The sequence below is a fragment of the Heptranchias perlo genome, chromosome 13 (assembly GCF_035084215.1).
Source record: "Heptranchias perlo isolate sHepPer1 chromosome 13, sHepPer1.hap1, whole genome shotgun sequence".
NCBI lineage: Eukaryota > Metazoa > Chordata > Chondrichthyes > Hexanchiformes > Hexanchidae > Heptranchias > Heptranchias perlo.
Genome location: NC_090337.1, coordinates 50408848 through 50534657, shown reverse-complemented (window position 1 = coordinate 50534657; position 125810 = coordinate 50408848). Strand labels below are relative to the sequence as shown.

Here is a 125810-nt window from a genome sequence, read left to right as displayed (position 1 = left end):
GACAACTACAGACGCTGAAAGACGCCCTCGTAAGAACGGGATATGACGCTCGACTCGTCGATCGACAGTTCCGACGGGCCACAGCGAAAAATCGCATAGACCTCCTCAGAAGACTAACACGGGATGCAACCAACAGAGTACCCTTCGTCGTCCAGTACTTCCCCGGAGCGGAGAAACTACGCCATGTTCTCCGCAGCCTTCAACATGTCATCGATGACGACGAACACCTCGCTAAGGCCATCCCCACACCTCCACTACTCGCCTTCAAACAGCCACCCAACCTCAAACAGACCATCGTTCGCAGCAAATTACCCAGCTTTCAGGAGAACAGCGTCCACGACACCACACAACCCTGCCATGGCAACCTCTGCAAGACATGCCAGATCATCGACACAGACACCACCATCACACGAGAGGACACCACCCACCAGGTACATGGTTCATACTCCTGTGACTCGGCCAACGTTGTCTACCTCATACGTTGCAGGAAAGGCTGCCCCGGAGCATGGTACATTGGCGAGACCATGCAGACACTGCGACAACGGATGAACGGACACCGCGCAACAATCGCCAGACAGGAGGGTTCCCTCCCAGTTGCGGAACACTTCAGCAGTCAAGGACATTCAGCCACCGATCTTCGGGTAAGCTTTCTCCAAGGCGGCCTTCGAGACACACGAAAACGCAAAATCGTCGAACAGAAATTGATAGCCAAGTTCCGCACCCATGAGAACAGCCTCAACCGGGATCTTGGGGTCATGTCACGCTACACGTAACCCCACCAGCGAAAAAAAGTTATCTGTTTTTAACACAACGGGTCATTCTCTGTCTTTCTCTTCCTTTCGGATGTTTCTCTCCCTCTCTCTGTCTGTCGTTTGTTCTGGCCGTTTGTGTATTCGGTGGTCCTGTAGGTAACATCACTCTGTCTGAACACTTTGATTGCCTTGACAACGGGCAGTTGGAAAGATTATCTGTAATCACCAGGTATTGTTCTCTGACTATAAATGTGGTAACCTTCCATGGAATCCCACACTCGCTCACTTGACGAAGGAGAAAGCCTCCAAAAGCTTGTGATTTTCAAATAAAACAGTTGGACTATAACCTGGTGTTGTAAGATTCCTTACATTTGTCAATACATGGACACTCATTGTCACACAGGGTGCAAATGACCCCATGACTGCAGCCAACTTATATCATCGGGACAGCCCTGCTAGTGGGAGTCAAGGCCACCTCCTCCTTCAACCTTTTTGCCTCTGGCCAATACCACAGATGAGACAGAAGGAGGCAACGTTTCTGCTCAAATAAGCATCAGACTGATGCATAGGTCAACAGGGGTCATCTCTTTCATCATCTGTTTCACTGAATAGTTGGGAATCTTAAAACACCAGGTTATAGTCCAACATTTTTATTTGAAAATCACAAACTTTCGGAGGCTTTCTCCTTCGTCAGGTGTATGTGGGATTCCTTGAAATTTATCGCATATATAGACAGAGAACAATGCCTGGTGATTACATATAATCTTTCCAACTGCCCGTTATCAAGGCAATCAAAGGAATTGAATGGTGTTCAGACAGAGAGACATTAGATACTAGACTACTGAATATACAAACGGCCAGAACCAAAGAGAGAGAGAGATAGAGAGAAACATCCAAAAGGAAGAGAAAGAGAGAGAATGACCAGTTGTATTAAAAACAGATAACTTTTATTCGCTGGTGGGGTTACGTGTAGCGTGACATGAACCCAAGATCCCGGTTGAAGCTGTCCTCATGGGTGCGGAACTTGGCTATCAATTTCTGCTCGATGATTTTGCGTTGTCGTGTGTCTCAAAGGCCGCCTTGGAGAACGCTTACCCGAAGATCGGTGGCTGAATGTCCTTGACTGCTGAAGTGTTCCCCGACGGGGAGAGAACCCTCCTGTCTGGCGATTGTTGCGCGGTGTCCGTTCATCCGTTGTCGCAGTGTCTGCATGGTCTCGCCAATGTACCATGCTCCGGGGCATCCTTTCCTGCAACGTATGAGGTAGACAACGTTGGCCGAGTCACAGGAGTATGAACCATGTACCTGGTGGGTGGTGTCCTCTCGTGTGATGGTGGTATCTGTGTCGATGATCTGGCATGTCTTGCAGAGGTTGCCGTGGCAGGGTTATGTGGTGTCGTGGACGCTGTTCTCCTGAAAGCTGGGTAATTTGCTGCGAACGATAGTTTGTTTGAGGTTGAGTGGCTGTTTGAAGGCGAGTAGTGGAGGTGTGGGGATGGCCTTAGCGAGGTGTTCGTCGTCATCGATGACATGTTGAAGGCTGCGGAGAACATGGCGTAGTTTCTCCGCTCCGGGGAAGTACTGGACGACGAAGGATACTCAGTTGGTTGCATCCCGTGTTTGTCTTGCGAGGAGGTCTATGCGATTTTTCGCTGTGGCCTCCTCTATCGCATAGACCTCCTCGGAAGACAAACACGGGACGCAACCAACAGAGTATCCTTCATCGTCCAGTACTTCCCCAGAGCGGAGAAACTACGCCTTGTTCTCCGCAGCCTTCAACATGTCATCGATGACGATGAACACCTCGCTAAGGCCATCCCCACGCCTCCACTACATGCCTTCAAACAGCCACCCAACCTCAAACAAAGCATCATTCGCAGCAAGTTACCCAGCTTACAGGAGAACAGCGTCCACAACACCACACAACCCTGCCACGGTAACCTCTGCAAGACATGCCAGATCATCGACACAGATACCACCATCACACGAGGGGACACCACCCACCAGGTACATAGTTCATACTCCTGTGACTCGGCCAACGTTGTCTACCTCATACGTTGCAGGAAAGGATGACCCGGAGCCTGGTACATTGGCGAGACCATGCAGACACTGCGACAACGGATGAACGGATACCGCGCAACAATCGCCAGACAGGAGGGTTCCCTCCCAGTTGGGGAACACTTCAGCAGTCAAGGACATTCAGCCACCGATCTTCGGGTAAGCGTTCTCCAAGGCGGCCTTTGAGACACACGACAACGCAAAATTGTCGAACAGAAATTAATAGCCAAGTTCCGCACCCATGAGGACGGCCTCAACCGGGATCTTGGGTTCATGTCGCGCTACACGTAATCCCACCAGCGACAAAAAAGTTATCTGTTTTTAATACAACTGGTCATTCTCTCTCTTTCTCTTCCTTTTGGATGTTTCTCTCTCTCTCTCTCCCTCTCTTTCTTTGGTTCTGGCCGTTTGTATATTCAGTCGTCTAGTATCTAATGTCTCTCTGTCTGAACACCATTCAATTCCTTTGATTGCCTTGATAACGGACCGTTGGAAAGATGATCTGTAATCACCAGGCATTGTTCTCTGTCTATATATGCGATAAATTTCAAGGAATCCCACACACACCTGACGAAGGAGAAAGCCTCCGAAAGCTTGTGATTTTCAAATAAAACTGTTGGACTATAACCTGGTGTTGTAAGATTCCTTACATTTGTACACCCCAGTCCATCACCGGCATCTCCACATCATCACTGAATAGTAACATGGCATGCTGCCCAATGTCACTGCACCACTATATTTCCCAAAGTACTTCATTGGCCGTAAAGCACTTTGACACGTCCTGAGGTTGTGAAAGGCGCTACATAAAGGGAAGTTCTTTCTTAATTGTCGCTGTATGTTCCTCGCCCTTTGTTTTGTGCTGTGGCTTACACAGAATTCCAATAAATTACAACATGAATACAGGTCGTTTGGCCCGTTGGTGTTTAGCCAACATAAAAATAAAAAATTAATTTAATTCAAATTAAATTTTTAATTCAAATTAAAATAAAGCTGTAGCCAGATGATAAAGCAGCAGTCTTTTCCAAAACACAATAACATTTTCAATAAAAGATTTAAATTGCGTTGTCTTGCATCAGTATTTAGAGTTTAATGTAAAAGTGCCTGATAACACTTGTTGATATTTTACATCATAGAATCATGTTTTGCTCATTGTGCCCAAGCCAGTTCTTTGGTAGAGCTATCCAATTAGTCCCACTCCCCTGCTCTTTCCCCATAGCTCTCTAATTTTTTTCCCTTCAAGTATTTATCCAATTCCCTTTAGAAAGTTACTATTGAATTTGCTTCCACCGCCCTTTCAGGCAGTGCATTCCAGACCATAACAACTTGCTGCAATTTTTTTTTCCTCATGTCGCCTCTGGATCTTTTGCCAATCACCTTAAATCTGTGTCCTCTGCTTACCGATCTCTCTGCCACTGGAAACAATTTCTCCTTAGTTACACTATGCTGTGGTTCAGTTGGTAGCACGTTTGTCTCTGAGTCAAAGAAGGTTGTGGGTTCAAGTCCCACTCCAGAGACTTGAGCACAAAATCTAGGCTGATACTCCAGTGTCGTGCTGAGGGAGTGCTGCATAGTTAGAGGTGCTGTCTTTTGGATAAGACATTAAACCAAGGCCCTATCTGCCATCTCAGGTGGACGTGAAAGATCCCACGGCATTATTTTTAAGAAGAGCAGCGGAGTTAACCCCAGTGTCCTGGCCAACATTTATCCCTCAACCAACATCATTAAAGCAGATTATCTGGTCATTATCAAGTTGCTTTTTGTGGGAGCTTGCTGTGTGCAAATTCGCTACCGCGTTTCCTACATTACAACAGTGACTACACTTCAAAAATACTTCATTGGCTGTAAAACGCTTTGGGACATCCTGAGGTCATGAAACGCGCTATATAAATGCAAGTCTTTCTTTTATCAAAACCATTCATGATTTTGAATACCTCTATCAAATTGCGTCTCAACTTCTATGCTCTAAGAAGAACAACCTCAGCTTCTCCAGTCTCTCCACATAACTTAAGTCCCACATCCCTGGTACCATTCTGGTAAATCTCTTCTGCACTCTCTCGGGAAAAGTTTTTCAATTCGTCCTTAGATGAATTTGTTTGTTTATAACAGAAAAATCACTTCAATCAATTGACATCAATGCACATTTATTTTATTTGTTTTTTCATTTTACGGTTTCAAGAAAAATAATGCAGAGGTAACACAACATATGCATAACAAGACAGGACAGTTACACAAAACTTCTACAAAACAGACCCTAGATGGGCAGTTATAATTAATCAGGCAGATCAAGGGATGGGGCAAAGAGACCCTTAAGGTTCTAGGAAAGGTGAATACTTGAGGCAGCACATAGAATTGTACAAGGAATGAGAGTAAAGGACAAGGAGATACTCCATCCCCTCTTCCTAAAAAGCTGTCTTAAGTGTCATGTACATCGATGTGGCTACAAGCCAACATCTTTAGAATACAACCGACTCCTGTTAATTCAAAGTCATTTTCCATGAAAAAAATGAAATTATCCAGTATTTTGAATTGTAATGTAAATAAAATGGCAGCGTAAAGAAAAGTAAAAGAATTTTCCAGCAATTCGAACTAACCAGTAAGCTGTAGTATGCTAAGCATGAGAGTTTAATAACATGTAACAATTTCTCTGGATTTAAACAAAGAATAAATACATTTGATGCCATTCCTTCAATAATTCCTAGCCCTTGGATTTTTTGTTGACATTTAATTTTAGAGTTGCATCGGAGAAATTGTTCCAAGGAAAATCTCCAACAGGGCTAGTTAGTTGAAAAAGTGCAACTGTGCAGCCCCACCGTCCAGCTGTAGCACCACCAGGATGGTAGATCTGTTCTTAATCTGGTATTTCCCGAATGTTTCTTTGTCTTCCAGTTCAATGTCAGCAAAAAGCAGGCGTGCATCATTTACTGCAAATTAAGTAAATAATAAACATTTTTTAAATTGCACAGTCAATATAAAATATGGCCTTTTATGATTGGCTTCAATGATAATGATAAACACAGATAATCCACAATGGTGATCATTTTAAATGTGGAAAATGGCAGATATGGCCCACAGATATCTTGTGCAAATCTTCACCCATCACCTACATTTATTCATGTAAAATCAACTTTTAAAACTAAACCGATACAAGAAAGCGTATTTGTAAATTGGAAGATCAGAACCTGTTATATTTCATTGTAGAAGACTTCAAGCTGGATTTCCCTACATTATCCTGTCCCACCTCAGGTGGGATTGGTTGGAAATGTTGGAAAATGACGCCATTATACCGTCTGCTGCCTACCTGCCCTGATCAGGATTTTTCTCCCCCTGTCCCTGCAGGAGCTGCCATTAGCCACCCCTCCCCCGCCTGTTGTATCCAAATGCTAGTAGGGAGGCGAGGCTTTAGATGTGCAGTTCTGATTAATCATGATGCAGATCAAGTCATAGGTTAGAGAGCCCCACTGCTTCCCCACCAGGAAGAGGGACATCCAGTTCATCACATCACACTGGTAATGGGCCACTTTCTTTTATGTACCCAACTCTAGGTTAACTTATGTCTTTCAAAAAAAAAACAATTAACTGCTACTTACCAATGTTGCCAGGGTATTTTAGTAACAGCAACTTCCTAAACTCTGAAACAACCAATCGGTTCATTTCTTCCTCTGTTTTTCCGACATCCACTAAAATCCGTTCATTTTTAATGCCTATTACAAAGACCTGGAATTGGCTGCCCATTCCAAATTTCCTCAGACTGACTGTTGTATGACTTGCTGTGAAATTTGGAGCTCACTTATGAGCTGAGAGCACGGTCAGAGTATTTATATAAGACTTTCAGTTTCATTTTTACTCACTTTTCTTGTTTACAGCCAAACCTTAAAATCAAAGGCTGCTCTTTCATTCCTTCTACTGCCATATTTCAGTGTTTTTATGCTCATCAAAATGATAGATCACAGAGCACGAGCAATTCTCTCATAAATTATGAGATTATAATTTCAAGCAGTAGATTCATATACTCCTTACTTTAAAAAAGAAATCTTTAATCTCCAGAGTTCAGAGATATCAGGTTGGATTTTCAACCATTATCTCACCCAAGGTCAGGTGGGGTAGTGGTGGAAAAAGTGGGAAAATCAGTTAGGAAGCCTACTGTTGCATTCCTTGCCAATTTCAATTTTCCTCCTCCTCCTTCCCTGCTCATCTCTTGGAGAGGTGAGGGTCGCCAAACCATCATATTTCCCTGCTTACTGACTACCACCCCGAAGACAGCCTGGAGAATGGTGGTGATGGTCCCTGCGGTACTGGCAGTAAGCCCCCTAAGTCACTGGATGGAGGGAGAAGGCCGAATATTGGGCTCTTCTGCCTTCATATAGGCCCCAGCTACTAACTAATCATGGCTTGAGAAAAGTATTCCTCTTGACCTCTTTTCCACCCCTTTTAATTCCCCTCAGGTCTCAATGTATCACTGCCAGGTTTTCCACCCTTGCAGCTGTGAGTTTATCTTACTGGTGGAGATTCCACTGGGAGCCGTTCCTTCATCATCGCTGGGTCAAAATCGTGGAACTCCCTTCCTAACAGCACTGTGGGAGAACCTTCAGCACACGGACTGCAGCGGCTCAAGAAGGCGGCTCACCACCAACTTCTCAAGGGCAATTAGGGATGGGCAATAAATGCTGGCCTTGCCAGCGACGCCCACATCCCGTGAACGAATAAAGAAAAAAAAGAGCTTTGTTCCTTTCACAGGTGCTGCCGAACCTGCTGAGTGTTTCCAGCGTTTTTTTGTTTTTGTTTCAGATTTCCGGCATCTGCAGTATTTTGCTTTTCGCTGCTAAATCCGTTTCCCGTAGTCTGGTGGCAAAATCGTAGATGGAGAGTAATTTGAACCAAATTCGTTGGGCAGGAAACTCATGGGGCCTGATTTTAGCAGGCCTGCGGGTTTCCGGCGGGTTGGGTTTCGGGTGCGTGGCCTCCGCGCCCGGTGAAATTAGTGGGTTGCCCGCACGATCATAGCAGGCAATGCACTAATTGGAATCACTTACCTGCTCCTCCGGGGTCCGCGCTGCTGGTCTGCGCATCGGGCGGGCTGCGCATGCGCAGTACGATCTGTCAGCTGGAGGCTCTCTACTTAAAGGGGCAGTCCTCCACTGACAGATGCTGCAACCAATAGAACAAATTACAGCATGGAGCAGCCCAGGGGAAAGGCTGCTCCCAGTTTAATGATGCCTCACCCCAGGTATCATCAGATGGGGTGAGGAGGCGGGGGAGGACAGAGATCTTCCACCCGGCGGGCGGGAGGAAGCGGCCTGCCTCTGCCACCAAGAAGGCCTGGCTCGAGGTGGCAGAGGGGGTCACCTGCACCACCAACATATCGCCCACCTGCATACAGTGCAGGAGGCGCTCCAATGACCTCAGTAGGTCAGCCACAATGAGAACACGTAGTCTTTCCCCTACACTCCGTCTGCCACAACACTGCCCCCACCCCACATCTCCTTCGGCAGCGCCAACACTACTCTGTCACATCACCCCTCATACCCACTCAAACCCCATCCTCATCTTACCTGCACCTACTCACCTCACCAGTACTCACCCGCCACTAACACGCAACCCAATCCTCATACAATCTCATGGCTCTATCCCATACTCACCCTCTCGTGCATCTCTCTCACGGCCAGCCTCACTCAACCTGCCACCACCTGTGCTGCAGCCACAGGGCATGCATCGCATATGTGCAGTAGGCAGCGTACGGCAAACGTGTCGTGAGCATGAAGGGGATGCACAAGGGTGTCTGAGGGTTTGCCATGGGTGTTACCTATATTGAATTTCAGAGCAACAAACTTCACACATTATATTGGCACCACCACTGCCATGTCTCCGCGAATCCTGTCTGTTGTGTCCAATAATGCCCGCTCCTGGGTATCACTATGAGGACCCACCACTGATGCCACCCATTGTGTTACTGCAGAATAGGTGCAGGTGTATTTGCAGGGCTCTTCCGCGCAGACGACTGAGAGACATCGGCGGTGTACCCGGCTGCACCCTGGAAGGATGCGGAGGAGAGGTTGTGGAGGGCAGTGGTGACTTTGGCAGCGACAGGTAAGCAGATGGTGCTGGGGCCAGCCAGGAGCAGCTCGGCATGAAAGATCCTGCAGATCTCCACGACTACATGTCGAGTGAATCTGCGCCTCCGTGTGCACTGCTGCTCAGAGAGGTCCGGGGAGCTGCGCCTCGGTCTGTGGACCCTGTGCGGAGGGTAGTGCCCTCTGCGACGCGTCTCTCTCTGCGGTAGCCCTCCCTCCTGCTGTACAGGTGGATGCGTCACAGCACTCTGTTGTGGAGCTCCACGTGTCAGAGGTGGACGGCGTGGACTGCGAGGCTGCTGGGGCTGGTCATGCTGTTTGTCCTCCGAGGATGTCAACGCACCACCCATCTGGCAGGTGTTGGTCTGAGGGGTTGTGCAGGGTAGGTAGGTGGTTCCTCGCACTGGGGCTGCGGTTTCACGTCGGTCTGTCCTCTGGCTTGGCGGGGGGTGGTGGAGGGCAGGGGTTGCCCTACGTGACGCGGTGGCCTCCTGCGTGGGTGAGGGCTCTCCCACCCGCTGTGGAGTGCACCTTGGCAGCTGCCACAGGCTGCTGGCTGGAACACGACCGGTTGAAGGGAGACTGTTTCCCCCAGATTGTGAAACACACTGCCTTGAACCTAAAATCCCACACTTCCTGTTTTGACAGCTGCTTCAGCTCATTTAATGACCTCAACAAGCAAGGTAAGTACACTCAAGTGGAACCCCGCTGGCTTTAATTGCCTGCGGGATTCCCACCAGCGGGGCCTGCGCACGCAGCCCCGCACGTCAGCGCGGCACTCGGAAGTGGCCGGGATCTCGGCGCGATCCGGTCACGTGATTGGATATTGGGATTTTCGGGGTCCCCCCCCCGCTGGAAACCCGCAGGAAACCCGACGCTAAAATCGAGCCCATGGGATCGGGTGGAATGTCGGTTTTACAGCCCGTCCAATGACTACAGTGGAGAGTTAAATCGGGCAGTGTGTAAAACCAGCATTGTGCCCAATCTCGTCAGTTTAACGACAGGCGGGTTAGGTTAAAATCCCGCCCCACACAACAGTATTGAGTTGCCAAAGTCTGCCACGGGATCGGCAGAAATGTTGACAGCTGACTCCTGCGTCCTAATTCCTGGATGCCAATCTCCTGGAGTCTGCACTAAAAGAAATAAAAGGGACATTAAAATCTGCCCAAAAGGTATATTGTCATTTTCCCGTCAAGACAGTTTCTGCTCATTCACGTGGTTTATAACCCTGGCACACGTGGGCCTCACGGACGACACGTTACAGTAAACTGAAACTAAACTCCCTTATTTCTCGTCTGCACCGTTGCAAACAAAGTCACAATGCAAATAGGGAAATTGAAACGGAAAGTTGAAGGTTTTGTTTTACTGTAACTGAGAAATACCGATCCTTGCAAATAATAAAGGGGATCGTCCTTAGTAGAGAGAAAAAAATAATAATCGCAGTTTCTATGGTGCAAGACGGCGAGCAATCCACACGTTTTGGGACTAGACTGTACTTGGGCGATGTGGTCGGTGACTGGAGTTAAACGAGCCGCGAAACTCCTGGTCATTATTTTCTGTACTTGCAGGTGCAGTTTGTCTTCCCTGTTCCGCGTGTTCCACAAGATGTGGCCACATATCAACAGGAGAAGTACAGGTAAGCAGCCCGACTCTCACTTAATCATAGGTGTATTAATATGAAGACAATACTTTAATACTGAGCTGCCGATTCAGGGATTGATGATCGCTTTGTAAACAACAGTACGAGAGTCTGCCCCCGCTATTACAACTCTTTCGGTGATTTTTTACAGGTACAACGAAAAGCATTTTCAGTGGGTTTGGTGGATTCATTTCAAAAAGACCAGGTAAGGCAACAAAAGCAGTAGGTTCAAATGCTGAAATAAAAACAGAAAATGTTGGAAACACTCAGCAGGTCAGGCAGCATCTGTGGAGAGAGAGAGAAACAGTTATCCATTTCAGATCGATGATCTTTCACACCAAAAGGGAAACAGTGGAACTGTAGAATTGTAAATTCATCCTCCAGCGTACTATGCAGGCAGAAAGTGGACCTCCACCCAAGTTGACATCTTCAGCATACTAACTGGCACCGTCCACAATGTCCGCACTAAATCTGGATACTCCACATGCATCTAGATTCCCCAGGCTTTTCAGCCAAGGGGCTATGTAACCTCAAAAGCAAAATACTGCCGATGCTGGAAATCTGAAACAAAAACAAAAAGTGCTGGAGAAGCTCAGCAAGTCAGGCGGCATCTGTGGAGAAAGAAACAGAGTTGATGTTTCAGGTCGATGACCTTTCATCAGAACTGGAAGATGTTAAAGAGTTAACAGTTTTTAAACAAGTACAGAGCCAGGGAAAGGGGGGAGGGAGGGGAGGGAAGGAAAGAACAAAATGGGATAGGGTAGAGGTCACAAGTGATTAAATGACAAAAGGGATGATGGTGCAAGGCAAAGAGGCTGGTAATGGGACAGGTTAAGAAACAAAAGAGTGGTTATGATCTGAAGTTATTGAAATCAATGTTGAGTCCGGAAGGTTGTAAAGTACCTAAGCGAAAGATGAGGTGCTGTTCCTCGAGCTTACGTTGAGCTTCATTGGAACAGTGTAAGAGGCCGAGGACAGAGAGGTCAGAGTAGGAGTGGGAGGGGGAATTAAAACGACAAGCGACCGGCATTCATTCATTCATTCATTCAGCTAAGCATTCATTCAGCCACTACGCTCTGCACAGTTCCCTCTCTCTCTTGTCTACTGTATCTTTTTCCTCCTTATTGTGAAGCACTCTGATATGCCTCCCTACATGTGAGGAGCATTATATAAATGTAGGTTGTTGTAAAGAAAGACTCTCAGCAGAACAGCTACTGTTTTGATTCTAATCAACTTTTCCTTTAATGTCCATTTTTTATTATATGCATAGCTTTTGTTGGATTGATCAATCAAGGAGCCACTTGTTATCTGAACACGTTGCTTCAAACATGGTTCATGACCCCAGAAGTTAAACATTACATTGCCAGGTAGGCATTAGAATTACTTCGGACTGCTAAAAGAGCACTATTGGTCATTGGTAAGACCGTTTATGGGTTCTGTAAATGTAAAGATCCAGATTTAGAAAAATCTTGAACTGGAAAGTTTGGTGAACTATTGCTTGGAAATTGAGAACAAAGTGTATAATGCAGTCAGAACACAAGAGGCTAGAAACTACTACTTGTGATGATTCAAGGGTAACTGAAGATTGGAGAGATGTAGTGCATTTTGGGCACACTGCACCCATCCAGTGCTCAGTCAATGTGGGGAGGGCGACAAGTCTAAAACACAGAACAGTCTGTAATTCAGTACTGGTTGGCTAATCAAACTCAGAATGGCTGATGTAGGAAATAAGGAAAATAAAAATGTTGGATGGGTGTTTCTGAAATTAAAGTACATTATTGGGTTGGGTCTAGAAACTATACTGTGCATCTAATTAGTTGCAGTTAATGAGCAGTAATATTGGGGCAGGCAAAATTAGTGTTCTCCAGCAATTACATTGTTCACTTTGAAAAGTGCAAATAATATCCAAAACAAATTCTGTTTTTCGTATTATGGATGCAAGGGGCTGGAAAATGGAATGAAATTTTCAAACTTCAGCAAAGAGATAGAAATATCCATAAAATGCAGAAATAATCCATTATGTAAAGTGGAATACCAGCCAAAGCATTAGCCAGTGTATTTGTTCTGCTAAAAAATGTGAAGTTCCTGCTTATATAACAGCATATGAGTTATCCCCAGTTAGCTAGGACTGGAAGCTCACTGTATTGTAAGTTGCATGGACGGAACCTTTGTATGTTACCGTCCCATGGCATAGAGTGTTAGTGTGATTTTTTTGAACAAGCATGTTTGGAGGTGAAATTCCTCCAAAAAAAAGTCAGTTTGAATACAAAGTAGGATTTCCCATTTTCTACTCTCATGACTTTTTCGCTGAAATTATCGACAGAAGGAATTTCACCCCCTTTGTGTATGTGCCCAAATGCTTATTTGCATTTAAAAGATATTTGTCAACCATTCAGAGACCCTAAAGGATTTAGGATTACTCCATTGGAAATTTCAAGATTATTCTGTTCCTAAATTGCAAACAGAATTGGTTTTCTTAAATGTTAAAATTCCATATTTTTTCTAGCTTAGAAACAGATGTGGATTTTATACACAAATTGAAAAGTCTGTTCAACAAATTAGAAAGCAGAGAGGTAAAATCTTTGGAGACAAATGAGTTGACCACAAGCTTGGGACTGAATGGTAAGCATTGGACAAATCTATCCATTTAGTGTCTATGTATCTATCTACCTAACCATTGATCAAAAAAAATGTTTCTCCAATTCTTAGTATTCTGCTGCCTGGTCCATTTGTCACTTTTCTGCGATTAAGTTGGTCCATTAAGTGAAGCCAACATTGAAGACTCGGTAGGGGAAGCCAACACTAAGTTTCCTAAGACATTTCTTGTAGTGAAAGCCTGAGAATGTATTCAAAAAATTGCAATGACCAAGCTGTGAATCCATGGTGTATGCCAGAAGGGAGAGAGTGGCAAAGTCCTACTTTATTTCTGCAGCGCTAAGGGCATTTAGTCCAATAATATTTTATCTCGGTGTGTCGTGGCTGCATCCCTGATGTTATCGCAACGTTTCGAGGTTTTGGAATCCTTTTTTTCTTTTAATTTTCAAGAGGGAAGACCTGGATTGCTACCATTTCCTAAAATCCTGGTGCACACCAGCACAAGGAAAAGTAATGGTTTTGCAACAGCTTCCAGTACATCGTCCTTATAAGGACACAGAGGAACAAAAAGGCAAGCAAATGTGAGGGAATGCCAGAGAATCTGTTCATAGGCTTTTGAATCTCTCTCTCTCTCTGAAAAAAGGAAAGCGGAAAATAGAATATATTGAGTGCAATTGAAACAGATGAAAAGAGAGGGAGCTGCTGTATGGAGAGAGCTGTATGGTTGAGCTTGTGTGCCATGGTGATGATGGCAATACCTTTTTGGCTTTCATCAGATATTTCTATCATGCTCTCCCTCTATGAACAAAAGTACACACCTCAAACACACAATATTTGGTATTGTAGCATTGTCTTGGGGCTGAACAGAAACCTTTGTTTTGTATTTAGCTTACTGGATATGACACAAGCCTTAGTCTTCACATAGTAGATGAATAAGCAATCGGCTTAGTTCAGTGCTAGTGCAATCACCTCTGGATCAAAGTTTGTTGGTTCCAGCCCATTCAAGGACGAGTACATAAACTAGCTTAACTGTGCAGTACCCTAGGAAGCCTGCCAGGATTAACAGCAGAGTTAACGGTCGGGCAGAAGTGCATGTCTGCTGCCCTTCCACTGATGCCAGCACGTATCGGGAAATCCAGGCTAAGGTTTTTAATGTACTGTATAGAGGTATATGTTCATTTAAACATTATTTTTTACAATTTTTCTTTTCAAGTTTCAAAACAGTGTGATATAGAAGAATGTTTCCGCAATCTGATAAGCAAACTGAAGACTGAAGTGGATCAGGAGCATAACATTGTCGAGGTAAGGTTAATCTGAGGTAGTGCCCACCGACAATTTTTTAAAAATTGCATCTCTCTTCTTGTAACTGGATCTCTGCTTGTCTGACTCTTAGTTTTTCTGTTTTCCTTTTTCCCCTTTTTTCTACACCTTCCCATGTGTCTCCAACTCCTTTTCCACATCCTTTCTCTCTCCCTCATTCTGTAAGTCCTTTCATCTGTTTGCTTTGTTCAGTATATCACCCACTCTCTCTCTCTTTATATCTCTAACACGTACCTCATTACTGCTTTATTCAATTATCATTTTATATCTTTTTAAAAGCCCAGGGCAAGATGACAACCAGTGTGCATTGGATCAAAAGTGGGTACTGGGCCAGATTTAGAGAAACCACCCAGGACATGTTGTAACATATATGAGTGAAAGAAACTGGAGATTGGGAGGGAGCAAGGGGCTGAGATTGAGATGGAGCAGGAGCCAAATCTGGTAATGGAAGGGAAAGGGATTCAGAAGGAATGGGGGCATATAGATGAAATAATAAATTATATATAGTTAGCATCATTTACTTTGAATAGTTATTTAATGTGCTATATTTGTATTATAATTTATTGTACTGTGTTCATATTATACACAGTGATATTTGATTGACTTTTTACCTGTTGTACAGTGTCACAGTTCACGTATTAGTTTGACCGTACGGTGTCACTGCCTCTGCAGCCAACTTGGCTTTCATTGACCGGAACTCTTCACGCATTGTGTTTCCAGGGAGTGGCTTCTCTCCTCTCCTTGAATCAACTCGATTCTAAAAGTCATGGTCACACCACGGGCCTAGGGCTTCTATCTTCCTCAGGATGCACCCTCCACCCATACACCACTGAGTATCCTGGCACTGAGACACAGTCCGTGGGGGATTGGGAGGGTAAAGCAAACACTGACAACTTATCTTTAAGAATTTCAGTGATATTGTGTCGTCACTACAGCCGTGATCATTTTTATTGTGTGCCTGATGAAAGGTAAGCCCCTTCCTTAAGGCATTAGTTCATTTCCCAGCACTGTGATTAGCACTCCTTTTCTCTTGCATAATAAATTGAAATACAAATGCAGCAGTTAATGACACATTAACTGAGATCTGTCAAATTATTTTCAATTGAAGTTCACAGACCCTTATATTAAGTTACATTGATTTTGCTATCAAAATGACCTCAGATAGTGGTGCTTTACTTTGTTGCTGTTTTTCTATAAACATTTTTATAGCTATTTTTAAAATATTGAGCTGTTCTAATAGATGTTTCCCTGGATTCTAAACACTGTCTACAGTGCTCTCAGACTTTTTCCATCAGTAGACAGGGTTGTGGTTTACAAACAGGAAGTTGTAGCTTACAAACAGGAAGCTGTGTCACGTTCTGTGAATTGTCAAAACTGTCAATCTTAAAATTAAAAAAAAAATCCAGCACCCTTAAAATCCGCAGGGTACAATCCCAGCTGTTATGCCAGTAGTGTGCCTGCTAGTGACCTCTGGCCCTAACAGAGTATGTGGATCAAAGGGAGGGCTCCTGACTTGAATGGCCATGACAAATACCCACGCCTCTAGGGGCAGATCTTGGGCACCTGCCTGCCCCAATAGGCTGAAAAGTCAGTGGAATATGCCAGTTCCAGGCCCGGCGGGGGTGAAGGGACTCCCCCCACTGCCCCTTGAAAGATACACGCATTTATCCCATCAGCTCCTTTTATAAGGACGCCAGAAGAATCTTATAGCATTTCTGACCCCTTCATGGGACCAGGCAATGATCTAGGCCTGGAAATCCAGGTAGGCCACACTTCCACCAGGGAAGAGACTGGTATGCCTCTTCTCACTGGACGTACCAGCTTCCCAAGATGTACTGACCTTCTGCGATGCTGATGTCACAGGGCTTCTCGACATAGGGAGTCAGTGCTCCTGTCCCTGCCCCTTCACGTCACTGGCCTTGCAAGGGTGTGCAAGAAGTGCCAGCAATGGCTGGGGATTTCCAGCCCTTCTGTCGCACTCCTTCCAAAGTTACGGGAGAGAGTGAACTGGAATGGTCGAGGATTTTTTCCCCCACGGTATTTATCCTCTTCCCCCCCCACCCACCCTCCAAAGTATATTGTACACCTAAAAAAAAGGCTTGAAGATTTGTCAATGGCAACAATGAAGCATCAGTATTTTTTGAGATGGGATTCAAAATATCAGTTTTTTTTTTCAGTATTCTGTTAAATTCTGAATGACAGATCATGGGCTCAGTGCTCATTGTGCTATGTCTTTTAGTTTTATCAGATCATAATGGTTCTATCCATGAAGTGCTCAGTGTGCGCAAATCTTTTTGAGGATGACTGTTTCTTTCTGGATGTACCTCTACCCATTCGTTTAGCTTACTCTTCAGCAAAGATTAGACATCTGGTAAGATTAAAACATTATAAAGCAAACGAGTTAAACCCATATTTTGTATTCAGATTATTAAATTACTTTACAGCAATGTGGCAAACATCCCTTTTTTACATTGATTCTGTTTGTGGAGTCCAGTACCAGTGACACTTTAGATATCCACTACATCACAAAATTAATCCAAAGTAATTCACATTTGAAACAGTCTCGGACATTGCAATATTTATCTTTTATTATCCAAGACTTGCAGGCACTTACATTATGTTTTAATTGAGAACTGAGCAACTGCATTTTTGCTAACTTGGAGAGCAAAATGTTTAAACTAAATTGAATGCAGTTAGCCCTTCATTCTATTGATATTCCTGGCTTCCTCATTTCTTCTGATCTCAAATGGAACATACACATCTCCATTGCTAAAGTTGTCTCCAAGAAGCTCAGTTTGCTCTTGTTCCAAACACTTTTCCACTCTTGACTTCTTGAATACTGCTTCCATATATGGAAAGCTCTTCTAACGCATCCCTTGCCGCTCTAGACAGTAAAGAAGAAAAAGTTTGTTGTTTGATAGGTGATCCATCTCTGTCTCCTAAGCACTAACCTCTTTTTCTCAGTCACAACCTTTCTTGTCTCTCTGAATTTTATCGATACTACTATGGTCAGTGCTGCTCTGAACTTTCTTGTTCTTTTTAAGTTCCAAATATGCCATCTTACGTGCTCTTCTTGCTTATACCCGCATATATTTTTAACCCCTGGACCTTTGATGCACCACTCACTTTCAATTCTGGTCCAAAGTTACTGCTTCTGTCTGTAAGCTGCTATTTTTACCCTTTGATATTTTTGCATTCTGCCCTAGATGACTTTAACCTGAAAATTAATCAGAGTATATATTCTTTTGTCTAAATTCTAATCTTCCTCACTTGTATGCAATCAGATATCTATAGAAAGGTGTTTAATAGTACTTAGGAAAAATGTATCTAACTGGTTTGAATCTGCCATTTAGTTTCTTCCTAACTAAACAGCGTGATGTCTTTGATAAAGCAAATGAAATAGAGCCAGATAGAATTTCCACTTATCCTTGTCAGACCAGGATTTTCACACTGCTGTACTGCTCACAGTGGCATAAATGCATCACCAACCTTCAGTGTAGAGCCAGCAAATCTTAAGCAGCTCTGACTACATAACTCCTCTAAGATTTACATCATGGTGATTTGACAATGGAACACGAGGAACTAGCACAACGTCCCATAATGCATTGTGTGCCGTGATTTAACAACTGTGTGAGATGTTGGCAATCCAGATGTGGCTAATTGCATGCCTGATTAGTAAATAAACAATGAATAACAGACACAATTGTTGGTCATGTGATTTCAATACTCATTCACGTATGTATGTGAACTTTAACCTTTTTGTGCATTTGTTGGTAAAATCAAAAGCAGAGTGTGTGAGTGTTTTTTTGATCATTGTGGTTGGTTTACTTCCTTGGTCACTGAATGGTGGTAGATGTTTGTTAAGTAAATACACCCATGTGAAGTACATTTACCTGTATTGTGTATAAGGTGTTTTCTACTAAAATTAGTGCATGTGGCTAAATCGGAGTCGCTGTGTGATTTAATAACTGTATGACATGTATTGAACTCATTGTAAATAACTATCTACTAGTGCAAGGCCTTCGACGTGCTGCAATATTCTGATTTTAACCTGTTACTTTCTTTTTAAAGGAAACAGCTCTTCAAGAGTTCTTGAAGGAGGATACTATGGAAGGCGACAACGAGCCTTATTGTGACCATTGTAGCACAAAGACTAAAACAGAAACAGTAAGTTTGCCACTCTGTCACCAAGATAGTTTATATAATTCCATAAGTCGTTGGCTGTTAAAGGAAGGGGAGAAGCAGCAGAGGCAGCTGAATGGATGCAAAGTCTGATTTTTTCAAGGTGAAATCACCTCCTTGAGGCCCTTAGAAATACTGGATGTCAGCACCTTCACTGGTGAAAGGCTGTAATTACAGCGTGACAAGTTTACATGGGCAGTTTTCATTATAAATGTGGACATAGGAATTTATAATGTAAAAATTTAACAGGAGGTGCATGTAGTTGTAATATTTTAAATGTATTATAGATATTTATTTCTGCATATCTTCATCCTAATTATGAATGAAATACAAACATAACATTTATCTCTATCTTTCATTAACAAGATTCCTTTTAAGATTTGTTGCACTAACTTGACCTTACATTTTGCAGAGATACTATTTTAAACAGTTGCCTCAAATTCTCACATTCCAACTAAAACGATTTGAAGCTGTTGACTTCTGGATGTATTATCAGAAATTTAATGAGTGCATTACTATTCCACTTGCGTTGGAGTTTCACAAATCCCAGGTAAGATACTTGCCATTATTATTAATGCTAATATTTTAATGGAGAATAGTGTAGAGTATTCATTTTGCTGGAGATGAATTCGCTGTGTGTTCCAGAAAATTGTCATTGTCATTATGTACACTTGTGATTAAGTCAGGAGCAGATGGAACTTGAAAGCATGTAATGGCTCCTAACAATGGCTGCCTTATAGTAAATTTTCAATGCATTCTTTTAATTTTTCCACATGTCTTCACTTAAACCATTAGCTCTTATCCAGTTGCAGCTCTTATCCTATCTTGCTACTTTATGCAACATTTGGGATTTTAGCTTATTCTTGGATGAAATATATTACCCACACACAAGATTCAGTATCACCTCAAGAAGATAAAACTTACAGGCTAATTAGTTTTCACTGGCTATTTAGCTTACTTGTTGGTACATGGTACCTTCACCATGACTGGACCATGACAGTGGTATATATGGCCCTTGTGAGCAGACCTATGTCAGCAATGGTTTATGTAGCTTCCAGAAGTCAGGTTTTGTGCCCTGTTGCATGTTTTGTTCTGCGCTTGTGGTCTATGGTGCTAGCAAGTATATGAGACTACCACACTAAGTAATTTGAATAACTGCATGTATTTCTTAGCATTTGGCAGCTTGATTGTGAAGTGCGTCCGAGTTCATGCTCTAGTACATTGAGCATGGTGACGGCATCTCCTACTAAATCTGCAATGTATTGTTACGTCATGATTATTTCTTATTCCGAAATGCACAGAAATGTATTTATTCAAAATTACATACCATACATCTGATCTCACAAATTTTATACTTCATTGCAATTTTTAATTTAATTTTTGTACAGGACAACTGCAATGAATGGTGTCTAAAACCCACAATGGACAAGGTAAGAAGTCAATGAAAAGGAAAATCAGGCGAGGTGTATAATATGCGGCCGATCCACTCTGATAATTGCCCATTTTACAATAGCACCAAAAGTTAAGAGATTTAGTGGAGTGTCTGGTGTTGAATAATTAATTTACTCTGATTTCAATGCTGTACTGTTAACTTTTACAGAACATATTGACCGTTCCATGCTGGACTTTCCTTGTTTTTAGTAAATTAATATCAAAAACGTGGTTGATGAAATTATATTTTTCTTGCACACATTTGCTTTCACTGCTGATGTTAATTATGTGGTGAATATAATGGTAATTAATCATCACATTGATGAAATAAAAACAGAAAATGCTGGAAATATTCAGCAAGTCAGGCAGCATCTGTGGAGAAAGAAACAGCGTTAATGTTTCAGGTCGATGAAACTTTATCAGAACTGCAATCACATTGATGATATGGGCCCAAAAATCCTTGGGCTGCATTCCTGTCAGTTACTTTGGTTTTCCCTCAAACGCTTGACCTTACTAGAGTTTGTGGGTCATTGGGAAGGTATCTCATTAACATGGGACTGGCAGGCACATCTTGGATGATACCTAAAATCTCTTTTTAAGAGGGTTGATAGAATTACATAGAATGTACAGCACAGAAACTGGCCATTCGGCCCAACAGGTCCATGCCGGTGTTTATGCTCCACACGAGCCTCCTCCCTCCCTTCTTCATCTAACCCCATCAACATATTCTTCCCTTTCCAAAACCTCCCATTTGCAGTTAATCACATAATAAAAGTGTTTTTATTTTCTACTTCTCTTGGCAGATTTTCCTCATTTGTTTAAGAGGTTCGGGCCATCTGCACTCTTGGTGTTGGCCTGCTTTTTTCTTTTCCTCAGGCAATCTAATAAGATTCTGTTTCACTTTTCCTGTTTCCATTTCAAACCTGCCTTTCTCCACTGCCTCAGTTGGAATGGATAAGAAATTGGCTGAAGGGTGGGAAACAACAAATACTCATCAGAGGAGTTATATCAGAGGTGAGTACCTCAGGCTCAGTGCAGGGATCTCTAATATTTCTAATTTATGTCAATTCAGAAGCTCAAGGCAGTGTAGTCAAATCTGCAGATGACACCAAACTAAGAAGCAGTTCAAAAATTACAGAATGAGTAAGAGCAATGGAAGAAAAGATCTGCCTTTGCCTACTATGCTTCAGCAGGGAAGATGGCATTGATGTGTTGATTTTTTATAAATAAAAACTTTTACCTAATATTCGGGGGTCCAGTCCACTTCCCTGGCCTGGACTCCCTGGTGGGACTCACTTGTGCCCTTCTGGGGGCTGCTATGCCTCATCTGACTGGGTATACCAACCTCCAGTGTTACCTTATGTCTCTGAGGGGCCGGGGAAGCAGGAACCCCTAGTGTAGGGAGTCTCCACCATTGGCACTGCCCCCCCATCTAAGGGGCGGGCTGAGGCTCCAAACCATTCTACCTGACTCCTGCTGGAGTTACAGCAGGAATTTGGTGGAATGCCATGTGAATTTGGCCCCATAATATACTAGGTTTTCTATTTATTTGGGCATCATTTTTGAATTATTTCATCAAATGTGAATACTTTAGTTGTCTATTATTGATTAGTTAACTTATTAGATATTTAATTAGGGGTGCGTTCGAACTCCACAAGTTTTGTGTTGGTGTAAAGGTCCAAACTGAATCCAAAGTGAAGAGAAGAGAGACTTCATGCTTCAGGGAGTCTCAGTTCACTTTGTTCAGGTGTCAGGTTCCAACCTAATTCTGGATTCAGGTTAGTATTATAGTATCATAGTATGTTACAGCAGAGAAGGAGACCATTCGGCAGATCGTTCTGGTGCCGGCTCTTTGAAAGATCTATCCAATTAGTCCCAATCCCTAGCACTTTCCCCATAGCCCTGTAAATTTTTTCCCTTCAAGTATTTATCCAATTCCCTTTTGATACTTATTGAATCTGCATCCACCACCCTTTCAGGCAGTGCGTTCCAGATCATAACAACTCTCTGCGTAAAAAAATGTTTCCTCGTGTCGCCTCTGGTTCCTTTGCCAATCACCTTTAATCTTCCTTTGCCAACTTTGTACTTAGGCTGCCAATGTTCCTTTAATCCCATGGGTTTCATTTATATTATCACTGCAGTGTCAGTGTGAAATAAAACCGCTTTGCATCAATGCAACAATTATAGTGCATACAGCAATTGAACGTACAAAGCAGCTGTTCTGATCAGATGCACTTACCTCAAAGAGTACAACTTGTCTTTGAGACTTTGTAAAGAAATTGCAAACGTATGTGAGACTTCCTTACTTTTCATATTATGGCAAAACAACAGTCGCTAAAGAGTGCAGAGAGGATGGTTGGTCATCTATTGAGTGCAGTTTCTAGGATCATCTATTGGTTAGAATCTGAAGCATGAGTGTGGGGAGTTTGCAGCAGTGGCTGTGAAATGTAGAATGTATCAAAGAATCTTGGAGCATTGAGTACAGGTAAACCTCACCGCCCATAAAGAAAGCATGAAGTGCCAGCTGAGAAAGGGCGGTTTCATACATGCTGACAGTCAACTTTTGGAAGACATAAGAACATAAAAAATAGGAGCAGGAGTAGGCCATACAGCCCCTCGAGCCTGGTCCGCCATTCAGTAAGATCATGGCTGATCTTTGACCTCAACTTCACTTTCCCACCCGATCCCCATATACCTTGATTCCCTTAAGAGTCCAAAAATCTATCGCTCTTGGTCTGGAATATACTCAACAACTGAGCATCCACAGCCCTCTGGGGTACAGAATTTCAAATATTCACAACCCTCTGAGTGAAGAAATTTCTCTTCATCTCAGTCCTAAATGGCTGACCCCTTATCCTGAGACTATGGGGAGGATGACTATTAAAATCTCTTAAAGGTAGCCGGTACCTGTTTGCTGAAAATAACCGTCTGCTTTCTGCACGTAGTCTGAACGGAGATCAGACATTGCACACATAAAACACAGATGCAGGTCCCGTCCCTATGTTTACAAACTGATGAGTTATGTTAAAACATTGAATAAAGGTTGCACACTACTAAATCCCACATCCTCCAATCTGCATGCCAGACCTCACCAATCTGCCAGTCTGAGTTTATACCAGGCCTGCGAGAGTGTGTGCACCAGAATTCTCTGCTGATACACTAGAGGCCTTGGTGCAAGAGGTGGACAGAAGGAGGGACATCCTATATCCACAGTGGGGGCAAGAGGCCCTCCAGAGATATGCCCAAAAGGCAGTGGGAGGCAGCGGGGGATGAAGTCAATGCCAGGCATAGCACCACAAACATGGATGCAGTGCAGGAAGAAGTTGAATGCTTTGACACAAGTGGTCAAGTTGAGTGAGGTCAACTGTCATGTGGTATCTCCTACGGACTGCACTTCTAGCTGCATCCACTCCTCCACGCACTACACCCTCCATCCCCCACATACCAACAAACACTTTCCATCAGTATTCAACTCTTCCAATCAAATGCTTCCTCTCACCCTTACACATGACCACTGTTGCAAGCCGCCCAGCCACAACTCACAGGCCAGACACACTGGCAGCTATTCAACCGTGACAGGCACATCACCAAGACGCACGTCCTGCTTTTTTGCAGGAGAAAGTGGCGCATACCAGGACGCAGAAAGTGGCAGTGGCATTTAGCCCCTGGAGCCTGTTCCGCCATTCAGTGAGATCATAGTTGACCTGTGACCTAACTCCTTATACCCGCCTTAGCTCTGTATCCTTTAATACCCTTGGTTCACAGAAATGTATCAATCTCAGATTTAAAATTAACAATTGAGCTAGCATCAACTACTAGTTGCAGAAGAGCGTTCCAAACTTCTTCCACTCTTTGCGTGTAGAAGCATTTCCTAACTTCACTCTTGCACTTCCTGGCTCTAAAGTTAGGCCACATCCCCTTGTCCTAGTATTCAACTCCAGGAGACCTCCAAAAACAGTTGGAACTGCATTAGCAGCCAGTAGCAATAATCCAGCAACTAACCTGTAAATCCTGCATGGTTCCTTTAAGTAGCGCTGGTGGGGGGTCCTCCAGGCACTGTATGACATGTTCAGATGGTCGTGGTTGAGATGGTCATGGTTGAATGGAGTGTTAAGTCCCAAAATGGTGTCTATCACTTTAAATCAGTGTTGCACACAGATTGTATCCATTTTCTCCTTACTTTACATACTGCCGGCATTCCCTCTCTGCGCAAGATGGCATCCGGTGCACGTCATGCTAGAAACGTGTGTGCGCAGCCAAGACGCCATCGTGGCACTTCGAGAGGCCGCATCCCGCCAAAACAACGGGCGCTAGACGGCCCAATTTCTAGCCCAATGTCCCCTAGTTCTGGACTCTGCAGCCAGGGGAAGCATCCTCTCAACATCTACCCTGTCAAGCCCTCTTAGAAGCTTGTATGTTTCAACGAGATCAACTCTTATTCTTCTAAACTCCAGAGAATATAGGCCCGTTCTACTCAATCTCTCCACACAGGACAACCCTCTCATCCCAGGAATCAATCTAGTGAACTTTCAATATGTCAGCCGCAGGTCTCGCAAATCTGGAGTTTTGTTGCTCGGGAAACTTTTCTTCAAGTCACCCCAGAATGCCCCAAAATCTCAATGTGAAGTTCTAAGGATTCACATATATACACAACGGAGAGGGTATAGAACCAGAAGTCGATAAACGTGGATTCGTGCTCGCTGGGTGGCAGATGGGGTGGGGTTTATCTTTTGTACTCAAAAATGGCCTACAAGTGTAAACCGTCTAGTGTTCATCTCATTTGCAGAATGTGTTACAAGTATTTAATTTTAAAGTAATGACACAAAAGTTGATGTCCCAATGTAAGAAAGGATGTCTATGTTAGTAAAAGATCTCTTTCTCTTCTCTTCTGCTTCTCTCTCAACTCTTCCTTTTGCTTTTCTCTCTGTCTTCTTCTGCTTCTCTTTATTTTTCTTCTTTCCTCTTAAGTGGGAGGTGGTGGGTGGTGTGACGGGAAAAGGAGCCACCAATGGCCACAGATGGAAAAATTGAGGGTGAAATTCAACTTATGGCCGCCCAATCTGCGCCTGTAAAATGGGCGTTAGGGCCCCAAATTTTCATGTCGCAATCTGTCCAGTCTGATCTGGGCCAGAATTATGCCGGACGCCATATTGGCTCAGGATGCCCAACTGAAACTGGCGTTAGGCTGCTTATACTGGTTGTTGGACCTCAAATGGGAAATGTAGTTACAAATGGGCAGATAATATGCTGAATGAGATTATAAGATATAAGGGACCGGCTGTTTGGGGTTGGGGCAGGAGATCACTGCCACACGAACTCTGCTCTATTGTCAAACAACTAACATTCTGCTCTTTTTCATCCTCCATCACAGGAGAATGATACCCATAATAATGACCAGTCGCAGGATACAGGCAGAGGACCAATTGGCTTTCGACCCATGGCATTACAGAAGGAAGATCCTGGGTGTACAGACAGCACTGTTGGAGATGGTGAATTGAGAAGGACTGTGGTAGCTGAAGGTATGTTGGACCCATCAGGAGCTTGCCATTAGCATGGCTTATGGACCAGAGCACTAATGCAAGAAACCTGACAAATGCAGCTATGAGACTTCTAGTAAAGAGCTTACACTTCTAATATAGTTTCCTTTGTTTTCCCCTTTAGATCAGTCACAGCAAGATGCTACAGAGGAAAAGGTAAAGGAAGAAGAAGAAATTGAAAGTGGCTAGTCCCTTTCCATCTCTGCCTTAAGTACCTCGAATCAACATCTACCCTGTCAAGCCCTCTTAGAAGTTTGTATGTTTCAATGAGATCAACTCTTATTCTTCGAAACTCCAGAGAATATAGGCCCGTTCTACTCAATCTCTCCACATAGGACAACCCTCTCATCCCAGGAATCAATCTAGTGAACTTTCAATATGTCAGCCGCAGGTCTCGCAAATCTGGAGTTTTGTTGCCCGGGAAACTTTTCTTCAAGTCACCCCAGAATGCCCCAAAATCTCAATGTGAAGCTCTAAGGATTCACATATATACACAACGGAGAGGGTATAGAACCAGAAGTCGATAAACGTGGATTCGTGCTCGCTGGGTGGCAGATGGGGTGGGGTTTATCTTTTGTACTCAAAAATGGCCTACAAGTGTAAACCGTCTAGTGTTCATCTCATTTGCAGAATTTGTTACAAGTATTTAATTTTAAAGTAATGACACAAAAGTTGATGTCCCAACGTAAGAAAGGATGTCTATGTTAGTGAAAGATCTCTTTCTCTTCTCTTCTGCTTCTCTCGCCTTAACTCTTCCTTTTGCTTTTCTCTCTGTCTTCTTCTGCTTCTCTTTATTTTTCTTCTTTCCTCTTAAGTGGGAGGTGGTGGTTGGTGTGACGGGAAAAGGAGCCACCAATGGCCACAGATGGAAAAATTGAGGGTGAAATTCAACTTATGGCCGCCCAATCTGCGCCTGTAAAATGGGCGTTAGGGCCCCAAATTTTCGTGTCGCAATCTGTCCAGTCTGATCTGGACCAGAATTATGCCGGACGCCATATTGGCTCAGGATGCCCAGCTGAAACTGGCGTTAGGCTGCTTATACTGGTTGTTGGACCTCAAATGGGAAATGTAGTTACAAATGGGCAGATAATATGCTGAATGAGATTATAAGATATAAGGGACCGGCTGTTTGGGGTTGGGGCAGGAGATCACTGCCACACGAACTCTGCTCTATTGTCAAACAACTAACATTCTGCTCTTTTTCATCCTCCATCACAGGAGAATGATACCCATAATAATGACCAGTCTCAGGATACAGGCAGAGGACCAATTGGCTTTCGACCCATGGCATTACAGAAGGAAGATCCTGGGTGTACAGACAGCACTGTTGGAGATGGTGAATTGAGAAGGACTGTGGCAGCTGAAGGTATGTTGGACCCATCAGGAGCTTGCCATTAGCATGGCTTATGGACCAGAGCACTAATGCAAGAAACCTGACAAATGCAGCTATGAGACTTCTAGTAAAGAGCTTACACTTCTAATATAGTTTCCTTTGTTTTCCCCTTTAGATCAGTCACAGCAAGATGCTACAGAGGAAAAGGTAAAGGAAGAAGAAGAAATTGAAAGTGGCCAGTCCCCTTCCATCTCTGCCCTAAGTACCTCTAATCATTTATGATATCATTCACCCTTTCACCCTCACTCACCAGTTCAGAGAAATCCACCCGGGCTGGGGTGGCGGGGGCGGGGGTGGGGGGGAGTGGAGAATCCATATATCTGTAATGATGGTTTGTCACTGTGTGAGCCACAGAACAATGGGGTGCAAGGGGAAGGCCCAGGTACCAGTGGAGTCTGACAGTGGGCAGCAGAGGTGCCACAGAAGTCAACCCCTACTTGAGGGCCTCGAAACTCAGATCTCAGGTGTCCTACTCTAAAATGACGGTTACTGGGTGAACATCTTATCTCTGGGGGGGGTTCTGAGGATCATCTCAGAGGACCTTAAACAGGTTGGAGGTCTAGTGGTAGAGGCCGGTACCATCCATTCTGCGAGTATCTGAGATGGATTTGAAATGCTGCAGCACTACTTGTAATGAGTGGCAGTTATAGAATCATAGAAGTTACAACATGGAAACAGGCCCTTCGGCCCAACATGTCCATGTCGCCCAGTTTATACCACTAAGCTAGTCCCAATTGCCTGCACTTGGCCCATATCCCTCTATACCCATCTTACCCATGTAACTGTCCAAATGCTTTTTAAAAGACAAAATTGTACCCACCTCTACTACTGCCTCTGGCAGCTCGTTCCAGACACTCACCACCCTTTGAGTGAAAAAATTGCCCCTCTGGACCCTTTTGTATCTCTCCCCTCTCACCTTAAATCTATGTCCCCTCGTTATAGACTCCCCTACCTTTGGGAAAAGATTTTGACTATCTACCTTATCTATGCCCCTCATTATTTTATAGACTTCTATAAGATCCCCCCGAAACCTCCTACTCTCCAGGGAAAAAAGTCCCAGTCTATCCAACCTCTCCCTATAAGTCAAACCACCAAATCCTGGGAGCATCCTAGTAAATCTTTTCTGCACTCTTTCTAGTTTAATAATATCCTTTCTATAATAGGGTGACCAGAACCGTACACAGTATTCCAAGTGTGGCCTTACTAATGTCTTGTACAACTTCAACAAGACATCCCAACTCCTGTATTCAATGTTCTGACCAATGAAACCAAGCATGCCGAATGCCTTCTTCACCACCCTATCCACCTGTGACTCCACTTTCAAGGAGCTATGAACCTGTACTCCTAGATCTCTTTGTTCTATAACTCTCCCCAACGCCCTACCATTAACGGAGTAGGTCCTGGCCCGATTCGATCTACCAAAATGCATCACCTCACATTTATCTAAATTAAACTCCATCTGCCATTCATCGGCCCACTGGCCCAATTTATCAAGGTCCCGCTGCAATCCTAGATAACCTTCTTCACTGTCCACAATGCCACCAATCTTGGTGTCATCTGCAAACTTACTAACCATGCCTCCTAAATTCTCATCCAAATCATTAATATAAATAACAAATAACAGCGGACCCAGCACCAATCCCTGAGGCACACCGCTGGACACAGGCCTCCAGTTTGAAAAACAACCCTCTACAACCACCCTCTGTCTTCTGTCGTCAAGCCAATTTTGTATCCAATTGGCTACCTCACCTTGGATCCCGTGAGATTTAACCTTATGTAACAACCTACCATGCGGTACCTTGTCAAAGGCTTTGCTGAAGTCCATGTAGACCACGTCTACTGCACAGCCCTCATCTATCTTCTTGGTTACCCCTTCAAAAAACTCAATCAAATTCGTGAGACATGATTTTCCTCTCACAAAACCATGCTGACTGTTCCTAATCAGTCCCTGCCTCTCCAAATGCCTGTAGATCCTGTCCCTCAGAATACCCTCTAACAACTTACCCACTACAGATGTCAGGCTCACCGGTCTGTAGTTCCCAGGCTTTTCCCTGCCGCCCTTCTTAAACAAAGGCACAACATTTGCTACCCTCCAATCTTCAGGCACCTCACCTGTAGCTGTCGATGATTCAAATATCTCTGCTAGGGGACCCGCAATTTCCTCCCTAACCTCCCTAACCTTCCATGAACTTCTGCATCCATGTGTCCCAACTGAGAGGCCTCCAGACTGTTTAGTGACAGTCACATGGAGGCATTGACCACTGTCCTTCAGGCCTCAAGGGAATGATGCCAACCTGCTTCCAAGAACTTCGGCAGCAATCTTTCCTGATCTTTCTGGGTCTTGGGGGCCATATGACCTACTGCTGCTCCTATTTCTTATGTCTACCATCGTGCTGATCAGTGAGTAGGCAGATCCAGGACCCAGCACTAGAAGTGAGGCAGGAGTTTGCCCTCATGATGCTGTCCTCATTCTTGAAGAGAGCTCATGTGAACCTTTCAGTCAGCCCTCCCTTCAGATACCTGCTCATGTAACTGGCAGGAGATAGGACCAGGCTGCCCATGTCCTTGAAGTACTGATGCAGACTGTGGAAGAATCCTGGAACTCATAAGCCTTGATATGAGGTTCCATCTCAGTTCTAAAAGGCTACAAAGCTTAGACGTAGTTTGTGGACAATCAGAGCCTGTGAAATCAACCATTTTCTGGTTTGGCAAATCTTGCAGGTAACTCACTCCTCTTTTATACGGGCTTGAGTTAAGTCAGCTGCAATACTGGCTTAAATGACGGAATTTCTGATGGATCAGATTAAGCCCACATTATCCTTTTATTTGCATACATCCACCACTTTGGGTGGAGCACATCTTCCTGCTACATCCACTTTCACTGGAAATTATAGTGTGTTTTGGAAGATGCAGAACCTGAGTCCTGCCCTCAATCCTTATTCCACTCTGCCAGATATTCACCATTTTTTGTTCCAAAAAGCTTATAGAATTTCACTATAGAAGTGATATCACCAAGTCCAACAGATATCAAATAAATAAACTCTTAGTCCCCAAAATTCTGGGATCCCTGCTCAATCAGCAGATGTGCGGTAGAGCGGAACTCCCTGCCAATGACGGCTGATGATGTTGACCCTATTCCAAATTATGGGGACAGGGTCAGTTCTACAGTCGGAGCGGATGATCCAAACTTGTTGAAGCGCAGCAGAGTTGCCTGGCCTGTTGTGCCAGTGTTAGTTGGGAGAGAACAAGGCCTTGGACTGAAGATATAAGGTCAGTTATTTTTAAAAACGCTCCCAATGGAGTGAATGAGCATCTTTTTAAAGGTAAGCGATCCTCTCTGGGGATGCATTGAGAAAAAGAATGGGCACGGTGTAATGTACAGTAAAAGCTGGAACTAAAGGGGAGTTTTTCCATTTCAGCCCTTCCAGTGCACACTAAGAGCACATGGGGGTAATTTTGACTTTGAGCAATAGTGTAAAACATGCGATAACCGCCCCCCCGCCACCATTAAACACCTCTGCTAATTTTCTGGAAACGAAAATCAGAAGCAACGTTTAACGGGTGGCCGGGCCGATATTGTACGTTTTACACTACAGCCAAAAGTTAATCTTACCCCCCATATCTGGAAATTGCTTTACCCCAATCTGTGATTTTCTGTCCATTAAAGTGAACAGTTGGAAAATGATGGGCTGTGGGTGTGCAGTTCCCTGCTAAGTACTCCCAGTGTGTGACCAAAGCACCGAAGTGGAAACTGTCACCTTAAATGACCGTATCACAAATATATATAATCTTGCTGTAATTGGCACTCTCCTAATACATGTTATGAAGAGCTGCAGAAAATTAGCTTTTAATATGGAGACACTATTTTGTTCTGTTTTTTTAAAAGCTGATATGACTTAAAGAAATTCGTATTTTGGGATAACTTCAAATTCTTAGTTTGAGCTGTTTTTTTCTTGAGTTTTTTCCCTTTTCTCCTAAAGGCAGAGACTCATATTGGGAACTATTCCAGAGGTACTGGTAACTCTCCAGTAATTCAGCCAAGTAGTTATTCTTAGACACTGAAGCCTGGTAGTCTGTTGCACCATGGTGGGCATCACATTGGCCAAGTCTGATCTTGTCCTCACCCGATATTGTCATTCAATGTCCATACAACACGGTTTCCAGTAGGAGTCATTGAAAGCTGACAGGAACAGGATCTCTGATTGATTTTTTTTTACTTTCCTTAGCCAGCACCCATATTGCTGTCTTGACTGAGATCACCTAACAAACTGTGGATTGAACCTGGAAAGTACATTTTTTATGTTTTTGCTCCATCTAAATTACTAAGCAGCAGAATGGACTGAGATCATTTGGCTATTCATTACAACCCCAATGCTAGGCACCCAGGCTCTTTGAAATCTGAACATTAGATTTGGTGTCAGCCTTGGCTCAGTTACGTATCAGCCTTGGTTCACTTAGTAGCACATTCGCCTCTGAGTCGGAACATTGTGGATTCAAGTCCCACGCCAGAGACTTGAGCAGATAATCCACTGAAGGAGTGCTGCACTGTTGGAGGTGATATCTTTCAGATGAGACATTAAACCGAGGCCCTGTCTGCTCTCTCAGATAAATTTAAAGGATCCCATGGCACTATTCAAAGAAGAGCAGGGCAATTCTTTTGGTGTCCTGGCCAACCCCTAAAACAGATGATATGGTCATTTATTTTACTGCTGTTTGTGGGAACGTGCTGGGCAAAAATTAGCTGCCAAGTTTCCCCACATTACAACAGTGCTAACACTTCAAAAGTACTAGTAAAGCTCTTGGATACACCCCGAGGTAGTTAAAGAGTGCTATATAAATGCAAGTTCTTTCTTTCTTTCTTTCTGAAACATGGCATCTCTGACTGAGAGTCTGGACACAGTTGAGAATTTTGCTGATTTTAAAAGCATAAAGAGTTTATTCTTTTAATTTAGGAAAATAACTGTAAGGATAAGACAATTACATAGCCTTGTACTTGGATAAAATAAAAAGGAAAAATTGCAAATGCTGAAGTCAAAACAGAAAATGCTGGAAATACACAGCAGGTCAATCAGCATCTGTAGAGAGAAAAGATATGTTTTGGTTGTGTACCCTTCATCAGAACACTGGAGTATCCTTCTTAAATGACTCACCCATCTCTCACAGCTCTGGGACACTCCACCTTACAGATGTTGGCAACTCCCGTATTGTGGGGATGGGGTCATTTGCATGGCAGGAATGCACTGCCAAATGAATTGTCCTCTCAACAACATTAAAAATACCTCAGTTATGTCATGGTACTATTAAAAGGTGCAAATACATGTACATGATCAGTCAATGCAAAGAAAAGTTGAATTTGTATATAGGAAAATTCACGTCACAAGAGGAAAGAAATCACATCTTGCTTTTTCATTTCTCTCTTATGTTTAGGAGAAAAAATACGAGCTGTTTGCAATATGGCATCACAGTGGAGTGTATGGGAGTGGCCACTATTATGCTGAAATCAAATCAGTCGCTGATGGTAATTGGTACTATTTCAACGACACAACTGTTAAGGTAACTATGCGATCTGTAGAATAAAAATGTTTCCAAGGCATTATGGATAGGAAGTTTATCACCTCCAGGAAAGAGAGGAGGGGAATCAGGCAGCACATCACCTAATGCTATTGTACAGCATCTATTAGGAGAATGTCTGTCTTCTCAGTTAGGGATAATGTGTGCTGGAACATAAGGAAGAAAGTTACTTCAAAAATGGAGGAGGACGATCAGCTGAATAAAAGTAAATGATTTGATGACATAAGGTGATTAATTATAGTAGAATAGTAGGGCTAATTTTAACTACCGCTGGCCAGTTCTTGCTGGTTTGAGGCCCGAGCCATTTTGAGCCCTGGGCCACTTTCACATTGCACTGGTGAACTGCGAGTGGCAAATGGATGCTCTGCTTCAGCTCGCTGATTTGGAGGATGAGAAATCGGTTGGCTGCCACACACAGCCATCCAATAATCGGTGCCTGAGGAGGGGGAGGCAATCCTAGGCCCACGGATGGCCAAATAGTGGCCCAGAGTTTTTGCTCCTTGTGGGCCTACCAACACTTTTTTTTAACTTTCCTGGGACATTTCCTGATTGACCTGCAGCAGTTCCTTTAAGGACCATGACTAGATGGCATTTAACTGGCATAAATAGCAAATATTTTGCTTATTCAGCTATGGAGTGCACAATGTTTAAGAGAAATGGCCACCAAAATTTTTATGAAGTCTGTTTTACAGGCCAGGGTATAAAGCTCCTGTTAGATCACTTGACTAAAGTATATTGTGCCCCAACCCATCTCCAGCTCCACCTACCAGCCCTAACCTAATCCAACTCTTATTGGCAGCTCTAGCCTTACCCAACTCTGCTAGCAGCCCCAGCTTAGCGCAACTCCTTCTGACATCTCACACACCCAAATGAACAAACTTACATTTGTCAATTCAGCCATTCTTGGTATGAGGAGGATGGACATACATGGGCAATGGAAGTATTCGTTTTTTGAAATATTAATGAAAAAAGCAAAATATGCACTGAAATGAATGAACTTTGGCTGACTTGTTAGCTATAAGTTCATTCATTTCAATGCATTAATATTTTATTTATGTCAGTTTTTAACAAAAAATTTTGCTCATAAAGATAAAGGAGTTTATGCACCCAGTGTCAGAATCAAGCACTGCCAGGCCAGGTAAAGCACAACCAGATGCAGAGTAAAGCAACGTTTTCTCTGCCTCAACATGTCTCAGCCCGAACCTCAGAAAAGCAACCTGTATTGCATCAGCAGTATGATGCCAGCCATTCTGTGGCCTCTGTGAGTGAGATTGCCAATTAGTTCCAAATTAGGGACAGTTTTGTACTGTAGGCCTATTGCTATTAACTGGATTAAGACTACCCAAACTCATTTCACATAGGACCCTTACAACCAGCAGACAGAGGAGATTTTTCATCTGATCAATGTGGGCTAGATTTGAACTTTGGTTTCAGAGGTGAAAGGCTAGTATCTAACCCATTATAGTGTCCACACTCCCATGTCAGTTTTTTAAAAATAAGAATAACATTTTAACTTCAATGGTTTGATATGTTCATCACCTCCATATCCAGAATGACTAATGTGTCTGCTTTAAGTAGTTTAGGTTGAGCATGTGAGCTGCCAGAGGGAGAGACGGTGGGTTGGGGCTCTCAGCAGAGTTAGGTCAATGAAGGAGATCCCCTTTAGCCCCCGAAATCTACTATTGATTATTTTTCAATTATAAGTACTTCAGTAATTGTGTTGATGAATCCAATTCTTGAACTCCTGTCATACGACTTCATCATGAGAGTTAGTTAATTTTTTGTTTTTGTTCCCTCTTTGCATGACTTCTGTGAATGTCTACTTATCATGGTTGTCCTTGAAGAAGATAAAGCAAGTCTCTGTGAGGTAAAAGATCAAATTCATTTCATACTTGATCTGTACTGCTAGCATATTTTTGAATTGACAAAAGTATTGTTACAAGTGACTTTTGAGAGATATTTGAAATAAATTACTAAAATAACTTATAGTTTTGCGCATTAGATATATTGGGCAGTTATTGTCATGATGTGGTCAGGTGTTTAGTGTAGGAGAGATTTTAAAATATTTAAATCGACTTAGACAAATTAGGTAGATGGGCCAAGGAATGGGAAATTGGAGAATTTAATGTGGGCAATGTAAAGTCATACATATTGGTACAAGACACAAGACACGTTTCTTTCTGTTGTATCTTTTTTTAAAAAAGTAAATTGTTTAATATTTGCAGTTCCAAAACAGCCTACCTGATTATGTACAGAAGGAAAGATACAAACAACACACCAGGTATGGCGATTTGTAGAATTCAACTAGTAATTGTTTTATTTCAGCAAATGATTATTTTACAAAATGCTTCCATGCATTGTACTTATGAGCTAAAGTTTATATTAGCATGTATTTTGTAGCATCAAAACTTTCCTTGCTTTCCCATCTCCATTTTGAAGCACCATATGAGTTCTCTACCACAGAATGGACCCTACACTGCACGCCTTTCACAATCAACATGTCATTCAGATGACTTATTCCCAACTCTCTGCAATTACTGCTGTGGATGTATAATAATTTGACACCAGTTCCATTTTGTGTAATTATGTCCCTTTCCATTGTATTGCTGCCTCAATATTGCAGTGCTTATAACACAATTGAACTTAGTAACCTCTAATCAAAACATGCGGCAAATGGAAATAATGTTTGACATACTAACAGTTCAAGAAGTGACTCTAAACTGTGATGCATGATAGGGCTTGTTAAATAAATCTAAGCCGCCTTGACTTGTATTTTTAATCACTATATGTTTGCCAGCCATAATTCCACTGTATAGAAAAAGATTGTTGGAAGGGCATACAGTAGATTATGAATAATTGAGAGAAACAAAACAAAAATTTTTTTTATTGGTTCATGGGATGTGGGCGTCGCTGGCAAGGCCAGCATTTATTGCCCATCCCTAATTGCCCTTGAGAAGGTGGTGGTGAGCCGCCTTCTTGAACCGCTGCAGTCCGTGTGGTGAAGGTTCTCCCACAGTGCTGTTAGGTAGGGAGTTCCAGGATTTTGACCCAATGACGATGAAGGAACGGCGATATATTTCCAAGTCAGGATGGTGTGTGACTTGGAGGGGAACGTGCAGGTGGTGTTGTTGCCATGTGCCTGCTGCCCTTGTCCTTCTAGGTGGTAGAGGTCGTGGGTTTGGGAGGTGCTGTCTTTATTTTTTAAAGTGTTGTACTGATCTACGTTTGGGAAACAGGACATGCTTGTTGGCCAGAAAGTGGTAATTGTTGGAACATTTTATTTTCTAGGATGTCCTCAACTAAAAACAGCTGTGGAAGGAGAAGAAAACTCTCATAGCAAGGTATCACAGAACACAAACCAACTTACAGAGAAAAATAGAGTATTAGCCTCATAAAATGCTCAAAGTTAATTGCTTATGCAGTTTTCAAGTTTTTCATAGATAAAAAAATCTTTAAGACACAAAAATTGTTCAAGATTTTTTAAATTAAATATATAACAATTAAAAAATTGATAATTGACTAACAAAGAATCCATTCTCTGTAAACTATCTATTTTCTTCTCGAACCAGCAAAAAGAAGCTACAGTAACAGCTGTTACTGTTTCCACTGCTGCTTCTCAAATGATCACAGTGTTGCCAAGTGCTATCATGGTTTTCCTGGTGGGAGTTCATAACAGGAAATCATTGGGCCATAATTTGCTGTAGCAGGGCATCTAATGGCTTCTGCTGTTAGTTAGACTTGCCCTTGCACATTTAGGTTTTTCAATTTTTTTGCGTGGTATATTGCTAACAGTGCAAACTGATAACTTCACAGCGAGGGAAACGGGTCATCTGGGACCTGAGTGAACAGGGCAAGCAACTGTGTATCTCCTTAATCAGATCGAAGAATTGTGAAATTAACAGCACAAGGACTGAGAAGGAAGTGTAAATTAGAGTGGGTGAATTCAATGTCAAATCAGGTACAGAAAGAGAAATAAAGAGAGGGAAAGAAAGATTGGATTAAGAGAGAGAGGGAAAGAAAAGAGACAGAAAGGAAAAGTAAAAAAAAATTTAAATTTAAAATTTTACATTTTTTAAATCTCCAACAAATAAAATCTGAAGGACTGAGACCCCACACTTGTAACAGTTAATTTTCAATGCCAGAGAGCTTGATTGGCAGTAATTAACACTTATCATGTCATTAAAAGGGTACTTAGACTTGAAATGATCTGACTTAACTTTCTGTGGTGAGTTTGGTTCGAATCTACTGCACAAATACGGTAACGTCACGCCATTCAATGCATTTCAATGGTGAGGCAGACAGCGAGATGCCGTTTTCGCAAAGCTAACAGCGGATTGGCGCAACTTGGACAGCAATTTTTGGATATTTGAGTATAACCACGCATCTGTCCCTGCCTGAAGTCGCTGTACCATTTGCGCATAAATATTGGCGAACGTCATTACCCTCACTGTTATTTTGATAACAAAATCTGGGCCAATATGTTTATATAAATTCATTCCTTTCCTGAAATAAAAGCTTTGAGAATTCAGTCTCAGATTCCCTGCAGAAAAACAAAGGAACTGTCAAATTCTCACAGGATAGGGACACCCTTCCAACTCCTGTTGATGCACAGATTGCAATCCAGTAAACATCTGCAACCTGCAAATGCTCAGAATGCACAAGTGTGTTTGAAAGTTCTCCCTTATTTGTTGTGAAATAAAAATATCCAGTTGAAGCCCATTCTTTTGAGAGAGGCTGAGGCATTTAAGCATAAATGTAAATGAAGGCATCGAAAAACAGAAAAGAAAATGAAATAGATAAAAATTTAATCATATTACTGTCTTCGGCCCCTGCAACAAACTCCATACCTTGTCTATTGATTCCATTCCCCTTCCCGGCCACAATCTCAGGTTGAACCAGACTGTTACCAACCTTGATGTCCTATTTGACCCTGAGCTGAGCTTCTGACCCTGAATTCTCTCCATCTCTGTAACTTCCTTAAGCCCTACAACCTGCCCAGAACTTTTCATTCCTCCTAATTCTGGCCTCTTATGCATCCCTTTGCCCCACCATTGATGGCCAAGCCTAGGCTTCCCACTCTGGAACACCTGTTGTAGCTATTGTTTTACGTTCTATGAACTTCAGAATGCACATTAAGCTGAGAGGAAGAGATAGAAGGACACAAAGGTCAGAAAAAAGGTGTAGAGATCCAGTTTGCTGAGTCTCTGCCCATTTTACATTGACCTGGGGTTTTCCTGGTGAGGGAGTTTGGCCTGCATCTGCAGTAGGTGCAGGGACCATTCCTCACTTAACGCCAAGCACAGGCTTGGTGCCCCAGGGTAGTGGCACCCAAAGAACATATTGCTGCGGCGAGCCCCTGACTCCTGCTGACTAGAGAGGCTCCACACGGGTCCTGAGACAGGCCAAAGACTTTCAGGTAGGGCCATGTTTCAGATTGGCAGCTTACCCTCAGGATTGTCAGATAGAATCAGGACCTTCTGGCTGCTGAACACTGAAGCCAGACACACAGCTGCAGGCCTGAGCCCACCAGTGCTAGGCCCAGGCAGGAGCAGGGCACTTTTCTCATCACCTCAACCATGAAATAGAATACCCTGCAGCCATGTTATGTTTCATCACATGAATTAGCTGAGAGCAAGCAACATTCCCCCCCCCCTCCCCCCCACAACCAATGATAAATATACTTGAATTACACTCAAGACAGGGATTTAACTCTGGGTCCCCTACTTAAAATAGTTCTACATTATAGTTAATAAGCTCTTATATGTTACTGTACCTACTTATTAGGAGAACAATTGCTTTAAACCATGCCAATTGGTTCTTAAACCTATAAATTACTATTGGTGATATCAGTGGACAAACCTTAACATACATGTATGATGTTCCTCTGTAGTGAAGGTGTTAAGCCCTGTGTTAAAATAGAGGATAGAACACAGTAGGGTCAATTTTAACTCAGCAAAATCGGCGTTAATGGGGTCGTGATAGCCTCAAACTGGGGTATGTAGACTTACCACCCCATTAACGCCAATACTCTGGCTGCTACCATTTTTACAGGGGCTACCACTGGCCGGACAAAGTGACCGTCTGTTTCAGGGAGTTAGGTCCCTTTTAATATGCAAATCAGAGTCCTGTGAGGTACATAGGACCCCAGTTGCCATTTCAGGACAGAACCGGTTGGAGCATGCACCGTGCTCTCTCCGACCAGTTTTGCTGGTGATACGTCTGAAGAGGCCCCAAAAAGGTACATTTAAAATTATTTCTGTGGAGCCAGGTGTAGCCGGAGTGTTCCTCCAGACCCCACAAAAATAATCTGTGCTGCTGCTGCCCCGGGCTCTCTGTGATCGCAACCCCCACCCCAGGATTTACCTTGCTGGTTGGCCTCTGGAACAGCCGAAATTGTGCCGCCTTAATCCGATGTGAGCTGCTTCAGGACGCTCGTTTGTGTTGGGCAGCCAGTACACTCTGCCAGTTAGATGCCCAACAGTTAAATCTACCCCAACGGGGAGAATTTTTGTTTTCAGCATGGGCACAATATGGATGGTAATGGATATGCCGCTCGTTACACACTCTGTCCAATTTTGCTTTCCATTAACTTCAATAGAAAGGAAAATTGGGAGAACATATAACAGCCGGCCGATCCACTACCGCCCATTTTACCCCCCACTCCGGAACTGAAAATTACCCCACAATGACTGCCCATTCTATAATATCAACAAGAGTAATTCTAGATTTTGGTTTGCAGTTTCGCTATGAAGCAGAAGCTGAGCATGCCACAGAGTGTGAGCCAGCTCACTTGATTCTTTGTCGGTATTGAAATGTTTTACCTGTAAATTGAACTTAAATGAAAGAAACACTTATGAATGTTCTTTGTTGCCTTTATCCCTTTAGGTGCTCTCTGGTACAGATTGTTGCAATGATTTTGAGAACCATCCAAGTGTTTCAGGAGCAGACACTAAGGACTCGATTTTAAACATAAATTGTGGGCAGGTGGGGGGCTACGAAAATTGCAGAAATGCAGAGCGAGTTCAGAAGCTGGGTCCAACCCGCCGACTTCTGAATTCCCCACAGACGCAGCTGTGTGCACGCGGGCGTCCTGAATCGGGAAGTCCCGCCGGCAATGAAAGTCGGTGGGATGATAGTTAAAGAACCAAATGTACCTCATTGAGATACTTAAGGCACTTTACTTGTGACATATTATTAAAGGACTTAAAGTGGGTTGGTATCAGTAGATATGTTACATCAACATTTAACAAGTGGGTACAACCATACCTTATCTTAAACTGAAATATAACCGTCACCATGCACAGCACAACCTCAACATTTTATTCCCACTCCAAGCCTAGGGGTTCTATCACACGGGGGTTCCAGAAAATGGACATTTAAATGTCTAGTTTTTGTTTAGTGAAACCAGGCGTGAGGGGCCGGATCAGGCAAAAAGAAACAAAATAAATTAAATAAAAAACCATTGCACAAAGTTAAAACACAAAATCAACCTACCTTTCCACCCTGCTCTGATATCCGATGTCTCCCTCTCCGATCTCCTCCTCTTCAGCCCCCCGATGTCCCCCCAATCTCCTCTTCCTCCCCCCCCCATGTCCCCCCAATCTCCCCCTCTCACCCCTGATCTTCCACTCTCACCCCCGATCTTCCACTCTCCCCCACCGATCTTCCACTCTGTGCCCCCCCCACCCCCCTTGATCTTCAGTTCCAGCACCGGATGACGTCTCCATCTCTCTCTTTCTCTCCCCCCCACCCCTTGTGTTGCAGCTCCTGTCGGCAGCCGGCCTGTCAATCAGGCTGGCTGCCGGGCGCGAAACCCAGAAAGAACTTTAATCACCATCAATTACGTCGCGATTGCGTCGGAAACGGTGAGTTTTATTTATTCGGGTTTGTCACATGCACCTTCACCCCCTTGCCAACTTGCCACCATTTCAAAATTGAACCCTAAAACTCCTGCAATGAGTGCAAATGAGAACATGTACTCTTTGAAGCACAGAACTGATATTCATACCCAAGGTGTTGGAAGCAGCCAAGATCCGAAGAATCAGAACTAGACATTTAAATGTCCATTTTCTGGAACCCCCGTGTGATAGAACCCCTAGGCTTGGAGTGGGAATAAAATGTTGAGGTTGTGCTGTGCATGGTGACGGTTAAATTTCAGTTTAAGATCAGGTATGGTTGTACCCACTTGTTAAAGTGTTGATGTAACATATCTACTGATACCAACCCACTTTAAGTCCTTTAATAATATCCGTTCAAATGTTCTGCAGAAGTGCAACTCTTAATGTGTTACAAAGTGATTTCTTTGGGACAGTGATATCAAGGCATTGTAGTTCATCAAGGACTACTTTCAAAAGGAACGTATTAATCATTTCAAATGTCCTTGTTTTATAAGAAACAAGCAACTGGTGAAGTTTTGGTTCAATATTCTCATAGCACTTATATACCTTCCACACAATGGTTCATGCTGCTTTCTAGATACTTTTTCTTAAATGTACTTTAAGACAAAATCTTAGAATGTCCTTTGTAACACAACCAGTGACAAGAACCAACCATGAAATAAATTTATAGTAATGCCAATTATGTGAGGTTGATTAATACACAAGCTGTTCAGATTTGTGCGTAGTTTGTCTACTATGCCTTTTTATTAAAGCTGGAATTTGAATACAGAAAAAGAATCAAAAGTGAAGACCAACTAATGGTAAAGAATTCCAGTGCTATTATAGAATCATTTCTGCATGCAAGAAATTAACTTGCACATTATATTTTTTTCTTAAAGTTAAGCTTTTACTTTATTTCTCCTTTATTTCTGTTAAGATAGAATGAAATGGATGAATCTCTTGCTTGTAATTTCTGTAAATAAGATTAGAAAAGTTTGGTAGGTTCATGGCTGTGTTTTAGCCAAGTTAGGACAGGGAGATGCTGAGATGAATGACTCCATATGAACCAGGAAGCGGAGAATGTCACAGAATGTGAACAACTGGAGACAACATTCTTAAATTGGGCCCTTGTATTTGTTTTCTCCCTATTGGAAATTTGAACAATATACAGAAAGCTTTGGAATCTGCTTTTGAAGGACTTGCATTTATTCTGTTTATTGTTAATAAATTGGATTGAACCACTCATCTGATGTGAACCCATATTTTTACACTAATGACCAGATGAATATTATATTTAGAATTAACCGCTGACACAAATGCGATACAGCACTGCAGTCACCAACAGATTAGACACCATTACATTTAAGCTGCTGTTACCCTTCCCACCTTCACATCAATGCAAAGCCATCTCTAGTGCGCATCGACAAGGAAATGGCAGTTTAACTCAGGAGTCAGATTCTGATCTGAATCCCGAAAGCCAGGTAGTGTGATGTCCCCTCTAGGAGGCTGTCTTACATTGGCCCAGAATTTGCTGCAGCAGGGCAATGAACGTCTGCTGTTAGACTTGCCCTTGCCCGTTTAATCTCGATACCTTGGCTCCGCAAGTTGCTGGAAATGCGAGATGGAAACGTCGCCGTGAGGGAATCCGGGAATCTGGGACCTGAGTGAACAGGGCAAACAACTCCTTAACCAATCAGATTGAAGGATTGTGAAATTAACAGCGCAAGGACTGAGAAGGAAGTGTAAGTTAGAATTCAATGTCAAATCAGGTACAGAAAGAAAAATAAAGAGGGAAAGAAAGATTGGATTAATAGAGAGAAAAAGAGACGGAAAGGAAAAGTTAAAAAAAAGTTATTTAATTTTTTAAAAATCTCCAACAATTAAAACTCCACACTTGTAATAATAAATTTTCAGTGCCAGAGAGGTTGACTGGTAGTAAAAAATTAACATTTATGATGTTGTTAAGAGAGTACTTGGACTATTAATGACAAGACTTAACTTTCTTTGGTGAGTTTCGTTCATATCTATTGCGCAAATACAGGAACTTCACACCGTTCAAAGCATTTCAATGGTGAGGCAGACAGCGAGATGTTGTTTTCATGAAGCTAACTGCGGAGCGGCGCATCTCGGACAGCAACTTTAGAATTTCCATGTTTAACTGTGCATCTGCGCAGAAATAACGGCGAGTGCCGTTAGCCTCACTGTTATTTTGACAGCAAATTCTGGGCCATTATTTTGGTTTGGCACTCAATGGTCTCAAGCAGAGTTGTAAAAAATGCTTAGGCATTCCTAAGATGGCCACATTCTAACTTTATGTTTTAAAATTGATTCTTTTTAATATCAAGAGAAACTGGACGCTGCTTTCCCCAAACATTTAAAAAATGTTTTGTGCATTTATGCACACATCTAATGAGCTCCCAGTAGATGCAGTCCTGTAGCAGCTTTGACTGTGCTCTGAAATCTACCCAACTTATACTGTGTGGTGGAATGCACAGCACTGGTGACAACAAGCAGATATATGTGCATAGTTGTTTACAGGTCATGACTTTCGGGCCAAAAATTCACTGGGTTGACATAAGTGCTGGGATGCACCTGCCAGGAAACTGACTCCAGCTGAGCATGGGGGTATGAGTCAGGGGGGAGTTTCCCAACTCAAAAGCATATCTCTGGTGTCTGTCGGAAGGGGGCAGGAAATGAGGCACTGGGAAGCTATTCACGGGCCTGATAAATTAAGTTACAAGCTAAAAGACACTGTTGAAAATTATCCATAGGTTCAAATTGATTTCAAGTTTGTGTCCTTCTTGCATGACCTTGCCCTGATACTAATAACTTACACTTATATAGTATCTTTCACTTAATAAAAGTTCCCAAGACATTTTACAATAGAAGTGATGGACACCAAGCAGGAAGTAGGGGAGAACCTGAGCAAGTGTAGTTTAAGAGGTAGACCTTTGAAAGACATAGACGTAGCAGGGCAAATAGGTATAAGGAGAGAATCAAGAGTGCATGGATGTGGTGACTGATGGCTTTGCCACTGAAGGTAAATGGGAGGGATGGTGGATGGAAACACACAAAATATGTTGGAATATGGGGTTGGGAAAGATCACAAAGGTGAGGTGCTGCAAGGCCCTGGAGATATTTGAGAATGAAGATGTACTGCATCAAGTCCTAACTCTATGCTCACAAGTGATGGATGATGATGACAGCCTATGATCCATCTCCAATTTATACAGGTTCTGGATTTACATATGATTGTAAAGTCCGATTTTAGGGAGGTATATTTTCCCACACACACATCAGATATCAGATTGAGGGCTGATATTTCCTTGATTTCCTTTGGCTCTTCGGCTAGCTGGATACGACTTGATACTTTTTCCTGTCACAAGCATTATGCTTCCATGTGTCAGTTGAGATGCCACCTTTTTTTAGATTGGTCTTTTGGCAATCTTTGTATCTTATGAACTGACCACCATGAGAGCATTTACCAAACTTCAGCTCACCGTAGAATAGCTTCTTGGGTAGTCTAGTATCAGGCATTCTGACTAAGTGACCAGCCCAATTTTGTTGCACCATTACTATTATTGCCTCTATTCCTGGCATATTTTCTTTTCTGAGGACCTCTTCAGTGTCTGGAATCTTGTACCACCATCAAATTTTCATGATCTTTCTGAGGCAACCTAGGTGAAAATGATATGAGTTTTCTGATGTGACGACTGTAAGTGGTCCAGCTATCACACACACATATAGTGAGGATGTTATAATTTTGCCTTGTAGACCTTAAGTTTTGTTGCCTTCTTTTATCCCATAACCTAGAAACATAGGAAGATGAGTAGGCCATTCAGCCCCTCCAGCCTCTTGCACCATTCAATTAGATCATGGCTGATCTGTATCTCAACCCGTCTTGGTTCCGTATCCCTTAATACACTTGTCTAACAAAAATCTATCAATCTCAGATTTGAAATTTTCAATTGGCCTAGTCTCAACAGCTTTTCAGGGGAGAGAGTTCCAGATTTCCACTACCCTTTGTGTGAGGAAGTGTTTCCTGACATCACCCCTGAATGGCCTAGCTCTCATTTTAAGGTTATGCCTCCTTGTTTTCGACTCCCTTCACACCCAGTCTTACAAAAGCACAACTGACTTTAGTGCAATGATAGCAATAATAACTAAAATGATTATAGGAAATTTAAACTATTCTTTATCATGAAGTGAAAAATACCATCCAGAGTGAAACTGTTTCCCTTCCTTTGACCTGGAGTCAAAGTGAAACTAAATCTTGTCTCTAGAGAAATTCACTAGACTTGGAGCTGGGCTGAGCAACAGCAACAATAGTGACCAGGACAGAGTAGTGAAGATGACGATGTATCAAGTGTTCGTACGTGGGATCGAAGGAAAAACAATCCCGGTCGAAGTCGCCAACTCGGAATACGAGTTTAACGCAACGACTGCGCTACAAATTAAGAGGAAACTGATAGCCAAGTTACCAGCGAACGCGGGTAATGTATCCGCGCATTCAGATCGGGAGCAAGTTGTTTCAATACTTTTATTCAGTTTATTAAATGATGTTACAACTCTTTCAACAGCCAGAGAAGAAAAGATGCGAGCGCTGTTTGCTAATCGGCAACTGAGGGATACGGATAAACTGTTTGATAACGGGATTACAAACAAATCGACCATCCTGATCGTGCTACAAGGAGGGAGCAGCTGACAGGCAGAGGAAATAGCGGCGGCTCCAGATCAGATACAAGTTACAGAGCGAATGAATGTTCGCTGTTTATTTTGTTATTTTCTTAGAACGAACGGTTTCCGAAACATTACTGGCATTGATGTCTGGAAAGCTCTGGTACTATCTGTCTAAGTGTTACAGTGAATAGAAATTAAAACATTCAGCTGGCACTGTTGTTGATGTGCTCGTCTTTTTGCAATTTGTGTATATTTTTGAATAGATTTTCGAGGATACATTTCAAACTGATGGGTATCTTTCGTCTTAAAATCTGTTTCCTCCCCCCTCCACAGTTGATTCTCTCCATTACTCTGCTGATGGCAGTACACATTGAGTGCAAAATGCGGGGTTCCACATTCAACACTTGTTGATTCTGTAGTTTGTTCACTTTTTCCTTACCACAGTCTTGGCTCAGTGATAACCCTTTGACTCAGAAGGATTCAAGCTTCAATAAAGGGACTTCAGCACATAATATAGGCTTAATCTGCCCTGCTGAGCCAGTGCTGCATTTATTGGAGGCTCTTTTTTTGTATGAGATGTTAATCTGAAGCCCCCCATCTGCCTGTTCTGGTGGACGTAAAAGATCCAATGGCACTAATCAAAGAAGAGCAAAGGAGTCCTTTTGGTATCCTGGCCAGCATTTATCCCTCAACCAACACCACCAAAGCAGATTAACAGGTTATTTTAGCTCACTGCTGTTTGTGGGATCATGCTGTATGCAATTTGGCTGCTGAATTTGCATATATAACAATTGTAACTACACTTTAAAATAATTAATTGACTGTAAATTGCTTTGGGATATCAGTGAGGACGGGAAAGGTGTTCCCAGTTGAAGTTCCGATACAGTATAGGATCACAAACCTCTTTCAGATGAACCACTGATGAGAATTTACTTACTGGTCTCAAGCAGTATGTAACAAGAAATAAAAAAACAGGAAAACGCTGGAAATGAACAGCAGGTCAGTCAGCATCTGCAAAGAAAAAAGACAGGTTAATGTTTTTTCAAGTGTGTAACTCTTCATGGAACTATTCTGACGAAGGATACACACATGTAATAGCTAGGCTGACAATCCAGTGCAGCACTGAGGGAGTGTTGCACTGTTGGAAGTACTGACTTTCAGATGAGATGCTAAACCGAGGCCCCTTCTGCCCTCTCAGATGGTCGTAAAAGTTCCCATGGCACTGTTTCAAAGAAGAGCAGGGGAGTTCTACCCGGTGCCTTGGCCAATATTCATCCCTCAACCAACATTTCTAAAATGCAGATTACCTGGTCATTATCACATTGCTGTTTGTGGGACCTTGCTGTGAGCAATTTGGCAGCTACGTTTCCTACATTACAACAGTGACTACGCTTCAAAAGTTCTTCATTGTCTGTAAAGCACTTTGAGACGTCCTGAGGTCGTGAAAGGTGCGATATAAATGCAAGTCTTTCTACAGATGCTGACTGGCTTGCTATGTTTTTTGAACATTTTCTGTTTTTATTTCATACTTACAGTATTTACAATTTCCCTTTTTTTTACATTGTAACAACGAGACTTGTATGTATCTGACGGCTTGTATGCTTTATTATACCCCATTTATATTATGGAGCTACCTCTAGGGGCAGCCATGACTTCAGTGGTAGCATTGCAATATAAATGAAGCAGCATAAATTGTACATCGCAAGATGGTTTCGTTCTTTCAGAAGGGAAAGTGCAGCCGGTGGTAAAGGTAAACTGTTGCCACTAGTGGTGCCTACTATTGAGTCCAATAATGTTGGTTGTGGGTAGGCTGATGTCTTGACTTGTCCAAACAATGATATACACATATTAATGGCCTGCAGCACTTTCCTCTCAGCATCAGGGAATGAGCAGAAGTGTAACGTGGGAAATGTGTAGCTATAGCTAGAATGATGAGCAACAATGAGCGTTTAATATCATAAGCTCAAGGATGGTGGGGCAAAATTACAGTCTACTCTTAATTCAAAGTCACACAATTCAACTTATCAGACAATTCAGTTTTTTAGCGTTAAATTCCTACTTTCCTATCTTATTTACATTGTTTAATTCAAATTATTGGATAATTGAAATGTTTTTAGTGCGAAAAATATCTTTGAATTAGAGGTGGAAACCTACAATTCACAAGCATATAATTTCAAAAAGCACTGAGAGATAGGGGGCATCACCAACAGTGTCTCACACACAGTATGTAGCTTATTGGAAATTTGTGACTGCATTGCCCATGATTTTCCAGCCTTTAATGTCAATGGAAGGAAAATCACAGACAGTGACCCCATGATTTTCTCATAAACCTCTATGAGAGGTCTCCATGGTGGTGCAGGTCTCATAAAATTACAGGTTTCCCGGACGTCCTTATGATTTTGACATAAGGACATCTTTTTCTTTGTCGGTTTACTGGCTGACCTGATTGATAGGCTGACCTCAATCAGACGGGAGCAGAGATAGGAAGAGTATGTGAAAAGGTAAGTCTTCAGGTAATTCTTTGATTGTATGGATGGGGGAGGCAATGGGGGCATGGATAGATAAGGGGGCATGGGTGGGCACCTGGGGGCATTGATAGGCAGGGGGCACTGATGGGCATGGGGCACTGGTGGGCGTGGGGGCACCGGTGGGCAGGTGGCACTGGTGCGCATGGGGGTCACAGGGGGGAGACAGTCATAGGGGAAGGGATCAGGAGTCAGTCACTGAAGGGAGGGCCGAGATCAGGGGTCATCATGGGGGTCTGCGGTCATTGGGGGTCGGGATTGGAGGTCATCGCGGGGGCTGCGATCATTGAGGGGAGGAGCGGAGATTGGGGAGGGGGTCCGCAATCACTGGGGGAACACTGCAGGAAGCTTGTTGCGCCTAGGGGAAGCACTCCACATCCTACAGGCTGTGCCAGAAAGGCACTTACCTGCAGCTTCAGGCCTTCTCGCCTCCTTTCGTGTGGCGTGGAGGAGAAGGCCCGGGAATCCTGGCACCCAGGGGTTGAAATCTCAAAACCTTTCAAAATAGAAGCCCGCAGCCTCCTTGAAAGGTTTTAGTGACCAACCCACCTCCTGGGAGCGGGTTGGTTGTCCGCCCCTCGTCCCGCCCTGGTGAAACCGGAAATGGGTGGGTTGGAGGCAGGTTGGGGGTGGGTTGGGGGCCGGTCTGAAATTGTTGCGATTTTCAATGCCTCCCTGCCCCCAACCCACCCGTTTTTCACTGTTAAAATTCTGCCCCTTGTGTCCGGTCCAGTTTACATCGCAATTTAGTAGACATAACTGTTTATCTCTATCTCCCAAGAAGGTACAGCTAAGCCTGTACCCTACTATAAATGTACAGTGCAACATGGCTCTATTTACTTATCCATTTATTGTTTAATTAATCTGGCAGTTGTGGCCTAAACCACAGTAACAAATAATAAGGGGTTTCTGTTCGTTCCCTGGGCATGCTACAAATTACCCAGATACTGGGCATGTGAAAGTACACTCTGGATCATAGGGAGTGAGGGATCATCTGTGGGATTACTCTGAGATGTTGAACCTGAGAAAAATAGAGTGAAAATCCTGAAACATAAATGAGTTTAAGCTTCTGACTATTACTGGAAGAAATTTTAATTAATTTCTTAAAAAAAAATTTCAGCTGGCAAATAAGGGATTAAAATCTTATTGATCATCGGCTCATTTCAGTCCCCTGTCTGTCCCACTGCCTTGGCTACACTCAGTTCCTCTGTTGCATTTTAGTCCTCTACTCATGCATTCCACTCCATGGAAAGCCTCTTCCACTTGGACCTTCATTTCTGTTCACAACTTGGAGCAACTGCACATATGGAGGTATCTAGTTGAAAGCAGCTCACAACATAGGAAGGACGATTCAGTGCCAAGGGAAACAATTACTGAAACACTTCCAGTTGGTTCAGTAATACAGCAGGGACAATAAGGAGTGATCAAGTTTCTCCCGTCATCCTCTGATGGTGTTGATTCATGCATGGGGTCTGGACAAAGAATGCCAGCAGGTGGAACATCACAGCTGAGTCCAATTCTACCATCACCAAATATCCATACGGTTTTAGCTTACAGCGGGGTTTACTGGAAACCGAACAGAAGGGAGAACCTTATCCCATTTTACCATTCCCTGCCTGAGGGCCAATTATATCATATTTATGACTGTCTTCACTGAGATCCACTAACTCAGCATAGGCCAGGAATTAAATCAGGGACTTTCCAGGTTATTGCTAGAGACTGAATTGTATGGGTAATATACAAATAGATTACAAGAAATATAGTAACCGGCCATATTCCTGTCGAAGTTATGCAATGGAAATCGGGTGAGTTCTATAGCAGGCAGGAGGTCCACTCTGCTGGTTTACTGCGCAAATGGTGAGGGTGAAAATTACCCCCATTGCGTGGGATCAGGAAGTGAAAACATTGGCAGAAAAGCTCTGGCTGTGTTGCAACAGGTAGGAGCAGAACCATGCAAATATAATCCCTCGGAGCTGCACAACAGAGAGACAATGGAGGAGGATGGGCATGGCTGATTGTATGGAATGCCACAGAGAGGTCAAGGAGAACAAGGATGTATAACACACTATGGTTGCAGTCACAGACTGTGTCAATTTGTGACTTTGACTAGGGTGGTTTCAATGCTGTGAGCAAGATTTAGTTCATAGAAACATAGAAAATAGGAGCAGGAGTAGACCATTCGGCCTTTCGAGCCTGCTCCGCCATTCAATATGATCATGGCTGATCCCCTATCTCAATACCAAATTCCCGCTCTGTCCCCATTCCCCTTGATGCCTTCTGTGTCTAGAAATCTATCTAGCTCCTTCTTAAATATATTCTGTGACTTGGCCTCCTCAGCCTTCTGTGGTAGAGAATTCCACAGGTTCACCACCGTCTGAGTGAAGAAATTTCTTCTCATCTCAGTCCTAAATGTCCTACCCCGTAACCTGAGACTGTGACCCCTCGTTCCAGACACCCCAGCCAGGGGAAACATCCTCCCTGCATTCAGTCTGTCTAGCCCTGTCAGAATGTTATACGTTTCAATGAGATCCCCTCTCATTCTTCTAAACTCAAGTGAATGCAGGCCTAGTCGACCCAATCTCTCCTCATACAACAGTCCTGCCATCCCAGGAATCAATCTGGTGAACCTTTGCTGCACTCCCTCTATGCCAAGTACATCCTTTTTTAGGCAAGGCGACCAAAACTGTACACAATACTCCAGGTGTGGTATCATCAAGGCTCTGTGTAACTGCAGTAAGACATCGTTGCTCCTGTACTCAAATCCTCTTGCAATGAAGGCCAACATACCATTTGTCTTCCTAACTGCTTGCTGCACCTGCATGTTTGCTTTCAGTGACTGGTGTTCAAGGACACCCAGGTCCCTTTGTACATCAACATTTCCCAATCTATCACCATTTAAATAATACTCTGCCTTTCTGTTTTTCCTTCCAAAGTGGACAACTTCACATTTATCCATGTTATACTGCATCTGCCATGTATTTGCCCACTCACTCAACTTGTCTAAATCTCCTTGAAGTCTCTTTGCATCCTCCTCACAACTCCCAATCCCACCTAGATTTGTGTCATCAGCAAACTTGGAAATATTACATTTGGTTCCCTCATCCAAATCATTGATATATATTGTGAATAGCTGGGGCCCAAGCGCTGATCCCTGCGGTACCCCACTAGTCACTGCTTGCCACTCCGAAAAAGACCCATTTATTCCTACCCTCTGTTTCCTATCTGTTAACTAATTTTCAATCCATGCCAGTATATTACCCCCAATCCCTTGTGCTTTAATTTTGCACACTAACTTCTTATGTGGGACTTTATCAAAGGCCTTCTGAAAATCCAAATAAACCACATCCACTGGTTCTCCCTTATCTATTCTACCAGTTACATCCTCAAAAAACTCCAGTAAGTTTGTCAAACATGATTTCCCTTTCATAAATCCATATTGGCTTTGTCTAACCCCATTGATATTTTCTAAGTGTCCTGATATCACATCCTTTATAATAGAATCTAGCATTTTCTCTACTACTGATGATAGGCTAACCGATCACTCTGGGAATTTTGGTAGAGGTGGGCATAGAGTTGGGAAGCCACTGGGAGGGATGGGCGCAGAGTTGGGAAGCCACTGGGAGGGATGGGTGCAGAGTTGGGAAGCCACTGGGAGGGATGGGCGCAAAGTTGGGAAGCCACTGGGAGGGATGGGCGCAGAGTTGGGAAGCCACTGGGAGGGATGGGTGCAGAGTTGGGAAGCCACTGGGAGGGATGGGGGCAGAGTTGGGAAGCCACTGGAAAGAATGGGCACAGAGTTGGAAAGCCACATTACCTTCACTGGCAAAAGATTTCCTCCGTTGGATATTTGTAACAATAATAAAAATGATTATAAATAACACATTCGCGACTTCATTAGAAACACGAATAGAGGATGAAAGATTTCCCGGTACAGCCAACCGTTCCGGGAATCATATTGTGCTCAGAAGAAAAGGAAAATGAAACTTTACGAGATTTTAACATAGCCACGCCCCACGAAGCAAACACCCACCCACCTTCCATTGGTTTGATGCGATTGGCCCGTGGGGAGCCCTTTCATTCGATTGGTTTTGCTCAATCTAAATCCGATGGGTTTTTATTCAGAAATCCCGTGTTGTTCCGAACTGTCCGCCGAGGTCTGCTGGGACTGAGGCAGAGGAGCAGAATGACGGATCCTGTCGAAGAAAAGCGCTACGATCCCAATGACAGTACTTTGAAATTTGTAAAGGGAAAGGACGAGATCACAGGTAAAATACCAAACCGTTCACATCAGTAACAAGGCAGCTTGAAAATAAAGAGACGTTTTAACACCACTAAAGTCTAATTCTAGCGTTTGATAACTGTTATTTCTCCAGTCAGGTTTTGGATGGCGAATTCCAACATAATACAAAATATCGCTTTGATGCGTTTGTTACTTTTCCAATGACAAAGTGACGTATTTTCAACTTACTGACAAAAAGATGAAGGATTATAATGATACTCATTTTAGGTGATATTGATCTCTTTTTAGAGGGGTATTGCCTTCATTTAAAATTGTGTTCGGATACTTTATTTTTGGAGAGATAAAGAGACATGGAGCACTTTCATAATGGTGCAAGTCACACCAGGATACACTCGATGTAGTTAGTAATTACATTATGTGTTTGTAAGCAAAGAAAGAAAATGGGTTGTCAAGCATGTTTTCAACTCGTTTGAAGAAAAAGACTGTTAAAGAATTTGTGGATAGCGTTTGCATTATATTTTTTGAACCGTAGACTTTCTTTGTCATAATTCAAATGAGAGATGTCCATTTCAGGAGATGATGAGCCAGATGTTCTGAGAGTGGAAATGTCCTGTGGACACGCTGTTGACCCCAATTCACTCACTAGCTGGTGTCGGAGCCTAATAGACCAGGTCAGTGTGTCCGGAAGTTCATTTGTACACGTTCCTGTTTTATTTCTTGCTTGGTGTGTTTTTTTTAGTGATTTGTTAAAAGTGATATTTTTGCAATATAATTTTCAATTCCTGTTGTAGGGTCATTTCACATTCCACTGTCCTGCTATAAAGAATAAGTGTAACAAGGAATGGTCCTACGTGGAGGTTCGCAGACATGCACTGCTGACTGATGATGAGCAGCAATATTTTGAAGAGAAGGTTGCCACACTCGCTGCTGCAAAGTACTGTGAATACAAATGGGTAATCCAGCCCCAGCAATTTATTTTTTTAGTTAGCAATAAATACGGGTCATTACAGGAATTAAAAAAAGTTCTGAAGGTCTGAATGGAGTGCGGGTATAGAAGAATAAGGCTATCAGCACTGTTGATTCAGGCAAGATAGTATCATAGCATGGTACAGTCCATCGTGCCTGTGCTGGCTCTTTGAAAGAGCTATCCAATTAGTCCCATTCCCCTGCTCTTTTCCCCATAGCCCTGTAATTTTTTCTCTTCAAGTATTTATCCAATTCCCTTTTGAAAGTTAAAGTTGAATCTGCTTCGACCACCCTTTCAGGTAGTGCATTCCAGATCCTTACAACTCACTGCGTAAAAAAATGTTTCCTCGTGTCACCTCTGTTTCTTTTGCTGATCACCTTAAATCTGTGTCCTCCGGCTACCGATCCTTCTGCCACTGGAAACAGTTACTCCTTATTTACTCTAGCAAAACCGTTCATGATTTTGAACACCTCTATCAAATCTGCCCTTAAAATTCTCTGTTCTAAGGAGAACAACCCCAGATTCTCCAGTCTCTCAACATAACTGAAGTCCCTCATCCCTGGAATCATTCTTGTAAACCTCTTCTGCACCTTCAAGGCCTTGACATCCTTCCAAAAGTGTGGTGCCCAGAATTGGACACAATACTCCAAATGAGGCCTAACCAGTGTTTTATAAAGGTTTATCATAATTTCCTTGCTTTTGTACTCTCTGCCTGTATTAATAAAACCAAGTATCCCACGTGCTTTTTCAACAGTCTTCTCAACTTGTTCTGCCACCTTTAAAGATTTGTGTAAATATACCCCCAGGTCTCTCAGTTCCTGCACTCCCTTTAAAATTGTATCATTTATTTTATATTGCCTTTCCTCATTCTTCCTACCAAAATGTATCACTTCACACTTCCCTGCATTAAATTTCATCTGCCATGTGTCTGTCCATTTCACCAGTCTGTCTATGTCCTCCTGAAGTCTGCTACTATTCTCTACATTGTTTACTACATTTCCGAGTTTCATGAGATCTGCAAACTTTGAAATTATATCCTCTATACCCAAGTCCACGCCATCAATATATATCAGTAAGAGCAGTGGTCCCAACACCGATCCCTGGGGAACACCACTGTCTACTTTCCTCCAGTCTGAAAAACAGCCATTCACCACCACTCTCTGCTTTCTGTCCCTTAGCCAATTTTGTATCGACGCTGCCACTGTACCTTTAATCCCATTGGCTTTAATTTTGCTAAGAATTCTATTATGTGGTATTTTATCAAATGCCTTTGGAAGGTCCATATACACATCAACCGCACTACCCTCATCAACCCTCTCCGTTACTTCATCAAAGAACTCAATCAAGTTAGTGAAACATGATTTTCCTTTAACAAATCCGTGCTGACTTTCATTTATTAGCCCGTACTTTTCCAAGTGCCAATTAATTTTGTCCTGGATTATTGTGTCTAAAAGTTTCCCCACCACCGACACTAGGCTGACTGGCCTGTAATTGCCAGGTTTATCCCTTTACCTTTTTTTGAACAGGGGTGTAACATTTGCAATCCTCCAGTCCTCCGGCACCATCCCCATATCTGAGGAGGATTGGAAGACTGTGGCCAGAGCCTCCTCAATTTCCACCCTTACTTCCCTCAGTAGCCTAGGATGCATCCCATCTAGACTGGGTGACTTTTCTACTTTGAGTACTGCCAACCTTTTAAGTACCTCGCTATTTTTATCCTCTCCAATATCGCTACTATCTCCTCCATTGGCAGCATCCTCTTCTCTAATGAAGACCGTTGTGAAGTACTCATTTAGTACCTCAGCCATACCCTCTGCCTCCACAAGAAGATCTCCTTTTTTGACCCTAATCGGCCCCACCCTTCCTTTGACTTCCCTATTACTATTTATATGTTTATAAAAGACTTTTTGGGTTCCCTTTTATGTTAGCTGCTAATCTATTCTCATACTCTCTCTTTGTCCCTCTGATTCCCTTTTTAGATCTAATGTGTACTTTCTGTATTCAGCTTTGTTCTCTATTATATTATGAATCTTACATTTATCATAAGCCTCCTTTCCTGTTTCATTTTAATCTCTACATCTTTAGTCATCCAGGGAGCTCTAGCTTTGGATGCCCTTCCTTTCCCCCATGTGGGAATGTGTCCACTCTGTATCTGAACCATTTCCCTCCTGAAGGCCTTCCATCGTTCAATTACAATTTTGTCCAACAAATTCTGATTGCAATCCTGTTTGCCTTTAAGAATCACTTGTTAAAAGGGGAAATTAAAACAAAAACAGGGGGTCCCTCATGGCATTTTTCACGGTGAGAAAGACTGAACGGGCATGGGCTCTTTTCTCTAGAAAAGAGAGGACTGAGGGGTGACCGAATAGAGATCTTTAAAATTATCAAGGGATTTGATAGGGTAGACATAAAGAAGATGTTTCCACTTGTGGGGGAGTCCAAAACTAGGGGCCATAAATATAAGATAGTCACTAAGAAATCTAATAAGGAATACAGGAGAAACTTATTTCCTTAGAGAGTGGTGAGAATGTAGAACTCGCTACCACATGGAGTGGCTGAGGCAAATAGCATTTAAGGAGAAGCCAGATAGGTATATGAGGGAGAAAGGTATAGAAGGTTATGGTGATAGGCTGAGCTGAAGTAAGGTGGGAGGAGGATCGTATGGAACATAAACACTGGCATAGATCTATTGGGCAGAATGGCCTGTTTCTGTGCTGTAAATTCTATGTAATTCTACATTTTATAATGACAGGAGTTTTATGCATTTTAATGCACAATTATTACCAGGGCCACTGATTTGTGATTTGAGAGATATGGTAGACTGGGAGTTTTACTTTGAGGATTGAATTCCGCCTCTCTGTCCATTATTCTGTGAAAACCATAAGTGAGTGGCCTTTACAATCACCAAAACAATAGTCAGTGTGCGAAGTGGGTGTTACTTGGCTGAGGGGGATGGGTTCCAATCACTTGAGTAATGTTCATTGGAGGGGAAAGGGTGGGGGAGGGTGGGGATTGGCTCCAAACTGCTAAGTACTGCTCACTGTGGCGGAGGAAATCACTATATTTCTACTAAGTGCTGTGGGGGGTGGGGGGAGTGTTGGGGGGGATGGGGGAGGGGTTGTTGGTACGCCTGGATTGGGGTACCAAGTCTCAATTAGAGGATTTAGCTTTAATGTACTTGGACATCCTGGCCATATACATGCAGCCATCATGTGGTCGATACGATGTTTCCACACTAATTTCTCAAAAAGGATTTCTCCGGGGTGATGAGGGGGATCTTCTTTTCACCATCTCCGTATGGAAGCTGGGTTTGCGGATGACACCAAATTGGGGATATAGTTAATACTGAGGAAGAATGTGATGAAATACAAGAAGAAATTAATAAACTTGTAGAATCGGTGCGTAATTGGCAAATTAATTTCAAGTAGATACTTGTGAGGTGGTGCATTTTAGTAGGAAGAATAAGGAGACCACACACTGCTTGGATAAAAAGGGGGAAAAATTGGATAAGGGTCCATTCTGGGCGATAGTAGCGCAATGCGCTACGACCCTGCGCCCACCGGACCCAACGCAGGCAGCACATGAACTTCGTGCTGCCTGATACTTACCATGAAATCTCCATGCAGCAAGCACAGCCCTCGCTGCTGAGAGACAGCATGGAGAATGAGGAAGTTGGAAATGGGGCGTGGACAGTTCATGTCATCAGCTGCCTGCACCTCTTAAAGGTGCAGGCGCATTTCCAATGGCAAATACACAGCCAAGTAGGAAAAGGGAGAATGGCATCACGAGTAGCTGCACCAGCAAGAGAGCGGGCACCAAGATTCTCTGATGATGCTTTGATGGCCCTGGTGGAAGGTGTGGACCAAAGGAGGGCAGCCAGGTACCCGCAGGGTGGCCGGAGACTGTCTAGACTACAGCTGCGTAGGCATCGGCAGACCATGGCACAGGAGGTGAATGCCAGGAGCATTGCACCACACACGTGGGTGCAGTGTCGCAAGAAATTTAATGATTTGACGCGAGTGGTAAAGGTGAGTGAATGCAAGTGTCAAGTGGCACATCCAACCAACTGCACCAATACTCCATGCACGACACCTCCCGTCACCCAACCACCCACCAACAAACACTGCCATCCATACGCAATGCTGCATCTCACCCGCACATAATACCAGACTTGCAGGCCACACAACCACCACTCAAGTCACACAAACTGGCAGCTATTCGACCATGTCAGGCACATCACCCACAAACCTTGCAGGACACTCACTGCCACGGTGTCCTCTGTCTTGCAGGAGAAGGTGGTGTATAACACCCGCCAGCAGGAGGGACCTGAGGCTGGACGGGCATGTCTACATCTCCTCACCCCCCTTGATGAGACGGTGCTGCGGATCATTGGGCAGGCCGTCGCTGCAGCCGTTACAATGTGCCCCGCTGGATGTCCCAGTCAAGGGATCTCTGCATATCTAATGCTCCTTCTCCTTTTCCACATCTCCCTCCTCCATAACCTTTTCTGACTCACTTGCTGCATATGCTGTCAGCACACACCTCTTACTTGCTCCTTTCCCCACTCCACAACTCAAACTGTTTCCCTTTGTCATTGCAGATACCCAAGAACACGTGGCGGCACCGGAGAAGGAGGAGGAGGAGGAGGGGGACATTGAAGCCACACCGTCACTCGATCTGACACTCGCACCCACCAGCTCAGAGACTGACACTGCACGTCCTTTAGAGGTTAGGTTAGAGGAGGGTTCTGCATGTGGTGAGACACCGAGCACAAGTCCGCAGGAGCCAGGGCGGAGGGAATGGATACCACAGGAGCCAACTCGCCGGAGGGCGAGGTCACTCACTAGTTCTGCTGCAGAGGAGTCAGATGAGGACTTTGATGGGCCAGGCTACAGAAGACGGGCGTAATTGCCAGGTCCATGATGGGCGTACACCAACAAATGCTTGGGGCACTGGAAAGCCTGCCAGAAAGCCTGAGAAGGGGCATGGAGGAGTCCAGCTCCAACTTTGCGCAGGGCTTTGCGCAGAGCTTGGAGCCCATCCTTTCCCACATGGAACGGGTGGTCACCTCCATCAGCGCATCTGTGGAATCCGCCATGATGCAGCGTCTGATGACTGATATCGCAGCATCCATTGCAGCACAAACATCTGCCATCCAAGGTCTGATTGCTGCATTTGCAGCTCAGACTGCTGCATTGGAAGTTCAGACTGCTGCTATCGTGGCCCCGGGGACCACTGTGGAACGGGGCTTCCAGGGCATCACAGCACTCCAGAAATCCGTTCTCAAGCCAATCACCAGGAGTGCTGAGGCGCTGCCCCGGGAGAGTGGCAGTGGCACCATGGCATTCAGACCTGCTGTCCTCTCTCAGGACGACAGCATTCCTGCTCCCACCCTTGCCACTTCACCACTGCCCCTGTCGTTGCCTGTCGGCCAGCCAGGCCAGACTGCTGCAGCCCATGCTGAGATGGTGCAGTCTGAAGCCGGGCCCTCCAGGCCCAGAGCTGCTCGAGATCGTCCCCCAAGGCCATCTGGACGTTCCTTCATTGAAAGCCAGCAGCTTTCCACCACCCATGCTCCAGCCACTGGGGAAGCACCTTGTAGGAGCACTAGGATAGGTAAAGGCACACGAACAACAGGCACTAAGGGAATGCACAAGGGTGAATAGTTCTGTTATGTTTGCATATTTTCATTTATTAATCCATAAATGAGAGTTTGATTTTGCATTTGGTGGTGGTTTTTATTTATGCAATGAGCTGAGAAGGACACCAATGTGTAATCTGATGGAGGGAGATTTGATTGTCTTGTGGGAGGGGAAAGTTGGGGAATGTAGGACTGTTGGTGAGTTGGGGGATGTAGTTCCAATTATTGATAGCGGGCACGGATCAGGCGAGCACAGAGAGCCCTTGCAGACAAGACGTGTGGTTCCTGCTGCACCCTTGCATCTTCCTCCACCTCCTCTTCCGGCTCCAACCCCTCCTCCTGCTCCTCCGCCTCTTCCTCCTCAGCCTCCTCTTCCTCCTCCTCCTCAGGATCTTCTGCAGACACTGGTGGCAAAGGCTGGTCCCTCATGATGGCGAGGTTGTGCAGCATGCAGCAGACCACCACAAATCTGGCCACCCGCTCAGGGGAGTACTGCAGGGCTCCTCCAGACCGGTCCAGGCAGCGGAAGCGTTGTTTGAGGAGGCCTATGGTGTGCTCCACGATGTTGCATGTGGCAGCATGGCTCTCATTATAGGCCTGCTGTGCACATGTACGTGGATTCCTGACTGGTGTCATGAGCCACGTCGTGAGGGGATAGCCCTTGTCGCCCAATAGCCAGCCTTTGACTTTCGGAGTCGGATGAAAGATAGCTGGCACATTGGACTGCCGCATGACAAAGGCATTGTGATGCTCCCAGGGTAGTGGGCATCGGACTCCAAGATGCGATGTGTGTGGTCACACCAGCAGCACGTTGAGGGAGTGGAAGCCCTTTCGGTTGACGAAGACAGCCGAGTTGATGTGCGGGCCACGCAGGGCAATATGTGTGCAGTCCATGGCACTCTGCACCATGGGGAAGCCAGCAAAGCAGGTGAACCCCCGTGCTCACTCGTTCTGATTGACTGTCAAGAGGGAAGGTGATGAACCTGTTCCTCATGCGGTACAGTGCATCTGTTACCTCCCTTTTGCAGCAGTGCACTGCATACTGCGAGATGTTGCATGTCGCCAGCAGAGGCCTGAAATGCTCCTGAGCGGTAGAAATTCAGTGCCACGGTGATGTTCACAGCCACAGGCAATGGTGTCCTTGCCCTGCTCTGAGGCTGCAGTTGTGGCCGCACCAGTTGACAGATCTCGGTGATGGCTTCCTTGGTGAACCTCAGGCATCGGATGCAATCCTCCTCAGTCATGTTGAGTTAAGAGAATTGATCCCTGAACGCCCTCATTGGATAGGGCCTCCTGCTCCATGCCCTGCGCCTCCTCGTAGCTTGACCTGCTGGCTGTGGCCTCTCTGCATGCTCCCAGTCATGCTCAATGCCCAACGGGAGCCCTAGCAGACCGCCCATGGTTGGCAGGAATGTTGTTCCATCAGGATTGTAACTTTCCGACCCGTAAGGCAATACCTGCCAAAGCGCTCTCAAAAGTAGTGTAGGAACTCAATAAGAATAGGGAGCTTTAAAAAACACTTCCTATTCCACCAGCAGCCAGAAGCAATAATCCAGCAACTAACCTGCAACACCTGCATGGCCCTTTAAATAGCGCTGGTGGGGGGGTCCTTCAGGCACTGTAAGAAACGTTCAGATGGTCAGGGATAAGACTGTGCGTTGAGTTCAGCGTTAAGGTCCAAAATTGTCTGTATCACTTTATAGCAGCGTTGCACACTGATTGCAGCCATTTTCTCCCTACTTTAGCACCAGCATATTCTTTTAAGTGTTCATTTCATTATTCTGTCTTTTTTTTTTAAAAGTGCCCTGAATGTAAAAGCTGTGTAGAGCGAAAAGATCTGACAAATCTCTCGGTGAGATGTAGAATCTGTACAGTCGGGAAAGGGAAGTTTTATGAATTCTGCTGGCAATGTCTGAAGGAGTGGAAGGGCCGAGCACCACGCTCTGATCGATGTGACAATGAGGGGTGCACCAACATCCAGCTGCAAACTTTGAAAAACTGTGACACAAAAGTTTTATCCTACAGCAAGATTCTGAACTGTCCCAAAATCCGTGCTTGTCCTACATGCGGGTTACTCTTAGAGCATAAAGCTATGTGTAAATATGTCATATGCGCCAGATGCCATGTAGAATTTTGCTTTGCTTGCCTTCAGACTAAAGAAATTTGCAGCAAAAATTCTAACTATGCTGCTCTTTGTGCTAAACCTGTGGCCCCAAGGCAAACAAGTATTCCTGTGTGGAATCGCACTGCAAATCACACTGCAAATCCTGCTGCAAATCTTGCTGCAAATCTTGCTGCATCTTCCCAGCAATTGTGTACAATTATGTAAGCAAATAATCAGAGTCTAATATTGCACGAAAATATGAAGAGGCTGACCACATGATAACCAATGTCACAATGCAAGTCATTTTTGTTGATCAATGTTACCCTATTTTGCTAAATGTTATGAGGAGCTGCATTTTGATAATACTATGGTAAGAAATGTTACCAAGCAAAAAAAAATTATAATTGGCATTTCAAATTGTTAAGAAAATTATTTCATGATACTTTCATCTCTGAATTACTGAGGACTGTAGCATTTACTCTATATAATATCAGTGCCAGTGACATATCAAAACATGGCTCTTTCTTCTTCTGTACTTCATTCTATATGTGGATGAAATTTTATAGCTGTTGATTGATGTAAGTGGAGTATATTTTTCAACTCTTGCACTTATGTATTTATGCTAAATCCCTCTTAGTGCTTTCTTAATGTTAAACCATTTAAAATAAACATTTAATTTTAAAAGTATTAAGGTCTACATTTAAAATAAGTGAAGTGCTATTACTGCACAAATATACACTGTCCTATAAAAGAGGTGTTGAGAATATGCATCACTCGAATCTGTGTGTTAAGCAGTGTGCAATTTTAATCTTTTTTTGGAGTTATACCTGAGCTATTAAATGTTTGTCAATTTATTGTTTCAACTTGTATTCTATTTCTTTGTAATGTTCAGTTTCTTGAAATAAAATATATAAAGGGAAGTAACGTATATGGAGGAATTTGGCACAAGTCTGTTAAATGTTTATATGGGAGCAGCACACAGTTGACAAAAATGCCTCCAGTGATATAGAAACAGATGGACAGGAGTCACAAGCTAATTAACTAGGAATTCTTTCAGGCATGTAAAACTAATCTGGAAAAAAATGAGTACACTGAAGAATTTGTTTGAGTTGTAATACTATAGTTAATTGTAATTATCTTGTAAGGAAAATTCAAATATGTAAAAGGTTTGGTTCAATAAAGTATGAACTTTGCAAACAATATGTTGTGATTTTGTTGCTGAGAAGTTGATCAGAAAATTATTGTCGAAAGGTTTTAAATTACACACAAGATGGAGAATAACTGAGAAGTGTGCGTGTGCTGCAAAATAAAATTAGTATCCTTACTGAAAAATAGTTTAAAACATTGTCTTAATTGTACTAATAATTACTCATCTAGTTTTTACATGATTCATATTTATTACCTTTTATGTTATCTGATCTGTAGTATTTGTTTTGCTACAAATGCATATTCAATTTTTGTTTTGGTAAGCTGGATGTCTGACATGCACAGAAACACATCACTACATTTGAGTCTCCAAATTAAACTACTGAGAAGACCATGCAGTAGAGTTTCTGTCTGTCCAATATAGAGTGAACACCCACTTCCCATTAGGGTCTCATCCCACTTATCTAAGTCCATAGAGCAAGAGGTCTGTATCTGTATTACCTGTTCTGTTTTGGTAACTACATCAACTCATTAGTTAATTGGCATGTAGCTCTTCTCCACAACTACCAAGGTTCCCATTTGGAAAACATTCTCCTACTCCTACTTGCAGGCATTCTTTAACTGAATAGTTTGTAAAAGAGGGAGCTCGCTTCCCTGAAGAGCGACTAACCTCCGACATTGCATTGATCCAAATTGCTTAAAATATAAAATGGCTGCCATGCCCCTTTAAGCTATTGCAGCCAGGTTAATGCTGCAGCAACACCAATTTCCCACAACTCCAAGGGCAAATTAACAAGAGGGCACAAATAATGCTGGGAGTCCATCAACAGTATTGAAGTCAGTGGAAAGTAAAAATCAGGCAGGAATTAAAACAGAAACAAAATCCAATCCTGTCAGTTTCCCAGGGGGTAGGTTAGGTTAATATTTTCCCCTATATCTTTTCATATTAAATTTGACAGACCAAAATACTGCAAATGTCAATTAGCTCCATTCTTAAAGGAGTTCCTTTGCCTTTGTGGGGAAACAACAGTACATGAATACTGTCTAGAGATATCTGCATTTCTATGGGAAGCGATACGGACCAGCCTGCTTCCTGGAGGGAAGTTATTACATACACTTAAAAGTTAATTACATCAGAAATTCCCTCATCTTTGAAATGTAATTTTTTTGTGAAACTGGCAGAACTTGTCAGATTCTGAAGGGTCATTCTGAGAGCCGATCTATTTGATATGCAAGTCAGATATCAATAGGCCCATCGGAATGGCTGGAAATGTACTGTTCACACTTTTCTCTAATTTGCTGGTAAAATTGGTTGATTTCAGATCAAGTGGGAAAAGATCGCTTTGATCTTTGATGTCCTTCAAAGAAACTGGTGTTCACTTCCAATGAAATCCAGGTGTACATCTGGGCAGCTGATTTAAGATGTTCATTTCCCTGTTCACATACCAGTTGCTACATAACAGCAGTGGGAGAGCTCCATGGAGCTGAAGCACCCATATTACATTTATAACAGACTCAGTTAAAAGATTATGAAATAGATGCCAAGATTTTAGACCTTTTATATTATCAGCTCAGCTTAAATATTATGTAAGTCAAGTATTGTATTGCTGTTTAATTGCTTTTTTTCTTCTACTTTTGTATAATTCTTCTTCTTGTAAATAAGTTCTTCCACTAATTTTAGCCTGAAGGTCCCACTTTGCACTCTCTAAACTTGAGCTCATCCAAAACTCTGCTGCCCCTATCCTAACCCACATCAAGTCCCATACACCCATCACCCCCTGAACAACATTGGCTTTCAGTCCGGCAATGCCTCGATTTTAAAATTCTCATCCTTGTTTTCAAATCCCTCCATGGCTTCGCCCCTCCCTATCTCTGTTATACCCTCCAGCTCTACAACCCTCCGAGATCTCTGCGCTCCTTGAATTCTGGCCTCTTGCTCATTCACAATTTAGGTTGCTCTACCATTGGCGGCCATGCCTTCAGCTGCTGTAGGGAATTCCTTAATTTGTGCGATTCTTGGACACTGGACGAATAGAAAAGCAAAGAAAATCACCCTCACTCATGATAGTTTTGTTAATCGAAAGTAATTATTTAATGTTGTTATCATTCATACAATCATTCATGAAACAAAAGCAAACCATACAAATGACTTTCCTTTATAAAATCCCACTATAGACTTAATAATTCACAGTGTTATTATGTAATAACTTAACAATTCATACACACATCAGGCAAATCATTAATACATGTACAACCTTTAAAGCAAGGATTTTGCTCATCAGGCCTGAAGGTCCTCTTGTTCGTGCATGATGATCAACTGCAGTGTGCATTCCTTGTGACTGCCAGTTGGTGAAGAGAAGAGAGCTCCTGTTCTTCTCTCAAAGTCTTTTTATATTGTGTTTTACCAATAGGATGGAGGATTGGGGAGGGTCATTCTTTTTGTTCAATCGCTCCCTGTTGCTATGCCTCAATTATTAACATACTTCAATGATTGACAGTTAGGCTTTGATCATGTGACTGGAGACTGGCAGAAAAGACCATGGGCTCAATTTTCAAAGTAAAAAAACGGGTTGGGTTGGGGGCGGGGGAGCATTGAAAATTGACTCCATTTCAGACCCGCCCCCAACCTGCCTCCAACCCACCTATTTCAGGTTTTCACTGGGGCGGGAAGAGGGGTTGGCGACCAACCCGCTCCCAGGAGATGGGTTAGGCCTTAAAACCTTTCAAGGAGGCTTCAGGCCTTCATTTTCTCGAATTCCCGACATCAACCCTGGGGGGCTGGGATTCACAGGCCTTCTGTTTTATACCTCGTGAAAGGAGGCGCGAAGGCCCGAGACTAACAGGTAGGTGCCTAGAAAGGCACAGCTTGTGGGCCCGGAGGAGCAGGAGTGCTTCCCCCAGGCCCACTAAGCCTACCTGCACCAACCCCCCCCCCCCCCCACCTGATCACGGACCCCCGACCCCCGATCGCGAACCCCCTACCCACTCCCCCAACCCTGATCCTCCCCCTCCGACCCCCGACATCCATCCGCCGACCCCGATCCTCCCCAACCACGATCCTCCCAACACCGACCCCGATCCTCCCACCCCAACCCTCGATCCTCCCTCCCCACACCGATCCTCCAACCACCGATCCCCGATCCCCTCCCTCAACGATCGCGCACCCCCGCTATGGCTCCGAATCCCGACACCCCCCGTGACTGTCCCCCGATCCCATCCCCCATGAGTTACAACCACCGTGCCAACCTATGCCCACCTGTGCCCAACCTATGCCCACCCATGCCCATGCCCACACGTGCCCCCCCCCACACCCCCCACGTGCCCATCCATGCTGTGTTTGCAGGTTTTCAAATGTCTTTGTTTAAAAAGGTTACAGTTAACCCTTTCCTTCAAATATCTTTTGTTAAAGGGGTTTTGAAACCCACACTGGCTTGGCACTAAGCTCTGGAATTCCCTCGCTAAACCTTTCCACCTCTCTACCTCTCTCTTCTCCTTCAAGTTGCTCCTTAAAACCTTCCTCTTTGATCAAGCTTTTGGCCACCTGTCCTAATATCTCCTTATGTGGCTCGGTGTCAAATTCTGTTTCAATAACGCTCCTATAAAGCACCTTGGGACATTTTACTACATTAAAGGCGTTATATGTGGGAGAACCTTCACCCCACGGACTGCAGCGGTTCAAGAAGGCAGCTCACCACCACCTTCTCAAGGGCAATTCGGGATGGGCAATAAATGCTGGCCTTGCCAGCGACGCCCACATCCCGTGAACTAATAACAAAAAAATATAAATACAAGTTTTTGTTGAAGGATGTGGTTTGAGGTGTGGTGTTCTCTGTCTTTTGGAGTTGGCAGAAGAGTTTGCTGCTCAGTTTGCTCAATTTGATGCAAAGATAGCTGCAATAAAAGGGTAATTATTACTTATGCGGCCTTCTCTTCACAGCATGCATAAAATTGTAAGTTTCAGATCACAGTGGACTTGGAGCTGCATTTTGAAACTCTCCTTGCTGCGAATAATAATAGGGTGGGAGAACAAACTCCAAATGGTAACACCTGTGTACTACCATCCCATAGCATAGCAGGTCAGTACACCATCAAGGCTGTCGATATATTCTCTTCATTTTCTATGTTAAATTCAGGTTAAAATAGAATATGCATCAACCTGTCTCTTTCTCTCTTGCATATTAGCTATATCTGCTTTAATTAATTAACTAAATCAGAACATCGCCTTCCTCTTAGCTCTTTGTATTGGGTTCACTAGAACGATTAAGCATTTATGGTAGTTGTACAGTTAGGGGAGGCACCGACATGATTTTGTACTGTATGTGGTAAAGGTATTAAAGAGCCACTGGGGGGGGAAAAAAGAAATGTGCATTTATATAGCAACTTATCACTTCTCATGGAAACATCTCTAAATGCTTTACTTAGAATGAATTGTTTTGTCAGCCTAGTTTATGTGCTAAAATAGTGGAGCAACACTGGAACACACAACCTTCTGATTTAGAGGTGAGATTGCTGCCAACAGAGCCTAGCTAACACTCTGGTAGCTAATGTAAAATAAAAGGTAACACTTTTGTTAGAATACTGGAAGCGGTGTAGGAATGATCAATATTTGTGTCAGACCCGGGCGCTTAAGGATGGAAAACCAATGTCCGGGCTCAAAGGAGCGATTCGACACAAAATCCCAATGTTACACCGACAAAGCCCACAGTTAATATAGGAAATACACTGGAATTTATCTTTGCCCAGCTAGGATTTAGTTTATATTGCTGTATTTAGCTTAGATGGAGCTATCCATAACACATTATATTAACCTGAACAAAATTCTGCATTGTTTGAAAAACCATTTTACTTTTGGCTTACCAGAGATCAAGAAATGAATGGAAGTACAGAGTTTTATCTCTAACACAACTTGATTATCCTAATTCCACAGATAACGACAACAACTTGTATTTACATAGTATTTAATGTAGAAAAATGGCCCAAGGTGCTTCACAGAGGAGTAATCAGACAAAAAAGATGTTAGGATGGGTGACCAAAAGCTTGGTCAAAGAACAGGGTTTTAAGAAGGGTCTTAAAGGAGAGAGGGAAGTGGAAAGTCATAAGCTTTTAGAAAGGGAATTCCAGAGCATCGGACCTGGACAGCTGAAGAAATGCCACCAATGGTGGGGCAAAGAGAGGGGAGATACACAAGATGCCAGAGTTGGAGGAATATAGAGATGGGGTTGGGAGGTGGGGGTTGTAGGGTTGGAGGAAGGTACACAGATAGGGAGGAGTGAGGCCAATAAGAGATAATTATTAAAGTAGGGATGAAGGGATGCAAAGATAAGATAGTTATCAGAGTAATCCCCACCTTTGTTACAATAATTTGGTTTTAGTCACCACGGCACAGTAGTAGCTAGGTTCAACTTGATAGGGCTGATCCCATGACCATGGTGAAAAACGTACAGCTCTTTCTGCAATGCTGCATTAATCATGTTTTTTGTGAAGCCTTCCGACCCTTCCCATAGAAACATACAAAACTCAAGCCTGAAAAAGACCACAGCCCCAATATTCCTCTCTCATCCTTGCCCAGGCATAAGACAGATGGAGTGCATCAGAAGAATGCTCTTGCCTGTCCAGCCTGCCAAGCCCCTGAATCTTTTGTCCTGGGCATGAACATGGCTTGTCTGTAGCTATGATGCAGGCCCAGCCCCTGAGGCTGTGGGCCTGGTTGCTGGTCTCAGAGCCTTCTAGCTGCTGTTGGAAATCAGCAGCCAGAGGCCCCAAGACCCAAAGATCCACTGGGCAACAGTGATGGAATGTCAAAACTTACCTTTCAAATCCTCTGTGCCTTGCTCACAGGAATCCTCAGACCCTCGGGTTTAAGGCCCAGCATCAGCTTACTGTGGCATCACTGGAAGTGAGCACTTCTTATTCAGTGTTCCCAGGATGGGATTGCCCCTCTGGCATTATCATTGCTATGCTGGGCCTGTATCTATTGCAGATAGAGGTCCTGCATTACCCAATGTAATGAGCATTCCCCACGTGTGACAGAGATGAATACAGGCTTCATTAGATCCATCTACTCCATCCTCCTGATGTCCTAAGAGTTGTATCAAATAATGTTTTGCTTCAAGATATTTGTTCAATGTTGCCATGAAGATAACCAAACCACTTGCCTCTGGAACCTTCTTTGGTAAGCTGTTCCATCTGAATTTATCTGAATCTATCTCTTCTCAACTTGATAGGTTTCATGGTACAATGAGATTTCATAGAGTTATACAGCACGGATAGAGGCGCTTCGGCCCATCGTGTCTGCGCCGGCCATCAAGCCCTGTCTAATCTAATCCCATATTCCAGCATTTGGTCCGTAGCCTTGTATGCTATGGCATTTCATATCAATGTTAACATATTTGTGTGCTCCAATTGCAGAGTGTTATTTCACCCATATTATATTGTGAAGGGTTAATGTTACAACACAAAAATGTAAGAATTTTTAGACCACACAAGCACCATTAGCCCCAACAAGGCCAGCTCTTGTGCAGAAATCATCTCCACCTATGCACCTTCTCACCATGTCTCTCAATCCATTCTCTCTCCAGAAATGCATTGAATTGTCTCTCGACTGAATTTAGATCAGTGGACAACACATCCCTTCACATAGACCATAAAGTTTCAAGATCTGAATCCAGCAATTGAACAATAATGCTATATGCATTAACTTCAATCTGCCTTAATCTGGTTTCATCCAACATATTATTTCATTAACTAATGTCCATTCTTTTCTTTTAACAATCAGCTGCTGTAATGCATATTCTGATATTACATAATATATATAAAAGTATAAAACACACTAAAGTACTGATGTATTCATTTATTTGTAAACAAACTTTTAGGCAACAAAATAAAGCTTGTACATGTAGCTCAGCAGTATCACACATACAGTCACAACCGGTACAGTTTAGAGTAACATTATAAAAAAAGGCACTGATCTACTGATTTTTCATCACCACATATCTATCCCAAGCGCACTGATATGACAGCAGTTATTCTAATATCACCACCACCACACCCCCCCACCCCAACCTTGTCTCACTGTTCAACTCACAAATGGCACAGTGTTCAGGAATTGTGTTTTGGTCACTGAATCCTTTATGTTTTATTTATGTGAATCTGAAAAGGTTTATTTTTTAAGATGGCTGATTTCAGAATTAACTTTGAGCATAAATTTTGAAATTTTATTTTAACAAAGGAAAAAGAAATCTTGAGTCCTTGCGGGACCTTGTCACATGTAAAGTATTTATGAAACGTTTGCCTGTAATCAGTGATGTTCCCTTTGTAATATTTTCTCCTAGGTACAGTTGTGTACAAAAACATATAAAAGGCCAGCACATCTCCTGTGCTGCTGTTCAGGGCAGTCTAGGGCCTGGAGTGCCGTTCCTGAGTTTACCATAGTCTCACTGCAGCCTAATGTGGCAGTAGTTTGTCCACTGTTATAATGTAACAGATTTACTAAAGTAATATATCACATGACTGACAGAAAGTAAACACATTTTACTGACAATGAGGGAAACAAGGACTCGTAAGGTATAATTTTTGTAATAATAATACCATTTTAGAAAAGTTACTTAACATGCAAATAACATTGTTCTTCCCTCCCCAAAACCTTTTACTCAGTTATTTACCTTATAACTTTTTATTTTTCCACCAATTCATCCCAAACAACATCATTAATTCAACTTTTTTTATGCAATGGCCGAAACTGTATAAAATGTTGAAAAAGGAATCCTTTTATCTCCCCTCCCCATTGCCTAGTTGTCATGTCACATGGGTTATCATGGTACTCTCTAGGGACTGTAATTCCACATCAGAAGGGTGAAAACTACAACCATGATGGATCTTTATCACACACAAAGATGAATGGAACGTAGGAGCTTGTCTTCCACATGGGTTGTCTTGCATGCAAGTGCAAACTACTTTTATTAAAAGAGCTTGGAGGATAACTTAGCTCAAAAAACAATCATTTCTAATCCATTCCTGTTGAGTAAAGGTGCTGTCATATCGTTGTAGGATTCTAGTTACAGATGGCATTGATAATTTACATTAAAGCAATGATCACATTTTTCCGTAAGATCTATACTATGATGTTAAATACTCTCTCCAGTAGCATATTTTCCATCCAGCAGGAGTTACCATTCAAAATAAAAGCAAACACTTTCTAAAGATTAAAAAAAATCACATTGGCAAGTCTTATTGGATTGCACTAAACAAAATACGCAGTATTTTGCTTTTGAAATGATATATTCTGCCAGACCAGCCAATTTTACATGCAAGTTAAGGAGCAAAAGGAATGAATTGTGAATGACTCAGAAAATTATTGGTGCTGGTCTGACTTAGAAATTTAAAAGATAAAATAATTCACTCAGATCAGTTGCAAATAATGTGCTTCTGAATGCCTGTATAAATCCACATAAAATAAATGTAATTGATTTGATACTTGCCAAATAATTCATTTTAAGAAACAGACTGAAAATACAGCTTTTACATTTTTTAATGCTTTGATTTTTTCAGTCCGATTGCCCCTTTAATTTTCTTTCACTTCATAAAACAAATTATACAGCTTAAATGTGACTTTTTTTCCCCAGATTTTTGCTTTTTTTTGAAGGGTTTTTGCAAAGAAACCCGTAACTTCTTAAAGCCTTTCATATTTTTTCTGTTTTCTGCCATTCCATTTTCTGTCTCTGGACACTCTTCAATTTTATTTTCTTGTAAATCTTCTGATTTATTCTTCCTCTTTGTTTTCTTTACTTTTTTCTCAGACTTTTTTTCTCTCCTTCCTTTCTCTTTCTCTTCCTTTGTCGTTTCTAACAAAGTTTTTATCTCTTTCTCTTGGCTTTCTTTTTCACCTGCAATCTGCTTCTCCTTCCTTTCTAACTTACATTCATTTTGTTCCATACTCATTTCCTCCTTACATCCCTGCAATTGTTCGATTTCTAGTTTTCCCACCCTTATGAAACTAGATCCCTCATTTTGGCTGGTTTGTTCCATTCTTTTCAGTTCCTCTTGTTCCAACTCCATTTCTTTTTGTCCTGTTGTGTGCTCTCTTTCCTGTATGGTCCTGTTGTTTTCCATCTCTTTTGTTTTGACAGGCAAGTTTTTCTCTTCAGTTTCTTTTCCTTCTTTAATATTCTTTTCATTTGCATTGTCTTCCATGAGCTCTTCCTTTAATTTTTCATTATTTCCTATCACAGATTCATCCAAGTTTGACGTATTTTTCTCTGTTACACTATTTAGTTGAGTGGCATTCTTATTTCCCTTTTCTGTACCTGTTACTTTCTCTGCTGTTTTCCCCTCGCTGTCTTTTAAGTCTCCCATGTTCCCCTTTTCTCTGATAACATTTTCTTTGCTACCTATCTGATTCTGCCCTCCTTGTGCTTTCTCAGTTGTAACCATGTCATCTATTTCATGGCTCTTTTCCTTCATAACCTCCCTATCTTCTTTCACAACATCTGTTTCTTGTGTCTGCCATTCCTTTTCCTTTGTTCCACACTTTCTGTTTTCTATTCTTCCCGTTGTTTCAATTCCCTCGTTTTCTTCTGTTGCATTCTTTTCTGGAGGATCTTCTAAATTTTGGGAGACGGGTTGCTTGCTTTGTTCAAGATAATGATTGTCTTCTCCATCTCCAATTCCTCTCAATTCATGACTTCCATTTTCATCTCTCAATGTCATTGGTTCATTTCCTCCTTTTTCTTCATCTGCATTATCTCCTATGACATCTTTTGGAAAAATGACAATGATGAACAATGTAAATAATACTATTTGTAACAGGTACAATTACAATGCAAAGAAGGATGTTATTTTAAGATGGTCATCAAAATAGGAAACACTGTTTATCATGAACTATCTCGGCTTGCAAAATAGAGGTGGTCAATTTTAGCCTGAGCGAGAATGCTGCCGCGGATTTCCCACCAGGTGAAAGGGTGAAGAGGTTTTTCTTTTGTGGGGCCAGGAGGAGCTGGAGACCACCCGTGTGATCCTCCCAAATTGCCCTCTCCGTGACATACCTGCTTGCTGGTGAGCCTTCCTTTGCTGCCGACTAGTTGCTTCTGGCCATCCATACTTCCTCTTACCAGTTTAGGGCGGGAAGCTGACCGGTCGCATGTAGATAAGGCCCGGGAACTAAAATATCCCGAGCCTCAAACTTAGGCCAAAGAGTGCATTTTGCACTTGTCCCCTATCCACCCACCCAAAATCCGCTGTTAAAATTAACCCCTAGGACTGGATCATGAAATGATAAGCAGAATTTCTGAGCCACTATTCCTCATCTTACAAGTACTTATTGTCATAATTCATTGACTCATTAACAACCATGATGCAGGTGTGTGCAAATATTTACCTCACTGAAAGGTAATTGGACCCGTTCTGCTCCTGATAATTCAAAGTGGGATTCTTAGCAACTGATACATTCAATTAGAGATACCTCAGTGCTTACACATTCTCCTCAAAACTAAAGTAACCCATTGTGAAGAATAAAGCCAAAATTATTCAAGTAACTTCCGTCATACAACATTGGCTGTCAGATGTAATGATGCATTTCTTCAAGCATAATCTTTCTCAGAGTAGGGAGGAGTTCAGAGGAATCTCCTTTTGGAGTCTATCTATTATTTACTACCCAGAATCCAATAATTTAACAAGTTACTAAAGATATATTTGATTTAAGGAATATACCCTGTTCTATGGAACCTGCATTATCAAAATCTTTAAAATCAACACCTGAAAGAAAAATAAGTTTAAGTGCAAAATATTTAAATGACACTAACTTACACTGCAGCCTAATTTGGAATTTAGTTTCTGTACAATTTGTATCTTGCTGCAATAAAATATTAATAAACTGCTGCAGAAGCTGGTGAGTGTATTACTAATGAAATGTGCCTGAGCACCATTTAATGTCGACATAAAATTCAGAGTAGAAATTACACTTGTGCATAAGTCATTCCCTCATTTTAATTCATTATTTTAGTAACTCAAGCTAAAAGCCATACTGGTATATGAATTTGAATGAAGCGCTCTCTTATATTTGAAAAATCATGTACAAGGACTTAATGCATATACTAAGTTGCTGAATACAAATTGATCAATACCATATCAGAATGGAGGGCTCTATTTACCTTGATTGCTGCTTAATTCCTCCTTCCTGTACATTAGCATGTATGCCGTAGATGATCTGTAGAAAAAATGCATAAATTGTTAAAAGTTAGTTCTTATCTTACATTTTATGTTCTGAAAATCTTCTGGAGTTAATGTAGCAGACAAACTAAGGGATAATCAAGAAAATTTAATCAGAAAGTCAGTTGCACAACACCTCTACCTTTTACAGGGTATGCCTGATGTGCTGACTGTACTGCCATAGCATGCTCCAGAAATAAAGTCTTCCATCTGTAAAAGTATAATTCTATTAATTTCTGGTTTAATGTAGTATAAAGGATTTTATTTAAACAATGCAAAACTCTTTTTAACTAAGAAATAAAAGCCCAGAAATTGTGCAAAGGTTCTACCACAAAAATGGCAGGATTCTTTTGGGGGAGTTGGGTGGCGAGGATGGGTAAAGAGGGATGCACGGAAATTGGGGCGGTATCTAGAATCTCAGGGTTTCGGCCCCTTTTTGACTACAAAAGAAATTCTAATTTAGGGTCGTGGCCGTTTCTTCTGCCCAATCCCTTACATACTGGCAGTAGTCTGGGAATGTGCTTGAGGGGGCATTCCCGGAAAACCTGTCAGATACACATCTGATTGGCCCGGCAGTACCTGCGGCCGCTAAGAGCAGGCGTAGATTCTGTGCTGGGCTGAATGTGGGCCGCAAGTTTAAAAAGGCACATGGTAATTGATCCCAGTGTGATCAATTGTTGCTGGAACAGGGGCCTAATGCCGCAGGGAGAACTTTTCAGGAAATTGCACTCCTTTTTATTTCCAGCCCAATTGACCTCTGACTCCCTCTCTGATAGTGGCAGGGTGCCACTCCAAGATTATGCTGCTTTCACAGGGTGGGAGTGCCTGCTATGCTCCTACAGGTGTGGATGCTTGTTCTGGGGTTTAGAACAGGGCCAGTGCCAAGTGAAATTAATGGACTTTCCACCCTGCTACACTTACAGCAGCGCGAAAGCGCTGGAGAATTTTTACTTTAAAATCTGCAGTGATGCTTTCTCGAAATATTGTCTAAGTAAAATCAAAATGAATTTTATCTTTTATAAAATGATTTCATCCACAGTAAAATATCCAAAAATCTATATAATATATCGAGCTATAAATTTCCAAAATATTTTTAGATTGAAAAATGATCTTGGAAAATTTAAAAATATATGTTCTGAAAGTCAGAACATTTTTCTTAGTAAAGGGAATAATATTTACCTCGGTGACATATGTATCATTAAAACAGTACCATTTACTGGAAGAAACTGGTTTAATATGAGCAACATAATGGCCGCTGCCATATCCTCCGGAATGATCACAGATTGCAAACAGCTCGTACGTAGTGTAACTCTAAAGGGAGATTGAAACACAATTTAAGAACGAGAACTATATCACTAATAAATCCAATAGGGAATTCAGGAGAAACGTCTTTACCGAAAGAGTGGTAAGAATGTAGAACGCGCTACCACAAGTTGAAGCAAATAGCGTCGATGCATTTAAGGGGAAGATAGATAAGCACACGAGGGAGAAAGGAATAGAAGGGTATGCTGATAGGTTTAGATAAAGCAGCGTGGGAGGGGGCTCGTGTAGAGCATAAATGCCGGCATAGACCAGTTGGGACAAATGGCTTGTAACTGTGCTGTAGACTTGATGTAACTCGATGATATCACACTTTGAACTTTAAGGACTTTGGCACCAATGTAATTAAAGTAATGCTCCAGCATAAGGCTCTATAATAGCTCTATCCCATATTAAACTTGATATTAATGTTGCCAATATTAAAATCTTTGTTTTCAGTGGATCTTTGTAAAATGAATAAAAATATTATTGTTACCCAGTTGAAGACAGCTCTACATTCTGTGCAATCTTGAGAACATCATCCCGGAAATTGGGAAAAGGAAAATTATCATTTCCTCTACTATAATGCACTGAGCAATTTCTGCTGGGACAATAGACTAACAGTCACAGAGGAGCCAGCTACTTCCACTTAACGGGAGAGGGAATAGTATTTTTTATTTGTTCTTGGTATGGAGCTCTGCAGGCAATTCTGACTTTCCCTCAATACACAACTGCTGAGTTCTGCAACAGTTTATCAGCCCAATCTTGTGGAAAAATATCTACAGAGAAGCTATTCAGATCGAAATGGAAAGCCTTATTGCAGGAGCTAACTGCAAGTACGAACACTAAGCTCTAAAAACGACCACTCCCATACTAGAAAAAGCTATCTAACGGTTTCAAGAAGCTAACTACTCAAGAAGAGGTCTGATATGTGAAAACAAGTAGTGAATAGGCTTTGCACCTTAAGTGCTAGGTATATACAACATTCCTTGGAGGAAAATAAAACATAAGTTCTCCTGCTTCATTTAGATAGCTGCGCCATGTCTTCTCCAGATGCAGACACTCCATTGCCCCCTTTGGGGAATCCCCAGGAAATCCCTGGGCAACGTAAAGAGGCTTAATGGGCCTCTACTCCTTTTTCCTCTGCTTTCTGCCTGAGTGTTCCCCAGGTGCAAAGCAGAGGAAAATCTGCCCAATTCTCTTCTCCAACCATCCCAGTTCATATTGATTCACTTCTCCCTCTCCTCCATCAATCCAACCTGGCATCTTTTGTCCTCCAACGCAGCCAAACTTCTTTCACTGCCCCCAGAGTTCATGCTGGCACTCGCACCAATTTTTTTTAAGGATTTAAATTTTCTTGTACATTCTGTGGCAGAGTTTGCCACTTTCATGGCACCAGTATGGAATGTGCAATGCAAGTCCTGGATCACTCAAGTGGTATTCCCTTTCCCCACACAAACTCGACCAATCATATTTAAAGTTCCTCTCTCTCTTTCTCTATTCCTGTGTATCATGGGCATTAAAACAATTGTGAAAAGTCATTAAATTGGAATAAATAAATGTTACGAATGGTACAGCATTAATTTATAATTCACATTATAAAATTGTGAGTGCTAGTAATGCTAATATGTATGTTGCACATTATTGAATAGATATTACAAATTTGCACACCTGGCATGGAGCTTTACACACTGGAAGCTCATATGTTGAATTTGAGCTTGAAGATTAGCACACCTCATGGGATTATCCATCTATTCCTGTGGAGCCTGTTCAAATCTGTGCCCAGATTCCTGATATGCTGGGAGCAGAAATTCACAAAATCTACCTTTATATTCCAATCGAACCACTCCTTACCTGTTGGCTTTCATCTTTTCTTGGTTCGGGGCTGTCATCACAGTCATTATTTATATGGTTGTTTGATTGCAGTGGCCCTTCCTGTTCTTGGACTTCCTATAGGAAAAATTGGACACAAATCTGCCAGGTTAGATACTGAATCAGGTTCCGTAACTTACAAATCCCAAGGTATTTCATTAAAAAAATCCCAGCAGGTTTTGAGGTTGAAAATAGCAGTTGACGTACACAGCTGGGAAAAGCTGATTCTGACGTGTGCACCACACATATAGCATTATAAAGATAACACATGTTATACTGTGTGTGCCAGACATGTTTGCAATTTAAATGGTTGTTGCGTCAATCTGAGATATCCAACAACTGAATTTGCGCTCCTCCATCCTCATCACAGCTTTGTGCTTCAAAACTTCATCTCCTCCATTGCGTTGGGTATTACTTACCAATTTGTAAAAATGTTAACACTGAGACATACGCAAGCTACATCAAGTTGGAAACAAAAGAAATAACGGAACAGATTTTCCTGTTCCTGCGCTAGGTTTATTGGATCACGAGGGCACGGCGAATAGAGGAAAATCAGGAGGGAAGAAGTATATGCCCATAAAAGAGCCTGGCTGATTTCTTTGCCTATTTGAGATACGGCTCATGTTAGTGCTATGCAATCCCCACACCACCCAGGAAAGAGCATCCAATGATGCAGGAGATGCAGGAATATTACTGCATGCCTCATATACTGCTAATATACACTATATACAAATATATACTATATACAAATATATACTATATACTAATGTGCCTCAGGGAGAGTTGAGTGCCTCATTTTATGTGCCGTGCTCAGCACCCCTTACTTGTTGGCTCTCATCTTTCAGTAGTTTCTGGCTTTCTTCATATTCATCGTTTCTGGACCTTTTCGATGGCTGTGGTCCCAGAGAAAAAGACTGTTGCTTTTTTAAATGTGTCTTTGCTGCTTCTTTGGGTTCCTAAGGAAAAATTGAACCCAAATCTGTTCAGTGGATAGTAATACCATTTTAACATTCTATTCTTGTGAGATAAAAATTCTACCGAAATATTTAAAATTGCAATGCAACATTAGAAAATGCTTTATACAGCATGTTCTCTAAAATACATGTGATTGTATAGTACTTAAGCAAGTTTCCTTTATTCTGATTGTTGTGTTCTGTTGGTGTAGTTCTGGATTGAGGGATACCCAATACAAAGTGAAGACATCCCTGCACAGTTCAATTCATACATTAGGGGAGAATGTCTCAAAGAGCTCAGAGAGGTCAGGGGCAATTGTGTGAAAAGATAATTTTATTAATGCTGCTGGCAATTCTCTCGTTACATAATTTTTATGACTTGTTTTATTAAAAACAAAGTAACAACATTATTATTTTACACCACTGCTACATTCTCCCTCTTCCCATTTAAAAAAAAGTAGAACTGAACACTAATGAACCAGTGAGAATCCAGTGGATTGTAACAGAGGGGACCAATTTGGTTTAAACTTAGTTGCAATTTACTGCACTGTCTACATTCATTATTGATTAACTCCAATTCACAGATGCATGATGAACAACTGTGAGATACTGCTTCTATTCCACTTATGACACTGTCCATAACTCACTCCCGATTAGATAAATTGTCAGTCTGGCTGTGAGATCAAGAATTCAGCAGCACCAACAGAATCAAATCTGCATTCCTCCATTGCATAGCACCATAAACTCCTGCTCTGGTGTGCTGTAACATCACACAGCTGCTTAAAATCTCTCCTTAATGTTGGTGCAATCGACCTAGAATTGTGCGATCTCTCTGTAAATGAAAAAGCAACCCCCAAATGTCAAAAATATAGAAACTTTGGAATATCTGAATACAAATATAACTAGAAAAGGTGACAATGTCTTACCATGGAAATCAGACACCATTCTGTTTTGTCAATGTCCCTATTCTGTGAAAAAGAAATGCAAAGTTAGAAACTTTCTTATAATTCTACTTTGCCCTGCAAGTTTTTTAATAGCACAAAAGTGACAAAAGAAAGCTATATTTTAAAATGTATTTCTTTTTACTCATTAGATCACTCCACATGCCTCATTTGAGACACAATGGCATATTGGCTTTATACTACACTGAAGTCTGAACTGGGGTGAAATGTTTGCCTTCGATAATTTTGGCAAAAATATCAGCAGGAGTGTAAAGACAAGACAATGCTTTATAGTCACATGGGGCTCGATTTTCGCACCTGTGATCGGGTGCGTTGGTGGAGGGGGGCCTGCAAAAATCGGGGATTCCCGGGGCAGATCGGGAGCCCAGCTCCAACCTACCCACTTCCAGGTTTCCCACTGACGCGCTCACATGCGTACGCTGCCCCCGCATGTGGGACTCCCGCCGGCAATTAAAGCCACTTAAGGTATTTATTTTGGTATTTCAGGTCGTTTAGAGACCTTATTAACATGATATTTTAGGAGGGGTGGGATTTTGCAAACAACTGGGACTGTTTCCCGTAATGGGGGAAACACTCCCAGTTCAAATGGACGTGTTGCAGCCATCAGCCTGTGGCAGCTGCAAAGGTCCATTTGACAGGTGGGGGTGGGGGAGACCCTCACTCATTGCAGGAGGCCACTCTGTCACTTTGGACAAAGTTTGGCCTCCACCACCCTCCTCCTAACAATAAAATTCACCAACTTGCACACTCACCCCAGGGTCCAGACACATGTACCTACCTTGCGGACTCCCTCAGATGTACATCTTCCGGATGGGGGCCGCCATAGCTGCAGTCATGACCTCCTCGAAGGGCGAACAGCATCACCAGCCTCGCCATCCACCTCTGACACATGGAGCTCCACAACAGGGTGCTGTGACACATCCACCTGCACAGCAGGAGGGAGGGCAACCGCAGAGAGAGATGCGTCGCAGAGGGCACTACCCTCGCCACAGGGTCCACAGACCGAGGCTCAGTTTCCTGGACCTCTCTGAGCAGCAGTGCACACGGAGGCTCAGAGTCACTCGACATGCAGTCGTGGACATCTGCAGCCTCCTTCATGCCGAGCTGCTCCCAGCTGGCCCGAGCACCATCTTCTTACCTGCCCTCAACAACTTCTCCTCCGCATCCTTCCAGGGTACACCTACACCCACTCTGCAGTGACACAATGGGTGGCATCAGTTGTGGGTCTTCATAGTGATCCTCAGGAAAGGGCATTATTGCACAAACCAGACAAGATTTGCAAAGATGTGGCCGTGGTGGTGCCAATATAATATGTAATGTGAGTTGATCAGAAATTAAATATAAGTAAAAACCATGACAGACCCTCAAACACCCTTGTGCATCCCCTTCATGCTCACGACACGTTTGCCTTACGCTCCTACTGCGCATATGTGATGCATGCCCTGTGGCTGCAGCACAGGTAGTGGCAGGTTGAGTGAGGCTGACTGTGAAAGAGATGCATGAGAGGGTGAGTATGAGATGGAGCCATGAGATTGTATGAGGATTGGGTTGAGTGGTAGTGGCGGGATGAGTACTGGCGAGGTGAGTAAGTGCAGGTAAGATGAGGATGAGGTTTGAGTGGGTGTGAGGGGTGATGTGACAGAGTAGTGTTGGCTTTGCAGAAGGAGATGTGGGGTGGGGGCGGGGGCGGTGACGTGGCAGACGGAGTGTCGGGGAATGAGTAAGTGTACTCACTTTGGCTGACCTACTTAGGTCATTGCAGCACCTCCTGCACTGTATGCAGGTGGGTGATATGTTGGTGGTGCAGGTGACCTCCTCTGCCACTTCGAGCCAGGCCTTCCTGGTGGCAGAGGCAGGCCGCTTCCTCCCGCCCGCCGGGGTGGGGGAGATCTCTGTCCTCCCCCTCCTCTTCACCCCATCCAATGATACCTGGACTGAGGCATCATTAAACCTGGGAGCAGCCTTCCCCCTGGGCTGCTTCATGCTGTAATTTTTCCTATTTCTTGCAGCATCAGTCAGTGGAGGACTGCCCCTTTAAATAGAGCTCCTCCAGCTGACAGACCTTACTGCGCATGCGCAGTCCGCCCGACGCGCAGCTTAGCAACGGGGAACCCGGAAGATCAGGTAAGAGAGATCCAATCAGCCTGAGATTGCATGCGGGGCAGACTGCAATCTACCCCCCGCCGCAAACCCGCTGCCATGGTAATATTGGGCCCATGATGTTGTTGCCAAAATTAGCGAAGACAGAAGTTCTGAATTAACTCTTTAGTTACACCTGTAAACCAAATCGTTCACATAGGTGCAGCAGAGACAGGTGGGCAGCACTGCTACTTTGGATGCTGTGGTCTTTCTGCAGAAGGTGCGCTCTATTTGGGGCCTATTTTTAACATTGAAATGAAGCCTCTGCATGCTGGTAACACTGCATCATTTTTTGGCACCAAGTTACCTATTGCAAAATCTGGCAGGCCGTGAATCACTTGCACAAGGTCACGCGCCTAATCTTCTGACAAGCTCACCCTGCCAGTGAGGCTCCATGGTGTGGATAGAGTCCTAGCAATACTCCTCTCCCTGGGATTGGCAGTAACAGCAGTATAAGGGAAAGAAATAGGGTGGGTTCTCGAGCCCCACCTCCCAACTGCACTTACATGCCTGAGGTCAGGTGGACTACTCCCCTGCAGCGGGTAAGGAAGAGAAATTGATTTCTGGGAGTATAGCAGAGGAAAATCCAGTCCGTTCTGTCATTGCTCCAAGTCAAAGAAGCAAGTTATCCATAAAAAGAAACAGAACATGAAAGAAAACTAGAAAAGCAATATAAATATATACCTTCTTCTGAAATTTTAAAGTCAGTGGAATCTCTATGCAGTCCTGCAGCTTTGTGAAACACATCTTGAAACAATCAAACTCAAATCTTTTCAGCTGCAGAGCCAATACCTGTGGCAGGCTTTCGAAATAGTATCTCTGAAAATAAAAGGGAACAAGCAATCAGTTATGTGGATGTTAATTCATATTGGGACGGTACCATGCAGGACTGATTTTGGAGTCCATAATGTCCCGTGAACTGGTGCAGACAGGATATTGAGGAACAGAAAAAGGGATCTCTTACGCACGGTCTCTGCCCCTTTTGTGTATGACGCGCATTTGCAGCAGGCAAAGGAAGCGCCCATTTGAGGAAAGGTGGGAGCTTCATTATAATATTCAAAGGACTCAGAAATGACATAAAAATGTGTCCGAGTCCTTTAAGCCGGGTTCAAATCATGTCCATATAAACAAACATCCACGGTTCCACAGCGCTGAGATCTATAAGGAAGTAAGTTTAAAGGACCTAATAAGAAGATTGATTCAACAGTTTTCAGGACCTTACTTGACCGTTTTTCTTTTCTTTCTGTTGGCAATTCTCATCAGCCTTGGTGCCAAGTTTAGTAAGTTTTCTTTAGCCTGCGCCAATGGGTTTTCTGATGGAACTCTCTATCTGACGATTGGAAAAAGAGGAACACCAATGGAGGGATGCCAAGCAAATCAGGCTGCATGACAGCTGTTCTGTGCCCACCTGTCTGTAAAAACACACTTGCATTTGCAGACAGAGGTGAACACGTCATTTTGGCAAGCGATTAGTGCCTGTAGAAGCTCCAGCTCTTAAGGTACGTTACAACAACAGGCCCAATGGCATAGGTACGTGTGAAGGTCTGACTAGCCATTATGCTGGACGTTTCTTCACAAGCATCCCAGTGACAGCATGTCATGCTTTGTTGGTGCTGCATAAAAGAATGTATGCCAGAGTGATCATCAGCCAACAAAGCCTGACTGGCCTCACCCATCAAGGTGCCACATGTTGGCAAGCATTGTTGCTGGTATTAATTATGAGGAACTGTCTTCACAGTGTCTGGGTCACAAGAGAGTCAGATGCAGAACTGTTGACTTGCAGCTTAGGGCTGGCACAGCCAGCGACAGTACCTGTCAGCTGTCGCCTCCACCTCCTTTCAGGCATGCTGCCAGACAGACTTATGGGGATGGCACCAAGGAATGGCAGCTGGGTGGCCCTCTTCACAGCCACCTCTCCTTCAAAGCAGGTTCAGGTGCCAGAGCTACTCTGTCCCTTGTGTGCATATTCATTTTGGGTTTCCTTTCCATTCATTTTTGCCTCCCACTTTTTAATTCTCTCCACCTTTGCAAAGACTGCTAATAGATTGAGATGCCTTTTGAGCCTTTCTAAAAGCTTTCAGAATTTTTGTCACCCTATTATAATACTTCTCTTTAATTATTCCCTTCCCTTTACATTTTACTTCCATGCAAATTTCCATCCTGAGCACTACGGTTCTCCCTACACCCAAATTTGCACTTGGATTTGTGAATAATTATGCAAATATACTGATGCACAAAATTCAAGTGCTATTAGCACTTTACCATTCTGTCAGGATTAGTACTCATACATGACCAGTTATAATTTATTTATACCAGTATACGGAAATCAGCCCCATATTCCACCTGGATCAGACCATATAATATTGCACATCCCAACCAGTTGTAACTTGACTCCATTTCCAAACGGTCAAAAACAAACATGAAACCTCATGAAGCTGTTCGAAATACCTGCTGATGGGTGTATCCCTGCTCTAGGCTAGGTCCATGATATGTAGGATCATACGGCCTCTGATTATTTACTCACACCTCGATCTCTGATATGTGCCTGAGTGATCTGTTAGTACTAATTTGCTGTGTCTACTGTATCACTGCTAACTGTTTTCTGAGGGAATTCCATTCAACAGGACCCAGAATTCGATGAAAAATACCTTGAAAAGCTACTCAATGACAGAAAATCATTAAAGCAATGAGTTCTACAGGTGGTGATATGTGCCACTGTTTATCAAGTTTCAAACACTCTTGAACAAGAACTTACCCTAACACCTGTTGTTGGTAATACAAACTGTCACCAAAGTCAAAGTTGTGCTTTTTACATATACCCAGTAACACTATATCAGTCCTCTTGAATGGAACATTTTGTCTGTTCTAAATATTGCATACAACAAAGCTACACTAGCTGTTTGAGTTTGAGGAATTGAAAGTGAACTCACTGCCTCAGTCACTGTTTTCTTCTCACAGTTTTCACAGTAGCACAAGTTGTCTCCACTCAAAGTTTCAACTTTCAAAAATTCTTCAAGGGATTCGTTCTAAAAAATAATAGGACAATTAGAAATTATATTTTAAGAGTGATGATTTCTATTTTCTGCAGATTTTCATGAAAAATAGATAATAACCCTGAGAGTTCATCGATTTTTTTTTGTCGGTCACATTTTCATCTATTTAATCACTTTTCAAATGTCAATTTGTGACACTTTCATTTCAGAAACCAAAAAATAACCTGTTGAAATATCAATGGCAGAGTTCAAAAGTAAATCGATATTTAGGAGTGAGCTACAGGACTCTGATCTAATTTAGGACTGCAGATAATATCAAAGAGGAAATTTATGTTGGAAAATTACGGGATGCACATTTGCAGATATGTGATCTCTCTGGAAGCGACTGCTATCTGGGCCACACATTCAGAAAATGTACCCTTCTAAACACTGAGAGATTTAAAAGAGCTGAGGCAGAGTGCAACTCAACCAAGGCTGATGCAGACAACAGGAACATTATTTTTCTCTTAGTTTTTGAACTCATGTTTGGCTAACAGTAACCATTAAATATTATGTATCAAAACTGTACAGGAAGAACACCGATGATAGATTAACTAAGATCGCAATTTACATCTTTCACTTGTTAGATAAATGATTTTCTAACACAGCTCAAATGTACAAAACTGTGATATACAAATCACATACTATGGGAATATCTTTCAACCCACTGGGGAAAGAAGTAGTTTAAACAGAAAACACGGTAGCCAGCTGTGATATTCGATTCTTAAATCACTCGTAAATTAGACCAGCACAAGCAACTTTATGGGTCATTGTTAAATTTATATGGTGTTAAAGATTTTAACTCAAAGTTAAACTGCACACTTGGCCTGAAATTGCTTACTGAAATCAGGGTGAAAATGCTGCAATCTAGGTGAGTGGGTCAGATTTAGGGGGGGGCCTTTTTCTATCCATCAAAATTCCACTGGAAGTGGAAGTGGAAGTCTGTATAATTGCAGCCCAAAAATGGGCAAGCATATTATGATAACATGTCACTGAGAAAGATTCATCGTAAGATGTATTTCCCATCATTTGTGCCCATGCAACGCAGAACACAATGGATGTGTTCCTAGAATCCATCATTGCTAAGGGCTTTGGGGGTAGTGGGGATTTAAAGTTTAAAATGCCAGTTTCCCGAAAGCAATCGATCACAGGGAGATAACATTTTTCAGGAAATTGGCACATGGAGCCACAGGCGCCTTTAAAAACATTTTTACACTTGTTAGGCTGGGACCGCAGGGCCCACCTGTACTGTGGCAAGGTGCGCAGCATATTCCCTCCCCCCAATCTGAGGCAGGTACCCCATAGGTGCTGCAATTGACATGGGCACTTGCCCTACATGTTTAAATGCCAAGATATGGCTAGGGTCATGAGCAGAGGTAAGGGCCAGACAAAATTAGATTTACCACCAAGAGATCAACACTGGAACTTCTATCCTGTTAAGGCACAGTATTCATTATTTGCAGGTTCATGCTTAGACCCTCACTGTGGCCCTATTAATCAGACTTTGCCAAGACTGTAAATAAGAATACTGATGTGCTACTTACCACACTTTGAAACCTGATAAGATGATTAAATGGGCGAATGGGCAAAGGAATATCCAAAAGAATGCATTCTTCTGGGGCTTCAATATTGCATTCCAAACATGTCAAAGAATTAATCACTTTGCTGTGGTAGATCTGGAAAAAGATATATGAAAGAAGCTCCTCTTTTTCTCTATTTTTCTCCCCTCTCCCTCTTTTGTTGCGCTCCACATCTACTCAGTGATTAAAGGAGCAAAGAAACCATTTTTTTCTTTTTCTAATTTTTTCCTTTTTTCCTCTCCTATCCTAAAGATGATGATTCATGCTCAGTTCTGTTTCCATAGCAACCAACATCCCTGAGGTACCATGACAAATCATCATTGTTAATGTGTGAGCCTAGACAGCTATTTGACCATCAAGGAGGCATCAGAATCCAGTTTGGTTCTGTCTTCATCCAAAATCCACCCACATGCTCTTTCCAGTAATCAAAACTGGGAACCTTGGTTGATTTTATTTTCCAATGCTAAGCCTAGCGACACTGAGGCCAATTTAATTGCCCACCACTGCCCCAGCTGAGATTGGTTAACTCAACACAGACCATGGTTCAAACCTGGGACTTTCCTGGGCCATATGGTGCAGTATCACACTGTGTAATGTATTCACCCTCTGAGCCATCAGGTGAGCTCAGCTCACCATTTTTACCAGAACATTATTTCCACATAATGAAGTAAAGAGCACCTTGTAAAAACATGTCTAGAAATTGCTTTTGGTTGCTATTGAGGGGTTACATCATTGTTACTTTGGGTTTTTAAGAGTTACAAAGAAAGCTGTTTAACACCTGATTTTAATGGTTTTAGTGGGTCTGCCATAGCATGTGCTTTAACATCTGCACATCAGGCCAGCCTGGGAAGCAGAGAAACAATAGCACTGACAATCAGCTATTGACATCAGTTAGGTGGTATGGGAGCCCAACAGATAAGGTACCAGACTACGCAACCCAGAGGTCATGAGTTCAAATCTCATCCGCTACCAGTTATGAGAAAGAATTCAATAAATCTATAACTTGTGGGTCACAGACACATAGCTGGAGTAGGAATGGATCAGACATGGTCCTCAATTTATGTTGGTGTTTACATACCAGCTTGATACCGATATAATATTGATTTTGGTTCATATAGGATACTGTTGAACACAGGGTCTGAATGGTAATGTGGGGGCAATCGATGACTCCCCTGGCCTCTGGAGACTTGCAGAATTGTGTTATCCTATCATGTTACTGCTGTTGATCAGTGGCAACATAGCAAAGTGATAAGCATTGCTAAATAATGGACTTGTGACTTCCTTTTTACATCTGTGCACAGTAAACTAGCTAACTCTGCAGACATTCCCTGGTGCTGGCCTGGAAGGAGCCAGGCATATAAAAAATGAGGGCCAAGGTGACCTTAACAGCCACTGGCAGTGCTGTATGCATGTTAGCTGCTGCCTGGAGGTCCTCACAAAAGAAGTGGAATAGCTCTGTCACAGTGTCAGGTGGGAGTGTGCTCAAAGGGAATGTGGGTTGGAGATGGGGCTTCAAGACTGTTGCACTAACTCTCCAACCCATCCTCCCTTCAAATGCAGCTCTCCGCCGGGAATGTGGGTTTGCTGAATTTGTCCAATGGTACACTGTGCTCTTAATAAGCTATTATGCCAGCAATGACAGTTGATGGCCCTAATGTACTTCATTGCTGTAGGGCTCAGAACCAACTTTCAGTCCATGGCAACTTTACAGCATTTAGGAATTAGATGGTAAATGAAGGCTAAATGGCACTCATTAAATTACTGACCAGTGCCACTTCAATACCTCAGATATTACACTTAATGACAATAGCAATCTCCATGCTATAGTTTGTTGTAGCAGTGTAAAAGGTAACAATGTGAAAGGTAACACATTGATCACTTTCATGCGATATGTGAGTTTTTCACAATTAACCCAGTCAATATACATCACCTGCATACAAGATAAACAAACCCAAGGAAGGACAGCAGGATCAAATCCTGCTTAGACCAACTCTATTGACATGTAAGAATTGATTTTTAAGATCCCTCCTCCGTTTATAAACTTACCTGCAATATATTGCTAGACCCATCAGTTTCTGTGGCAACTTTGTTCAGTAACCGTCGGAAATATTCTTCTATATCCTGTTGTTTGAATACTAAAAAATAAACCAAAAATAGTATTTACAGGCTTTACATTGCTATTAATTACTTTCTGTGGCGACTTCATGAAACTCATGGGGAGGTTGAGTGCGAAATGCCATTTTTCTGAAGCTAACTGCTAACCTCTGACATCACTCCAATAATATGACTTTATCTTCTCAGACAAGCAACTTGTAGTATAACCAGTATAACATGTCAATTTTCAACCATGGACAATCTGGTGCCCATCTGAATGAGATTAGCAATTTGCTGCCAAATTATAAGAACATTTTGTGCTGTGGACTTGTACCAGCAGAGTGGCGCAAATCAGCCAGCAACTTGTGGCGATTCACAATTTACGGGGTTTCACTTCCTCGCCACAAGTTGCTGGCTGATTTACACATTAATAATGGCATGCGTTGTTCAAACAGTGTTATTGGGCTCGATTTTACCGTCGGGTTTCCTGTGGGTTTCCTGCGGGGGGGCCCCGAAAATCCCGATATCCAGTCATGTGACCGGATCGCGCCACGATCCCGCCCACTTCCGGGTTCCCCGATGACGTGCGGGGGTGCGTGCGTGGCCCCCGCTGGTGGGAATCCCGCAGGCAATTAAAGCCAGCGGGATGCCACTTGAGGTTATTTATTTTGCTTGTTCAGGTCATTAACTGACCTGATTAAGGGACTGTGTGTGATTTTGGGCAAACATGGGATTGTTTCATACACTGGGGGAAACAGTCCTAGTTGAACTGGACGTGATGCAGCCGTCAGCCTGTGGCAGCTGCAAAGGTCCATTTGACAGGTGGTGGGGGGAGACCCTCACCCATTGCAGGAGGCCGCTCTGTCACTTGGGACAAAGTGTGGCCTCCACCACCCCCCTCCTGACGGTCAAAGTGACCAACCTGCACACTCACCCCGGGGTCCGGAGACATGTGCCTACCTTGCGGACCCCCTCAGATGTACATATTGCGGATGGGGGCCGCCGTAGCTGCAGTCATGACCCCCTCGGAGGGTGAACAACATCACCAGCCTCGCCATCCACGCCGTCCACCTCTGACACGTGGAGCTCCACAACAGAGTGCTGTGACACATCCACCTGTACAGCAGGAGGGAGGGCTACCGCAGAGAGAGACGCGTCGCAGAGGGCACTACCCTCGCCACAGGGTCCACAGGCTGAGGTGCAGCCTCCTGGACCTCTCCGAGCAGCAGTGCACAGATTCACTCGACATGTAGTCATGGAGATCTGCAGGCTCTTTCATGCCGAGCTGCTCCTGGCTGGCCCGAGCACCATCTGCTTACCTGTCGCTGCCAAAGTCACCACTGCCCTCCACAACTTCTCCACCGCATCCTTCCAGGGTGCAGCCGGGTACACCGCCGATGTCTCTCAGTCGTCTGCGCGGAAGAGCCCTGCAAATACACCTGCACCTACTCTGCAGTAACACAATGGGTGGCATCAGTGGTGGGTCCTCATAGTGATACCCAGGAGCGGGCATTATTGCACACAACAGACAGGATTCGCGGAGACATGGCAGTGGTGGTGCCAATATAATGTGTGAAGTTTGTTGCTCTGAAATTCAATATAGGTAACACCCATGGCAAACCCTCAGACACCCTTGTGCATCCCCTTCATGCTCACGACACGTTTGCCGTTCGCTGCCTACTGCACATATGCGATGCATGCCCTGTGGCTGCAGCACAGGTGGTGGCAGGTTGAGTGAGGCTGGCCGTGAGGGAGATGCACGAGAGGGTGAGTATGGGATAGAGCCATGAGATTGTATGAGGATTGGGTTGCGTGTTAGTGGCGGGGTGAGTACTGGTGAGGTGAGTAGGTGCAGGTAAGATGAGGATGGGGTTTGAGTGGGTATGAGGGGTGATGTGACAGAGTAGTGTTGGCGGTGCCGAAGGAGATGTGGGGTGGGGGCAGTGTTGTGGCAGACGGAGTGTAGGGGAAAGAGTAAGTGTTCTCACTGTGGCTGACCTACTGCGGTCATTGGAGCGCCTCCTGCACTGTATGCAGGTGGGCGATATGTTGGTGGTGCAGGTGACCCCCTCTGCCACCTCGAGCCAGGCCTTCTTGGTGGCAGTGGCAGGCCGCTTCCTCCCGCCCGCCGGGTGGAAGATCTCTGTCCTCCCCCTCCTCCTCACCCCATCTGATGATACCTGGGGTGAGGCATCATTAAACTGGGAGCAGCCTTCCCCCTGGGCTGCTCCATGCTGTAATTTGTTCCATTGGTTGCAGCATCTGTCAGTGGAGGACTGCCCCTTTAACTAGAGAGCCTCCAGCTGACAGATCGTACTGCGCATGCGCAGCCCGCCCGACGTGCAGACCAGCAGCGCGGACCACGGAGGAGCAGGTAAGTGGCTCCAATTAGTGGATTGCCTGCTACGATCGCGCGGGCAACCCACTAATTTCACCGGGCGCGGAGGCCACGCACCCGAAACCCAACCCGCCAGAAACCCGCAGGCCTGCTAAAATCAGGCCCATTATTTCAGCAAATTCAGGCCCTGTGATTTTTCCTGCATGTTGTTACTTACCATCTTGTTGTCTCATGTCTAGGTTCCTTGTAATCCCATATGTGTTTGCTGTTTTTTTTGCATCTAACTCTGCAAACAGTACTTTAAGCTGGTAGCAAATACTGCCATCCTTATTGATCTTTTCATCCATCGTTTCAATGAATCTAAGGGGAGGGACATTTGCTTAACAATTTCAGACATTTGCAATACAGAGTACGACTTTTACATAATGCAGTATTTGCTTTACATATATAAATATTCAAATCGAAAACTGATTACACTTCAAACCTATTAGATAATGCATGGCTGGAATATATTTAGAAGCTTATTATAATATGTATTAATTGTACAAACCTGTTGATAACTTTCTTCACTTCAGGAGTCATGTAGAGAGTCTGAAGCAATGTGTTCAGGTAGCAAGTGGCTCCTTGGTTAATTAGCCCACCAAACTCTAATTATGAATAAGAGCTTTGTTAATACTGATCATGTACAAAAAATGCAGCAGATCTATTTAACAGACAATAAAGAAGGGAGTGCTGGTTTCCATGTGCATGCATGTAACCTACAAGATTCCTAAATTGTTGTGGTCATGAAATTCTGCCACAACTTTCACACTAATTTTCAAAAATGTTGAGTACATACTCCACAGGCCAAATGTTTTACTGTGACAATTTTAAATAAATATAAATAAGCAACTGTATGTTTATTGATGGCACAAAGGTGAATATATTGGGATCGAGGTGAATATGCCATTAACAAAGGAATGTAATATTTTCCTACTTTTTGCAATCAGTGTCAGGATCAAGTACTTCCAATCAGGAATAGCACAAGTTGCTAATTTTTTAAAAATTCGTTCATGGGATGTGGGCGTCGCTGGCGAGGCCGGCATTTACTGCCCATCCCTAATTGCCCTTGAGAAGGTGGTGGTGAGCAGGGTGAAACTCTGACATCACTCCAACAATATGACTTTATCCAATCTCAGATGAGCAATCCCGATTTCACCAGTATAACATGTCAATTTTCAACCACAGATAATCTTGTGCCCATCTGAATGAGATGAACAATTTGCTGCCAAATTATGAGAAAATTGTGTGCTGTGGGCTTGTACCCATTAGAACTGGGTAAAAAATTGCTGAATGCCTTACAGCCATTAAGTACAGAGTATACTTTCATGCAATCGGTCTGATATAGATTTAAATCAGAAATTCCAAGAGATAAAGGAATAGTGTTGCCACAAACAACAACAATGTCCCAAGGTGCTTCACAGAAGCATAATCAGAAAGCAATGGATGCAAATATTTTGCTTTATCAGGAGTTTCACTATCTAGCCATTCTTTTCTTATGAGCTACCAGGTCTTTCTCTCTTCTGGAATAAATTTGATATTACAGGTTCCACTTAAGTAGCTTCCATTTTATTAAGGCTAAATACATAGAAAGATAGAAACACAGAAAACAGAAGCAGGAGTAGGCCATTCGGCCCTTTGAGCCTGCTCTGCTATTTAATATGATCATAGCTGATCCTCTATCTCAATACCATATTCCCCATCTCTCCACAAAGCCCTTGAGGCCTTCTATGTCTAGAAATCTATCTATCTCCTTCTTAAATATATTCAGTGAATTGGCCTCCTCAGCCTTCTGTGGTAGAGAATTCCACAGGCTCACCACCCTCTGAGTGAAGAAATTTCTCCTCATCTCAGTCCTAAATGTCCTACCCCGTATCCTGAGACTGTGACCCCTCGTTCTGGAACCCCCAGACAGCGGAAACATCCTCCCTGCATCCAGTCTGTCTAGTCCTGTCAGAATTTTATACGTTTCAATGACTTCCTCTCTCATTCTTCTAAACTCTAGTGAATACAGGCCTAGTCGACCCAATCTCTCCTCAAACGACAGTCCTGCCATCACAGGAATCAGTCTGGTGAATGTTCGCTGCACTCCCTCTATGGCAAGTATATCCTTTCTTAGGTAAGGAGACCAAAACTGCACACAATACTCCAGGTGTGGTCTCACCAAGGCCCTGTATAACTGCAGTAAGACATCCCTGCTCCTGTACTCAAATCCTCTTGCAATGAAGGCCAACATACCATTTGCCTTCCTAACTGCTTGCTGCATGTTTGCTTTCGGTGACTGGTGTACAAGGACACCCGTGTCCCTTTGTACATCAACATTTCCCAATCTATCACCATTTAAATAATACTCTGCCTTTCTGTTTTTCCTTCCGAAGTGGATAACATCACATTTATCCACGTTGTACTGAATCTGCCATGTATCTGACCACTCACTTGTCTAAATTGCCTTGAAGCCTCTTTGCATCCTCCTCACAACTCACAATCCCACCTAGTTTTGTGTCATCAGCAAACTTGGAAATATTACATTTGGTTCCCTCATCCAAATCAGTGATATATATTGTGGATAGCTGGGGCCCAAGCACTGAAACCAGCGGTCACTGCCTGCCACCCCGAAAAAGACCCATTTATTCCTACTCTCTGTTTCCTGCCTGTTAATTCAATTTTCAATCCATGCCAGTATATTACCGCCAATCCCATGTGCTTTAATTTTGCACACTAACCTCTTATGTGGGACTTTATCAAAGGCTTTCTGAAAATCTAAATACACCACATCCACTGGTTCTCCCTTATCTATTCAACCAGTTACATCCCCAAAAAACTCCAGTAGGTTTGTCAAACACAATTTCCCTTTCATAAATCCATGCTGATTTTGTCTAATCCCGTTGATATTTTCTGAGTGTCCTGTTATCACATCCTTTATAATAAACTAGCATTTTCCCCACTACATGTTAGGCTAACCAGTCTGTAGTTCCCTGTTTTCTCTCTCCCTCCTTTTTTAAATAGTGAGGTTACATTTGCCACCCTCCAATCTGCAGGAACTGTTCCATAATCTATAGAATTTTGGAAGATGACAATTAATGCATCCATTATTTCCATGGCTACCTCTTTTAATACTCTGGGATGCACATTATCAGGCCCTGGGAATTTATTGGCTTTCAGTCCCATTAATTTCCCCAGCACTATTTTTTTACTAATACTAATTTCCTTTAATTCCTCCTTCTCACTAGACCCATGGTTCCCTAGCATTTCTGGGAAATTATTTTTGTCCTCTTCCGTGAAAACAGAACCAAAGTATTTGTTTAATTGCTCTACCCATGATTACTGTAGTACCCTTGTTACATGCATCTCTAAATTCCTGTTTGATCCCCTCCCCTACATTACCACTACCGTTTGAAGGCCTATAAACAACCCCCACTAGTGTTTTCTGCCCCTTGGTGCTTCTTAACTCCACCCAGACTGATTCTACATCTTGATTTTCTGAACCAATATCATTTCTCACTATTGCTCTGATTTCATCCTTTACTAACAACACCACCCCACCTCCTTTTCCTTTTTGCCTGTCCTTCCTAAATATCGAATACCCTTGGATATTCCGCGCCCAGCCTTGGTCACCCTGCAGCCATGTCTCTGTAATTGCAATTATATTGCATCAATTTACATCTATTTGCGCTGTTAATTCAACACAAACAAAATGCAATTCCTATGCTGTTCAAAAGTTATTCAAGTTCTGTACAATAGCTACTTACAGAGTATATGATGCCAAATCGCTGCAAGCAGAATTTTTTTTGTCAATGGTTTGAATTTCCACTACTAGTATAATAAGAAAAATAATTCCTGTAATGCTTAGCAGGATATAAAATGGCTCCTTAGAGCCATCCATAGACTGAATCATTTCCTATTACCTTCTGTAGGATAAAACTGACACTATCACTGATCAAGAAAAAAAGGACTACTCAGGTAAATTTATGCTTACGCTAACCTCTGATTGGTTAATTCAAGAAGTATTTAAAGAGTGAGACTTGACCCTCGATATACTGTGGAACCTCCATTAACCACCATAATGAGATATATTGGAGGTACCTGTCCCCCTGGAGGAGAATGGAAATTGGTGGATGAGGAACAGTCTCCAAATCTTGGTCTTACCTGTTTAGTACACAACACAATGTAAATAACAAAAGAAACTTTGTTTCTACATCTTGTACAAGGTTTTATCATAGAACAATTCATTTGGTGTGACTGGGCAGTGAACAAGGGAACTAACGCTATGATAGGGTAGGTGGACAATTGAGTACAAATAATGAAGGTTCCACCTTATTTACAAAGAATTATGAATAATTACAACATCCTTTTTTTTACTGTCTATTTCTGCTCATTGCTTGTTTCCTTTAATCATGAAAGAGTTAGCTTAGATCAATTGTTCTACCTTGCATGCTTTATCCTGTTGTTTTCTGCTCTTACCAAACTTGTTGAATTTGGACCTGTAGAAATTTAGCTCCAAACTTGTAGGGCATAAAATTCTAGGATCCCTGCTCTGGAAGTAGGACTCCTGGCTGCATGCTGGAAAGGACATGGAACGTCCCAAATCCCAAGGGTGTGGTCATTTTAATAATCGGGCTGGGTGCCCTGGTCCTGAACAGGTGCAAGAGAGGCACCTGTCTCGATTGCCCAGCATAAAATCAGAATTCCTTTCTGATGGTCTGATTGGGAGAGCCAGATGTCCTTACCAGACCAAAAAGGTAGGGAAATTTTTTTGAAGCTTTCCCCAAAGAAACCCACAACCATCATTGTAAGATAATTGATCCCCTCTGGGATTGATTACCTTTGCTGGGAAGCATTTTTGGAGCCTTGGGAAGGCTCAGTATGGAACCCACCTCTGCTTTTAGTAGGCATGACGTTCTGGGGGCCTTAGGCATAATGGGCAGAATTTACAGGATAGCCAGGAAATGCCCGCAGACAGGCCTCTAATTTTGGCCAAGTCATCTTGTTCTGTGATAGACACGAGGGGAGCAAGGTAGAAAACTCGTTTATCCCTTTGGGATTTTGCAGCGCATATTCAATAGGGTAGAGACCTGGTGGAACCAGGTTCTAGGACCAAAATAGCTGGCCACTTGCGGGTGGTGTAACCCAATTTTACTCTTCCTCACCCCAGGATTTTCAGCCTTGAAATGTCTAATTTTCCAATTCAAAATTGAGTCTAGTGAAAGCCACAAAGATGGTTTGATGCTGTAATGGCGCTGTGCTGACTCCACCTTAACAGTATTAGCTGATGAGAGTGCTTCAGAAACTAATGGAGATACATTATAACATTGTGATATGTATTAAAACCAGTCTAACCACTTACCAGTGGCAATCCCTCTTTTAGCACACCCGCTGGTAGATATGTGCGACTGGGTGATCCAGGTTCACCTGCTGAGCATTCCTCCAAAAGCTCGGTAATGATGTTATTTTGTTTTGCTGGTTTCTCAGCCCCACTCTTCCTCATTTACATTTCCACTCAGTGCCATTCAAAATCAGACATGGTGAAACTAGCAGCTGTTCATAGACTCAGGACAAAGTGGGTCTCCATTGCTGCCAGAACAAGATGACTTGGCCAAAATTCCTCAATTCTGTTCTGCTGCTACAATTGTGGTTGAGAGGGAATCCTGATATGTCCTGATATCCTGTTCCTGACCCTGCAGCATTCCATCGGTGTTCCAGGCCCAGACCCAGGCCTGAACATTCCCATGGGCTCCACTTGCCCCCTCCAGTTACCTACATACTGGTGTCTATGCTGGCGTCCAGTCACCGTGCACTCGGAGTAAGAGTACGATCTGGGTAAGAGGTATGGAAAATCTAGTGGGTGGTGCCATCCCACCAACCCAGCCCCCTTACCGATATCAAACTATTGCTGTCCCCCGCCCCCCTGCAGGAACTCCCTCATGCATGTCTTTGGGGTAGAGATCCTATTTCTACACCCCTCCCCCTGTCATGTCCCGCCTACTTTAACCAAAAATTACACCCAAAGCCCTGAGAAAATTCACAGCCTGTTGGGAGGAAACCAAGGTATTCTTGCTGCAGGTCCATATAGCCATGCCAGGGTATGATTTGTCTGGTACACACCAGGCCTGGCGCTTGCGACAGTAATAGCATTTGTAACCCTCAACAAACTTGAGCTCATCTAAAACTCTGCTGCCCATATGCTAACTTACACCAAGTCCCATTCACCTATCACCCCTGTGCTCGCTGACCTGCATTGGTTCTCAGTCCGAAAAGTGCCTCGATTTTAAAATTCTCATCCTCTTGGTCAAATCCCTCCCTGGCCTCGCCCCTCCCTATCTCTGTAACCTCCACCAGCCCTACAACTCCATGGGAACTCGGAGTTCCTCCAACTCTGGCCTCTTGTGCGTTCCCCACTTCCTTTGCTTCACCATTGGCGGCCATGCCCTCAGCCTTCTAGACCATGAGCTCTGGAATTTCCTCCCCAAAAGTCTCCTTCTCTCCTCCTTCAAGACTCTGCTTAAAACCTAACTCTTGACCTCATCTGTCCTAATGTCACCTCCTTTGGTTCCGTGTCAATCTTTTCCTGATTACACTCCTGTGAAGCGCCTGGGGACGTTTTACTGTGTTAAAGGCGTTATATAAATGCAAGTTGTTGTTTTTTGGAAGAGGGTGTTGATTAAATTCCCTCTTTAAACATTAACTATTTTATCACAGCATGTGCAGCTGGAAAAACATCAAAATGAAAGACTATCTTGGCCACAGATGAATATTTTCTAAGCACAGAGCCGGTCAGTAACGCAATTTCATAATGAATTGATTGAATAACAATTCTATCCCTTACCTTTATGATTGCCCCCGGCTGGTCTTCCTGACTTTCTCCCCATTTCTTTTCACGTTTGCTGATTCTTTTCTCTTTAATTCAACTCTTCCTCTTCTGTTGTTGATCTGAAATTAAACGAAAGGCGTCAGTCAACAAATCGTGTTTTAACCATTCCCCTCCGTGTTTACTGTTAAATTCACTTATATCATCCTTACAAGGAGTTATCTTTAGGTCCGGGTATGTCTGACCAGGTTTCTGCTTTCTCTTTAGAAACGATAAACGGAGTGCCACCGTGCTTCAGAGCACAAGGGTGACCCCAGCACTCGGTTGGCTATGTAGGGAGTTACACTGAGGTTTAAGGCGCTCCTTATTCAGTCCTCACTCCGCACTACCCCACTCATTCCTTTGGCAACCCAATTAATAGCGAAAATCAGACAGGAACTAGTTTCAGTTTCATTTAAAAATATGTCGACTGGTTGTATGCTTACTGAGCTTTAGACCTGGGGCTGTCACTTATTGAGGTTGAATATCAGGGATAGAAGTGTAGGCAGCAATATTAAAACTGTGCAGGATTCCTTTCAAATGCTGCCACATCTGCTTTCCCTTTAATTATCGAACATAGAAACATAGAAAATAGGAGCAAGAGTAGGCCATTCGGCCCTTCGGGCCTGCTCCGCCATTCAAAATGATCATGGCTGATTGTCTAACTCAGTACCATGTTTCTGCTTTTTCCCCATATCCCTTGATCCCTTTAGCATTAAGAAATATATCTATCTCCTATATTTGTATTGAACATATTTTTGACTTCACAATTTAATGAGTTTTAATGAAAACATTTTTTAGTCAATTTATGTGAAGTTGGTTAGCCCAAAAGGTTGAATGCAAAGGGCACTTTTGTTAACAGAGCTGGGATGTAACACACTATGGGCACAGTTAACATGGAGTCAGATATGATGGTTTAAATTTAGTATATGGAACTATCTAACTGCTGTAAATTCATTCACAGGTCATTCCAATACTTACCAGCACTCAGACGAACTGTGCAATCTATGCAGAGTGAAAGTACATGCAGGCTGCATTTACTGTAATTCCCATTGATAAAAATAACTCCCATCTGCTGTAATGGTACAAGTATATCTGCTTTCCCAGCTCTTCTTAATTTCACTGAAACATTTCAGAGCAAACAAAATAACAGAAGTAATTTGTGCTGAGCTGCTTTTGTTACATTGATAGCTAGGATCAATATTTATTCCTCAGCCAACACCACTAAAAAATTGATTATTTGGTCATTATCTCATTGCTGTTTGTGGGACCTTGCTGTGTGCAAATCGGTTGCTGAATTTCTCTACATTACAACAGTGACTACACTTCAGAGGTACTTCATTGGCTGTAAAGCACTTTGGGATGTCATGAGGTTGCAAAAGGCACTATATAAATGCAAGTCCTTTCTTTTACATCTACCTGACCAGGCAGATAGGCCCCGATATTTACAGGGAGGCAGGGAGGGAGCGGGGATGACTTTTAGCGGCCAGGGAATGCGGAGGTCCTGCCGAATTTAACGGCGGGACCTCATTTGAATTTTTTAAGCTCCATTTCCCACCCTGCAGCTTGCTAGATTGAAAGGCTGGCTGGCTGTCAGGCAGGAAGGCCTGTGGTAGAAGGCCACAGGCAGGGATCAGAGTGGAGGGAGTGATTGCAGGGGAGGGGGGGGAAAGAGATCGGAGAGCGGGGGGAGATCGGCCTGGAGATCGCGGGGGAGATGTCGGCCAGGAGATCGTGGGGAGGGGGGGGGTCTGAAGATCACTGGAGGGTGGTCGTCATATCGCGGGGAAGAAGGCCAACCATGGCAGGTTTGCTTGGGAGTTTGGGGGGAAGCACTCCTGCTCCTCCTGGCCCACAAGCAGTGCTGGAAACGCACTTTCCTGCTGGATCCAGCAGTTCTTGACTCCCTTTAACTGCCGGATTTCCCGAGCCCTGGGAAACCTGGCCCGCAGCTGTTAAATCTAAAAGGATGCTAAAATATGAGGCACACAGCTCATTAACATATTCAATTACTGATTTGCCTCTAGAGAGCAGGTTACTAGCCACCTGCCCCAGCTGGCCCCGGTTAAACCAGAAGTAGGCGTGTTTGCAGCAGGTTCGGGTCGGGTTTCACATTTTTAAGAATTTAACCCCCCACCCATCCCTTTTCTGCCTGTTCTGGGGTGTTAAAATTTCCCCCATAGAGTCTTGGTTTAACATTGCATCCAAAACACCTCCGATAATACAGCACTCCTTGAGTACTTCACTGAAGTGTAAGCCTAGATTATGTGCTGCAGTGCCGGAACCCACAGCCTTCAGACTCAGAGGCTAGAGATTCACCAACTGAGCCAAGTTGACATCTATAAGACAATACAATTTTTGGAAGAGGATACAAGTGTATATTGTGACCATCTCTTCCTGTTTTTTCTTTAACAGGATACAACTGCTGAACAAGTGCTTGTGTCCACAGCTCAGTCTGACCTCCCTGCACCTTCCCTTTAGCCTGTGTATTCCCCCAAAGTTTCTTGTCTCTCTATTCTGTCTTTCCTCCCACTGGCTCCTTCCTATTTTTCTGTTCTCTTCCATCTTTCTACATCCCTCCTTCCCCTCTTCTCCCTCTCTGTGTATCTCCCATTCTCACTGCTTGTCTTCACAACTTGTTCACACAACTGCTAGCACTGGGGAAATGTTAGAAGTGAGAGGTTATGATTAACAAGAAAGTCATTATTTTTCAACGCGAGTGATATGAATATATTTTACATCCTTAAATCAAAATGAAGTAGTCACACGACAAATGAGAGAGATTTGACAGCTTTAGTTATTTTCTGTCCATATTTTCCTTCCCTTTCTATTTCTTCCTTTGCTACTTCCCTCCTTCCAATTTTACTTTCCCCACACTGCCCCGTTCACACCATTAGTTTCCCCCAACAAAAGGAACAAATATCTCCCTACCTCCTGAACCTAAAGTGTTGGCACATGGGACAAGAATGGTCCTCATCATAATCTTCACCACCATAATCATCTTCCTTCTCCTGTGCCACCCATTGTTGATGTGATTTGCAGGAAAGGAAGGCAGAAGCTAAGAACGGGTGAGCATTACTCCCTTGGGATTAAGGAGGCAGAGAAGGGGATGGAAGGTTGTGGCTATGTGCTGCTTCACAGGGATGCCACGGCGACAGTATAGGTGCTCAGTCAGTAACCTGTGGCGAGGGGTTTAAATGTAGGATTGCCCCTCCAGTGGCTTGCCTGTGGTGGGTACTGTGTGCCAATTTGTCCTGCAGGAAGATAGAGTGGATGAAGGTAAGGCTAACAGTTGAGGAGTGTGTTCCAAGTGATACTGGAGAGGTGAAGTAAGAGTTGTAAGATTATGAGGCTGTTAAAGTAGAGAAAGAGGTTTTAGGGTTGTATGCATAAATATTGCTGTGAGGAGAGGTGAATTGCCATAGTGCAAGGTGCTAAGTTGGAACCCCTCCCCTTAACCAGAGAGCACAAGAGTAGTGGAAGTGTTGCAATTAGAGGGTGAAGACATTGCAGTGCTGTATAGAGATTAAGAAAGATATGTAGAGGACTCTTAACTTGACAATCCTGGTAAGGTTATTACATTTCTTCTGCACAGCAGCCAGGTCCTAGGAACCATGTGGCTGGTGTTGACCTGTCCAGCCATTGCTGCTGGGTAATTTTCCGGGGCACCCGTCACGCATCTGAAGGAAAGAGAACCTCCTTCATGGTCCTCATTTGTTCCACTAGGACCTCCATGGCCGTATCTGAAATTTGGGGCGCCCTCAGTAATGTGTTGTCCACTGAGCACTGCAGAAAACTCCACCTCTCCTTTAAGAGCTGCAGGCTGGCTTTAAGAAGGGGCAGGCACATTGGACTTATTAACCTGCACCGCTACTTTTAGTGATTTGTGTATCTGTACCCCTAGATTCCTTTACTCCTCTATCCTGTTTAGACTCTTATTATCCAAGTAGTATGTGGCCTCCTTATTCTTCCTACCAAAATCCACCACCTCACACTTATCTATATTGAAATTCAATTACCAATTGCATGTCCATTCTGCAAGTTTATTAATGTCCTCTTGCATTTTGACACATTCTTCCTTTGTATTAACTACACTCCCCAATTTGGTGTCATCCGCAAATTTTGATGTTGTACTTCTGATTCCCGGATCCAACAGTGGATCCCTGTGGAACACCACTCCCCACCTTTTGTCAGTCTGAGTAGCTACCTTAATCAATACCCTCTGTTTTCTGCTCATAGCCAACTTGCTATTCATTCTGCTACCTGTCTCCTGACTTCACATGCTCTGACCTTAGCCATGAGTCTACAATGCGGTACCTTATTGAAGGCCTTTTGAAAATCCAAATATATTACATCTACTGCATTACCCTTGTCTACTCTTTCTGTTCCTTCTTCAAAGAATGCAATAAGGTTGATAAAGCATGACTTTCCCTTCTGAAATCCATGCTGACTATTCTTTATTATATTTTCATTCTCTAGATGTCTTTCTATTACAGCTTTGAGTAAAGATTCCATTATCATTCCTACCACCGACATTAAGCTAATTGGTGTATAGTTCCCTGGACTTGTTCTATCTCCCTTTTTAAATATAGGAATCACATTAGCTGTCCGCCAGTCCTCGGGAATTTTTGTAATATATGTGATAGTGCCTCTGATCTCTCCTCCTTAACTTCTTTTAATATTCACGGATGCAATCCATCCGGACCAAGGGTCTTATCCTGCCTAAGTTTGATTAGTTTATCAATTATCCTCCCATCCTTTCTATCTCAAATGTTTTAATATATTTTTCAATCTCTTCTTCTAATGCAATGTCCAGCTTGTTAGTCTCCCTGGTAAATAAGGAGGCAAAGTAACTGTTCAATATTTCTGCCATTTCACTCTCGTTACCTGTGAGTTTATCTTGTGCATCCCTTAGTGGCCCGATCCCTATTCTGATTTTTCTTTTGTTATTTATGTGTCTGTAGAAAACTTTACTATTTCTTTTTATATTCCTTGATAATTTAATCTCGTAGTTCCTCTTTGCTTTCCTTATTGTTTTTTTTACTTCTTTCCTAACCTCTTCACGTTCCCATTTGTCATCCTCTCCTTTATTGTCTATGTACTTAGAGTGTCCAATGTATGCAGTGAGTGTAACTTGCTTGGCGTGGGGTGAGCAGTTTTATTCAATATGACTTACTCACACCTGCCAGGTAAGTAATAATATCAGCTTTAGTGAGCCACTTGGTCCTCACAAGCATTTAATGGAATATAAATAAGAGAGGGGTTAGGGTTAAGGACAGCAATTTTGCTGAGGGGTCCTTAAACAGGCGGTTAGGCCTCTCATTATCATATGTAGGGGGCCTAATGCCTGTTTAAGGTGGCCGCCCGGGATGCCTGAAAATCATCCGAGGTCAATATGACATAGCCCTGGGAAATTCGCCATTTTTGTCCCCGTTTTCGACCCAGGAATTCGGTGCAACAAGGTTTAGTTTCTACCCCATTGTTTCAGAACAAAATAGTCTAAATGAATAATACAATTTCTGTTGGAAACTCTTAAATGGTTAAATTATTTAGCAGACTCATCACATAATTTCAGCCATTTTAGAGCACAGTCATAACCAGCATGCAAAGCACGGAGGCCATTAGATAGTTTAGTTAGTGGGCATGATTCAACGACATGGGGCATGGTTTGTTTGATCTGCAATGTCATTTGTTGAGTTATAAAGGCCCCATAGGTGAATATTTGAGGCGCAGTGACCACATCCAGTTTGAATGTGAGAAGTGCTCAACTACAACGAGGCCAGATGTATCCTGGTTGACAGCCTGTAGGGTCGGAGATGATTTGGTGATTTAAAGGAGCGTCTGCTTTCCACTTTTTGTGCCAGCGAGTTGACAAGGAAAAGTCAAAGTTATCAGGAAAGGCTGAGCATAATGGGTGTCTCAAAGAGAGCTTCACTGTTGGTGACAGAACAGATCATTGGCAACATTATTTTGTGGTTATGTATCATTGCTGACTCATTACAAAACCTAGACTGCAATTCTGTTTTGCAATGCCTTTTCAAAGAAATTGGAAGTGAAAGCCAATTCAGGTTTCCTTCTTATGTAATGAGCAAATATTTCCACTCTTGAATTCCACTGTTTTCACTGCTCGTTGAACTGAAACAACAAATTTCAAGGACAAATTGTTACATGCCCTCTTGACCCCTATATTCCTATAAGTGCTGCCTGAGCTCTAATCTACCCTTTGAGATCATTGAGCTCATTATTGCCATCTGACTTGCACACTTACCTATCTCAACATTCCGGAGTAGAAATCAGACCTCGTTGCACTGGTTCTTTGGGCGTAAAATGGGAGCAACGATCCCAATTTTAGGGACCAATGCCTACGCCCTAAGAGCACCTGAAAAACCTTCGACTCGGAATTGGGTAGGGCCATTTTTTTAGGTATCCCTGGAGGCTGCCTAATACAGGCGTTAGGTCCTTTATATATTAAATGAGGGGCCTATTGCCTGTTTCCCTTTGTGAAATTGGGCCGCGATGAATGCCACAGGGGTCGGGCCTGCCCACCGAGGATTTTTCAGTGGCTGCTGCGGCTGCCAACTTATACTTCCTGTGGAACCAGGAGGATCAGGAGTGCTCCCCCAACTCTACGGTCATCGTGATTGTCCTCCCCTCATTGCCCATCCCCTCTGGGGACTTACCTTCGGGTCGCTGCCGGCGAGGTAAACGGCCCGACATTCATATTGTACAAATGTATGAGCTGACTCTGGAGGCACGATAGGTGCCAGCTGCTCACTTATAAGATGTTAACGAGGCCCAAGGCCCAATTTTGGGCTGGCCCCGGGCCTCTCGGTTGGGGCACACTGCCCGCGTTGTGCTGAGTTGAGTTTGGGTGCGAAAACGCACCCAAACTAATTTCTACCCCCCATGTTAACATTCCTCCAATCCAGTTTCCTTTACAAATGGTTTCTTTTCCCATGCCGACATGGTTACTTCTGTTGTACCCTTGGTCCCCTCCTATCCATAATTTACATATTGTTTCTCAGCAACATCAAAGCACGGCTTCTGCTCTGTAATTGGAACTGTCTTGTTTTTCCTCCGATTTTTCTGTTAAAAGTTATCTGATAATTATTGCTGGTTTAAACTATTATTACGTTATATAGTGGAGCCCATTAATTGCCATGAAGGTAATTTAGAAGCATCCATCAAGGTGTATTTTGTTCAGTCAGTAAAGGAAGCAAATTCCAGAATTTCCTCTTGGGTGAATACTAATAATGCTGACAAGAAGTGCATTTAACTGCTCCGTGCACAATTATTATTTGCATTTAAAGTACTAGGATAAAATCCTATATGTTGCTGCTTTCTTATAGAATTCACACAGGAAGTACCTCTGGATTTTTAGTCTAATGAAATTGCAATTCATTCTAAACTGAGAGAACTGTGGCACCTTCACTGTTCCATGTCCAGTGCAACCCATTAATTTAACTATCTCTTATCCCAGAGATCGTTGATTCAGGTTTCCCCAGTGATCATATCTATCTTAGTTTCCCTAAGTGCTTAAAACTGTCTCGGAAAACGTGCTGGATTGACCCAGTTCTGATTTTTCTCTCTTGCACACTGAAATATAATAAATACACCTGGATTCCCTTGATGCAGTGAAAGTACAATGGGTCCGAGAAGGGGTGGGGGGTCTATTAAAGGGCTACTGTTGATGTTTTGGAAGGGAAAGAGCCCAGTAACCATGCTGTCATATACTGATAAAATACACAATTTTCGTGAAGCGGCGATATTCTGCGATGAGGATCCATCATTACTACTTGAATTAGGTTATCCCCTCGCAAATTCACATTGTTGGGCACCGAAGTCAATAACTTTACAATGGTGATAATCTCCCTTTAAGAGGAACAACCACTGCGTTGCCCATATCTCTGTGCAAAATGACAAATTTTACGTTATACTGCAGTAGAGCTTGTAGGTATTTCAGAGACAAGTCAGATATCTACCTACATTCAAGCCGGTCACCAATTAAATAATATTCACTGGGCATTTTTGCTTTAAATGTTTGGATGATGACCGGGACAGATTCGATGCGAAATGATTATGCAAATTATATTTCCTTGATTGGTAGAGAACCGTGGAGGTCGCCCAATAAGATTTGCATGTAACAGTTTCCTTTGAACACACAGAGTGACTCACAGTCGAGTTGCTGGAACAGCGCTTAATGCACAGAAGCCAGGATGACAACCGAAAAGCAGTACGACCCAAAAGATTTCACACTGAAATTTGTAAAACGGAAGGATGATATCACAGGTAAATACGCAGACATCTTTAGTAATTGCAGTGAAAGTGCAGATTAGGACTGTTTTTGACTATGTGTGGTTTAAGTGGATATCATCAGTTTCTGTTCCCAGGTACTGTATATAGAACTCAAAACATATTAGTGAAGGGGAAAGGGAGCTCAGTTACAGTGTGATTTAGTAGCTGAGAAGTCCATTGTTATTGAGGGAAGCCTGTTCTGTAGGGTGATCTACAGTAGCCTTTGTAGATGAGTAACGTCTAATCATTTGACTGTTAAACATTTTTGTTTCGCATATTTCCATTGAGAGATACTAAATTTGTTCAGTTTCTTGAGAAAGCGGTTTAAAAAGCATTTGGGATCCTGGGCTTTATAAATAGAGGCGTAGAGTACGAAAGTATGGAAGTCATGATGAACCTTTATAAAACACTGGCTTGGCCACAATTGGAGTATTGTGTCCAGTTCTGGGCGCCACACTTTAGAAAAGATGTGAGGGCCTTAGAGAGGATGCAGAAGAGATTTACTCGAATGATTCCAGGGATGATGGACTTTAGTTACGTGGATAGACTGGCGAAGCTGGGATTGTTCTCCTTGGAGCAGAGAAGATTGCGAGAGATTTGATAGGTATTCAAAATCATGAAGAGTCTAGACAGAGTAGCTAGAGAGAAACTGTTCCCATTGGCGGAAGGGTCAAGAACCAGAGGACATAGATTTAACGTGATTGGCAAAAGAACCAACAGTGACATAAGGAAAAACTTTTTTACACAGCGAGTGGTTAGGATCTGGAATGCACTGCCCGAGGGGTAGTGGAGGCAGATTCAATCATGGTTTTCAAAAGAGAACGGGATAAGTACTTAAAAGGAAAAAATTTGCAGGATTACGGGGATAGGACGGGGGAGTGGGACTAGCTGGATTGCTCTTGCATAGAGCCCATAGATGGGCCAAATGGCCTCCTTCCGTGCTGTAACCTTTCTGTGATTCTATGACTCTTTGCTGCTTATTTTTTGTAAATTTTCTCTCGTTTTCTCTTGAAGGTTCAGACCCCTTGTTGGTATACACTTCCATGAGCATTTGGGTGCCCATTGGTACATTGCCATAAGAACATAAGCAATAGGAGCAGGAGCAGGAGTAGGCCATATGGGCCCTTGAGCCTGCAGTGCCATTCAGTAAGATCATGGCTGATCTCGAGCTCAACTCCACTTACCCACCCGATCCCCATATCCCTTGATTCCCTTAGAGTCCAAAAATCTGTCGATCTCAGTCTTGATTCCCGGGATGAAAGCGTTGTCCTATGAGGAGGGATTGAGTAGAATGGGTCGATATTCTCTGGAGTTTAGAAGAATGAGAGGTGATCTCATTGAAACATATAAGGGGACTTGACAGAGTATATTCAATATAAGAATATAAGAACATACGAAATAGGAGCAGGAGTAGGCCATACGGCCCCTCGAGCCTGCTCCACCATTCAATAAGATCATGGCTGATCTTCGACCTCAACTCCACTTTCCCACCCGATCCTCATATCCCTTCATTCCCCTAGAGTCCAAAAATCTATTGATCTCAGCCTTGAATATACTCATTGACTGAGCATCCACAGCCCTCTGGGGTAGAGAATTCAAAGATTCTCAACCCTCTGAGTGAAGAAATTCCTCTTCATCGCAGTCTTAAATGGCCGACCCCTTACCTTGAGACAATGCCCTCTAGTTCTAGACTCTCCAGCCAGGGGAAACAACCTCTCAGCATCTACCCTGTCAAGCCCTCTCAGAATCTTATCTGTTTCAATGAGATATGGTGACCATTTGTCATAGGTGTAGACAGAGTGTTGGCAAACTAATTGACCGTGGTAGGCATCACAGCTGAGCTGATCCTGTTCTCATGTGACACCCACAGAGATACATTTCCAGCAATAATCAGTGGATAGAGAGATAATCCTGATATATTTTCTCCTCCCTACCCCGATGCTGAACCCAATTTTAGTGCTTCAACTGCTGTCTCAGCTGACTATATTTGACTGGGGATTGAACATGGGACCTTCAAATTGACCAGCTGATCTATCAAAGAGAGTTGCATTGCTGTTGAATTTTTACTTCTTCCTTCTTCATGTTCTAATTTTTAGTGAATTCCAAGGGCCAACATTCCCTTGCTGAGAAAAAGGACAGTGACCACATAGCTATATGCTGGCAGCTAGGCAGTGGAGGAAAGAGACCCAGAAAACTCACTCACAGGTTCTCCTGTTTCCTACGTTTGGAAGCATGGATTAAACTTGCTCCCTGCCATGACATGACAGCACAGTCTCAATGTACTGTGCCAACTTTATTTTCCTTAATTTTTTTTTGTGTTAACTCTTTCGTCATTTTCAAGTCATTCATCTGTGTGAAGTTAACTGATCTCAACTGAGGTGACAGTATGGTCATTGCAGTTGGCCTCAGTATCTCCTGAGCTGGGGAGGGGAAAAAGCAGCCAGGGTCCAGTGGAAAGTGTACATATGTGAAGATTGGATGAGCATAGAATCAGACTGAACTATCAAGTGCTCATGGTTGAATAGTCATTGTCTAGACCAGGGTGTCCAAACTTGTTTCTGTGGACCTCGTACCATAGAGATTCAGGGGCCACATATAAAGTTTAAGTACATGTTGCTATCAATTTTCATGTAACTCATGTTACTGAAGCTAACAGATCTTTATGTTCTGATTTAGAATTCATCCACCAAAGAGGCAATACCACATAAAACAGCTCCTTTGAGGCCATAACATTCAAACAAGGCAAACCAGCAAAAAAAAATATAAGCACAAAGAGGACTGAGTTGTCTAGGCTGCAAGGGCTAGAATTCCAGAGCTTAGAGGCCACGGGTTGCCCTAAGGCCACAGGTTGGATGCTCATTGTTTAGGTTGAGGAGGGCTGGTAGTGCCAGTGCAACCACATCCCAGCATACAGTGTAATGATACAAATCCTTAAATGTATCATTGAATTACATGTATATAATTTCATCTGGCAGAGATGGCCTACAACCCTTCTACCTTCCGAAATAAGAAAAAGGTTTCTCAGTCATTTTTTTCATGAGGCATTTAAAATAAATGAGTTAGTGCTTGCATCAAAATAGCACACAAAGAAATTTCATACAGATATATTCAACATTAGTTATAAAAGTGCAGCCGATGGTGAACACACCATTCTCTCAATAAGAAATATGAAAGCACTGACTTTTTTCCAGTGGCAGTTGGCACTCACTTTGTTGTGGGTCTTGCAAATTGCCACCAGATTTGTGAGTTGCCCTGCGTCTGAGAACAGCGCTGGGTGGGAATGTAATGGGGGAAAGCAGTGGCATGTTCTTCTGAAATCGGCAGCAATACATTTTCAGCTGTGAAATGGAGCAAAGTACCCATGATTTGGCTCAAGTCAAATAACAGAGTTAAACGCCTGGCTTTATGTGAAATTATCCTGCACAGGCACACGTCTCACTATAGACTTGTATCTGTGTGCAACCTTTAGCTGAGAAGCCAAGCTGATCACAGTGGCACACTGAGCTGAATTAATGCCCTGGGGGCAATTATTAATCCACTGCACTGACCTCATTTTCCTGACATGTATAATTATATAAAAAGTAACTTGTTTATAAGTAGGGAGATTTACTGAACTCCAAATTAATGTTCAGTTGAGGTTTGTCCGTTGGGTGGAACCAAACCAAATCCAGAGTTGTTCAAGAACCTTATTCTGAATTTCACATATTTCATGACACAGCACAGATCCTGATTCAAATCTTGTGTTTGAGTACATTTCCATCATTTCAGTTTGAGGAGTGTACCAACTTTTTCCACATATATCAAATGTGTAATATATCCCCCCCTATATCTATGAGTTTTTGTTAATAACAAAACACTAGGTCCCAACTAATGCTGGCAAACAGCTTTGAATTATCCCCTCCACCAATTAATGTCAGTACTAATGTGCCAGCCAGTCAGTGGAGGAGAAAAGGTGACTGCACAGTATTGTACCTGTACTTTAACAGAAGCTCTTATCCATATGCAATATTATTTTTTAAGGCTTAATTGGACTCATATCATTCAGGAGAGAAATGCAAAAAAGTTGTTTTTTCTTTTCAAAAGGAATTGAACATTTAGGAAATGGTCAGAAAGAGGATAAATGGTACCCTTATCATTAGATGGGCAGTCTGCATCTGTTCATTCCATAATTATCTTTTGAAATTGGTTTCATAATGTGCACTGTTAAGATTTTAAATATTATTCACACAATGATTTTTCTCTTTTCCAGCAACCCTTTGCCCCCTGCCGATCCCCCCCATGCCTAGCTAGAAAATTCCAGTTTTGCACATGGGCACAAGTTAACTATGAATATTTGTGTCTGCTCCTAGAGGGGGTAATTAGGGCCTAAAATAGACAATGGTACAAACAGCATATGGAGTTAGTCTAAATTTTTATTTCAGAAGATGACGATCCTGATGTTTTAAGAGCCGAGATGTCCTGCGGGCATGCAGTGGATCCAAATTCGCTGACTGGATGGTGTCGTCACTTGCTATCACAGGTTAGTTATATCCCTTCCATACTTCACCATACATCTAAGTGGGTTTGCAATCTGTCACTCTTGCCCATGGTAGATTTTCCCTACATTAACAGAGTTGATGATTGTTCAGCATCTTCATTATCATTGCTTCCTAGGAAGCTAGGCTGTTCATCAGGGCAATGGGACCTGATCATGGTTATTAATGACCTGTTTATCCTTGTGCATTTTGTAATTTCAGGGGAACTATAGATTCACTTGTCCGGCAACAAAGGCGGGCACTGTTGGAAAGTGTGGAAAGGAGTGGTCCTACCCAGAAGTCCGTAGAATGGCTTTGCTGACTGATAAAGAACGGGAATATTTTGAGGAAACGGCAGCTGTTCTTGCTTCTGCAGAATATTGTATTTTAAAACCGGTAATCACATGAAAATGAGCTGAGGACTTCATTCTTCTCCTGTTGTAGTTGTCTGCAAATGCCATAACTTGCTGTTGGGTTATGTGCAAAGCCGCATTTGTCCCTTCTTCCCTCGCCCCTGCCCATGGACATGGCCATTTTGATCTCCAGCTGGGATTGTTCTCCTTAAGAGCAGAGAAGGTTAAGGAGAGACATAATAGAGGTATTCAAAATTATGAGAGATTTTGATAGAGCAAGTAGGGAGAAACTGTTTCTTCTGGCAAGTGAGTCAGTAATCAGAGGTCATTGATTTAATATAATTGGCAAAAGAACTAGAGGGGAAATGAGGACAATTTTTTTCACACAGAGGGTTGTTAAGATCTGGAGAGCACTACCTGAAAGGGTGGTGGAATCAGATTCCATAGGAACTTTCAAAAGGCAATTGGACATGTACTTGAGGAGGACTAATTTGCAGGGTTATGGGGAAAAGGCTAGGTTGTGGGACTAAATTGGACAGCTCTTTCGAAGAGCTGGCACTGGCATGATGGGTGGAATGGCCTTCTTTTGTGCTGTAAGATTCTATGATTCTATGATTAGCACCTGCCAGGACTCCTGCCAGTGCATAGGTTCAGAGGAAGCAGACCAGAATGACTTGAAGATGCTGGGAGTTCCTGGCAAAAGAATTTCTCTTTCATACAATCTGAAAACCAGGTGGTCGATCTGTGAACCCGAAGAGTGGGACAATAAAAAATGGGAATAAAAATATAACAATTAAATACGTTCCTTAAAAATAATGAGGGTTTACAGCCAATAAATAATTTAAGAGTTCAAAATCTCTATAAATACTCAGTGCTGAATATTTCAATGATGTAGCAAAAGTGCCAGATCATGTTAGTGCTAGATCATGTTAGTATAAAATGTGATGCAAAATGAGAAAGTGATAAAAGGATTGATTACATAGAGACTATCAGGTTGCTTCACATATTTCACAAACTGTTCATCGGACTTATTTCATAGAATCATAGAATGATACAGCATAGAAGAAGGCCATTCGGCCAATCGTGCCTGTGCTGACTCTTTGAAAGAGTTATCCAATTAGTCCCACTCCCCTGTTCTTTCCCCATAGCCCTGCAAATTTTTCCACTTCAAGTATTTATCCACTTCCCTTTTGAAAGTTATTATTGAATCTGCTTCAATCACCCTTTCAGACAGTGCATTCCAGATCATAACAACTCGCTGCGAAAACTTTTTCTCCTCATGTGGTCTCTGGTTCTTTTGCCAATTACCTTAAATTTGTGTCTTCTGGTTACCGACCCTTCTGCCACTGGAAACAGTTTCTCTTTATTTACTCCAACAAAACCCTTCATGATTTCAAACACCTCTATCAAATCTCCCCTTAACCTTCTCTGCTCTAAGGAGAACAACTCCAGTTTCTCCAGTCTCTCCACGTAACTGAAGTCTTTCATCCCTGGTACCATTCTAGTAAATCTCCTCTGCACCCTCTCTAAGACCTTGATGTCCTTCCTAAAGTGTGGTTCCCAGAATTGGACACAATACTCCAGCTGGGGCCTAACCAGCGTTTTATAAAGGTTTAGCATAACTTCCTTGCTTTTATACTCTATTCTTCTATTTATAAAGCCAAGGATCCCGTATGCCTTTTTAACCGCCTTCTCAACTTGTCCTGTCAATATGTTGGTGGTGCATAGGAAAAATTACAGCATGGAGCAGCCCAGGGGGAAGGCTGCTCCCAGTTTAATGATGCCTCACTCCAGGTATCATTAGATGGAGTGAGGAGGAGGGGGAGGACAGAGATCTTCCCCCCCGGCGGGCGGGAGGAAGCGGCCTGCCTCTGCCACTAGGAAGGCCTGGCTCGAGGTAGCAGAGGAGGTCACCTGCACCACCAACATATCGCGCACCTGCATACAGTGCAGAAGGAGCTCCAATGACCTAAGTAGGTCAGCCAAAGTGAGTACACTTACTCATTCCCCTACACTCCATCTGCCACATCACCGCCCCCACCCCACATCTCCTTCTGCACTGCCAACACTACTCTGTCACATCACCCCTCACACCCACTCAAAGCTCATCCTCATCTTACCTGCACTTACTCACCTCGCCAGTACTCATCCCGCCACTACCACTCAACCCAATCCTCATACAATCTCATGGCTCCATCTCATACTCACCCTCTCGTGCATCTCTTTCACAGTCAGCCTTACTCAACCTGCCACTACCTGTGCTGCAGCCACAGGGCATGCATCACATATGTGCAGTAGGCAGCGTAAGGCAAACGTGTCGTGAGCATGAAGGGGAACACAAGGGTGTTTGAGGGTTTGTCACGGTTTTTACTTATATTGAATTTCTGACCAACTCACATTACATATATTGGCACCACTACTGCCACGTCTTTGCGAATCCTGTCTGGTTTGTGCAATAATGCCCTTTCCTGAGGATCACAGTGAAGACCCACAACTGATGCCACCCATTGTGTCACTGCAGAGTGGGTGTAGGTGTATTTGCAGGGCTCTTTTGTGCAGACGACTGAGAGACGTCGGCGATGTCCCTGGTGGCACCCTGGAAGGATGCGGAGGAGAAGTTGTTGAGGGCAGTGGTGACTTTGACAGCGACAGGTAAGAAGATGGTGCTCGGGCCAACCGGGAGCAGCTCGGCATGAAGAAGGCTGCAGATGTCCACGACTACATGTCGAGTGACTCTGAGCCTCTGTGTGCACTGCTGCTCAGAGAGGTCCAGGAAACTGAGCCTCGGTCTGTAGACACTGTGGTGAGGGTAGTGCCCTCTGCGACGCATCTCTCTCTGCGGTTGCCCTCCCTCCTGCTGTGCAGGTGGATGTGTCACAGCACTGTGTTGTGGAGCTCCACGTGTCAGAGGTGGACGGCGTGGCCGGCGAGGCTGGTGATGCTGTTTGCCCTCTGAGGAGGTCATGACTGCAGCTACGGCGGCCCCCATCTGGAAGATGTACATCTGAGGGGGTCCGCAAGGTAGGTACATGTCTCTGGACCCCAGGGTAAGTGTGCAAGTTGGTGACTTTGATTGTCAGGAGGAGGGTGGTGGAGGCCAAACTTTGTCCCAAGTGACAGATTGGCCTCTTGCAATGAGTGAGGGTCTCCCCCCCACACCTGTCAAATGGACCTTTGCAGCTGCCACAGGCTGATGGCTCCAACACGTCCATTTGAACTGGGAGTGTTTCCCCCAGTATGGGAAACAGTCCCAGTTGTCTATTAAAATCCCACCCCTCCTCACATATTCCCTTAATCAGGTCAGTTAATGACCTGAAATAGCAAAATAAATACTTTCAAGTGGCATCCCGCCGGCTTTAATTGCCTGCAGGAGTCCCACATGCGGGGGGCTGCGCGCGCACCTCGGCGCATCTGTGGGGAACCCGGAAGTGGGCGGGTTCGAGCCGGGCTCCGGACCCGATCCGGGATTCGCCGATTTTCGGAGCCCCCCTGCCAGGAACGCACCCGATAGCGGGTGCTAAAATGAAGCCCCATGTCCTGTATACCTAAGTTCAGGTCATTAATATATATCAAAAAGAGCAGCGGTCCTAACACCGACTCCTGGGGGACACTACTGCCCACTTCCCTCCAGTCTGAAAAACAACCATTCACCACGACTCTCTGCTTTCTGTCCCTTAGCCAATTTTGTATCCGCACAGCCACTGCCCCTTTAATCCCATGAGCTTCAATTTTGCTAAGAATTCTATTATCAAAAGCCTTTTGAAAATCCATATGCACATCAACCGCATTACCCTCATCAACCCTTTCACTTACTTCATTAAAGAACTCACTCACATTATTCAAACACTATTTTCCTTTAAGAAATCCATGCTGACTTTCATTTATTAACCCATATTTTACCAAGTGCCAATTAATTTTATCCCAGATTAATGTCTCTAAAACGTCATATGTATAATCAGTTTGTGAAGTGATTTTTGATTATACCTATGTATGACTATAATTGTGTTTCTACTGATTTTGTACTGCCAGAAATTACTTGTCCCTTTATTTAATCTTGCTCTGTCTGTCTTCCAATTGCAATTGGGCTGGATTTAGACCAGGCAGCTGTATCACGGTGCTAAGTGGCAGCCTGATATTTTCAGATATCCGTTTGCCACTGCTCACTTATATCTGTGAGTTAACAACAGAAAAAACATTTTATCATTTAATTTTGTTTCTATCTTTTTAAGTGTCCAGGTTGTGGCTCCTTTACTGAACGAGAAAACGTGACAAAGAACAGAGTTAACTGCGCAATCTGCACAACTAAGACAGGGAGTAATTACAGATTCTGCTGGCAGTGTCTTGGACCATGGAAATGCAGTGGGAATGGCCTGGATGCCTGTGGGAATTCTGACTGCGTCAATGTTGAGCTAGAACGATTAAAAAGCTGCCCAATGGTTAGTTTACCGAATAGTGAGATTAAAAGTTGTCCCTTAGTCAGAGCCTGTCCAACTTGTGGACTACTCATTGAGCACACATTGGAAGGGTGCAAGTATGTGGTGTGCTTAAGATGTAAAGTTGAGTTTTGCTTTGCTTGTCTTGAAATTGGACAGAAATGCATGATGACCAAATCGGGATCATATTATAAAATTTGTGCCAAAGATGTTGCACCAAGGCAAAGTTCAATACCTTTGTGGACTCAACTAGTTTAAAATGTAAATTTTAAAGCAACAAAAACCATGCAAATTATTTGAAGCATGGATGTAAAGTTATTACATTTATACTAATACTATGTTGATCGAAATCAAGCAGAGCCAAGATTTTCCAATAATTGTTTTAGATTTAAATTTAGTGAGCGAGCTAACATGAGTTTTCAAATAATGTTTGCCTTAGATTATAATGATTTCAATCTTAATGTCATGAATCATTTTGAAACAATAATTGCGCCTGCAACCAATGTGTTGTCAAATTTGCCAAATTGTGTATTCAAGAAACAAAGCATTTAAAAATACAGGTTTTATATACCGCTAGTAAATACCGTGTCTTGTCTTCACTTTTCTTTGGCATGTGTTACGAGCCAGGACTTTCAACTTATTCTCAACAAAACTGTAAAATCAAGTTCAAAGTTTCAGGGGAACTGTGACAAATCCCATGGTATTGGCACTGTATATGGGTAGCTAGACGCAGAATTAACTTTGTGTCTAAATATAATTGATACCTTGTCCCCTGTATAAATATAAAACTAAGGCTCGGAAAGGTCAAAGCTGGCCGTTCCTCTCATAGTGTGTCTGGCTTCCAGAAGGTGGCTTTGGCTTCAGCATCCAGACAGCATTAATGGGCAGCATTTTAGCACCCGCCAGCGGGTGCGTTCCTGGCGGTGGGGCCCCGAAAATCGGGAAATCCCGGAGCGGGACCGGAGCCCGCCCCGAACCCACACACTTCCGGGTTCCCCGCTGACGCGCCGGCGTGCGCGCGCAGCCCCCGCTGGTGGGAATCCCGCAGGAAATTAAAGCCAGCGGGCTTCCTCTTGACGCTATTTATTTTGCTTGTTCAGGTCATTAATTGACCTGATTAAGGGATTATGTGCGGAGGGGTAGGATTTTAGAGCAAACTGGGCCTGTTTCCCACACCGGGGGAAACACTCCCAGTTCAAATGGACCTGTGGCAGCTGCAAAGGTCCATTTGACAGGTGTGGGGGGAGACCCTCACCCATTGCAGGAGGCCACTCTGTCACTTGGGACAAAGTTTGGCCTCCACCACCCTCCTCCTGACAATCAAAGTCAACAACTTGCACACTTACCCCGGGGTCCAGAGACATGTGCCTACCTTGCGGACCCCCTCAGATGTACATCTTCCAGATGGGGGCCGCCATAGCTGCAGTCATGACCTCCTCGGAGGGCGAACAGCATCACCAGCCTCACCATCCACGCCGTCCACCTCTGACACGTGGAGCTTCACAACAGAATGCTGTGACACATCCACCTGTACAGCAGGAGGGAGGGCTACCGCAGAGAGAGATGCGTCGCAGAGGGCACTACCCTCGCCATGGTCCACAGACCGAGGCTCGGCTTCCTGGACCTCTCTGAGCACATGTGCACTCGACATGTAGTCGTGGACATCTGCAGCCTCCTTCATGCTGAGCTGCTTCCAGCTGGCCCGAGCACCATCTTCTTACCTGTCGCTGTCAAAGTCACCACTGCCCTCAACAACTTCTCCTCCGCATCCTTCCAGGGTGCAACCGGGGACATCACCGACGTCTCTCAGTCGTCTGCGCAAAAGAGCCCTGCAAATACACCTACACCCACTCTGCAGTGACACAATGGGTGGCATCAGTTGTGGGTCTTCACTGTGATCCTCAGGAGAGGGCATTATTGCACAAACCAGACAAGATTCGTGAAGACATGGCAGTAGTGGTGCCAATATAATATGTGATGTGAGTTGATCAGAAATTCAATATAAGTAACAACCATGACAAACCCTCAAACACCCTTGTGCATCCCCTTCATGCTCACGACTGCAGCACAGGTAGTGGCAGGTTGAGTGAGGCTGCCCGTGAAAGAGATGCACGAGAGGGTGAGTATGAGATAGAGCCATGAGATTGAGGATTGGGTTGAGTGGTAGTGGCGGGATGAGTACTGGCGAGGTGAGTAGGTGCAGGTAAGATGAGGATGAGGTTTGAGTGGGTATGAGGGGTGATGTGACAGAGTAGTGTTGGCAGTGCAGAAGGAGATGTGGGGTGGGGGCGGTGATGTGGCAGAAGGAGTGTAGGGGAAAGAGTAAGTGTACTCACTTTGGCTGACCTACTTAGGTCATTGGAGCTCCTCCTGCACTTATGCAGGTGGGCGATATGTTGGTGGTGCTGGTGACCTCCTCTGCCACCTCGAGCCAGGCCTTCCTGGTGGCAGAGGCAGGCCGCTTCCTCCCGCTCGCCGGGGGGAAGATCTCTGTCCTCCCCCTCCTCCTCACACCATGTATTGATACCTGGAGTGAGGCATCATTAAACTGGGAGCAGCCTTCCCCCTGGGCTGCTCCATGCTGTAATTTTTTCTGTTTGTTGCAGCATCTGTCAGTGGAGGACTGCCCCTTTAAATAGAGCTCCTCCAGCTGACAGATCTTACTGCGCATGCGCAGCCCGCCCGACGCACAGATCAGCAGTGGGGTACCCGGAAGACCAGGTAAGTGGATCCAATTAGGCTACGATCGCGCGGGGGGCAGACTGATTTCGCCAGGCGCCCCCCCGCCGAGAACCCGCAGCCCTGGTAACATCGAGCCCAATGTGTTAGAGGCATCAGGAAGAGCATGTTTGGATGAATCTGAACAGCACCCGTCTGTGAATTATCCAACCTGGAAATGGGACAGTTGGAAGAAATATTAAACCTTCAGTGTGCATTCCAGGCAGTTCAAAGGCCCTGAGATAGTAGGGTGAGAAAGATTGAACCTTGAAGGTGTGGGAAATAGGATGGTGCTGGACAAAATGGAACCGCAAGTGAATGCTGGAGTGTATTAGTAAAAAAAACTTTACACTCACTTCTGTCAAAGTATCATTAAAGATCAGTAGGCAGAATTTCCCGGGAGGCTCCTCGCTCTCCCATTGAAACTTCAGCAGAAATCCCAGAGAAACAAAGTAAACGGCTGTTCACACCATTTTTCCTGGGTTTCCACTGAAGCTTTGACTGACGATCAGAAGAACCCCTGTGTAAATTACTGGTGTAGGCCTTTTACTGCTGCTATTATGTCAGAGTTTACACTGTTTTGTAGACTTGTTTAATTTAATAAATAAATCTAATTCGTTAATTCAGAATCTGAGCCCAGTTCATGTAGGGTGTATTGATAATACTATTTTCCTGAGTAGCTTGAAGAGAAATTAAGTGCAGTGGGCACTTACATTCTAAGATTGTATGAGACCTAAAGGTCTTTGCAGGGGTAGAAAACTGCAGAGCTTTAACTTCTAGTTTGCAGTGGATATGAGGCCTCTTGCACATCCTCGTTTTTCATCACCCCATCATTGGAGGCCATGCCTTCAACTGCCTAAGCCCTAAAACTGGAATTCCCTCCCTAAACCTCTCCACCTCTTTACCTCTCTCTCCACCTTTAAGACCGCCTTAAAACCTACCTCTTTGATCAAGCCTGTCCTAATATCTCCTTATGTGGCTCGGTGTCAAATTTTGTTCGATAATGCTCCTGTGAAGTGCCTTTGGATGTTTTACTACATTAAAGGCGATATATAAATGCAAGTTGTTGTTGCTTAAGAGAAGTCTGGAAAGACTGTTGGAAGAGGGAATGGCTCATTAATTTCAGAAAATCATAGAATCATACAGCACAGAAGGAAGCCATTCAGCCCATTGTGCCGGTTGCTGGCTCTTTGAAAGAGCTATCGAATCAGTTCCACTCGCCTGCTCTTTCCCCATTGCCCTGCAGTTTTTTCCTTTGTGAGTATTGTAGGGGGTGGTGGTCTGTGTCAGCTTCACCTCTGACTACTGAGCGGTCCGAATCGCTCCCACTCCCTGGGTTCTAGACCTTGGACTTATTTGGGGGTTGTGACAAAAAATGCAGCAGACAACTGGTTTTGGTACAAGAAAAGAAACTGGGTTTATTGAAATCACAAATGAACTTATAACATTAGGATAATACTGAGATACAAAGTATACTTAGTTAAGAATGGGGAACACACGGCATAACGAGGGAAAATCACCCTACTAATCCCCTTACCCTTGTCCCACCCCCAAAACCTAACTAAATTGAACTAGGAGAGGTCAGGAATCATGCTCACCAAACCAGGGTTCCTTGACAGTTCGAAATCCAGCCAGGTAAGCCGGTTGCAGTTTTGGGGTACGCTCTTTGTGTCCTCTGGGCCCTGCCGTCCCCACGTGGCCCTGGTCTGTGGAATCTGCGAAGGTTCTTCAGTTGGATAGAGTCTGTTGGTACGGTAAGGCGCAGTTGTGGGTGGACAATCTTCGTGCAGGGCTGTGGCTGCCTTCTTGCTGCTTCAAAACTGCTGTTTTAAAGCTGAACTGCTTAGAACCTGCTCCAAAACCAAAAACCCCCCTGCTTCATAACTGGTCCCCAGTTATACTGACTTTCGAATTTCTTATCTGATTCCCAAAACAAGGTTAGTTCTTTGTGTTCTTCAGGTGATTGTTGGCTTCCTGCTTTTAGTAGTTAGTAGCGATAATTTATGCAAGGTTTTGATGGGCTTTAGTTTCGTGTAAGCTGAAGTCTTTCTCTGGGTTGATTGTTTTAAAGGGAAGAATGCGTATTCTGTCTACTCTCATTGTCTGGTTTTCAGGAACAATCCACTCTGTCGCAACAAGTCCAGGCATGTCTTGCAGGGATCCATGTTTTAAAACTAGCAGTTGATACGTCTTCAAATAAAATTCCAAAAGTCATATCCTCGTTGATGATATGAAAAAATGTGGGAATTTTGAGAACCCTTCAGTATATATCCAATTCCCCTTTGAAAGTTAATATTGAATCTGCTTCCACCACACTTTCAAGCAGTACATACCCTAAATACCCTAAAATTGCAATTTGTGAGACAGACCTGCACTGTCAGAAGAGCTTTGATTCATAGCATTGTTGTCTAGCCATTCGCAATTAACATTCAAATCATAGAAGCATAGAATGGTTACAGCACGGAAGGAGGCCATTCAGCCCGTCGAGTTCGTGCCAGCTCTCTGCAAGAGCAATCCAGCTAATCCCACTCCCCCACCTTTTCCCTGTAGCCCTGCAAATTTTTTCCCTTCAAGTACTTATCCAATTCCCTTTTGAAAGCCACGATTGAATCTGCCTCCACCATCCCCTCAGGCAGTGCATTCCAGATCTTAACTGCTCACTGTGGAAAAAAGTTTTTCCTCATGTTGCCTTTGGTTCTTTTGCCAATCACCTTAAATCTAAATCCTGTGGTTTTTGACCCTTCTGCTAATGGGAACAGTTTCTCTCTATCTACTATGTCTAGACCCTTCATGATTTTGAATACCTCTATCAAATCTGCTCTCAACCTTCTCTGCTCTAAGGAGAACTATACCAGCTTCGCCATTCTATTCACATAACTGAAGTCCTTCATTCCTGGAACCATTCTAGTAAATCTCTTCTGCACCCTCTCTAAGGCCTTCACATCCTTCCAAAATATGTCATAGTCAAAATAATGTTTTTTTTTAATCCAGTCTTTTAACTTCAGTTGCTGCACACTCTACACATGGCTTTTCCACGAACATCATCATAATACTTTGCACAAATCTATCTGGTCAGAGAAGTGATGGCTTATTTCCAATTGGCCCATTGCAAGGTTCTCAGTGCAGTAATGCAGAGACCTCCAGACCCATATGAATCTGCCTTCTCCTTTACATTCCATTCTCTCCTGATTTCGATCTTCTACACTGCACATTCTCCTACCCATCCATTCATCCACTGACACAGTTTGGAAGCGGGATAAATGTCTCTGCATTTGGAAGGATAATCTTTAATAAGCATTGATCGAAAGAAGAGAATTACCAATAAAAGCCCATCAACTTAGAAACAAATTCATGTTTATTCTCTTACATTATAAACAGATTCATTACATGCAAAAAGTATCATAACCCATGAAAAAAACAAGCAAGTTGTGTCTAGGAATACTGATTGTGCAGATTGATGTGTGCACAATCCTAAAACTGTATAGTAATCAATTATTCTCACCCAATGAAATGACTTTGGTATTGGCAGACATTTGGCATCTACCAAAGAGGTAATTATCGCTATTATGAAGTTTGGTTGCTAATGCTATCATCATATTTTAAGACCGCAGACACCCTAGTTTGCTTACATTGTTAACTCAACCAGCAATGAACATGCATCAGATTGGGCTGATCTAAAAGGCTACATTTCATTAATGGAAGACAGTTAACATACATTTACATCTTCTACAGAAATCATCACTTAATATTAATCATGAAATTTGTTGATCTTTCATTTTTAGCTTTTATAAATAACTTTATTTCTCTCTACTGAATATTGGTAAAAGGCAAATGAAAGAGGAAACTAAATGGATTGCAACCTTCTTAAAACAAGGCAATAATTGCAGCCATAAAATACATTAAACTGAGTCTTAAGGTTGCCTGTTGAGTGAATTTTGTCAGCTCCTGGCTGGGCAGCAGAGTTGATCACCACATGAAAGTGATTCATTCCAATGATGAGTTTCAACCTGAGTGGATTTAATATCCATTTTATTGTTTTGTCCTTCTACTGGCTGAACATGGATTGGGATCGGCAGCCGTGATGGACAGGGTTCCATTTCAAAGGAATTCCTGGCTGAAGAAAGATTGCTAGAGACGAGAGATATTTGAAGTGAGAGCAAATAGGGATGAAAAGGACATGAAAGCAAACTAACACAAAAGAAAACTATAAAGCTGCAACACAGTATCCCTCTTTTGGAAAATGCTTTATAGTTTAATGTTTTGGAACCTACCGTCATTTTCTCTTGGTTTTTCACTCTTAAGTCTTCTTCAACCATTTTTTCATTTCCCCCTGAAATAACATCTCTTTTATCTCTCTCTCTTGGCTCTTCACTTGTTTCTACTGCAGTATCTTCACACATAATCAGTTCTTCTGCATTTCCTTCTGCCTTCACTGTGTTTTCACCTATTTTAATTCTATTTTCTGTGACGTATTTTCTTGCCTTTTCCATCTCCTTTGGATTGCTCTGTTCTAGTTTTCCTTTTCCCGCTAACACACTCCTCACAAGAATTTCCTGTTCACCTGCCTGAAACTGCGTCTCTCTTTCAATGATTGTTGTCGATGTGTCCAAGTTACAATGTTCTTTATCTACCTTCGCGTTCAGCTTTATTTTCATGTTACTCCCCGTGCCCTTTAATGCTGTCCTTCTAGTTAGTTCTCCCGATTTATCCTCTTCTCCTTCTTTCCAATTTGTTGTCCCTTCTCCATCTTCTATCTTCCTGTCTTCTGAAATGTGCTTCACCTTCTCTGCAGGTTGTTGATTTTCACCGCAATCTGAAAGCAACCAACAATATTTAACTTTTTGAATTAACTATTACCACAAAAGGCTGTCAAGTATTATTGATTAAAATAAATATATTTTTCTGTTACTTTATGTTATTTTGTCCTTCAGCTTGTGGCCACAACACATCACATATTGGGGCACATCAGGCATCCTTGGCCCAGAAAATTGGGTGGGAGTGTTGAGACCTACAACACACCCGAGCCATGTAGTGCATTCCAATGTGGGCAATGAGTGTGAAGGCAGTTGGAGGCCTGTACAAAAGCTGTGCTCTAGGCACTACAAGTCCCTGATTTAAATATAAATTAGATGGCCACCTCATAATGTGGCTCTAGTACCTGAATAACATTCTAGCTACATAGCTTCCTGTTTGGAATGGGTGGTAAGGGGGAAATCACAATGCTTTTAAGCAAAAAATAATTCCTGCCTGCTGCTGCCTGGCATCCCCCCAGCACCAATGCCCCCCTTGCCTGGTGCCCTGGCCCTCCCTTGCCCATGCCCGTTGCCCCATTCCCCTCATGCCAGGAATGTGCCTTGCGCATATCAGCCAGTGAACAGCCATTCACGACCTCAGCTCATTTGTGCACAGGAGCGTGCAATGCCTGCAGAGCACTGGCAGTGGGACACATGGGCGACTCTATCAGCCCCCACTGTTCCTTGATTAGGAGGCAACCCTTTGTTAATGCAGGTGATAGAAGGTGTGTGAGAATGGTTTGGATTGAATTGCCAATTTTAAGGGCATTCGCTCACCTCTGTTTGGCACCTCTTCAGATGGCTTGAGATAAGGAACTCACTATTTGGTCAGTGAAAACCTTTTCATGCCACTCATGGTGCCTCACGTCAATGCCTTCTTGTGCTATGTTACAGTATGACTTTTAAGTAAATAAAGATGATGGCCCCAAAATTCCTCACAACATGATCTGGCTGGTTATGCTGGCATCCTGCCAACAGTGGTTCCCAGTACTGACCCTGCTGGAATTTGTGGGGTCAGTGGGATGGCACAGATGGATGTAGGCACTACTGTGGTTGCATCTCCAGTGCCCACCTGCAATATGCAGCAGGAAACTCTGGTGTCTGCCTGCCATTGGAGGTGTGAGAAGTGGGGAAGGGTTGCCAAGGGCCTCCCTGCCCCTCCCACCACTGCCATGTCCTGCTGAGTAAGGGGGCTGACCAGTAAACATTTTTTTTGGGGAGGTCCAGGCTGCTGTGTTGGCCTAGATTCCACTGATAGGGCCCACTTTCCCCCCTCTAGAGACTCACTCACTCAGTGTACCGACCTCCAGAGATACGCTGAGTCCCAACTGAGCCATTGAAGCAGGATTTCCCTGTGTAGGGAATCCGCACCTCTAAGTTCTTACTTTACGGTCTGGTGTTTAATCAAAAAGACTTGCAGGTGGTTTGCTCAAAGTGTAGAGGTATTAAGAGTATTAAGACTTACAACACAAGATACAATAATGCAATTATCATACACTAAGCAAGACGTTAAACAATAACACCTGACAAAAGATTTACACGACAAGGCTCCCGGGGTGATCAGACCCGAATTACCCTGAGATATCGAGTGGTCCAGTTACTCCGAGAATATTCTAACAGCTGCATATTACCCTCTTACCTCTATCCAGTAAAATCAGCCGTATCCCAAACAACCTTGGTGTTCACAGGTCAATCAATTACTCTGTAGGCCAAACACCATCTGCTGATGCTTCACATTCCCTAACAAGATAGTAATGCATCCCAACCCTCCATGTTTATAAACATCGAAAGTACTTGGAGACTTGACGTCTCATAACGGCATCAACCAAGGACATTTTGAGTCAACAAGTTTGAAACAATCTCGAATATATTCAGAACAAGTCTCTAATGAAGACCTTTGTGCAAAAATACTGGTACTACACCATCCCTGGCTCGATCCTTGGAGGTTCTGTCCATTACAAGGCAAGTCGTAACCTCCTGGAAACAGCAGAAACCTGGCGGAACCCTTGAGGAATTTTATCTCTCATCATGCCTGTGATGAGAATTCTGTTAAGAGTAACCTGAGTATTCAAAGAGCTAAGAGTTAAACAAAATCCTTATCTGAATAGGAGGTTTTCTACTGTATTAGAGAAGGAGAGAGCTTAAAAGAACCAAACTGGTGATCAGAAAGACTGAATTATTTTTTGTTTAGAGGCGAGTGAAATGATCTGCAAATTAGAGGACACTCGAGTTATTTGTGAGGGGTATAAATGTCTTTATGATTGGTGATAGGGGTACTACAATTGAGCTCAGCATTCTCTGGACTCGAAAGAGGATTTCCTCTCCTGATTACTTTTCAGTGACTCCTGTTGGAAAATTCATGTGTGGATATTGGGTGAGGATTGGGCTGCACCGTGATGCTCCCACAGTGGAATAGGTTATCGACAAACAGTCTAAAAAATAAAGTCTTGTATTTACAAGAAAGTCTTGGCCTCAGGACATCCCAAAGCACTTTACAGCCAAGAAAGTACTTTTGAAGTGTAGTCACTGTTGTAATGTAGGAAACGTGACAGCCAATTTGCTCACAGCAAGCTCCCACAAATAAATAACTCGATAATCTGTTTTTGCTGGTGTTGGGTGAGGGATAAATGTTGACCAGGACAATATTTATCTTTACCACAGTTCGTGTACTGGTCATGAATGATGAATGGCCACTCAGGCAAGGTAGCATTGGGCAGGCAGTTGGCTCTGTAGCTTCATATCCCAGCTGAATTGTAGGGCTCGATTTTCGGACGTCCGAGCCAGCGGGTTCGTGGCGGGCGCGGGGGGGCTCCGAAAATCGGGGATTCCCGGGGCGGGTCCGGAGCCTGGCTCCAACCTGCCCACTTCCGGGTTCCCCAGTGACATGCTTAGATGCGCGTGCAGCCCCCACATGTGGGACTGGTGGGATCCCACGTAAACCAATTTAAGTAGATACTTCAGGTCGTTTGCAGACCTGATTGACCTAAATATTTTAGGAGGGGTGGGATTTTCAACTAAACTGAGATTGTTTCCCGTACTGGGGGAAACACTCCCAGTTGAAATGGACGTGTTGCAGCCACCAGCCTGTGGCAGCTGCAAAGGTCCATTTGACAGATGGGGGTCGGGGGGAGACCCTCACATATTGCAGGAGGCCAATCTGTCCCTTTGGACAAAGTTTGGCCTCCACCACCCTCCTCCTAACAATAAAATTCACAACCTTGCAACCTCAACCCCGGTGTACAGACACATTTACCTACCTTGCGGACCCCCTCAAACATACATCTTCTGGATGGGGGCCGCCGTAGCTGGAGTCATGATCTCATCGGAGGACGAACAGCATCACCAGCCTCGCCGGCCACCTCTGACACGTGGAGCTCCACAACACACTGCTGTGACACATCCACCTGCACAGCAGGAGGGAGGGCTACCGCAGAGAGAGATGCGTCACAGAAGGCACTACCCTTGCCACAGGGTCTACAGACCGAGGCTCAGCTTCTTGGACCTCTCTGAGCAGCAGTGCACACGGAGACTCAGAGTCACTCGACATGTAGCCATGGACATCTGCAGCCTCCTTCATGCCGAGTTTCTCCCGGCTGGCCCGAGCACCATCTTCTTACCTGTCGCTGTCAAAGTCACCACTGCCCTCAACAACTTCTCCTCCACATCCTTCCAGGGTGCCACCGGGGACATGGCCGGTGTCTCTCAGTCGTCTGTACAAAAGAGCCCTGCAAATACACCTACACCCACTCTGCAGTGACACAATGGGTGGCATCAGGAGTGAGTCTTCACGGTGATCCTCAGGAAAGGGCATTATTGCTCAAACCAGACAAGATTTTCAATGACGTGGCAGTAGTGGTGATAACAATTTTTATGATTTTTTTCAAAACAAAGGAAAATAAATGAAAAACATGACATTTCGTCTTTCACCCCTGTGCATCCCCTTTGTGCTCACAAATCCTTCGCCTTACGTTTACAGGAACCCCTACGTGGTGCTATCCCTGTGGCTTCAGCAGAGGTAGTGGCAGGTTGCTCTTGTCCATGCCCTGACCAATGAGATGCTTTGTGCGGACGCCCTCTAGGTTTCGGTGCCCGTGACGGCCGCTCCAAAGACTGCTCCACCTGCACCTGTGCAGGGGTAGACTCAGCCACCTGGAGAGGAGGCAGCATTGTGGGTACTGGTTGAGAGGGGGGCAACGGGTGAGACGTGGGAGCGCTTTGAGTGGCGTCCTCACTTCCATGTCCCCTTTCACCATCATCCCTCTCCTGGCCCAGGCCCACATCACTCCTTCCACCCTGCTGGGCGACAGTTTGGAGGACTTGTGTGAAGCCATGGAAGGCCAGTTGTAAGGTATCTGTCAGCCTGTTTAAGGCAGCAGAATGTTGCTCACCCTGAATCCGAACGGCCGTTGTCAGGGCCTGAATGGACTCTTGTTGAGCCGTGCTTGACGCTCGATGGAGGCTAGCCTTTCCTCCATTGCAGACATTCCCGCACCTACCTCAGAGATGCCTTCACGTCCCTGTGACAGTATTCCACGCATGCAGGAGTTGGATTCCTCCATCCTCTGCGCGATTGTGGAGAGTGCGCGTGGCACCTGTTCCAGCACCTCGGCAATGTGCTGCTGCC

General features: G+C 43.4%; 5 protein-coding genes and 3 long non-coding RNA genes across 12 annotated transcripts; 4 read left to right on the top strand and 4 right to left on the bottom strand.

The window, feature by feature from the left end:
• Positions 1 to 4934: 4934 nt before the first annotated feature.
• On the bottom strand, positions 4935 to 6712 carry LOC137331094 (uncharacterized). Its single transcript, XR_010965377.1, has 2 exons — positions 6398 to 6712; positions 4935 to 5731 (listed from the first exon to the last, which is right to left on the bottom strand). It is a non-coding gene; the product is annotated as an uncharacterized lncRNA (long non-coding RNA).
• Positions 6713 to 10124: 3412 nt separating this feature from the next.
• LOC137331577 (ubiquitin carboxyl-terminal hydrolase 47-like) lies at positions 10125 to 39756 on the top strand. 5 transcript variants are annotated; one of them, XM_067995462.1, is made up of 19 exons: positions 10126 to 10514; positions 10669 to 10722; positions 11788 to 11884; positions 13024 to 13139; positions 14326 to 14414; positions 16672 to 16803; positions 18504 to 18599; positions 19027 to 19164; positions 20003 to 20044; positions 20991 to 21059; positions 25417 to 25564; positions 25707 to 25738; positions 26801 to 26948; positions 27091 to 27122; positions 32403 to 32528; positions 34391 to 34413; positions 34772 to 34827; positions 35835 to 35887; positions 39432 to 39756. In XM_067995462.1, the coding sequence occupies exons 1-19, from the start codon at positions 10382 to 10384 to the stop codon at positions 39684 to 39686; spliced, it is 1839 nt and encodes a 612-aa protein (XP_067851563.1). In that variant the 5' UTR covers positions 10126 to 10381; the 3' UTR covers positions 39687 to 39756. The 5 variants fall into 5 exon arrangements, with proteins under 5 accessions (XP_067851566.1, XP_067851563.1, XP_067851565.1 ...); XM_067995464.1 differs by lacking the exon at positions 16672 to 16803; XM_067995463.1 differs by lacking the exon at positions 20991 to 21059 and having other exon boundaries at positions 10127 to 10514.
• LOC137331580 (uncharacterized) lies at positions 16822 to 51581 on the bottom strand. Its single transcript, XR_010965519.1, has 3 exons — positions 51443 to 51581; positions 46041 to 46114; positions 16822 to 17316 (listed from the first exon to the last, which is right to left on the bottom strand). It is a non-coding gene; the product is annotated as an uncharacterized lncRNA (long non-coding RNA).
• On the top strand, positions 44658 to 45316 carry LOC137331578 (uncharacterized). The gene is made up of 2 exons (XM_067995467.1): positions 44658 to 44916; positions 45004 to 45316. The coding sequence occupies exons 1-2, from the start codon at positions 44775 to 44777 to the stop codon at positions 45126 to 45128; spliced, it is 267 nt and encodes an 88-aa protein (XP_067851568.1). The 5' UTR covers positions 44658 to 44774; the 3' UTR covers positions 45129 to 45316.
• Positions 51582 to 51731: 150 nt separating the features above from the next.
• Positions 51732 to 61780, top strand: LOC137331576 (probable E3 ubiquitin-protein ligase RNF144A-A). Its single transcript, XM_067995461.1, has 4 exons — positions 51732 to 51893; positions 52442 to 52539; positions 52660 to 52821; positions 60278 to 61780. The coding sequence occupies exons 1-4, from the start codon at positions 51812 to 51814 to the stop codon at positions 60803 to 60805; spliced, it is 870 nt and encodes a 289-aa protein (XP_067851562.1). The 5' UTR covers positions 51732 to 51811; the 3' UTR covers positions 60806 to 61780.
• A 3983-nt stretch (positions 61781 to 65763) lies between these two features.
• On the top strand, positions 65764 to 114228 carry LOC137331093 (potential E3 ubiquitin-protein ligase ariadne-2-like). Its single transcript, XM_067994696.1, has 5 exons — positions 65764 to 65802; positions 104246 to 104369; positions 108797 to 108894; positions 109112 to 109285; positions 113472 to 114228. The coding sequence occupies exons 2-5, from the start codon at positions 104297 to 104299 to the stop codon at positions 113931 to 113933; spliced, it is 807 nt and encodes a 268-aa protein (XP_067850797.1). The 5' UTR covers positions 65764 to 65802; positions 104246 to 104296; the 3' UTR covers positions 113934 to 114228.
• Positions 68562 to 96440, bottom strand: LOC137331575 (ubiquitin carboxyl-terminal hydrolase puf-like). Its single transcript, XM_067995460.1, has 15 exons — positions 96254 to 96440; positions 96060 to 96163; positions 89748 to 89844; positions 89415 to 89557; positions 86812 to 86900; positions 84730 to 84861; positions 83084 to 83179; positions 80838 to 80972; positions 77979 to 78020; positions 76924 to 77055; positions 76082 to 76177; positions 74108 to 74239; positions 73071 to 73138; positions 72871 to 72926; positions 68562 to 71478 (listed from the first exon to the last, which is right to left on the bottom strand). The coding sequence occupies exons 2-15, from the start codon at positions 96100 to 96102 to the stop codon at positions 70298 to 70300; spliced, it is 2442 nt and encodes an 813-aa protein (XP_067851561.1). The 5' UTR covers positions 96103 to 96163; positions 96254 to 96440; the 3' UTR covers positions 68562 to 70297.
• A 5502-nt stretch (positions 114229 to 119730) lies between the features above and the next one.
• LOC137331092 (uncharacterized) lies at positions 119731 to 122932 on the bottom strand. The gene is made up of 3 exons (XR_010965375.1): positions 122826 to 122932; positions 120665 to 121206; positions 119731 to 120521 (listed from the first exon to the last, which is right to left on the bottom strand). It is a non-coding gene; the product is annotated as an uncharacterized lncRNA (long non-coding RNA).
• Positions 122933 to 125810: the final 2878 nt, after the last annotated feature.

Excerpts from the sequence above, each read along its gene's own strand:
- LOC137331577 (XM_067995462.1), top strand. The coding sequence starts at position 10,382 with ATGTGGTCGGTGACTGGAGTTAAACGAGCCGCGAAACTCCTGGTCATT. Across the intron at positions 10,723-11,787 it reads ATTCATTTCAAAAAGACCAG|CTTTTGTTGGATTGATCAAT; the intron begins GTAAGGCAACAA and ends TTATATGCATAG. Across the intron at positions 16,804-18,503 it reads CAGCAAAGATTAGACATCTG|GAAACAGCTCTTCAAGAGTT; the intron begins GTAAGATTAAAA and ends TTCTTTTTAAAG.
- LOC137331578 (XM_067995467.1), top strand. The coding sequence starts at position 44,775 with ATGACGATGTATCAAGTGTTCGTACGTGGGATCGAAGGAAAAACAATC. Across the intron at positions 44,917-45,003 it reads CAAGTTACCAGCGAACGCGG|CCAGAGAAGAAAAGATGCGA; the intron begins GTAATGTATCCG and ends CTCTTTCAACAG.
- LOC137331576 (XM_067995461.1), top strand. The coding sequence starts at position 51,812 with ATGACGGATCCTGTCGAAGAAAAGCGCTACGATCCCAATGACAGTACT. Across the intron at positions 52,540-52,659 it reads GTCGGAGCCTAATAGACCAG|GGTCATTTCACATTCCACTG; the intron begins GTCAGTGTGTCC and ends TTCCTGTTGTAG. Across the intron at positions 52,822-60,277 it reads AGTACTGTGAATACAAATGG|TGCCCTGAATGTAAAAGCTG; the intron begins GTAATCCAGCCC and ends TTTTTTTAAAAG.
- LOC137331575 (XM_067995460.1), bottom strand. The coding sequence starts at position 96,102 with ATGGGGAGAAAGTCAGGAAGACCAGCCGGGGGCAATCATAAAG. Across the intron at positions 73,139-74,107 it reads ATGATACATATGTCACCGAG|ATGGAAGACTTTATTTCTGG; the intron begins GTAAATATTATT and ends ATACTTTTACAG. Across the intron at positions 71,479-72,870 it reads GGAATTAAGCAGCAATCAAG|ATGTCATAGGAGATAATGCA; the intron begins GTAAATAGAGCC and ends TTTTTCCAAAAG.
- LOC137331093 (XM_067994696.1), top strand. The coding sequence starts at position 104,297 with ATGACAACCGAAAAGCAGTACGACCCAAAAGATTTCACACTGAAATTT. Across the intron at positions 104,370-108,796 it reads ACGGAAGGATGATATCACAG|AAGATGACGATCCTGATGTT; the intron begins GTAAATACGCAG and ends TTTTTATTTCAG. Across the intron at positions 108,895-109,111 it reads GTCGTCACTTGCTATCACAG|GGGAACTATAGATTCACTTG; the intron begins GTTAGTTATATC and ends TTGTAATTTCAG.